At 36.3% G+C, this 144,179-nt stretch overlaps 1 protein-coding gene and 2 long non-coding RNA genes across 5 annotated transcripts; 1 reads left to right on the top strand and 2 right to left on the bottom strand.

Annotated features, from left to right (window-relative positions):
- The first annotated feature begins 56,228 nt into the window (after positions 1–56,228).
- Positions 56,229–127,607, top strand: LOC149770167 (uncharacterized). 3 transcript variants are annotated; one of them, XM_089949297.1, is made up of 9 exons: positions 64,115–64,250; positions 65,268–65,364; positions 76,207–76,289; positions 80,152–80,285; positions 87,773–87,972; positions 98,456–98,570; positions 102,226–102,368; positions 115,333–115,472; positions 123,389–127,607. In XM_089949297.1, exons 2-9 carry the CDS (start codon positions 65,339–65,341, stop codon positions 123,622–123,624), a joined length of 1,077 nt encoding a protein of 358 aa, XP_089805423.1. In that variant the 5' UTR covers positions 64,115–64,250; positions 65,268–65,338; the 3' UTR covers positions 123,625–127,607. The 3 variants fall into 3 exon arrangements, with proteins under 3 accessions (XP_089805421.1, XP_089805422.1, XP_089805423.1); XM_089949295.1 differs by lacking the exons at positions 64,115–64,250; positions 65,268–65,364 and adding an exon at positions 56,229–56,410; XM_089949296.1 differs by lacking the exon at positions 65,268–65,364 and having other exon boundaries at positions 63,976–64,250.
- On the bottom strand, positions 59,273–63,751 carry LOC149770169 (uncharacterized). Its single transcript, XR_016418932.1, has 2 exons — positions 63,492–63,751; positions 59,273–59,804 (listed from the first exon to the last, which is right to left on the bottom strand). It is a non-coding gene; the product is annotated as an uncharacterized LOC149770169 (long non-coding RNA).
- On the bottom strand, positions 66,404–68,103 carry LOC149770168 (uncharacterized). The gene is made up of 2 exons (XR_016418931.1): positions 67,664–68,103; positions 66,404–66,852 (listed from the first exon to the last, which is right to left on the bottom strand). It is a non-coding gene; the product is annotated as an uncharacterized LOC149770168 (long non-coding RNA).
- Positions 127,608–144,179: the final 16,572 nt, after the last annotated feature.

Genomic DNA, 144,179 nt, shown 5'->3' with positions numbered 1-144,179 from the left:
CCTTAAACCCTAAAACAGAAGAACATCATAATTTGCATAGATTTACTACATTTATATCAAACAAATTTATTACAGAATTAAGATGGCATCTAGTGTAGGGAACAAAAAGCTCTGAATAAATAACACTAAAGAAAATAAGCAACACTTGCAGGAAATGGGGTAAAATTTCTGAACCAATATTAAAAAGCTACATAACATATAGCTAAGCATTCGTTAAGACTTAAGTATATTTGCATTATATTCCATTCTAAAAGCGAGTTGATAAAAATTATACGGTCGAACTGAAACTGCTTTTTATCATACTTGATTGTTTTAGATGTTAATGTGTCTTCCATATTTGCAGACAACTACTTGGGCCTTTTAATTGTTAGAAGATCATGCATGTATAGGGACTTAATGCCATGAAAATATCGTAATCCTATTAACATGCAGAGAATTCGAGTTTGCTTTTGTCAAGTGTTCATCATATGTAATATTGATGTATTGATTTATAAATTTGAAATGCTCGAAAATAGAGCGTTTCTGGTTTGTCGGTGTTAACCGGACCATAAAAATTGCATACCGTGCTAGAAAAAAAAAAAAAAAAAAACTAAAATTACTTGATAAATGCATCATATAGGCGTCTGAACTCTCGAATGCCAGATGTTATCCAATCCGTTTCAGTAAAATAAAATGATTGTGGCTTTCCTGCAGAATGCCGATAAACATTTGCCAAAATTCAATAGCTAGTCAACTTTGACCCCTACAATATTTTCATAATTCCATAGCCACTCAATTTCGACTTCTATAACATTTGTCAAAATTAATATTTAGTCGATTTTGAACTCCGAGAACGTTTTTCAAAATTCAATATATAGTTAATTTTAACTCCTAGACGTTGTACAGACTCCAGTCATGTAATCACTGTATCCCTTGCATCAGCAGTCGGTTTCTGATCAAACGTTATCTGTTCCTTTGCTTAAGCTGGACGTTAAATGGACCAACCTTCATATGTTTATAGGAACACCAGCAGATCAATAACGTACTTCCACTTTCAATGGTTCGTCCAATAATTTCAAGACTCTCATTATCATCCGCATAAACACAGAGTGTAGGTTTTGGGCAAAATAAAAATTGGCATTAAAACATTTGAAACATATGGGTGGGCAAAGTATCGAACCCTGTTGAGCACCCTTAATTATATTTAAACATAATCTACTTAAATCATTAAGACAAAGAATAGTTGTTATTCTTGAGCTCTCAATCGGCCCCTAAAGTAAAGTAAAGTAAAGTCGGCACATATATACACACAACCAATAACATGAGTTCTTACGAGCTCTTACAACCGAGAGCAACTTGTTTACAAAAATACATATAAGAACACAAAATCCATGCAGATGATAGCACACTATGAAAACGTTACAAACCCCTACAAAACGCAACAAAACGTATGGCGATTAATATAATAGATTTAAGTAAGTTGTGCAAATTTCATCAAAATCGGATTAAATAGTTCTGACTTAAAAAGATACACAAATGTCAATATTATGTAACCAAAACACGTGACCCACATAGTTGGATAACCTCTTGTCGGACGATAAAGTCTATATCTGCAAAAATGCAATTAGGTGAAAATTTGCATTTATCTGGGTGATCAGACTGGACACGGCTTAATTGAAGTGTTTGCTTGGCGCTGGCTGGTAAATAAAAGCCGTGGCAGCCTATGGGTCAACTGTTAGTATTCTCTTTTAAATCGTCAGCTTAATTCTCGTACCTGGGTTGACGATAGAAGACAGAGATTGATTACTGAAGGAAATCTCAGGAGTCTTTGCTATCATAGTACAATGGTATTACGTAACAACTGGTAATTTTGTACTGCTTTGATAGAAGGTTTCAGAGACAGGACTGTTACTAAATGATACGACTTTTCAAATGAAACAATTTTGTCAGGCCAAAGTCAGTTAATATTGCCCCTAGTGTACGCTATATAAAAACGAATAATGGGAACGGCGTTCAGTTTGGCGCTGTTATTTTTCATTGTTTTACTACATCTTTTCCAATACCAACCTGGTTCAGTTACCATGCTATGTCCATGGAGATGTCACTTTACTCCAATTGCCCCGGCACTAAATAACCTACTTGTGTTGCTGTGCCGTAAAGCATCAAACCAAATAAAACATTTTTCTTCCATTACAACAAACTTGAGACTCATCCCCGCCAGGACTTAAACTGTTCTACTATGATTGAGCAGCGCCCATTCAAGCAATAAAGCACTCAGTCGACAACAAAGTCCCCAAACCTCATGTCAATATTAGTCAGAAAAGACATTTCCTTAAAATACAAGGCGGCCAGTAAGAAACTACAAATTGTGGTTTTGCAACATTTGGGCTCGTCATGCACTCACGAGTTCATTGCTGTATGATTTGCGCAAATTAGGCAGCTCATAGTATACATGGTTCTAACCCAATTGCAGAGCTCTTTATCAACAAACGATATATTTATTGGATCTGACAGACACTTGGATGTACAATTCCCTCCATGAAACCCAGTTTAGGGCGCAGGGGCCAGTTTTTATTTACAAATTTAATGTCGCATGCACCTACCTAATATTAAAATTCATTAAAAAAAAAATAGACGAGTGAGGTCAAAAAGGGCAATATTTTTGGATAGGTTATATGAAGCACAACACAATCCTATAACACATTTGACCTGACAAGTCTACTGAAGTTCTTAGAATAAAATGTTTATGCACTCCAACCCCTATTGTATACATTCATTTTTCGCATCTGAAGTCCATTTCTGACAGCATGTGGTACTCACAGTGCAAACGCAAGCTCTTTCCCGGGTGATATTTGTGAAAAATATAGTCTTCTAAATAGCTTGATGCAATTCAGAATAGTTGTCATCCAAGCCGTTTTTGAGATATTGTACTTGCCTTGAACCCATGTGTCTACTGCTATTGGTGGCTAGCTCTACTTCATAGCCGACTATTGGTATATCAGTGGCTACATACTGTGCAGCGGCTATGGGAGGTGGACGTGCCTCATATCAATTTCAAGAACAACTCAAGCCCGAAACACGTAGTTCACAAATATATCCATATCTTTAATTATTACACGACAATAGCTCAAAAATTCACACCATACCCATTAACTTAAGAAATTTGCCGGGGCCAATATGCGAACCTGGTCCCCTTACTGCTTCAACCCCTGCTAGCGTATGTTCCGGAATCATTATACCGCACAGGGTGGTTCGATCAGACATTCAAGCAAGAAGAAGAATTGACGTAAAGCTGACTATTCTGAAAATTGATATGCATAAATAATCTTTTAGAAATATACATATATCAACAACAACAAAAACATTTTTAAAAAAATAAAAATAACAATATACTTTACAACCAAAAAATACAATATAGCAAACATTTACAAGTAGGGCAGGATGGCCTCCGTAAATGGTCCGAGAAGATCAAACAGGTGAGGCAGCATCCACAAAAAAAAGTACTTTCAGTGAGGAATTTACTTCATATTTAGATGAAATTGGTATCAATTAAGTATACGTCCACTAAGAAGTTCACTTCATATTTAGATAAAATTAGTATCAATTAAGTATACGTCCACTAAGAAATTCACTTCATATTTAGATAAAATTAGTGTCAATTAAGTATACGTCCACTAAGAAATTCACTTCATATTTAGATAAAATTAGTATCAATTAAGTATACGTCCACTAAGAAATTCACTTCATATTTAGATAAAATTAGTATCAATTAAGTATACGTCCACTAAGAAATTCACTTCATATTTAGATAAAATTAGTATCAATTAAGTATACGTCCACTAAGAAATTCACTTCATATTTAGATAAAATTAGCATCAATTAAGTATACGTCCACTAAGAAATTCACTTCATATTTAGATAAAATTAGCATCAATTAAGTATACGTCTACTAAGAAATTCACTTCATATTGAGATACAATTAGTATAAATTAAATATGAGAGCTTCGTGCTTAAAGCTGACCTTTTACGTCAAAACATACGTCAACTAATTTTAATATTTTATATCTTTTTAACATGATATATATAATTTTGGGACCAATATACTTGAAAAAAAAGGGACAAACTCTAGCATGGAGATGTTATTTTGGTAAACAAAAAGCTGTATCGAAATAAATGTAGAATTGTAACTTTGGTATACGTAATTTATACGATATGATCAACATGAACAACGAAAGAGTACCAATAACAGCCCACACTAAATTTACTTACCTCAGTATGAACGTCATTAATCAGGAAAACTTCAACTCTGACTGTCCGTGTTCTAATTTTCAAGAACTGTTCTGACTCGCTTATAAGTAGAGTCAAAAAGCAAACAAGATCCTGATCTATTTTGTACAATGAACTTGTAGATCAGGGTCTATACTGTTTGTTCTACTGATTACTTCTAACAAATTGCACAGATTCAGATCTGTCGGCGCATCATGCGACGGTAGATCTGGGTCCGTGCAGTTTGCAGTTGGACTCGGCATGTAAGCGCTACATAAGGTAGCTGAAATTGGTGTGTTGGACCCGATGTTGTTTACTTGACCTTTTAAATATAATTTACTGTTAAGATTGTGGAATAGACTCTTCATAAAGAAACCCCTAAAATCAATTAAAGCAGTCATCTCCGTTTAAAATGGCAACTGAAGAAAACCTATACACAAGAAAGGTCAGCTACTGCGTACATCCCTTACAGCTAAAACGGCCACAGACTGGAACGACTATAAAAGAAAAATCAAAAGAATTTTGGTGAATGGAGTCAGACAGCAACAAAGGCTACTTTTTGAACGCAGCTCATGTAGAACAAATAGGAAGATGTTTTTGTCCCACCATTAAGACCTTTTCTGGTCAATATAAAGTTCTTCTATCAAAGAACACAAATCACCTAAAACAAATCAACACGTGGGCGTCAACCACTTTCTGGTCTTATGAACAAACCGATAAACTACATACTTGTTTGGAACATTTTACAAAAAAGACTCAAAGTAGCCAAGGTTCAAAATATTTTGAAACTGTAATGAATCTATCAGACGAGCATCCATGGCGATGATGCAAAAACGCTTGAAACAATAAAGACTATAATTGACAGCATGTTGAATTTACAAATGTATTTCTCTGTATGAATCAGCATAAATACGTTTCATTTTTTCACACACAGACATACACGCGTATATATATATATATATATATATATATATATATATATATATATATATATATATTCACACACACTCAAACACACACGTTTCTTGTGCAAACGCTCTTTAATGAATGGTTAGATCAATACAAGTAAAACACGATTTTATGGGCTTTTTTCTGCTTTACTTCTCTACAGTTAGCAACCATCATTATTGCGTACATGTACATTTTTAGTAGAAAAAAATTCTAACTATGAAGTATACATACAAGATTTGACTAGTGGCTACGGTGCATTTCATCGCTTCGATTATCAATGGAAATAAAAATTCTATCAGCCGTTTATATTTCAGTGAAATCTTAGTCTTGTGTTCCATATGATAAACTTTAACCCAATCAGAAAGTAGATATGACGTGGAAAAACAACAATATTTTCTATGTTTTGCTCTTTTGCCATGGGTGAAAGTTTATATATGGGTAGATACATTTGGCAAATCTTAATCCGTCATTCTTCGCCTACCAATACAGTCAACATTTTGACCTAATAATTGCGATCTCCGTGACCATACTCAGAAGTACTACGTCTGTCTGTAATACCAGACGAAATTAAATCCTTTGGAAAATGGAGACAAGAATATATAACGTAAAAAAATATGTGAGTCATTCCTATACCACGGAGTGTTTGTCCTATATATCTGTTTTCGTCCAGGAATAAATAGTTCATTTGAAAACATAATCCACTTGTATGAGTGAACTTGTGTTCGGTCATGGCATATGTTAACTATATATTTATTTTTTCACATTTTTTTCTCACAAAATAACCATACCAATGGCCAGTTTTATTTTTTTATCCTTTTATCCGTATTTCCTTCTTTCATGATTTATTTCTTCATTTCTCTCTTTCAATCCTTCATCATTTCATTCTCCTCATCCGTTCCGCGAACCGCATTATCTTGTTCAGCCGACGATCTCTTGAAAGATTCATGAATAAGTGATCCTTACGTCCCGTACGAACTTCATTATATATATATATATATATATATATATATATATATATATATATATATATATATATATATATATATATAATCATCTTAGTGAAACTGGAACTATACCATTCCCAATCGGTCATTAGTAGTAGTAGTAGTAGAAGTAGTCTGCGTACTCATGCATTTTTTTGAGAATGGGAGAGGTGGCAATCCATAATCTGGGGGTGTAGGAAGCCAGAATCAAAGGATCTAGATGTATATTGCACTATCTCCACCCACCACCTACTGCTGATGCCCACGGTATTAGTAGTAGTAAGCTGTGGTTTTGTTGATATTTCATTTATTTTTGTCTACATAGCTTTTCTGACGCTTTTGTTGTTATTGCTGGTGTTCATGTTATAGCGTTTCATAAGGCCTACGTTTTATAAGGTGTATCAATGTGTATTTACTACAGAATTCCCCAACTCGTATAAAACTGAGTCGCCCTTCTCTCGAAACGTTTTGTCTAATGAAAAGAAGTGCTGTTAAGTCGCATGTATTTATTTCTCTCTGATGTATTAATCTTCAAACAGAAACCGTTTGTTCTTCGCAGCAAAGAAAACAATATAACTATGTTTATTAGTCGAGATTCTTTTGCCATTGCCCGTAAGACCTTGTTGGACTCGCTAACTCGGCGTGAACAACATTTCGTTTTGATAGTTATTATTTATGAAAAAAGGTTGGGTTCCTTTGAAGTGTAAGGTTTTCCCCATTAATTGGCGGTACATCAAAAGCTACGTTGTCGCCAGTTTTGTGGCAGGTATGATAGCGTACGATATATGTTTCTTAATGCAGCCACTTTTCCATAAAAACTGAGGAGTTTGGCTAGTTTGTAGGTTTTGATGATAGGAATTAGTGACGAAGTGAAAATCATAGCACCCGACTGGCGACTGGCTGCTTAGATTGGTTATCTATCTGTTAATATATGTAATGGATGGTGTTAGTTTCATACAATAAAATATAGAGAGAAATTATTCAGTTATGGCAGGCGAACCCTTTAATATTTGTATTTGTTGCCTATGTACATTGGTTGTCGATTGAAAGGTTCGGGATGGGAGGAGTTCATCAAACAAATATCCACTAATTACGCTCAATTTGTCGCACATTTGTAGGAGTTATTCAATATGCGTTTAAAATCAGAAAACAAGATCAATCAAGCGGAACGGTACTCACGGTAACTTAAGCTCACGAGAAACCGCCAAGCTTTCAGTCGAATCAAACAGATCGCCAGCCTTTATTTGGACGTAAATAGTAATGGTTAAAACATATGGAGGAGGACTGCCGCCATAATTATGTGCATATGTTTTAATTCTATGAATGCATTTTCTATTAGTATATGTTGTATATTTCTATTTGAATTATTATATTTTATAATATTTTGCATTTTTTGAATGTGTGCAGGGTGTAAATTCTCGATTGCATTTTTACATCTGCCAATATATATTACAGATTTGATTAAGTGTGTCGTTACAACGGTGCAAGTTAGTATCTTCAGATTCCATCTGTGATTTTTTTTCTGCATTTTTGTTGCATACATTAATATTTTGAATCGTGTATTTCCTACTTTAAATTTTCTCTTTCCAAACGACAGATTTAATTTGATAACACACTATCAAGTATCAAATTAGTGAAATATTCATATACTGAAAGTTAGCCTACCACCTCCACCCACCCCCAAAAAATATTTCCGGTCGGCCAACTAACCCTTTTTTCGTTGCCGACCCAAGCACAATTTTGTTAATGCTTATTCTAATAATTGAGTACTGATCTACAGTTCTGACCTGCTGTGTCTCGACAGCAACACGCCATTTTATGAATAATGAAACAATATAAATTATTTTTTCTTCAAGAGTATTGTTGGGTTTACGTTCTTGCTTTTTAAATGAAAACCTGTTCTGCAGGTGAAGAGTGATGAATAATCCACACTTTGCCTTCACCGTCCATTAGCAGTTCCAGCATAATCTCCGGTTTCTGATTAAGCTTTATTCTCTGTTGTGATGTAATTGTTTTAAACAGAAGATTATATCGCAAATGAGATAGCAGGAGAATTGAAAATAACTGAAACTATTGAATTGTTAAACACTTTCGCAAACCCTCCAAGTGACAAATCTACCTTGCTTTTAACGTTGACCAAGTGATTCAACTACCAGACTTTAACATCTCTCTCTCTCTCTCTCTCATCTGCTGTTTTGTGTATCCACAATTTAAACAAAATTTAGTAATGCTTTCAGATTGTAGTGATTATCTATAGCTAAATTTCATGTACGTTCATAAATTCTATTTTACGGTATCAAGAATGTGAGAGTCCGTAGTATCTATAAATAAATTCTTATGTACATGTTTACAGGTGCAAATAATATTAGTAGTAAACATGATAACATTTTTGGGGTTGATTCCCATGGGACAGATCGGTCAGGTGGATTCTTAGAAGAATTACATTATTTCCCATTAATAGGTTTGATCATGTGGGTTCTTTTATGGAGTTGGATATTTGCAATTTGTCACATAGGGGAAGGTGTAAATGGGGAAGGTGTAAATTGCGTGCTTTACCCTTACCCCTACATATAATTAAATAAGGCTTGAAATCTTCTCTTTCGTATTTCTTGTGTTGAAGCATCCAGTCTGTAAACGTATTTTATGTTGTTTGTAGATATTTTTTAAGAGGAAACATTTGTTTCAATTATTCAGTGTAAATAGAATGTGCGGATTGGACTATAATATTATTCAAGGCCTACTGTGAATTATTAAAAGGAATTCTTGGCAAGGCCGGTTTGATACATCAGGACTATTGAAAGACCTGTACCTTCGAGGATTTGAAACTCATTCCTAATATTCGATTCTTTTGGAGTTCAATACACTTTAGATGGTTTAATTTTAGATAAATTCACTGTGTAAGTTCCTCTCATTTTTATTTTATAACTTTGATAATTAAACTATTGGTTTAGATTTACAAAACTTGGTGGTTATGCTTCTTTCTGTTACTTAGTTTATGACCATAGAGTCGTAAAACTACATACTGTGGCTTTTCCAAAGGCATTCGATACATCGATCAAAAACGTACGATTTTATTTCTTGTACTGGCCCTGCAAAACAGCCATTGAACTATATGTACCCACACATACTCTGAATCATCGGTTTCAAACGAAACAATTCGCTGAATTTCTATGGAAGAGCATCATGTGGTAGATATAAAAAGAAAGAAGATTTTATAATATTTTTATAACAGAAAGGTGTTATATCAGTGTACAAGAATAAATGAACACGTACACTATACCAGTTATTTTAATTTTTTCTCACAGCTATAAACAAAATAATCAGACAGAGTATACGTGTTTTTATATAGCAAGATGTTTATTTAAAAAATTAAATTTCAGAATCATTATTGATCTGCTTACGAAGTTTCCTGTGACAAATATAACAGTTCACAAACTAATAAAAAAACACAAAAATGTTATATAATTTGCCATAGAATATTTCGTAACATCTTGCTAAATTGAACTAGCACGACGAAAACATAGCGAGGAACATCATAAAACGCTAAAAGAATACATCGCATGATATTGTACAAAAAATTTAAATCGCTAGCGTTGACTGGGTCGTTGAGGGAAGACGTTACATCGACTAGCGTTGACTGAGCCATAGAGGGAAGACGTTAAATCGCTAGCGTTGACTGAGCCATTGAGGGAAGACGTTAAATCGCTAGCGTTGACTGGGTCATTGAGGGAAGACGTTACATCGACTAGCGTTGATTGAGCCATTGAGGGAAGACGTTAAATCTACTAGCGAAGACAGTGATAGCATATAAAAGAATAGTGAAGATAGCGAAGACATTTAAATGACTAGTGAAAAAAGTGACGGCAGCGAAGATCGCCAAGTAATGCTTTAAACATTTCATATAGAAACACCAACAGCACTCGCACATATGCACACCGACGAATTCAAATGCAGTAATAAAGATTATGATAAATGCACGTAATCAGCGTTGCCGGTCATGTACACCAAGCATCTGCTGATAATGCATCCGTCACTGACTGACCCAACAAGGTCTTCAAAGGTCAAAATAATCGGTGTTTATAAAAATGTGTATTGGTAAATAGGCAATAAAATAATGTTTTCCCTTATAATAAAGTATGCCGTCTGTGAATCAACTTAAACAATCCGAGTGAGAGCGTGAAGTAAAGACAGCGAAAGGCGCATGAAAAAGCGACATACTTGCGCTATTATGACTCGCAGACGAGCAGCGTCAGGCTGTTTGATAACGTTGCGAAAGAGTAGCACAGTTATATATCAAGATTTCTCCACGAGCCAGGCGGGACAGGGTCTGGCAAGAATGATTTTAATATACTGCGGTGCAGGGGAAAATGAAGGTCCCGACTGTCGTCTACGAGAACTTTGAATGACTGGGCACTCCCGTGAAGCACCAAAAGGTCATCCAGACAATCAAGACCTTAAATTAAACACGATACAATAAGTTGACCCTATCCCATGCTGGCCTTGCTACACTGTTGTCATATGTGACGGATCGACTGGGCCGCCAATGTTGTATGCGGAAAAGATTCAGTTGAGGTGTTTATTTAATCGTTCGAAGTGACGGCCAATGGATCCGACAGCAACTTGCCTCGCCCTGTCTTGATTATGACCTGTAATGATATTCTTGAGTTTTCTACAGCCACTCATAGTTTGATATAATAAGGAGCTTTCAGCGTGCAGTCCACCGATGGAACTGGGAGTTCCCAAGTTCGTGATCACTGTCAAATCATTGTCGGATACAAAGGAGTCTCACAGACCGCATGCAACCTGCAGCTGTGAATTTACCACCCGCCCCCTCCCCCCTCAAGTTGTGTTCTAAAATCTTCGCAGGTAAAATGGTCACTTAATAATGCAAGGAAACGCACCGCATCGAATGCAACAATACGAGCTAACCCCAGAAATATGTAAAAAGACACGATATTTCGTCTGGTCAAGGCGCAGTTTCTTTACTGTTGCACTTCCTGAATTACAGTCTCGACAGTCTTGTGACCATCCTTGTCACGACAGGAAGCGAAGCATCCGACCACGATCAATTTAAGTTTATTAGCCAGTGCGGAGTAGTCGAACTCAAAAGTTCGGTTTGCTGACCGCAAGAGCGTTTACCGATACGAATACATAAACGACGTGGAGAGTTTGCCCAAACTCAATTGCTAGCGACCGACGCATTATATTCGTCATTTTTAATGAGGTACTTTCCGTCAACGACTACGTGCATGCGAACAGTGTTTGGTCCGCATTTGGTTGTCAAAACCTTGACGACTATCAAGATCTGTATCTGAGTACGGATGCCTTACTGTTCGCTGCTGTCTTACAAAGGTTTCGTGATACAACCATGCGCGTATACAAGCTCATTCCCACGCATCACGTCTCCACGCCCGGAATGGTCTGTGACGCACTGTTTTAGGAATCCAAGATCGAGCTAGAACTGTACACTGATACTGACCAATATTTGTTGATCGAACGCAGTATTAGTGGCGGCGAATGTTCCACGGCGGGTCACCATTGAGCTCGCGAGAACAATCCGCTCTTGGATGGATACTGTACGTCTCTCTCAACAGATATGTATGCATCTTGACGCTGCCTGAAGGCGAGTTCACGTGGATCGTTGCCGCGGCTGAGGATATCTTACGAATCTATGGTCTTTAAACTAAGTAACAGAAAGAAGTAAACCCATCAAGTTTTGTAAAACGTAATAAATCATTTCATTCTTTAAGTTATACAATGTAAATTTATGTACTTTCAGTATTATGAATTAAATCTAAAATTATCCTAAATTGTTATACACAATTCAAATGGAAACGAGTGTTTCGAATGAATTCCAGGTCTTCAAATGACATGCTGTGGCAACAGTCATGATATTTCACAATGGCATTGTCCAGAAATCATTGGAATTAATTCACAATAATCTCAGAATAATATTTTAGTCCAGAGTCAATAAGCACTTTATAATTCCACGAATAATCCAAAACAATTTTTTTCCTTTCAATTTAGATTTGATCACAACAGTAAACATACATGCATAATGATATGAGAACAAGAACCTATGAAATTGGAATGAATTAAGAATAATTTTAAAACATCTCAACACCTTTATAGCTAATATACAATATAAAGTGATGCACCAAAAGTAAAGACACAATATATATATATATATATATATATATATATATATATATATATATATATATATATATATATATATATATATATATAAACACCTGACTTCGTCAAGAAAAAGAAACATTTATGCAATGACACTTTCATTTATATATTAGTAAAACATACATATAAGAATGTAACAATAAAATGACATGCAAAGATGTATTATGAATGATACAAAATATTAAAAAATAAGGCCATATAAAACTTCTCTATATCTGAAAGTCCATCTGCGATCAGGATATATGTTTCCTTGCTCTTCCTAATGTTAATATTGTATTCCTGCAGCATCAAACTCAATCGCAACATTCTCTGACTTTTGTTTTTCATTTAGATGAAGAAAAAGGGGGGTGGGGTTGTCATCACCATATATAATTAATTTTAGAAGGAGCTGAATTAAGATATATTTCAAAAGCTTAGTACTCCATCTTGAGTGTGGAACAATGTATTTGGTGCTTGTTTATTTACTTAGAGAAATAGCACACTGGATGCTACACACCATTTGTGTCTTGTAGAATTCATGCTCTGCCAACCACTACATGACTTTCAGCAAGATACATTTTAAACGATTACCTGAAGTCACATTAACCAACGTTGCAACATAACCCACCCGAATGAACCATCCAAAAGTAAATCACCCCAAACTTGTTCACATATTTATTATTAGGATAAATTTTAAAACTTGTAAATACCTATTTATAGCTCATATGCAATGTACAGTGATGTACCAAAATAAGAGGAAAGATAGATAAGCCTAACGTCTTGCTGTATACGACATAGTACATGATTGACTAGACATCCTATCTAGAATATTTCCCAGTCACATGTACAAAAACACATACATAAGCTATGTGCCCCAATGAAAACAACACGTTTCTAAAGTGATTCGTGAAAAATATAACATGTTGATATTTCGCGGGGTTGACACGCATGGCGTTTCGACATTCATTAGACTTGGGATGAGCCTCAGAATACGTTCGCACGTGCAATCTGGTACCCGTAGGCTTTCCTCACCACTGACGTGACTGTTGGACTGCGAAACGGCCTCGACACCTGTGGAAAATGTCGCTCAGGCCTGGACTCAAGCGAATGAAAAAACAATTTAACAACTTTGATAAATCTACTCAGTGTCGAAATATGCCCGCAATGCCATAGCTTAGGGTGATGATCGATTTGAGAGTCAATCCGAATGGGAAGACCTCATTGCGGTCTTTGAACAAACGTTTGCCCGCTGATCAAACTCCCGAGTGAAACAGCGAAACTAGTGAAGAATGTCACGGAAATTACCGCCAAGAGGAAATGAACAAAATAGAAAAGGGTAAGACAACCAAACGGCATTGTCCAGCAGATGGAGAAAGATTTCAAGAATGTCCTGATGAAGCAAAGGCGATATCGAAGACATTGGTGAGAGTATTATTGTGATTGCAAAACGCACTCGGGTACTCGACGAAGATGTCAGAAAGATCATTGCAAATAGTCCACCACCACCACCACTACCTGTGAACAAGTCGATGATGGAATTGCCGCATTAATGGTTCACCGAAGGAGGTCGTCAGTGGATTATTGAAAATCCCACACAAGCCAGTTACTGACCATGCAACTGGGAAGAGAACGTGCTGAAGATACCAGCTGACTCAGTTGATTACAATATAAATACACGATGGCACAAATGGATATTCAGAATAATTACTAGAAGACCACAAACCTAGGGCACCTTATCAAATTAGGCTTAATCAATTTAACAAGGAAAATATTGACCAAAGAATAAAATCGCACGAAATATTTATGGTAAAAGCAGAGGAGTGGAGAAAACACACAAAGGAGAAAAAAGGTGCCACTCGTCGATATGAACACAAACCTGAACCCGCCCGTGAAAACGTTTGCAAGCAAAAATAATCTGTGGGACAAGGTCCTGGTGGATCAGTTTCCTGCGGGTGCATCCAGTAACAGATCAATGAACTCGTGGATCGTCTGGAAACACTCGTGGAATCTGTTCGCTCTGATAACAAAACACAAGACGTCATAAATGAGGCCGCATTAATTTGTCAGCGGTTGCTCTGCGATGATATCACGGATGGTGTATACGATGAACGCGCATGCACCGATGATGGATTCAAAGATTTTCAGATTCTTCGCGAGACGGATGCTGTTATGCAGCGTTTTGCTCCGAATACAACCCCAAACCCCACCTCAATAATCATGGTCCCGTCAACGAAACCATAATTATATACAGTTTTCCAATCATCGCTTGGCAATTCTGCACTCGGGATAGATAGAACTAGCATTGTTGTGCATGTATTACCGTTGGCCTAATATCCGATCGCAGCCATTTAGTGGCCTTGCCGCGAATACTTATTTAGTGTTTTCGGCAGAGGGCTCTAAAGACGGTACCTTATGTGAAACATTATGTGACTCGGTCAATGAAGAGATCCGATGAAGGATTGTGTTGGTGACCCGCAAATACTCTACAACTTTCATAGGCGAAAACGAGCCCAACCCCAGCTTTGCCATCTTGATACAATCCTCACATCTCCGAAAATATTTAAGGAGATTCTATCAGACAAGGAATATTAAGCATCGGATACAACACCTTGTCATATGTCAGGATCATCATCACCATGCAGGCTAATCTAACACTTGACACCATCAGTGGCAGTTACCGTTCAAATGTAACCGCGGTAATAATAGGTTTTGAAAGCTAAAGAATATTTATATTCTCTCCGAATGCTTCCCGAGTTATCTGCTGTCGATTACACCCACGCCCGACGCCCGTATATCTTCCAAGGCACATTGCTCGGTTGAAACAATAGATTAGAGATCGAACTGATACGTAATGCAGTTTGTGATACTGTTCTGAGAAACATTCAGTTGTCCGAAACTAGAATTAAATTCATTTAAAAATCTGCATATAAATCTATCAACATATCGAATCACTGACACTGACAAAATGCTGAAGATCTCAAACGCTGTCCTCCTCCTCCTCCTCCTCCTCTCTCTCTCTCTCTCATGTGTGTGTGTGTGTGTGTGTGTGTTTCATAATATGTGAATACATATATATTTGCAGCTGTTTTATCTTTCAAGTATTTTTCTTTAGATGTTAAAAAAGGCGCATGATGTATAGGTTTAAGTGTTGAGTGTTAATTGGTAGCGAATAAAAATATCATTTACAATATCCATATGTACCTATTGATTATAGTAAAACGTAAGTCCTATTTCAAATCAAAGATTGTCCACATTACCATCCCAGATCGTCCCGGACGTACATATTTTGAAAATCAACAGACGGTCCTGCTCTTTATGTATGTGCTAATATATCAACAATATAGCTTATTTTCAAGACAGGGTGTTTTCAGGTATGAAAAGAAGTGATTTGTCACTTTCGTACTTATTACAACGTCACTTAAAACGCAAATTTTATATTCCAAGAAACTATGTTAGAATGTGACCGAAATATAAACCATGTTATGACAGCATTATTTTAAAAAAATAATCTAAGCAGATTAAGGATTCGAATGGGAAAATTAATAAATCAAGAGTGTGAATCTTTGTGACTGAGGCAAAATATTATATATTCCCAACAACAACTCTAAAAAGTACGAAAATGAGGCTATGAAAATATAGACAATATGTGGTTTGATTCATAATGTTATTAGAAATTATTAAATGTTTTAAAAATAAAACTCATACACTGATTCCCTATACCCTTAACAACGATAATAGCTGTGATACTTAATCTATCTTCAATTATATAAATATTATTTGTCTCAACGACTCATTTACATGGATATCTACTGTAGACGATATTCAAGCTAGTCTGTCAATATTCCAGAGTAGAACCAATCTCACCTACCTAGTTTAGAGCATACAAATGTTAGACCACGTTTACAGCATACAGATGATAGATCACGTTTACAGTATACAGATGATAGACCACGTTTAGAATATGCAGATGCTACAACACCTTTAGATCATACAGATGATAGACCAAGTTTAGATCATACAGATGATAGACCACGTTTAGAGCATACAGATGATAGGCCACGTTTAGAGCATACAGATGATCGACCAAGTTTAGAATATGCAGATGCTACAACACGTTTAGATCATACAGATGATAGACCAAGTTTAGATCATACAGATGATAGACCACGTTTAGAGCATACAGATGATAGGCCACGTTTACAGCATACATATGATAGACCATGTTTAGAGCATGCAGATGCTAGACCCCGTTTAGAGCATACAGATGTTAGACCACGTTTAGAATATACATATGCTAGACCCCGCTTAGGGCATACATATAATATACCACGTTTAGAATATGCATATGCTAGACTAAATTTAGAGCATACATATGCTAGACCAAGTTTGAGCATACCGATGATAGGCCACGTTTACAGCATACAGATGCTAAACCACGTTTAGAATATACATATGCTAGACCACGTTTTGAGCATACATATGGTAGACCACGTTTGAGCATACAGATGATAGGCCACGTTTACAGCATACATATGATAGACCATGTTTAGAGCATGCAGATGCTAGACCACGTTTAGAATATACAGATGATAGACCACGTCTGAGCATACAGATGATAGGCCACGTCTGAGCATACAGATGATATATCACGTTTAGAATATACATATGCTAGACCACATTTAGATTGTACAGACGCTGGACCACGTTAAGAGCAAACAAATGATATAAAGGACGGTTGTTCTTGGGATGGAGCAGAAGCAAACACTCAAATTAGAGGCAGCACGAATTATTACTATTCCTACGATAAGCACCAGAAGCGAAAGCATGTACAGATAAACAAATTAAGTGAAATACGAACATTTTATAAAGTATGTACCTTTTAAAAAAAATATATAAAAGAAAAAATATCAATTCAGATTGCGCAATTTACCGTCAAATCACTCATTTCTGACCAGCACAAAGCAAAATTTGTTTCGAACTTGCAAAGTTTAGATTAAAAATACTAAGGCGGTCATGGATCAGTTTAGTTATGTCTTTACTGAACAATCTTCCTTGCGCTATGATTCCTTAAATGCAGACGATAGCCTATAAAAACTATAAAACTCATAAATCGCCTGATTCCTATAACATATAGTGAGATATCCATATCTCACATGCAGAAATCATACTTGTCTCTCAAGTCAACGTGTTATGTGGACCCAAAGAATTTTTTCCTCTCTAGTCAACGTAGTATGTGGACCTGAAGAATACTAAGCGCTCCAGTCAACATGTTATATGGACCTGAAGAATACTTGCCTCTCCAGTCAACGTATTATGTGGACCTGAAGAATACTTGTCTCTCACGTGAACGTATTATGTGGACCTGAAGAATACTTGGTTTTCCAGTCAACGTATTATGTGGACCTGAAAAATACTAGTCTCTCCTGACAACGTATTATGTGGACCTGAAGAATACTAGTTTCTCCAGTCTACGTATTATGTGGACCTAAAGAATACTTGCCTCTGAAGTGAACGTATTATGTGGACCTGAAAAATACTTGCCTCTCCAGTCAACGTATTATGTGGACCTGAAGAATACTTGTCTCTCACGTGAACGTATTATGTGGACCTGAAGAATACTTGGTTTTCCAGTCAACGTATTATGTGGACCTGAAAAATACTAGTCTCTCCTGACAACGTATTATGTGGACCTGAAGAATACTAGTTTCTCCAGTCAACGTATTATGTGGACCTGAAGAATACTAGTCTCTGAAGTGAACGTATTATGTGGACCTGAAGAATACTAGTCTCTGAAGTGAACGTATTATGTGGATCTGAAGAATACTAGTCTTTCCAGTCAACGTATTATGTGGACCTGAAGAATACTAGTCTCTCCATTCAACGTATTATGTGGACCTGAAGAATACTTGTCTCTGAAGTGAACTTATTATATGGACCTGAAGAATACTAGCCTCTCAAGTCAACGTATTATGTGGACCTGAAAAATACCTGTCTCTCTAGTCAACGTATTATGTGGATCTGAAGAATACTAGTCTCTCCAGTCAACGTATTATGTGGACCTGAAGAATACTAGTCTCTCAAGTCAACGTATTATGTGGACCTGAAAAATACCTGTCTCTCAAGTCAACGTATTATGTGGACCTGAAGAATACTTGTATCTCAAGTCAACGTATTATGTGGACCTGAAGAATACTAGTCTCTCAAGTCAACGTATTATGTGGACCTGAAAAATTCGTCTCTGAAGTGAACGTGTTATGTGGACCTGAAAAATGCTTGTATCTCAAGTCAACGTATTATGTGGACCTGAAGAATACTTGTATCTCAAGTGAACGTATTATGTGGACCTGAAAAATTCGTCTCTGAAGTGAACGTATTATGTGGATCTGAAGAATACTTGCCTCTCCAGTCAACATAGTATGCGGACCTGAAGAATACTAGTCTCTCCAATCAATGTATTATATGGACCTGAAAAATACTTGTCTCTCCAGACAACGTATTATGTGGACCTGAAGAATACTTGTCTCTCAACGTATTATATGGACCTGAAGAATACTTGTCTCTCAAGTGAACGTGTTATGTGGACCTGAAGAATACTAGTCTCTCAAGTCAACGTGTTATGGGGACATGAAGAATACTAGTCTCTCCAATCAACGTATTATAATGACCTGAAAAATACTTGTCTCTCCAGACAACGTATTATGTGGACCTGAAGAATACTTGTCTCTCAATTCAACGTATTATATGGACCTGAAGAATACTTGTCTCTTAATTCAACGTAAGTAGTGAAGGGGGATACCCTACGTACAATGGGAATTAGCATTACAGAACCCCTTGGGACAATCTACGTACAATGGAAATTTAACATGGCGAAAAATGGTGGGACAATCTACGTACAAGGGGAATTAACATGGGAATAAATCGTGGGACAATCTACGTACAAGGGAATTTAACATGGGAATAAATCGTGGGACAATCTACGTACAAGGGGAATTTAACATGGGAATAAATCGTGGGTCACTTTACGTACAAGGGGAATTTAACATGGGATTTTTTTAAAAAAAATTTTAAAAAAGGGTAGGCAATGGAAAGGCTATCTCTTTTCGAGATATATGGCTGGCCCTGAAAAGGGCCTTTGGGTTTCTTCTAACACTTCCACTTCTTCAACCATCTTCTCACTTTTGTCACTATTCCTGTCTTCTTTTTCTCCTTTTCCGGCATCCAGTCCGGGTGACCCATGGCTCGGAACTTGGCCTGTATTTTCATCCAGTTGTTATTCAGTTGGTCGAATTCTAATTTCTTCTTCTTATTCTATTCTTCCTTTCTTTCTTTAGTCCACCTTTCCTTTATGTTCTCTACTTCTTGGGTCAGCACTCGTTTCATAAGTTCCTCGGCTTTTATAAGTTGGTCAACACCCCATTTCACAAAGGACCACTCACTCCATACTAATATATCTTGTAGGAAGCATCTTACTAATCTTGTATTATCCAGAGCTTCCTTTAAGCTACCTACTCTTACATAGGGAGGGTTAATGAATCCTCTTATTTTCTTCACTTCTTCTTCCAACATACCGTCAAGGAGATCCATAAATAGTTTCAGACTCCTCACTTGTCTTGTCACAAAATCCCTTGTAACTGGATATTTCCATTCCTTTTCTACTCTTTCCACAACATATACTCCATCAACTATCCAAAAATAACTGTGTCTCAAGTTGTTGAACAGGTCAGATACAGCTACCATTTTCTTTCCGTTATTCCGTAGAATGGTGCGAACGACTAACACTGTGGGTTCTTATAGTGAAAGTGCGGACGTGATGGAAAACATCCCCCTAAAAACATAAAATTGATCTTACCTAGATCATGACCCAACAACGCGCGGACGTGAAGGAAAACATCCCCACTTTTCTCATTTCATATAACCCAAACTATACTCTCCACTTACGCTAAGAAACAATAAAGAAACCCATAATCTACTATTCACACTATCTTACTTTATTAGTTACAAACACAAACACAAACACACAAACACATACACTTCCACTATTAATAAAGAGTTAGTGTTTATTTTCACACTACTCTACTTACACACATTGGCAAATCGATCGTTATTTCTTTTCTAGAGTATTGGGTAGCCCTGAAAAGGGCTGTTTTGTTTGGAACTTCATGGACACCTGGTTTGGTGGCACCTTCCAGGCCTGGCGCCACATACACATCTTATCCCCCAGTTACTTTTTACCTTTTGGGGGGAGAGAGCAGAGGCAGGATATGTCGCTTCAGAATCCCAATTTTCGCTCTCTGGGATTTTGAAATTTCTTCTCTCCTTTTCCTCCTCCTCTTCTTTGTTTCTTCTTTCCTCTTTATATCTTCTTTCTTCTTCTTCTTTATATCTTCTCTCCTCCTCTTCTTTGTTTCTTCTTTCCTCCTCTCTTATCCTTCCCTCCTCGACAATGGCTTCCGCGGCCAGTTCATTTAATATGCGCCTGGCATATTCCAGATGCACATGAAGCTCCAACAGTTTCTCAAGTCTCGTGTTCATTTTTTGGTGTTGATCAATCAACAAGGGTAGCTGGACTGCCGAACGAGTTTCAATTTATACTGAAAGCGCGGACGTGAAGGAAAACATCCCCCTAATAACATAAAATTCATCTTACCTAGATCATGACCAAAAAAACAACAATGCGCGGACCTAAAAGAAACACTCACTCACTTTTTATGCTACCCATTACTATTTAAAAATTTTTATAAATCACTTCAATAGACTATCCACATACTCAAATCAATCCAATCTAACCCCAAATATACACCTCAAACACTAAGAAAAGATATCATTTTAATCTACTATCCACACCAACTTACTTTTAGCTCTTACTAACACTAACACACCAACACATACCCTCACATTTTTAATAGCAAGAGTTAGTGTTTATTTTCACACTACTCTACTTACACACATTGGCAAATTAATAGTTATTTCTTTTCTAGAGTATTGGGTAGCCCTGAAAAGGGCTGTTTTTTTGTTTGCTATGGCATTCTTTTTTTAGTTTCTAAGAATGCGATGCCCTCTGAGGATAGACTTTCTGGCGATAGGTCTGCTTCTTCGGAAAGAGAAGAAGAACTCTTTGGTGTCGATACGACAATCGACAAAACCTCTGTCAGCTTCAGGTTGCTGCTGTTGTTGTTGTTGCTGTTGTTGCTGCTGTTGCTGTCTCTGAAGTCTGTACTTCTCTGTCCATTCTTCTTTTTCCCTGTTCATTTCTTCTCTGAAGAGTTCTTCTATCAGGTCTTCAGTGATTTTTAACATTCTCACATTCTCTATTTCTTCTGGCTTCGGTATCAGACTGTGTCTGACCCTATGCAAATTCACGTAGGCTTCGTTGAGCTTAGCTAGTTTGGAGCACATCTTCTTAGGAGGATGAGTCGACAATGGATGCTTAGACTGGAAACAACCCCGGTTCTTAAAGTCAAAGCGCGGACGTGAAGGAAAACATCCCCCACACGGTTTTCGAGCCGCAACGTTCAGTGAGTGTCATGAGAGGGATAGTAAGAAATGAAAGAGCATCAATCAAACGTTCTTCTAGCTAAACAAAAGACAAAGACATTTTTTTTCAAAACACAACATTTTTTATTCAAAAATCACTTAACACTAAACAACAACTCTAACATTTTTAACAATAATCCAACATGATAACATCAAACAATTTTTTTCAAATGACAAACATTTTTTTTCTCAATGAACAATCTACTTTAAACAGGGTTGACAACGTTGTGAATGAAATTGTGATTTCCACTGTTGGAAATCATTAGGCCATTGATGGACACTACGTTTCCTAGCTTGAGACAAAAGATAAGCATAATGGTCACAAAACCATCGATCTACTTTCACATCGTTTCTAGCAGAAGAACGAGGATCAAAATGAGTCACTAAATGTTCTAAGGAATAGCCTAGGCTGCGATGATGCAGAAAATACACACAGTACTGTCCACACACCAAGGAATCTGTGCCTTGTAATTTCACGTTATTGAATCGGGTAGTCTGAGCATTTCTTCTCATAAAGTCAATGATATCGTCTTCCAAAGGGGGCAATCCGTACGAATCGAAATATTCCACACATCCTTCTTGAGGAAAGTAGACGGCTACCCAGTGGGTTCCTGGGAGATGACTGTCGTCCGTGTTGATTACGTAAGCTAGATGGTCTTTAGGTTTGCGATGAGGGAGTTCATCTTTAGCACAGACGACAGGATTCCAAGAAGCCGTATACGAACTGTGGTTCAAAAGGTAATAAAGTTCACAGGTATCCATTGTTTTGTGTTTTTTTTCTTCTTCTTCTTCACAGGTAATAATAAGTCGTCAATTCGATCCTGACTTTTTGCTTGAAAATGTCTGACGAATAAACGGTTATTCGTTCTGTTTCCTCACTCTGATTCAGGAGAGCTTCGATACGATGGATCTCTTGAGTGGTTAATGGTGGACAAGAATGTTCACGCAAGTCTTTATACCACTGGTGCAACACGACTTCGTCCGAGATGAGACTCCAAGCTTCGTCCAGATACTCGTCCAATTTTTCTTCTTGACTCAGCATCAGGCATTTATCGTGTTGAATTTGACTGGGATGATCGTTTTGACATCCATAGCAATCTTTCTTGATCAATTCCGTCATTTTTTCGACCAAGTGTTTGGCAAAACAGGAGACTAAATGGGCTTCTTGTTCTGGCCATCGGGACTTCATCATGATCACTTCTTCTTCCACAGTCTCCTCACATTCCATCTCCAAAGTTTCTCCACTAGGTAAAGAGGGATAACAGTCTTCCATGACTTCTAATAATCTAGAATGACTTCTCTCAAATTGTTGATTTCTATGGTATTATCGAATTCTGCATACAGGATGACGTTCACTGTCTCTTTCAGTGGATCTGCAAACTGAAGTTCCACACGAATCTGGCCAGATTTTATAGGGTGGAAATGTCCCTCGTCGCTGCCTTGGTCTGGAGTGAAATCGAAAGCCCACAAAGCATAGCCTCCGTCATAATCGTCGTACGTAATGCCGTGACTGGTGTTGGTTCCTAACTGACCCGTGGCTTCGTACAGGGACAAGTACGATCTCAAGTAATTCTTCTCTTTAAAGTTAGGTTCGAAAGGTCGGGTACACAAGGTTTTACCATCGCGACTGACTTCGATTTTCTTCACGTTAAAGTGTTGAAAGTTGAAAGGATTTTCTTTGATGGCTCCGTTGAAGGCTGAATTCGAGACCATACCAAGGATTAAACGCTTGGGTAACTGTCCTTGAAACAGATGATCTTCGATCATGGATTGCTGTCCAGCAGGAATGGTGAACGTTTTCACTTCCACACGTCGGATGGGATACTTGGCGGTCGTTCTGCTCAACGTTTGACTGATGTCGTTTCCCACTTTGGGTAACACTTCCACGCGTCGTACGTAGAGTTTGGCCTCTAAAATTTGGCTTTTAGGAGCCTTAGTAGGATCAGCAGCCTGCAAATGGAAAGTGGCACTGCTGCGATTCAGTCTCAAGCGAACATTGACCCCGTTCAGCAAATATTTTTCTTGCAACCACATGTCCAAATGCAAACGATCCATCAGTTCTAAACTCTTCTTGTCTAAGATTTTTTCTTCTCTTGCCTCAAAGCCGGAATTGCTTGGATCTATTGTGTCGAACTTCTCCGCTGTGTCAGGTTCCCACAGCACACAGGCATTGAGATGAGTATCCTTGGCATCTATTCCGTACGTCAAGAGATTTTCCAGGTAGGCACGGTAAGGGTAAGTATCCATGCTGCTGCTGACTAGTTTGTTATTCAAGTACAAATCCACTGAGCTGAACAAGGAATGCATGAAATTGTTGACGGGAGCTATATTATCATCGTCTTCTACTCCTTTATCATCCTTTTTTAGAACTTGGACTTTCAAGTACAAGTAACTGCTATTCAGATCGATGTAATCTTCGGGCTGTCCTTTGATTTCAAACTCGATGGGAGCGGAATCGGTCAGTGAGGAGACGGGGTGAAATTCCACCCACTGGGATTCTTGCATGGTCATCATGGTGGGGGGCATGGCAAACAGATCCAGTTCCGTCTTGGAACAAGCGCAAGACTCTCGGTGCATCATTTTTTTCCTGTGTTTCAATAATCGAAAACGTCTAAGTCTCGAACGGTTCTTCTTTTCTTAGCCTTTCTAGCTTGAAGTCTAGTGAAAGGGTGTTTTCTTCGTCGTCTCTTTCTGCCTTGTCCTTGCTGAATGCCTGATTCGGTAGCGTGCAGGGCATTTATAGGTGTGTCTCGTCAGCCCAAAATGTCTTTGCCCGTTTGCAGCAAGACATTTTTACCAGCCCTCATGAAGGCTTCTTTAGGGTTTTGTTTGTCGATGATGACATTTTGGAGAAATTCTTTGCCTTGCGTCAGTGCCGCATCTTTCAAGGCGTGCAATCCGCGTGTCACCATCGGTTTCAACACCGGGGCCACCGAACGAAAGGCCGATTTTAACATGTCTCCTAAACCGTGTCCTCGCTGTCGAGCCACCCCTTGGTACACTGGATACATGACTTACGAGTCGTGAGAGAACCGTTTTCGAAAATGGAGTTTCACCGTGACTTTTCCTTTGGTGAATGGAATATTTTGTCCTAAATCTCCTTTTATAGTAATGTTGACTGTGTCCAAATACGACTTGCTGACGGGCAAATAGTGAGGATGGACAAATTCGCGGTGGACGTGGTAAGTGTTTCCACCTTCCTCGTCAGCGTTTGTGGCAGAATCCACTTTGAAAGGAATGACACGCAGTAACGGCACGGAGATGTGTCCCACCACGTTGTATTCCACCACATCGGAATACACAAAGATCAAATTCAGTCCTTGGTTCAGTTCTACCGGGAAACGAAAATACTTGGCAAAAGAGTCGTTGTCATGAATGACTGGTAATTCGGGGCTTTTTTTTTGTTCTCCTATCTTCCTCAGCTCCGTGTCACCGCCCAATATGTCAAACAATTCAGGACAAAATAAGAAAGACATGAATTTTTTGGACCCCTCAGAAAATTTCATCAGAAAGCGACGAGCTATTTTGTGGTATTCCAGGGTGACACTTTTTTGGACATTCCCCAAAGCTTTATGGAACACGCCATTAAACTTGGAGGCTATGGCGCTGACCAAATGATGACCACTGAAATAATAGCCTGGGAGAATGAACAAGTTGTAGGTCCACGGTTTAGTTTTGTCATCATAGGTTCTATTGCTATATGTGCCAATCTTATCCAACTCATCTTGCAATTGTTTGTCATGAACTTCCACCTTAAAATAATTTTGCTGGGGAATGACATTGAGGACTTGGGTTGGGTGAATCATTTCTACCAAAGCCACTTCCCAATGGGCTTCGTGATCTAAGGGGATGGCTTGAGGTAATTTGGCTGTGTAACAGCACAACGTGTTCTTGGGAAACACCTCTATGGAACTGTCACTGGGTAAGGTTAAGTAAAATTGGTTTTGGTGACTCATAATTCCAGAGTTCTGTGGCTGTCCGAGGGGTTAGTGGATGTCAGAGGCGTGTCTCCGCCCAAAATGGGGTTCTGGTTGTGGTTGTTGGAGTGGTGACTGGCACTGGCACTGGACACAACGTTCCCGTTCGAGGAGAATTTCAGGGAGGGATTGGGAAGCAGGTAACCGATGCAACTGCTCAATAAAATGGTCCACAATTGTTTGTCTCCTTGTTGCAAACTCAAATTGGCAATGGCTGCCCCGATGACACAATACACCACGAAGATTTGGCAGAAAAAGACGATTTGCGTTTTAGGCACACGTTCTCCACACCACACCCACAAGGGTTGTTTTTGTAAATCTTGCACAGAAGAACTAGGGGAAGAAGGAGTGGTCGACGTAGCTGCGTCTGCTGAGTGAAAGGGCATGATGGTCACTTCTTCTTTTTATAGTCGATGACTTGCGAAGCGTCGATCCAAGAATCGAAACTGGGTGGATATCCTTTCCAACGTACTTTGACTTCTTTGACACGTCGTTTGCCCACTTTACGGGTTCTGCTTTCGAGAATGCTTTCGATGTCGTACACGTCGTCTTCTTTTTTGGTGACACGTTGTAACTCGGGCAAATAAAACGTTCCTTTGAGTACTTCTCCGTTCATGTCTTCCAATTTATAGACGGCAGGATGACGGCCATGCACTCGTCCAGTGACGCGAAACAATTCGGTCGTCCAGTTAGGTAAGTAACCTTTGTCGAAAGTGCGTTTGGTTTTGCCAATGCGCACCCAATCTCCTACGACCAACTCTCCACTTTTCTTGGGGACAGCCCTCGTCGGGGACGTACCGAACAGGCGATCAAACACCAGCACTTCGTTGTCGGGAGTCACGTCTTGCGGGGCAGGTCCGATGCTTCGATGGTAAGATTGGTTGTACGCTTGCACCAGGTGCGGTAAGATGTCGATGTACGTCAGAGTGTGGTGATGCGTAAAATATTTCCACATGCGTTCTTTCAAAGTACGTTGAAAACGTTCCACGATGCTGGCTTTGGTTTCGGGATTCTCGGTGGTAAAAAAATGAATGTCACGTTTCTTTAATTCTTTTTGGAAAGCTTGGTTTAGAAATTCGGTGCCTTTGTCCGTTTGCCATCGAAGAGGGTGACGACCGCTTTGTTTCAGCACCCGTTGTAAGGCTCGCACTAACTCGCTGCTCGATTTGGAAGTCAAGGGCACGACCCAGGCAAATTTGGAAAAGACGTCGATGACACAAAACAAATATTTGTAGCCACGATTGTAGCTGGCCAAATGAGAGACATCGGCTAAATCGGCTTGCCATTGATGATCGATGCCTTCCACTCGGGTGCGACTTCTGGCAAACTTGCGTCGAATGGGTTTGTGTAAAGTGTAGGTAGCTTGTTCTTGTAACCATCGTTGCACTTGAGGTAAACGGAGACTTTTCAGTCGCGTTTTGGCAGCACGATACAATTTTTGAACCCCTGCGTAACCTGCAGGATGCGAGGGATCGTAGTAAATGCTGGCTAAGACTTTTTCCATTTTTTGTGTTGGTTGGTGTGTTAATAAGACACCCACTCTTGGAGGAGGCTACTCTTTTTCTCTTGGGGTATTTTCTTGGATTGCAATGCTTTGCGTGTGCGACCGGCAATAGGTGTCGAAGAGGAGGAGGATGTCTGAGCGGGGGATATCGGTTCTTGTTTCACTTCTGTCTTCACTTCTGTCTTCACTTTCTTTTTCTCTTGTGATGAAGAAGGGGTGGCCATCATCTTTTTAATCCATCCAATTCTGGAGGTAGGTGGTGTTGTTAACTTGCGTACTTTTTCTGGTGGAGTTTGAAACCCTTCTTCTTTTCCTTTTTCTGTCTTGGTCACTGGTACTGGTACTGGTGATGGTGCTGGACTTTTCATCAAGGTCTTAAAATCTTTCAGAGTGGGTAGAGCGGTTTCGTCTAAAGCTTTCTGGTGAAAGAGTTGCAGTCGTTGCAAGAGTTGACCGTACTTCTGCGATTTTTCTGTTTCGGACAAATCTTGGTGATCCATCAAGGACTGCAATTCGTGTTGTAACTGGGACATTTCGCTCAAATTGGGATTGGGAGGTAAATGCGGGGTGCGTTGTTCTTGCCACCGATGGTATTCCATCCATCGTTTGTAAGGCACTAAAGCTAGTTTTCGTCCTTCCATGGGGTTGTCAGGGGTCGATTCTGAGATCTTGGGACTTTCGAAGGCCTTTTTATCTTGCTCCCACCAGTCCTCCCAACATGGTTCCCAAGACTCCTTTCAGTATGGGGCCTAACAAGAGAGGCAAAATGCCTCCACGTTGGACCAACATCTTCTTTTTTTGACGAATGGGAATTTTCTTTTGAACCATTTGGCGAAGAACGTGACGATGTTTGCCTAAGTATTGTTTCTGGTGTTTGGACAAAGGGATCGTGCCTTTCAAAACGTTCAAACAACATTCGCACACGGTATCGATGACCTCTTTGGAGGCCGTTTGAATGAGTTTTTTTCGTAGGGGTGGAGAAGCTTTGGACAGGACAGATAACAGGTCCCCATGTTTGGCTAAACGTGGTGGCAGTCCTTTCCTTTTCTTTCCTTGGGGTTTTCTGGAGGGTGACATCTTTGAGTCTTTAGGAGCACCAAAAGAACACTGATACCCTACTTGGTCACAGGCCTTTTTTATACTGGAACGCGTCGCCACTGATTGTCTTTACGGCGTATCAACTTCATGACAGGCATGACACGTCGTGCAGGGGTACGTAACGGACTAAATCGAGTCAGTTCTTGCTTGGACAAATCCAGCAAACTTTGTAACATGCCCGATCTTTCATGGACTTTGATTTTGGGAGAAGGTACTTTGTGAGCAGCAGCCACTGCCGCTAAATTGGAAGGTCCTGCCACTGGGGAAGTTCTTTTGGGGGTCATCAACGGAGAAGTTCTTGGTGTGATTAACGTCTCCAAGTACTCTTCAGTTCCTGGTGACATCAACGGAGAAGTGGATAAACGTGAGGCTGTCGGAGACACAGTCACCGCTGTGGAAGGTCGTGGTTTGCGAGTGTAAGGCTGCGTCCTGGCCGCAGTGCCTCTCTTGCGACTAGTTTTCTTCTGTGGACTTTTCTTTTTCTGGGGACTTTTTCTCTGTTTCTTTTTCTTGGGGCTTCTTTTCTTTTTCCGGGGTGGTGTCTGGTAAGAGGAGGGTCCCGCCACTGGAGAAGTTCTTCTCTTTGGGGACCTGGTCTTTTTCTTTTTCTTCTTGGGGCTTCGTTGGACTTTTGTCTTAGGGATAACTTTGGGGGCATTAGGATCCCATCTTAAGAGTGAGCGAATGATGACCCCTCCTAGAGTACCGCTCCCTCCAGGTTTCAAAACGATTTGTTTTTTGGTTTGAGTGTCGATGCGGGGATCGGCCAGTTGGACCAAAGCGACTTTGTTTCGATCGAAAAAGCGTTTGGTTTGATGAGGAATCTGAATGATTCCTTGGAGTAATTGACGTGCCGTCACCGTGAACCATCGTAAGACTTCTTTGAGACTAGCTTCTAAGACACGAGCTCGTGTTTGTGGATCTTTTTCTCGACTGATGCCATACAAGGCACGAATCAATTTGACGGGAAGATGCGACTGCAGGGACGTCATGTTCGCACTGAGAGTGAGACAGACGAAAAAGGGTCTGAGGTTTTTATAGATTTTTTGATGGGGAGTGAAATGAAGTCGAGGACGGAGACGTGTACAGGACAGGCCCTCCGTCTTGGCACCAGTGGTGAAACAAGTGGGTACGAAATCGCAAATCCTCGGGGGTGGTAGGTTTCAAATCGACGAGTAAATAGGCGTGTGGCGTTTGAGTGGCATCGTCGTACGCCTGAGTCAGCCAAGGCGTTCCTAACTGTTTGGCTAAGACTTGCACTTGCGATTTATCTCGAGGGCTTTTAAACAAGACCACGTAATGTGCATTGAGACTGATGGTGCGATGGGCTTTACTTTGTTGAAACAAATTTTGGGTGATGTAAATGACACTGGCATTACGGTGATGCCCTTTGCGCGTGAACCACAATTAAATTTCTTCTTCGTCTTCTCCTAACATGTCGTCGAAAATGACCAAATGGGTTTGACGGGAGTCAGAGACGATGCCGTCGTCTTCTTTAGGAATGCCTTCCACAAACACGATGGAATCGCCTTGACTTTCTCGCAAGAGGCTGTACGCCGATTGCCACTCTTTGTAACACCACACGATCCGTTGAGGGGGTCGATCAATCAAATGATGTTTATGTTCGATCAAACGTTTGACGAATTCGGTTTTGCCTGAACCGCTAGGTCCAGCAATGAGCATGTTAAAGGGATGGCGAAGATACAAAGCCTCCCAACTGGCACGATCTAAGTGTTCGTCGATGACTTTGACAGTAGAGGAAGAGGGAGCAGAGACAGCAGAGGTAGCCATGGTGTGAGAAATGTCACTTGTGACACGAAAAAACAAACAAGACAAGAGTTTATATACTTTTTCAGAACACGTTTATTGAATGTTTCAAATATGAACACGAAAGACAAAAATACATACAACCCAAATAGTGATGTACAGGAATATAAAACACAGCAAAGCGATCAAAGTGGAATATAAACAAGTGTCTGTACAACATGTTTTGGGTAACCAAGATGTCCTAGGGACAGTGTGTAATGTTCTTACAGTCTCTACATGAGGTATTGTCACACAAGTGTCCTCCCGGAATGACCTTTCAGGAATGTCCATGACAGTCCTGTCCTGAAGCGAGTGGTTGTTCTCGGTGACGGGTTCTTCTGGCACCGTCACTAACACAGGTTGAAAAGTAACTTTTTTCCTTGAACAACTCTTGTGCATACTGGGCCACTTCTTGGGTCCAAGCCTCAAAACCCCCGTTTTTCCAGTCACGAACATCTGTCCAATGAGGGTGTAAGTCACAAGCTACACACACATCGTCATACACGTCTTGGGTAGATAAAAGTTGACGAATCTTTTTTTCCTGTTGAGGTTGAGAAGTATCCAGATGAAACCGCAAGGCTTTGAGCAAAAGGAGTTTTTCGTGACCATTTAAGGCCATGGAGGTGGTAAGTACTGATCGTAAAGAGTCCACAAAGAATCGGCTGGTAAACGAAATCCCAGAAAACAAGTCACTAAGACACACACCACTTGTCGTCCCAAATTGAATGGATAAAGTTCTTGTAATAATCGGTGGTAATGATCCACGGTTTGAATATGGTCATTGAGTTCCTTCCACGGAATCTGTTGGATTACATACGACATAAGTCGTGGCATAGCTGCCTGTTTTTATAGTCTCTTTGTTTCGAAAAGAATACACGTACTTTCTAGCCAGTGATGTTCGTTTTCCAGTTGGGAATGTAAATCTTGCATACTGTAACCGAAACTTCAGAGTTCGATTAGAAGTTTCCTCTTCCGCTAAGTAGATTCCACGGAAAATATGTTGGTAATCCTTTACCTCGTCTTCCTCAATGGGTTGCTCTAGGTGAATCTCGAAGTAACCAAAATGATCAACACGTGAATCATCGGGGGCCTGGAAGTATTGAACAAGGTCTGACCATTGAAACAATTTCTGACGAATCAGTTCTCTTATACCCTTCAGATACCAGTGGTTCAAACACCGGTGACGTAACGGATGCAATTGTTCTTTACGTTTCACTTGTATTTTGACCAGCTCTCGGTAAATGCGTTCTCTCAACTCCACAGGCAAAGCACGAATGTTCTCTAGCAAAGTATCCATGAATAGGTCATACTAAATCCTCTTTGGTCTGACACAAGAAATGTACTCTTTGCACAAACATGGTTTTACTTCAGTGTCGAATTTAAATCGTTGAGTCACTAATCTACACATTACAATTCGTTCAGAAGTTTCCTCTTTCACTAAGTTGACATTGTGTTGAAGATGTTGGTAATTCGTTAACTCTTCCTCTGGAATTCGATGCAGTAAGTTTACAGTGATGTAGTAGATAGAATCGTCCATACCAAACCAATCCTTTTTAAAACTAGAGGATCGTTCATCAATGTCCGTCCGATGGAACACTTTCAATTGAATCAGTCCTTGTATAGCCTTCAGGTACCAGTGGTTCAAACACCGGTGACGTAACGGATGGAATTGTTCTTTACGTTTCACTTGTATTTTGACCAGCTCTCGGTAAATGCGTTCTCTCAACTCCACAGGCAAAGCACGAATGTTCTCTTGTAAAGTATCCATGAACAGATTATTATGGTAAGAAGTTACTTCAATGTCTCGGTCCCACTAAGGGTAAGTAATGACAATTCGGTGACCATCGAGCATGTTCTACGTAGGCCGAATCTTGCGGTTCCCAGTGGTGAAGTGACACACCGCAACTGAAGCACTTGACTTTATCTCCTTCGCCCAAGTAGAAAAATCCGGCTCTGGCTAATTCTTCGGGGGTCGGTCCTCCCAGATACTTAGGCCATTTTCCTTTGAACGATTGAAGACGATTTTCAAAGTCGCAGTATTCCGACAAACGCACACGGAACGAATATTCGTCTTTCACAGGTTCGTTTCGATGAGGATTGAGTGACATGGGCAGGAGTTTGCTCAGGGCTGGATGACATCCGTAGGGGGGTAGACGTGAAGGTGAACATTCCCCTTTAAAACGAAACCCAGTAAAATGTCCAAGAGGACGAGCGGCATCACTTTCGCATCCCACAGGTTTGACACGCACAGCATCGCTTTCCATGATAGGGGTAGGGACACTAAAGTTCCCATGATGCTTTACGGCATCGCTCAGGTCACAACGTACAGCATCGTACACATCGCAAGGCTCACAATCGCACTCGTCAGCAAACTCCGTTACGCAATTACAATGGTAACCACATGGACAATCGCAGTTTCCTTCCGGACATTTTCCGTCGCAATGCCTGGGTCTTATCCATCCAGTATTAGTCACACTAGAGGAAGATACAACTTTTTTACAATCCCCAAACTGGAACGATGTCTCTTTCAAAGTATTCATCTTGTTCGCTCGGTCTTGGTAGTCCCAATGAACTATCGATCTTGACCATAGCCCCTTTTTTATACTAGTCGCAATGCAGTCTCCAGCTTGTACATCTTTCCTTTTTTACGTTTTTTATGTCCTGTTCTGGAAGGCACCGTCTCTAAGGTACCGTCAACATTGTACCGTAGTGTGATGGGTGGAAAGGCCATAGAAAGGTAAGGACAGTGCAGAGACCATCGAGTATGTTCCAGAATAGCTGAATCTTTATAGATGCATAGATCCATTCGTAACTTCAGTCCACAAGCGAAACACTGTACCTCGTATCCCAATCCTGACTCAGGTCCCAAGTAGACAAATCCTGTTCTAGCTAAAACATGCGAAGAAGGTAATCCTTCCCTGTCCGTAGGCCATTTCTGAAACGTGTCCAATCGACGGGCACAATCACAATAGTCAGGTAAGAAGACTGGAAAATGGTAGGGTTTGAACTTGGAGTTCTCATCGGGTTTCTCACTCGATTCTTGCTGTGGCGACGTCATCTTTCTGGTGGGTGACTATCCTCTTACAACCAATGTTTTATACCAACGTGTCCATACGGTAAGGTGAAATGATTGGGAAGTCGCACTCGCTTCTGGTACACGATTTGATAGACTTTTTCCAAGGGCCGACTGACGATGTGGTGAGTGGGTAAACGTACAATCTTGTTCGGTTGGTGAGTGGTCACTTTAAAGTTTCCATCCTCTCCCGATTGCAAGGCTTCTTTCAATACCCCAAAGTTGACCACTCGACTGGTACGATAATTCAGAGTCAGTCCTTTCACTTTGCACTCCGTGTGCACTTCTCCTTGTTTGTCCCTGTATTGGTAGCCGTAATTTTTAGGACCGCCACTCGCGAAACTTAGAATCTTGTCGTCGGGATGATCGTCTGTCCAGGCTCCTAAACGGTCTCCTTCGATGTTAGGATGATGTTGAATCGGGTGATGGATGTAAATGCAACTGTCCGTGTCAAAGTACAGGACGCGTTCTTCTAACAGTTCTAAAGCTTCGTACAATTTTAAGCGAGCATGGGCTGTCACGTAAGCCGCAATGATGACATTTCCAAAAGGGTCGTCTTGTACAAAGTCCAGATCTTCTTCGTAATTGACCAAGATCAAATTCTCTCGAACGACGTCCACGTGTTTCATGTATTTGGTTTTGTCGTGAATCATCTGGAAGTAGCGGGAAGGTTCTGTCAAATATTCCGTCTTGGGTAAACACGGTCGTTGTGCCATTTTACCCCACAAGCAATTTAACATCACTTTGGCAAACGATCGCCTGCCTTCGTTTTTCTCGATGTGGTCTAAAGTGATGCCTTCTTGTTCGTAGTATTTCTCTTTGAATTGTATTTGGTCTTCGGGAGTGTGACACCAGGACGGAAAGCCGCTGGCTTCTTGCTTCAGTTTCAAAAAGGCATCCACGTAGTCTGCGAAAATGCCTTTCTGAGTAGAGTCACCCTTGTGGTATTGTTGTGTCTTGGGAAAGTGGCAAATTTCGTACACTTCTAACAGTTGGTATCCCATGTCCAGAGCTTTGAACAATTCTACGCTGACCCAGGTTCCCGTCAAGGCCCGTTCTTCCTGGCTGTGCTGACAAGGTTGGTCTTGGTTGCACGTTTCGGCACAAGTACGGCACAAAGGAAACATCAGTTTGCCTTGACAATGGTGAGGTAAGACGGGATGGTATAGGTTCGTGGGAGGCAAAACTTTACACTTGATCAAGCCTTCGTATTGTCGAATGTTTTTCAGGTCGATGTGTTCCGTCAGCAATTTCGGGTGCCCTACAGGAAAGCGACAATATTTGCACACGTAGGGATACAGCGAACACACGTCCAAGTATTTGATTTCTTCTCCTTTCTCTTCGTCGGCTTGGTACAGCAAACAGGTGGCATTGGTCCTTCCTCCGTACAAACTATCCCTCGGGTTCAGCGGGTCCATGAACTGGTAACTTTCCACGAGGCGTTTAAACTCGGGATCGGTTTTCATACGGTGATCGTACTCGTGTTCCCACATTTCCACCACTTGGTATCCTTCCTGTTCTAACTTTAGGCGCCGCTGACAAGTGTCCTGGTACAAGTCTTCCATGGTTCGTTGCAAAAACTGATTTTTAGTGCCACGGTCAGGGTAACAGACGGGACATCCGTGAAATAAGCAACCGTTAAACTCGTACACGATCTTGGGGTTTTCTAAGTCCCAGCCATCGACCGAATACGTTCCGATGGTCTTTTCGCCCCCTCCGTTGCGAGCATGTTGAATCCACTTGTCTTCCTTGTCGCACAAGTAATGTAACCAACGTAGGGCTTTGACCGAGTATTGACGTTTGACAAAGTGGGTCGTTTGAGGACTGATGACAGCCACGGTGTTTTCAGGCATGAATCGTTGTCGATACACTAAGGAACACGCTTTGGCAATGGTGCAAGATTCTTTCAAAGGATCAACCCCTCCGTGTTCCATGAACAGTTCTCGAAATTTTCCACAGCAACGCCGTAAAATGTCCACGTCGGAACGACAATACTTTAGCATTTCTTCCTGAAAGTCGAAAGGGTCCGAGGCGTGAGCCTGGTACCAAGCGTAGAAAGCTTCTCGTTGTTCGGTACGCATGTTGTCGGGGTCGTAATAGTGAGCCTCAGGTAAATGGGGTAGAACGGCGTGTTGATTGGCTTCCGTATTGAAAAAGTGTGGAAAGTACCCTTTAGCCATTTCTGTCATTCCAAACGTTTTAGGCATTCGACTCAAAGGTATGGCCAAGTAACTCATCGAATCTTTAAACTGTACTTGTCCCACTTGCATGAAAATGATTTTGGCTCCGTTCAAAGTCACTTTAGGACGCTCGGTGCCTTGTTCCGTATAGTACCTCAAAAGAAACTGTCCATCGTATCCGGAGAAATTGTGAGCCATCACCGTGGCATGACGATGACAATCTCCGTAACTTTCGATATCCTCTTGGCTCCACGTCTTGTCGACGGGGTCTAAGACCCATTGGGCAAAATCGTCTAGCGTCTTTGGTCCTCGAAAGATTTTTTCACGCCCTCCAGGAATTTTGCTGCAGTGAGGGCAATAACTGAAGATAGGTTCTTGAATACACTTCTCGCACGCTCGATGAGCCACGCAGAAATTAGGAATGTGAATGCCAGTCTCTTGCATGCATTCGAAATCGAAAAAGATGAAATTGCCTTTCTTCTTGTGACCGTCCTCTTTCTCTGGTGGGGGTTGGTATTTTTGCACGTAACATTCGTGTTCCAAGTCCACGATGTGGTGACAAATGTGACATTTTTTCTTTCCTGAACATACGTGTGCCTTGGTATTATTGGTACGTATGACTTGTTCACACGTAGAGCACAATCTCAGCAGTTGACAAGCGCATTTCTTCTGTGAACCTTGCGTCTTCAAATGTTGTTGGTAACAGGTAGGGCTGACAAACGTGCGCAGACAAGTCGAACAAGGCACTGGTTCTTCGCTCAGACAGGGTGAAGAGGCCAAACATCCTGTGCATTTCGATCCACAATACTTGTGTTGCTCTCGATTGTTATAACCATGGTCACATTTCTCACAGTAATAACCGTATCCCAGGAATCCGGTGATACTGGTAATGGTATCGAAATGGTCATCGTGATGATAAACATGAATGTATTTTCCGTCCTTAAAATCTTGGCCTCGAAACAATAGAGGCCCGCGCATTTCTTGAGGGTGCACTTTCAAGGTGTATCGTGGAGCTAGGACATCTTGCAATTTTTGCATCTCAGGAATGCCACAGGGTGTGTCTTTGGGCAGTCCGGCTTGTTGTAACAGGAGTTCTGCTTCGTTTCGTTGTTTGGCTCGGTCGGAACGTTGAATAGTGTTCCAGGTTCTTTTCCATTCTACCGTGTCGTTCTTGTTGGCATAGGTTCGTCCCACCACGATAGCACGGGCTAAACACATCTGGTCATGAGGGTTGTTAATTCGGACGAGACTTGTTTTGGTGTTGCGAAGGTCGTCCACCAATAACATCTTTTTGCGTCCTGTCCCTTGAGGAGGAGAGACGTGGGTCATGTCCAGTGTGGCTTTACCATCGGTGATGTCAAACTGATCATTAGATTGTTGTACGTGTTGAATCTTGTCCATGACTTTGGAAGCAGTCAATTCTGCAGGGGTGCTAAACTCGATCCAAACAGGGGATTTCAAACCGTCGTGTTGTATGGAAAGTCTCAAGCGATCGTCTTCTTTGGGTTGACATTGTCGCTTGAGTGCAGTGAGCAAAGAATCCCACACCTCAGTGATGAACACTTCTGCTTTCTCTAACGGCACTTCAGCCTTGAAATCTTTAAACTTCACTGTGTATTTGTAAGCCGTGGTTCTAAATTTTCTAGAGGAGCGCTTTTCCGTCTCTCGAATGGAATAGTACTTTTCAGGGTTGACTAAGGGTGGTGAACTTGGTTTAGAGGGTTCGGATTCTGGTTCACTCATGTCCTCTTCAAAATCACTGGCATGAATTTGTGCCAAGATTTCAGCCCTGGTACGAGGCGATATATCACGTTTCTGCCTCTTACTTTCTTCTTCTTCTTTCTTCTCGAATGAATGGGATCGTTTCATCTTGAAAGCAAAAAGTCAAATGACTCAAGTTCAAACACCATGAGCTACTTTATAGTCATGGCAGACCAGCGTATATAAAAGGGTGTGTGTCTTGTCCTTTCACTATTCATTTCACTCTCAAGCCGAGCACAACGATGGAAGAGACTAACCAGATGGAACGTTTCGTCAGAGCTTTGCAAGGGGTCATTAGAAAATTCTCTTCAGACCAGCCTACGGACTACTCTCCTTCCTTTAGAGATAAAAGTCAAGATACTTGCTATATCTGTCAGAAGAAAGGGCATTGGTCTTCAGAGTGTCCAGACCGTCAAAAAAGAAAAAAAACAGGGGATAAAAAAGACAAAAGTCAAGATACCTGTTATTATTGTCAAGAAAAAGGACATTGGTCTCCAGATTGCCCAAAAAAGAAACAAGAGGAGTCAGAAGAAAAGAGGAATTCTTCAGAAGAAGAGAGGGATTCTTCAGAGGAAGAGAGGGATTCTTCTGAGGAAGAAAGAAGACAGGTGAAGAAAAAGAAACAGGAGAAAAAAAGAAGAAGGGAAGAAAGCGAGGAGGAAGAAGAAGAGGAAAAGAGTGTGACGGTGAAGAAATTCAAAAAACAGAGAGACTAAACAAGGAGAAAAGAAGAAATCAATGAACTTTTCATTAAAGTGTTATGTTGTGAATTGTGAATTGGATTGTAACAATGGATAAAAGAATAAATGAATGATAAAAGGTAAGTGTCTTTGAGTTTTGATTTTAAAATAAGAACGTACACTCACGCACTCATACACAGACACGTACTATAAGGGTAAAATGGGTGGGTTTTTTATTGAGTTATTGGCAAATTGAAATTGCATTTCTTTTCGAGAAATGTGGGTGGCCCTGAAAAGGGCCTTTTTCTTCATGGTGAAGGGGTGAGTTTAAGCAATCAACTTTAACTGCCTTATGCTTTTGCCACGGCCAAGGCCTACTTCTGGACTGCGTAATGTTGATGATGATAATGATTGGGTTGAAATCACTAAGGGTGGTACGGTAGGCTTAGTCACAGGGTTGACGTGTTTAGCTCGGGAAGGTCGTATTCTCTTCGGTCGTGATAAAGAAGTCTGATACATTTGTTTCAGACTTCTTAACTCCGCTAAAATGTCTAACAGTACCGTGACCGTTTGATTCTCACCCTCTATTTTCTTTGCTGTAACTTCTTCTTGCTGTTGCTGCTGTTGTTTTTTTCTTACCTCTTCTTCTTGTTGCTGTTGCTGTAGGAGAAAAGCCTGTTCCGCTTCCTTTTGTCGTTGTATAAATTTCTCCAATTCTTCTTTCTGTCTCTGTCTAAAATTCTCCACTTGCGGTAATGAAGAAGGTATCGAAGGTTCCGGAACAAATTCTTGCGAGGAGAGAAAATCCACAAAATCCCAATTCACCTCTTCTGAAAGTAAGTCCGGGTTCCCTTGGGCAGTCTCCCCTGTTGGTGCAGCCCAATGGATCGTTTTCTGAGTTTCCGTCATGTTGAATCACTGTCGCATAGATTGACTGCACACAAGCGCTAGCGAATCTATATAGACTACGTGACGTCACAGACTGCTCTCTTCGGACTGGATGCGGGCTGACTGAATTCTGTAACGCGTGTTCGGATTGGTGAATGAACTCAATCCGTTTCAATCCTTTCTGTCCCTATAAATAAGCGCAGTTCACTGCATTGATTCACCTATTCTCGGAGCCTCAACATGTGGACAGACGTTGAATCTTCAACCCTTGTGTCAACAATGATGTTCAGGACGGACATGCTCATGTATGTCCGATCCAAGTGGACCGTTGTCCACAGGACCAACAGCAGCCTGTGGATAAGAAGAGTCTATATAGAGAGACAAGGTTGCCTCAAGCGGACTCTGATGTATGGCCCTGCTGTAAGACGAAGTTTGAGGACAAGAAGATGTCGCAAATGCCCTTTATGTTAAGGGCATATTAACATAAACCAAAGGCCCTTTTCAGGGCCAGCCATATATCTCGAAAAGAGATAGCCTTTCCATTGCCTACCCTTTTTTTAAAAATTTAAAAAAAAAATCCCATGTTAAATTCCCCTTGTACGTAAAGTGACCCACGATTTATTCCCATGTTAAATTCCCCTTGTACGTAGATTGTCCCACGATTTATTCCCATGTTAAATTCCCTTGTACGTAGATTGTCCCACGATTTATTCCCATGTTAATTCCCCTTGTACGTAGATTGTCCCACGATTTTTCGCCATGTTAAATTTCCATTGCACGTAGATTGTCCCAAGGGGTTCTGTAATGCTAATTCCCATTGTACGTAGGGTATCCCCCTTCACTACTAACGTATTATGTAGACCTGAAGAATACTTGTCTCTCAAGCGAACGTATTATGTGGACCTGAAGAATACTTGTCTCTCAAGTCAATGTGTTCAACGTATTATATGGACCTGACAAATACTTGTCTCTCCAGACAACGTATTATGTGGACCTGAAGAATACTTGTCCCTCAATTCAACGTATTTTGTGAATCTGAAGAATACTTGTCTCTCAGGAAAACGTGTTATGTGGACCTGAAGAATACTTGTCTCTCCAATCAACGTATTATGTGGACCTTGACAATACTTTTCTCTCCAGTCAACGTATTATGTTGACCTGACGGATACACATTCTATTTTAATTTAATAAAAGATTACGCGTAGCATTTCTGTCCATGTAGGCCAAGATTTGACGGTTTATGATGTGGACCCGAAATTTAAATTATCGATTATGAATGTATTTTTTGATCCTTCTCTAATTTACACACAGAATGAAAATAAACATTTTCGTACAGGTTAAAAGATTTCAAATTCCTGTGGGTAACCAACCTTTTAATCTGTTGGATTTATGATTCCTTTCTGATGATGTAAGCCGCAGAACAAAAACTCATTGAAACCATTGGTATAATTCGTAAAAGTTGCTAAATTCTCGAATAATATGTACCAGACACCGAATTATTCATACACGCACTCACAATAGCTGATCATAAATCAAAATTAAACTGCTCATCTCATTATGAATACAATTAATTAATATGCCCAAAGTGTATAAAATGTGATTGCGAACCTATGAAATCCAATATTAATCAGTAAAGCATGCTCAGAAACGACAGCTTCCACGTATTATTAGTCATTATTACCGTACATATGTTTATAAAGGCGCCATGAATTTTTTCTTCAATATTGTAGTTATTAAGTCTTGACGAATTCCTAAAATTGAACATCTTCGCTACGATTTCTTTTCGTGACAATCTGTTTTTACTATTGCATGAGTTCCTTGTATTCTCAATATCACTTGAGGAAATGTATTTTATGACGAAATGTGCGATTTGTACTCGATGAAATATTGTTCCATATTATTTACGCAGATATCAAAAGGATGATTCAACAATTAAGGATCCAGTTTCGATCATAACAATTCAGACTTTTGCATAACAAAATTTTAGTTTATTTGCACCAAACAAAAAGCAATATTTTCTGAATTTTACAAGGCCCAATTCCTTCAAATTATTTTTTTTTCCTGGAACGTTTTGTTTATTTATCTATGTTAAACTGATATGTACGGTAGAGGTGGGTTATGATTTTGTCGTAACAAAAAGTCTTAACACGACTAGAACCGATCATAAGTGCAACTTACTATGTAAGTGCGTGAGACCAGGTTAAACTTTAAACCTTAGAGCTCCCACAATGGGGTGCATTGTACCTTGGCCTTCATTTATCTTTCCAAAGTATCGTAATGTTTTCGAATCGTGTTGGATTACAAATACCAAGCTATCTTGTTTCTCCTGTGTGAGAAATTCAGTGTCCTTAGTACGATTTAATAAATAAAAGGGTGGGGGAGGAGCATGGTAAAACAATTCAAATGTTTCTTGTTGTTTTTTCAGGATTCGATCTTCCACTTTGAAAATGTTGGCAGTCTACAAAGAAGGAAAGGAATGGTATAAATGTATATTGTGATATGATGAGCGTGCCATGATTTATATATACTCTGTTTGACTAATATCAGTAAATCTTCTAGGTCTGATTTCGGAGAAATTGTAGCTCGTTACAACTATCTGTCTATTTGATCACACTTTGGCGGCATTAGTAGCAACGCCCCTGTAAAGGAGAACAGAAATACGCTTGCTTCGCACATTAATCGGTCATGGTTCGATTCATGTTTCTGGCTCGTGGACTTTAAGATTGGTGGCTTCCGGTATCATTTTCGTCAGAAACAACCTTGTGCAAAGATGTGAACAGGCGAGAATGTGAGATGAGGCTAAAGTATATACCTCAAACAGACACCCCTGATGTAATTACATCATGGGACAAAGGAAAGTTATTTACATTCCTGCTGTAATCACAGCATGGAAAAACAGATAATATATTGATACCCCTGCTGTAATCACATTATGGAGACACGTGATAAATATTTACATACCTGCTTTTATCTAAGCATGTTGAAACAAAAGATATTTATATCCCCGCTGTGATCACATCATAGAGACATGGGAAAGATATTTATATCCCTGCTGTAATCACAGCATGGGGATACAGGAAAAATTTATTTGTATCCCTGCTGTAATCTCAGCATGGGAACACGGGGTAGTTATTTACATCCCTGCTGTAATCACAGCATCGAGACACGGGAAAGATATTTATATTTCTGCTGTTATCACAGTATGGAAACACAGGAAAGATATTTACATTCATTTGCAAAGTATGCAAACAGCAAGGTCTTTTTTAAAAAATTATCACATGGTTCATCCGATCTGCAGAAGATGACGTTTTCGTCTCCTTACAGTAAACAAGGAAATAAATTAAAAAGTATATAAGCACATACATAAGTGATATAATGAAGATCATGATGTACCACACTCATTCGATATTTAAGAATATTATTTACAGTAATTCCATCCAGTGACATGTTTAAACACACTATACTATCTTACGCAAACCGAATCGGTCAGTTTCCTTCTAGTGCGCTGATACTGTAAGCGTGTCAGACATTATTTGTTCCCCGTAAAATAACTTTTGGTTTACTAACGACTAGGAACTGAAAGACACGAAATAAAATATATACAGTATAAGGTATAAGTCTGGCCAGAATGACATCCGTGATAATTGCGAAACGCCTCACACGCCTCACAAGGTGAGGCACAGTAAAATGTGACACTGTTACTAAAATAATATTTTCACTATATCTTTAAAACTAATCTCGTTCTCAGTTTTTCTTATTTGGTATGATATTTTCTCTCCTTTATTCCTTTCTTTGCACATATTACGTAAACTTGACAATACATATTTCACATATTTAGCGCCATGGGATGTGAAATATGTATTGTCAAGTTTACGTAATATGTGCAAAGAAAGGAATAAAGGAGAGAAAATATCATACCAAATAAGAAAAACTGAGAACGATATTGTCTGAATACTAAAATACTTTGCTAACGTGGGTACGTGGGAAAGCCTGCCAGTAGCTTCTCGTGGGTCGGTGGTTCTTTCCTGGGTTTTCCAGGGTTCTTCCTCCACCAGTTATACTGGCCGCCATATATGGCCTATCTTGTGCTGAAAAATGGCGTTAAACCCTAGAACAACAACAACAACTAAAATACTTATTTCACGTATTTAGTGTCATTAGTTTAATTTGAATGCTAAAATATGTTTTCTTGAATACAAATTATTTTCATACAAGTATACAAATGGGATATCAAGTGAGAAAACTAACTTCATGCATGCATCTGTTATAACACGCTGGTTTGCACTTGTGCTGAATTTTCTGACTTATACAGTGCTTGAGTTTTAAATTCACCAATACCAGCGAAATCAAAATACCGGTAATAATACATATGTTGCTAGTTGTTCCGCGTCTGGTACATGACGACAACTCTGATGGTAATCATTGAACAAAATCACCACCATTAATATTAACATCGTCATCAATAATAATAATAATAATAACAACAACAATAACAACTCGAACGAAACAACAACAACAATAATAATACGGATTATTAGTCATATTAGCCATCATATCATTTTTAAGAAGGCAAGCGAAGCACCTCTCGTCCCTTCGTATGTTTTGTCAATACTAGTAGTCTCCCCTGCACTCCGAAGTTTGTCTTGAAGTGTAATCTAAAACATCAACATTTCGTTATTTTCAAACACCCCTCCACAACGCATTACCACCAGCAGCATTATTTCGCCAAAATGCATCGTTGTTAGAGGACTTTCGAGCTAACTCAACCGTATGTTTGGCCCCAAATATAACTTTATAACATGTTTGCAGAATCCGAAGGTATGTGAGAGGGGTATCACACAGCTGAATCTTCTTTGAACATCAATTTGAGATCGTCGTGCCGCAAATCCCAGATTAAATTCTGGATTAACGGCGGTGACTAGAGGGGCTACGTCGGCGTCAGCGTTGTCGGCATGGTTTCTTGGTCGTCTTATGTCATGCTGTGTATGTTTATGATGGTCAGTAACATCCATGAGAACATCATTGATATACCTGCTAACCTTGAATAATCATCGGAATATACCGCAACGTCGCAACATCGACGTCATTGTAACATACTTCATTTTGTCTACTATCAATCATAAACACGGCACTTTTTTAAATAACGCCATGATAACATTATTAACGAATTCACATTTGTCATCTGCAGCGTACGGATTATTGTTATCTCTCAAAAGTCTACCCTGAACTACAGTGAATTCATCGTCAGGTAGAAAATAACTGGATGTATCTTGGACTTGAAATTCGAATCGTCCACGTTGGTTTGGTTCTCGTGCTTCGTAAAAATAATACTGATTATAACGCACCCACTCATCCCTGAGTACTGGTGCATTCATGTCAAATGCGGGACCAGACACACTCTAGGAAACATTTTATTGTATTCGTTGTTGTCTAAAACAATGTTCTAACACCGATCAGTATCACCAACGACAGGCCAGGCCACTACTCGCTATTAAGTCTGCAGTAATAGTTTTGCCTATCTCGGCCGCGGCTTGTTATGTCAGAGATGGCCCACCAGCTAATGTTTTCAACCGCTTATTTGCTGCTTGATTTATTCTTTACTGACACTTGCTGGCATCACTTCGGTGCACGGCAGTTTTATTGGAATGCTTGCATTGGAATGCTTCGCATTCTGATGTGGTTTTCGTCGTACTAATCGCGTGAGCCTGGTTTTGATCTCTGAAAATGCTTTACCAGCAACATCACCAACAGTGCCAATACCCTTATCACGAACAACTTCAATGGCTTTCATGCCTAATTGTTTTGCAATCGGAATAGCTTTTTGGGGCTATCTTCCAAATAAACCTTGAATAACAACACCGAGTCCATCTCCGTAGATCGCGATATAAACCGGTAATTGTCAATTTATCACCCTGCCGCTCTCAGGTCCACGTTGGGCGTTGTGTATAATCATAATATTTTGTTATCTGCGATCTATTTAATGGCTCACTGTAGTAATAGTTGGTAATTTCATGGATTAGTGTCCGATAGACACTACTGTCCACGACACCATCGGTAAAATAACAACTGACAAATAGTAGCTGCTTCACTGATGATATCGACCGCTCCGGTGGCCTAGTGGTTAGAGCGTCCGCCTCGGATGCGGGAGGTCATGGGTTCGATCTCCGGCCGAGTCACACCAAAGACTTACAAAAATGGTACTAACAGATGCCTCGCTTGGAGCTCAGCATTAGTATGTTGGTGTTAGGACTGGTCGGCCTGGTGTCAGGATAATGTGACTGGGTGGGACATCATGTTACATGTCTGCGGCATGATTCCCCAGTGCCAACATAACTATAAACTGCCACACTGCAGACATCGTAGCGATATGACCGAAAAATTGTTAAAGCTACGTTAAAAATCCGATTCACGCACATACTCACTGATGATATCTTGGGAGTTATTGCCGAACCTAACCATATCCAAATGACGTCGCTTGAGACTAATATTTTTAGAAATTAGTGATTTTTTAAAAAATTCATTGACCGTATTTTACCTACTGGTATGTGTTTCCATATCAAAGAAAGTGACCTAACCGTACCAGAATGAGGAAAGTGTGATGATGAGGTGACGTACGTGTTGCAGGTATGCTTTGTACTTTGAAATTTCAAAAATGTTTGCTTGTGACACCTAATTATCCTAGACCATACTTAACTTCACTCGTGAAAATTATAATTTGGGTTCATCATAACAAGAGTTACTGAACTAAGCCAACACTGCAAACATGTGACCGTTTCTTAACACTTGAATTACTTTTATTTGTAGCCACTCAAACTAATAAGAAAATAAATATAATCAGGTTACAAAAACTTACAAAAACGGGAAGAAAAACTCCTCCTGTACATTTCAAATATTCGTTCAAGATGAAATCTTTACCAGGCGAAGCTTTAGGTTTCAAATTTCTGAGTTAGCGTGCGAGGCTAGCGATCGAAAGGGTGTGGGTTTCTAATCCTACCTTCAAATCAGCCCGAGTCAGCTACCTTGGCGTGACTATAGGCAACACACTTTACTCCAATCATCTCGGCATTAAATAACCCATTGGTACTGCTGTGCTCTTGAAATACCAAATCAAACACCAAAGACCTTTTTTAAACTGTTGAATTTTGTTTCATGCTCAGTGTCTTGTACCCTATTTACCCTATTTCACCTACTCTCATTAAAGTTGGCATATTTAAGCAAATGGTCGTAATGCATCCATACATGAACTAGATTACTGTTGGCGTAATTTTCATTAACTAATGATTTTTTTTGTATTTTAACTATCTGTTTAATACACCTTCGTTATCATTACTCTATTTCACCTGCGTGTGAAAATTGGTACCTGAATCCATATCAGTGTGGGTAGTTCAACAATACCCAAATTAGACCACCGTTACCCAATTTTTAGGCTTCAGTGATTCTGGTGTTGGTTTCTATACCAGTCTACATGGTCGACTACTCCAAGTGTATTATTGTCGGCAAGAAAACACACGAGTGACATGTTACGAGAAAACAAGTTGTGAGAATGCGTGATCTTTGAGGATTTGGTTTAGACTGTGAACCAGGCTGATGTCATCATTCACGTCACATTATCAGTCTCAACCATTGCGGGCAAAATGGAGGAATTTATCCGTCAACTGTCTTCTGAAGAGGTAAGCTCCGCTTTAATAACGAATACTAGATTTTAATTCTAATCCATTTTCCCCACGGATGACTCGTGGTTTCATTTTTTTTTTTGCATTCCATGTGCTTGTTTGAAATTGCATCAACTGCATTTTAAACAAATAAAAGCATAATTGTGTTGTCACTGTCAGGTCTTTTAAACTACTCAGTATGTACATAGAGATTAGTCTGAGGAACTCGACAACCATGAACATTCACTGCAGGTTTCAGTATAAAGGCAGTTTTTGTGTTATTATAACAGCAAAATTATATATATATATATATATATATATATATATATATATATATATATATATATATATATATATGAAACATTTTTTATCAGCTGGATGCTGATAAAAAAACATACTTAGTGATACAGTGGGGAAATATGACATGAACAAGTTGCCTTGTTTCGAGATTGTATTTTTAAAAATATGCCTAAGTCTGACATGCCATGAACAAGATACGGAGGTTGAGTAATTTCAATGGAGAAGTCAAACGGCAAAGACGCATCAGTAATTTGTTTTGTGTTAAAACGAGTAAGATTATCCGGCAATTAGGAACAGACCCACTGTAAGGCGTACGGTGATCAGCACAACCAACCGTATGCACTCGTTTATATGTAGAGGCACACTACACCATATGTACCGTATCTACCGTCTCATAAGTCACTGGCAGATCTTGTTCTTTACTTTTCATTAGGAATAATTACTTGAACAAAGAAGATGAACTCTAATCTCCCTGTGTATTATCAGTAAATCAGATCATATGATGTCTGCAGTTGGATTGGACTTAAGCATGAATATATGATACAGTGGTTAGTATTGATTATTCTGATAGGGAGCTACAATCTTATGGGAAGCATTTCCAAAACATGTATTTTTTAAAAAAAATAATTCTGCTGAAATACTTGTAATATGTATCTTCATTATCTATATTTCATTATATGAAATAAAATAATGTTTATTTATTTTAGAACTTTGTGATGAATTAAAACTCCTCAACTTTTTTATCAATGATAAGTTCAAAATTGATATGTATTTCATTCTCTAAAATAAATTAAAATAATTTATATATCATACAACTTTGTGATAAAGTGTAGTTCATCACTCTTTTTTCAGTAACATATTCTGTTTTTTGAATTATAGTATGCTTTTGATTCATTCATAAAATTCTGAGTACAAGAAGATACCGAATTCTGTTGTTAGAGGAATAAGTTTATAGTTTAAGCCTAACTTTGGAGTAAATATTGTCTAGTATGTACATCCAAAATCATAAATAACAGTGGCCCCAACAGATCATTTGTTCCACTGGCTAAATGAGGTGTGATTCCTGATTAAAGCATGCTTTACTCTTGTTAATTGTGAGCATTAAGTAATTAATCTTTTGCCAAGTTCCTTGATGTTAAACTCCCTTATTCATGCAAGGCAGTATAGTGAGTACAAGTGAGATGAGAAAATTGTAAAGATGTACATGACTTTTAAGTAGGAACTATATAAGGGGTAAACAAATATATATATATATATATATATATATATATATATATATATATATATATATATATATATATATATATATTGTTTACCCCTTACATATATCCTACTTAAAAGTCATGTACATATTTGCTATTTTCTCATCTCACTTGTACTCACTATACTGCCGTGCACGAAAAAGGGAGTTTAAGATGAAGGAAGTTTTGTTTTTATATATATATATATATATATATATATATATATATATATATATATATATATATATGAGTGAGAGAGAGGGAGAGGGAGCTGTTTATTATAATGTTTCAATGTAATCCGAGTCCCGATATAATTTTGAACCTCTAAGACCAAATTCATATTGGGATAATGCAATATGGTTTGAAAGAAAACACCATTAAGCTTAGTTTTATATCATTATTTTCTCTTTGAAATACCATCATGTGACAGATTCAATCCTGTAATTTGGTATATTTTTATTATTTAATAGTTTGGTACTTCATGCTGTTGTCTCTGTTTGGTTCATAATGTATTTGGCAGTTGGACCCTACCATCATAACAAGGTAGATATGTGCATATATTAGGATACTCAAAATTCTATTGGTTCTTACCAGACTTGTGAACTAGAATAATATCAAAAGGAGGTGTTACAAGTTGTGACAAATCTTGAATTATGTACCTCATTAAATGTGTTGAAAAATGTGCCATTTTTGGTTTCAGATTTGCTGTTTCTTTAGTATTGGCATTATCCTTCCATGATTTCCTTTCAAACCATTTCCTTATTGATATTTTCTTTTCTTTCAAAAAAACTATATGGTAGAATTTCAACTAGCAACAGTATTGTACTGCACTCTACTGTTCTGAAAAATTAATTAATGCCTGTCAACAAGCAGACCTGTTACCTTGAAAATATGTAACACCAAATTGACATGTTTTTCTATGGAAAGGTTATATGGTGAAGCTTTATTTGATCAGGTCCCTAAACCCGTCTTGGATGATGATAACAGAGCTTACATGTTGTTAGCTACTTGAGATACCCTTTCTGTTTTTACTGAGCTTACTGTAACACCATGTGAGTCATTGTACCGTGAACAATACTGCCCCCTCAACCTCGCCTGCATCCGTTATTCATTGTTTGTACAATAAACCATACTCGCCCATATCCATTATCCATTGTTGGTTCATCAGCAGTTGTGTGTGTGTGTGTATGTGTGTGTGTCATTTCGATTTTTAATGTAGTTTTATCAATTTTTCAGTCATATCGCTACGATGTCTGCAGTGTGGCAGTTTATAGCAAAGTCTAGCTCTGGAGCTTCATGCCGCAGACATGCAGCATGATGTCCCACCCAGTCACATTATCTTGACACCAAGCCGACCAGTCCTAACACTAACCTTATAATGCTGAGCACCTAGCATGACAGCTGTTAGTACCAAGTCTTTGGTATGACTTGGCTGGGGTTTGAACCCATAGCCTCCCATATTCATTGTTTGTTCATCAGCAATCGCAATTTTAAGCTTCTATTAAAAACTATTGGACCAATTTTTCCCAAATGTGACAGGATTCTGGCACGAAAGACTTTGGCTATGCTGATTTACCATAATATAATGCTACCCATTGCTACATACTGATAAAATTTTAAACAACTATGAATATGTCTCAAAACTGGTCAACAGAAGTTGACAGATTTATAAAGGTGATGCTGATCCACCATGAAAAAGGGTAGATGTTACTACAAAGAGAAATTCTTTTAAACGACAAATTCTCACACACTGCTAAACAGATCTTAGCCCATTTTGATATTTGTATTATGCTATGAAGGGCTTTCAGTTGTATAGAAATTGTGCTAAATCATCATCAAATATTGCCACCATTACTGAAAAAATATGGAAAAGTCTTTAATGACTTCTTTCTAAACAAGTGCTCAAAGCATCCAGGCAATATATGTTTTCAGATTTTGCTGAACGTTTGCTTAACCACCATGAAATAGGGTTTTTGTTGCAAAAAAATTAAAGCCATGTATAGTCCATCATCTGATGTCCATTGTCCATCTGTCTATTAGCAAAAGTTTGTAATTGCTACTTCTTTTAAATTACTTGGAGGATTAACATTAAACTTTACACACACACACATTCATCCCATGGTCTGTTTAAGCCAAAATGAAAATGGTGCCACTCAGCCAACATGACCAGCATGGCAGTCATCTTGAAATCTTGTTAATCACACTTATTCTGATTCGGAAGTCATATTGACATGTGGTTTATACAAGAAGACTACTTATGATGCCCAGCTTATCCTAAATGAAAATGATGCCACTGAGACAAATAAAATGGTGCCACTCAGCCAGTATGGCCACAGTAGCACCCATCTTGAAAATCTTGAGGTTCTTTTTAGAAGACTACTTAGAGTGTCTGGTTGATCACAAATGAAAATGATGCCAGTCTGATACTACTGATAGCTGCTGTAATGGACACCTTGAAAATCTTGTTTTCACACATTCTGAATTGATAGTTATGTTAACACTGGAACCTTTACTAAAAGATTTCCTAAGATGTCTAGTTGGGCCTAGATGAAAATGGTGCCAATCTGATGTCCAGTATAAATGCCACAGCAGTCGTTGTGAAAATCTTGTTATTATTACTCCTGTTCAAGAAAAAGGTCATATCGACCAGGGGGTTTTGCACCAGAAGACTTATGATATCTTGTTGATTTGAAATGAAAATGGTGCCACTCACACATCAAATATGGCTGCCATAATGGCCTGTGTGATAATCTTTATTGCTGCATGTATTCCTCATGAATGGAAGGTAGTATCAACATGAGGATTTTAGTAGGACATCTAAAGATGTCTAGTTGATCCCAAACAAAAATGGTGTGAGACATCCAGACAGCTTCAGCAATGGCTTAAAATCATTTATTTTGTTTGTGTGGTCATATAACCATGCAGCTTTTACTGAAAGTCTTCTTATAATGTCTATTTGGTCATAAATGAAAATGGTACCTACTTGACTTCTAATATAACCATCTGGAAAATTTTGTTAGGGCTGTTTCCTTTAGATGGCTGGTCATATTGACATTAAGAATTCATATGATATCTAGTTAGTGGAAAAAAGTGGTGCAGAATTTTATATCCAGTATGGCTACCATGGCAGCTATCTTGAAATTGTTATTTTTGTTACTCCTCCAAAGGAAGAAAAATCTAAACATTGCAGTGTCACTAGGAAACTTCTTATAATGTCTTTTTAGTGCTGACTTAAAAGGATGTTGATTCGATGTCCAATATGGTCACCAAGGTGGCTATCTTGTCAAGTTTTTTGTTGCTATTCCACTTTTGTCATAGGCATCTTTTTTCATTACATGAGTCGTGGTGTTATTTGGTCAGAATGAAAATGATGCAGATTGGCCATTAATTTAATTCAGTGGGCAAAATATTTTTATCTTTGCTTCTAAAATTGATGTCTATATCAACACGGGGTAGATCTTTTCATATTATATAGCATTAGTCACTCCAGATAATTCTTGTTTTAGAAATGGCACCTCATCTATCAAGCTATATTTAGCCAATCAAGTTTGACTACTTGTGTCAACATAGCCATCATCTAGGGGTGAAATGATTCCTCAGTATATCAGTGCATCAATGCTTTTTCTGTAATGATACACAAATGCATAGAAGAGAGGGAAAATTGATACAAAACAATGCTTACCTATATAAGTTATTTTAGTCTTCAGCAGTCCTGAATAATTATTATTAGTTTGCCTTGTTATTATTTAAATCTTGGATTCTGCTGAAACAGCATTTTGCAGTCATAGTCATGCATTGTTGTTTGTCAGTACAAAAAGAATATTGAAAATAATCGCTCTTGGTCTACAAATTAACAGAAAATGACATTGTTCATAAGCTGCTCTGCCCCATTCCATTCTAATTATCTTAATTCAGCAGTAATGTTCAGCATAATGGATACATTCCAAATATGTTCCACGTTTATAATGAAGTACTTCACTCATCCTTTAATAACCATGTTTATGTGAAGTTTCTATGCTAATTGTATCTTGTCTATTTTGGTCGATCTGAAAGCTACACTACTGGTGTGACACACCACGAAATATGTTACACTGAACTCCTGTTGATGGTTATTACTTGTTCTGCTCTAGATTAAACAATAACCACCAATGAGAAATAAGTGTAGCTAATTCCCTGCATGACAAATAGAAAGTGATGGCAGAACGCTCTGGTGGACTAGTAGTTAGAGTGTCTACCTCAGATGTGGGAGGTCATGGGTTCAATCCCTGGTTGAGTCATACCAGAGACTTACAAAAATGGTACTAACAGCTGCTTAGCACTCAGCATTAAGAAGTTAAGTGTTATGACTGGTCAGCCTCAGGTGTCAGGATCATGTGATGGTGGGACATCATGCTACATGTCTGTGGCATGATGCCTCAGTGCTAGACATCACTATAAGCTGTCACACTGCAGACATCGTAGTGATATGACTGAAAAATTGTTAAAGCCACGTTAAAAATCCAAATCACACACACACACACACAGAGAAAGTATTGGCATAGCAACAGAAACTCTTTCCACAAAAGTCATTAATTGATATCTAAAGCACTTACACAGTGATGCTGCGGTGTGCGTTACATGAATAATGCAAATTTTGAATGAATTCACGCACTTGGAGATCAGGAAATGCGATATTACTCCCGCATATGAAAATATGTTCAGCAAAGTATACAATTTTTTTTTTAACCATTCTTGTTGTGACATCTTTTTTTGGGTAGGTAACTGATTAAACATCTGTATTCTTCTAGCATGACATAAATGGTTGTTGAAGTAGATGGTATTGGCATATTGAGCTCAGGATTTAGCATTATGATGCAGTTTGAACCTTCCATTATGGAAGATTTACAGATTCTTAAAATACCCAGAAAACCCCAAAATGTCTCATTCCTGTCATAGTTTATCTTCAGATTACCATACTGGCTGATGATAGTGATGATGATAATGATGATGATAAGAACATTTCAAGTTATGAAGTATATTGGATTATTGGAGCTGGGAAAGTGTTAATTAAGATACCAGTGAGTAATTTTAAGTCCAAAAATAGTTTTAAATTCAGTCAGATGTACATGTTGGATGGACAAAAATAGCATAATGGTTGATCTCCCTTTCAGTGGTATTTATAAATTTAGAAAGGCAGAATACTGAGCTTAATTAAAATACAATGTAAAAGTAGAACTCAATTTTCATTTCTTTTATCAATCAGCCCTGTGGATTATACGCAACAGAATCATATATGCATATCAGGGTTAAGATAAACTGAATAAATTAGTAATAATGAAAAAATAAAATTAAGAATTAAAGATATTTATTTGAATACTTCTGGCTGCACAAGCAGACTATGGCATTGATGGACTAAAAACCCTATTACAGCATTATGGAACAGAAAAGAAATCTGGCACAGTAGTCGATAAACTGCTGATTCAAGAACAAAAGTGTACGTTAGTGATAAATCCTTTTGGAGCAAATGTATCCAAAAGATAACATCTGTGAGCTCTGGAAAATTGTACATAACAACCATAAAGATCAGTTTCCCAACATATTCAAGCTATGTGTTATGCCCCTTCAAAGGAAGCACAGAACACTATTCATACACAGAAAAGAAACAGAATATGAGACATAATGACCAGATTAATACACATACAACTAGATGTGTCATCTTTTTAAGATTTTGATTTCAGTAGAACTCTTAAAAAGTGAAGCAGGAAGAAAGAGGTACAGATATTGAAGTGTTAGGTCAGTGGAATTTTTTTTAGCACAGAATCGACAGTGCAGATTTGGTTGCATATTGGCTTGTTTCATGATTTTGTGGTTGCATATTGGCTTGTAACATGATTCTTTAGTTGCATATTGGCTTGTTTCATGATTGTTTGGTTGCATATTGGCTTGTAACATGATTCTTTGGTTGCATATTGGCTTGTAACATGATTCTTTGGTTGCATATTGGCTTGTGACATGAGTTCATCAGATGCATATGTTTTGTAATGACTTGCAAAAGTTGCAACACAATTCTGTGTATGCATATTGATTTGTAGCATGATTGTGGATCATTATGGACTTGTAGCATGCTCATGTACATCTATATATTTATACAACTTGTAGCATGATCCTTTGGATACATATGGGCTTGTAGCATGATTCTATGGATAATATGCGCTTGTAACATGATTATGTGGATGCATATTGGCTTGTAACATAATTTTTTGCATGTATATTGCTGTAACATGATTCTTATGATGTATATTGACTTGTATCATGATTCATTGGATGCATACTGGCATGCAATATGATCCTGTGTATAAATATGGGCTTGTAATATGATCCCATGGGTACATATGGGCTTGTAACATGATCCCATGGGTACATACAGGCTTGTAACATGATCCTCTGGATACATATTGATTTAGCATAATTGTTTTTAAGCATATCAGCTTCTAACATGATTCTGTCTGTTGATGTTACTATTGACTTGTAACATGACATAATTCAATGAATGGTGGCTTGTCATGATTCTTTGGATGTGTATTGACTTGTAACATGATTTGTGTTGATGCATCTTGGCTTTGACATGTTTCTGTGGATATATATAAATAATATGTAACATGTTTCTGTGGATCAGTATAAAATCTAACAAAATTCTGTTTGATGCATATTGTCAGATTAACCTTTTATGGAAAAGATATGGGAGAAATATTTCAAGATAGGTTAGGCATGAGGCCTAAACACATAGGTAAAAAAGGTTGTTGTTGTTGTAGGGTTTAACGCCATTTTTCAGTACATTATAGGCTATACATGGTGGCCAGTATTAATGGTGTAGGATGAACCTGGGAAAACACCGGAAAGAACCACCGACCCACGAGAAGCTACTGGCAGGCTTTCTCACATACCTAAATTGGCTGAATCCGAGACTCGAACCCATGCAGACAGAGGTGAGCTGGCAGTGATCCATAACGGAGAGTGCTTTAAACCACTCAGCCACTCAGGGCCCCAGGTAAAAAGGTAATAAATGGTTATATAATGCTAAAGAGTAACATTGGAAATTGTATGTGTTAAAAATATTTTTCTATGGGATTTAGGCCTAGTTGCAGTAATTTTGGGCATTCTTTTTGGGGGTTATAAGGGGTGCGAAATCCTTAAAAAAGCATCCATGACTTATATTCATCAATATTTCTTGATTAACACAAAAATCTTCAATTATTTTTGTGAAGCCAGTGATTAGCATGAGTAAAGATGCACTGTTAGTCCAAACATCTGTTAAATGGTTGTGTTGCCACTGTTTAGCTGATAGTAAAAATGTTTCAGAAGTTCAGAGATGTGTGGAATTGGTGTCTTGCCAGAGTTTAGCAGAGAGTAAGGATTCAACCAGAGGCATAATATTTGTGAAGTAGGTGTGTTGCCTGTGTGCTATTTATTCATGCCTGTTGTTGTTGTTGTTCTAGGGTTTAACGCCATTTTTCAGCACAAGATAGGCTATACATGGCGGCCAGTATAACTGGTGGAGGAAGAACCCTGGAAAACCCAGGGAAGAACCACCAACCCATGTGAAGCTACTGGCAGGCTTTCCCACGTACCCACACTTACCGTATTCATGCCTGTAAAGTTACATGAATAAATATTCCAAAAAGATACATGTATAATATTCCCATAAAGTTACATGTAAAATATTTCCATAAAGTTACATGTATAATATTCCCATAAAGTTACATGTATATTTCCATAAAGTTACATATATAATATTCCCATCAAGTTGCATGTAATTTATTCCCATAGAGCTATATGTATAATATTCCATAAAGTTACTATAATATTCACATCAAGTTACATTTGTAATATTCCCAAAAAGTTAGATAATATTCCCATAGAGTTGCATGCATAATATTCCCATAGAGTTACATGCATAATATTCCCACAGAGTTGCATGTACAATATTCCCATAGAGTTGCATGTATAATATTCCCAGAGTTGCATGTACAGTATTCCCATGGAGTTACATCTATAATATTCCCATAGAGTTGCATGTACAATATTCCCCCAGAGTTACATGCATAATATTCCCATAGATTTGCATGTACAATATTCCCATAGAGTTGCATGTATATAGTTACATGTATAACATTCCCTATATTGCAGTACTTTGATTTGAATAATATGGAGGCTTCCTGTGCGGCATTGTTTCCAGAAGACTTTTTCAGTAGCCTTGATATGGAGATGCCATATGCAGCGTCCTTTACAAAGGCCTTTCTCTATGGTTCTGATGAAGAGGATGACGAGACAGCAACCAGCTCAGTAATCAAATCCAAAATACTGCTGATCGGACATAGGAGGTATGGTGTATTATTTTTGACCAGTTGCACACAGAAATAGGAAAATATTATCCTGCTTCGTTGTCACGATCTCCATTTCCCATCCCATCCAAACTGGGCTAGAAAAATAGGACAGTATGTTATTTGTTAGGAATCATGACTTTCTGAACTCTATAGTGTTGTGTTGTTTTGGCATGATCTTGTTACCTGTTCTGTTTTCACAAACCAAAATCACAAGCTCTTCATGCAAGCATGTCACAAGCTTGCACAAAATATTATCTTACAAGCTAGTATTTGGAACCTTGTGGCAAGCTTGCTCAAGCCTGCACTGAAAAAAAGTCAAGCTTGCACAAACCAAATGAAAGAAATATTGCAAGCTTGCAGAACATTGCTGCATACTTGCACATTCCTAAATACATACAAGCTGGTGCTAGCATGCAAGAATTGACAAAAAGCTAGTGCAGGCTTGTGTGGAAAAAAACAAACATGAAAAAACAACAAGCATGCATATACAAGGTTCATTGCTGTAATAATGTTGCATGAAGAAGGACATTACAGACCATTCAAGAATACTGTTCATGATAAAATTATAGTAGTTAAATTAGAAAGGAGATTATATGAAAAGTAAATCTGAAATAAATGGAACAAATTTCGACTATTTCTGATGTAGATTTGTTTACAAAAAATACACATCTTGAAACAGCTTTCTTTCAGGTATAAAGTTTTAAAATGATGTTAAGAAAATATGAACTTATAAAATTATTTTGCTAATTCTCTGTATTGTATGGTGAATAGCACATGTCAGCAAATTTAAATCAGATTGTGCATTTACCAGACACTTTAAAACAACTTGGACCATTATGGGTGTATTCAGGTTTTGTATTTGAAATTATCATAATACTTTATGGTATGCAAAGTCATGTTGTGTAGATTGCATATGCGATATCAGCTTTGTTAAAATTACAAGTTCATAAAGATCATATTAAACAAGAAAGTACTCTTGGGTATTTTTACTGTACGATACAATTACAACTACACCAAAAGTGGCTGCCTTTTTACACACATGATTCTCAAATGAGATCCAACTCATGTTAGTCTTGTGTGCATTTCAACATGCAAATTAGGTAGAACTCACATGAGATATTAACTAATGTGCCTTGTGTGCATTTCAACATGCAAATTAGGTAGAACTTGCATGAGATCTAACTCATGTCATTCTTGTGTGCATTTCAGCATGCAAACTATGTAGAACTTGCATGAGATCTAACTCATGTCAGTCTTGTGTGCATTTCAACATGCGAATTAGGTATTAATTTAACTTGCATGAGATCTAACTCGTGTGCATTTCAGCATTTAACTTACATGAGCAATAGAATCTAAGAAAATCTGAAAATCACGTGAGCAGGATCACATCCATTGTATTAAGGGAACATTCTAGAAATTCTGACTGCTAAACAAGGCAAGCTCTTCAGTCTGAGGAATCTTGCATGGCCATTTTCATGAGTATGTGGGAAAATCTTCACATTTTTGTCTGCACGGCTTCACATCCATATTGAAATCCAGTTGGGGAAGGATGCTGTCAGATGGTTACTTTCCACTCCCTTTTGGTAAAACTGTACTCTATTATGTGAAGAACAAGAATGTTAACCATTTGAATACAGTAGAACTTATATTATCCGGTACGTGATTAACTGTCAGTCTCTCTTAACTGTCAGGGTGTTGTAGGTCAAAATATTAAAAACAGGTACAGGTACATATGTAGGTAATATGATTTTTTTGATGACCCGGTTTGTTGTATAATACTTTTAATGTACATATCAGTCTATTCTAATATCTGTCATGGTCTCTGTCCCACACCCTGATGGATAATCAAAGTTCTACTGTATTATAGACCACTTCTTCTAAACGGATCTATCAGAATAAAATCCTGGCAAAGGTATTTCATTTAAGTTCAACATTAGAGAAATATATCACAAGTTATAGAAATTTTTATAAGTGTTATACACAATTTTGCCATCCTTTATAAAGATTCTAATTATTAGTTTTACCATCCATTTTGAAAGGGATGACATCTGCCAAATGATTGGTATTTTACATAAGTAAACAGAAGAAAGCAATGAAATTAATCAGTTGATATTTTGACATCCTTGAAATAGACTCTCTATCATCTTTTTTGAAAATTTAAAAGAAAATAGATTAGTGCAGTGACCTCTGAACTTGTCTCAATTAAAGTTAATAGAAAAACAGAAATGAGATTAAGATGCTTATATGTAATTTCATTCTTCATCAACCTACTTTTGATAACTGCCAATAGTGCATTGAAATCTGCAGTTTGACAAGTACAGCAGTAAATAATAATGATCTGCAAAGTTGTCATCTCTATGATTATGTGCAGAAAGATTACGAAGTCACTTTTTGACATTTAATGTATTGTAAGCAAACACTGCACAGCATTAATACCATAATACATTATAATCAGCCGCCAACCTGGCTGTAGATTTTCCATCATATTCCATGAAAAAAGATGGAAAACGCTGGAAAATTCTGGAGTATTTGGAATTATATTCCAGCCTCTGTCCAGGGTAGGCTGGAAAACCCTGAACAATTCTTGCATGGAAAACGCTGGACAATTCTAGCATGGAAAACGCTGGAGTATTTGGACTATTATTCCAGGCTATGTCCAGGGTAGGCTGGAAAACCCTGGACAGTTCTAGCATGGAAAACGATGGAAAACCCTGGACAATTCTAGCATGGAAAATGCTGGTGCATTTGGACTAATATTCCAGTCTTTATCCAGGGTTGGCTGGAAAACCCTGGACAACACTAAAATTTAGCTGAAAATTGTTGAAATATTTTATGAAAACGAAATTTTTATCAGTGATGCAACTTTTATTTGATGATAATTTCAAGAAGAACATGATCCAAATTACCCCAACCAACTCCTTTATGGACTGAGGTGTTTAGTAACTTTTGAACAAGGAAACAAAAATTAAAAACTATACTTGTCACTGGTAGCTTAATAGGTTGTGCACTAGTATTCAGTAGATAACATGGCTTAAGTTGTCATAAATGTTGCTACACTTCTACTGGTGTGTCATAAAATCCAGATTACTGGCTCCTTACATCACACGAGTTTCTAAAAATATGTTCTCTTACTCTAGTTATAGTTTGAATTTATTCTGAAGCAATCTTAGCAACAGAATAACAGAAATTCACATTAATTTCTATCTAAATTTTAATTAAAAAATTTAAAATATTTTTTACAAGTGTTGTTTCATAGTTCATTCACCACATTTCTTATTTTTCTGTTGTCACCACTGGAGTCTGTGGAAGTGTGGTACTCTTGATGGTTTAACCAAATTGCAAAGCTTCTGCCTCGCCATCACCTCCCCAATGTTATACTTCTTGATGTTTTCTGAAATACAAATCATTGTATATTAATAAATAGAATCCAGCAAGATTTCAATCCCATATATATATATATATATATATATATATATATATATATATATATATATTGGGGGGGGGGTGAGTGAGAGAATGAGAGAGAGTTATGCCTGAAACATTTCATGCAATTACAGTACTTTTACAATCCCTGAGGTTGGTAATTGTAATGAGGCACTTGGCTTGATGACTAACTTAATGGGCTTAAAAACCTGTGGTTTCCATCACAAATTAAACTGGCTACCTAGCTGCTCCTGTGGCTTAAGTCTAAGTAGTTAGAGCGCCTGCTGCGGGTATGAGACGGTCACTGGTTTGAACCCTTAACTGAGTCATACCAAGACTTATAAAAAAATGGTACTATTAGCTGCCTCGCTTGGTGCTCAGCATTAACCCATTACCTCATGCGAGCGTCTTTTGACGCCTCTACTCCATTGACGTGGAAGCGCCTTTTGATGCCTGCTGTAAACATCAGCCATTTTAAGCCAGTTTTCATAGCGCCATCTTTGGGGAAAAACCCCTATCAGATACTACATTCATTTCTGTGAATGACATTTAAATCAGATCACTTGGTCACTGTTTATGCCCTGGTCGATATCTGCTATTTAAAGTAACTGGGTCATAATCTCCACTCTCCAAACTGGAGGTCGCAGATTTCATTCGGTACTTACGAAGGTTTCACGATTAGAATCACAACTACGAAAGATTCAATAACTTAGGTAAAGGCTCTGACATTGATGTAGGCAGCAATCAGTTTTTATAAATTATCAAATTCAGATGACTTAGTGATGTAGATTAGAGGCCGACCGAAACTATATTTCTGGTTTCGGCCGAAATCGAAACCAGACTGAAAGTTATAAATTGACTTTTGGCCGAAACCGAAAGTTTAACTATACCTTCGGCCGAAACCGAAAGATAAACCGAAGTTGCCGAAAACAAGATTTATTAAATAGGCCTGGGTCATGATGCAATGCTACACTTCAACAACTGAGTAGGGTAACATGTCGACAACAATCAAGTCCATGATGCACTTATCAATTTGCTGAACTGCAGCGTGGTCATCAGGCCAGACCATTCTGCTCTCGACCATTGATGTCAAGGATGTCTGCACAAAATTTGGTAATGCATGTTTAGTCGCTTTCTCTTCCATCATCATCTTTTTCCAGGCACGCTCAGTTCCGTCATTCATGGACCTCTTGGGATACGTACCATGGAGCTCCTTGTGGCAGCTGGCCAGATGACCTTTCAAGCCTGAAACTGTCTGAAGTCTTGGTTTATCGCTGCCAAGTGATAACAGTTTGTTGCATTCTTTGCACTTCGCCTTGCTTGCATCAGAATCGATTTTTGTGAAGTAATCCCACACTGCATTTTTCGGCATTCTTTGCAGTGATTAACTAATCCGTTTATTATTAACTTCAATTTTCTACTTCACACAGATTAATTCGCTACAGTTTAACTAACTGAAATTATCAATATTGTCAGACTTTGAAATCTCTGTATTCAGCACGCGAGTAGACTGAAATGCAACAGTGCCTAGAATTGCCTAGCGCCGACTGACCGGCTGACTAGAAGAGTAATAGACGCAACACTAGCGTTGCATTCTGAAAGTTAAAATAGATCTTTGGCTGATGACCGAAAGTCAATATCAGTTTCAGCCGAAACCGAAAGAAAACCAAAAGCTAATTTTTTGGCTTTGGCCGAAACAGAAACTATGCTGAAAGAGGCCATTTGCCAACTTTCGGCGCTGAAACCGAAACCGAAACCAAATTTCGGTCGGCCTCTAATACAGATGCAGACGAAATCGTAAATTTCAAGTATGAGAAATGGCAGCTACGACTGGTCACACGGCCTCACTGACATGATGGTGATAGAGTCCTCTCAAGATTTTGAAGCACATAAAAAATTCTTCAGTGAAAAATAATTACGCAGCTGTAACAATCAGACTTTAATCTTAAATTTTTCCACACATAATAGATGTGTACCAAAAATGTAAAATGGTTACAATTGCTGTTAAACATAACATACACTACACTGCTTAACAGTTAACAGGCAGGCCTATGCGTATGGAGTCGAATAGGTAACAGGTGCTCTATTTATAGCATGCTGCACTTTGTAATATAAGGTAAATGGTCAAGAGGTTAGTGTTAGGTCTGGTCAACCTGGTGTCAAGATAATGCGACTGGGTGGGAGACATTATGCTACATGTCTGTGGCATGATATCCCAGTGCTAGACATAACTATAAATTGCCACACTGCAGACATTGTTACAGCAATGTGACTAGATATTTGTTAAAGCTACGTTACTAAACATCTGAATGACGCACACACAAACTGGCTACCATATACATGCAGTTGTGATTATACCATTTAAACTGAAAGGAGATTTACATTGTCCATTTGAGTATTACCTGTCTACACTAGAATGTTTCAAGTAGTAGTTGTGTATATGTTTAAATTTCACAATAATGTTCCAGCCTTAGTTCATATAAAAAATTTGTTACAATTTGGCATATATTTTGTCATAGGTTAACAAAGTTTAAAACTCATGGTTAATAATTTAAAATATACCATAAATTATTTGAATTCTGGACTGGTCTTGGAGAGGTTGTCTTGTGTGTACTTATTGGCTCTTGCCCCAGTTAGCGTCTTGCCAATATATTCACCAGAACTGTACAGCATTCTGAATATTTATTTAGCAGCTTGGTTAAAATCCTAAATTTCACATATTTCTGCCTATGCTGGGTGTAAAGAAAAATTTAATCCAAATTTTCACCACGATGATTCATATGCACTAAGTTTCTGATATATTTACTTATCTACATACACAACTCCAGGTTACAGCTAATTTTCTAGACATTTGAATTTGAAACAAATGTGGTATTACCTCTCGCTTGCTTGATTCAAATTAAAAGATCGAAGAATTTCAACGAAGCTGTTGCCATCCAGTTGTTTGCATAACTGTGCCTTGCAGCTTTTTTTTCAGAAATTAAAGGACACAAACTAAACAAGTATTTTTGGTGAGGAAAATTGATAATGATTTGCAAGTTTACAGCTGTACATTCTTATTAATTATACAATAAGTTACTATTAAATATTACTGAAATGGCTGTATATAAATTGGACAGACAGAAACAATCTGAATTGAAGATTAATTGGAAAAGATATCTAGTGGTATATTTCCTAGTCACAGTTCGAAATTAATTAAAACAAATTTAACTTATTGTTACAAATAGTACAATGTCTGGAAAATAATAACGAAAAGGTAAAAAATACAAATACCAGTCAGATCATTAATAATACCATGGGTGAATAAAATTTAAAGTGAAATTTACAATTTGGAAATGTATATTCGCAAGGCCGGCATGTACCAACTTTTAGAAAGACAGCCATGAGATGACTGGTCATTGTGCATTAGGGATAAGTAACAAATATTGCCAATTATGTAAACAAAGCTTAAAACATAACACATACCTTTCAATACCCTTACAGGTTTGACGTTTAATTTATGTCTTCAAACAGCAAAAAAAAAAAAGAAATTGTTCCATAGGATATATTTCGTAATAGCTTTCCGTAAATTTGCGTCACGCTAAGTCTTTCGTAGCTAAGGTACTTGGCGGCCGTGCAAATAATTTTGCTACATTTGGACTGAGAAATGACTTACCTGCAATTTTCGCAATAATACACTCATGGTATCCCTTGACTCCACGACAAACTGCCATCACTTTCTCTCCCGTGCGATATTCCTTCATTTCTTTTCGTGACGAATGAACATCGGCCATACAGATTATGTCTCCCTGAATGGGACGATCATTAACCCATATAACCAGGGATATTTCGGGTTCAGTGGTCATCTTATAATCCTGGGATATTTTATATTGTACAATGACACTTTAATCGAAAATTGCGCCCAAATTCTAGACTGGTTATCCAAAGTCTTTTACGGTGCCCAATTTAGAACCAAATTTTACAGAAACTTTTTTTCTTTTTTTTTCTTCTTCTTTTTGCAGAATATTTTCGTCTAACGCATGAAATCGAAATATGCCGGCTTTTTCAATGTAGTAATTGGTTTTAAAAAAAAATAAGTTCATAATTTTATATCCCATCATAGTCAGCTTCATCAGCCATCATCATACGGAACAACCTCGGCTATTTCTGCGTGACAAAAACGTGACTTCGATACGTGAAGGCGAATACTTGACAGAAAAATCAGACATTTTATTCTCATTTGATTTATGATTTATCAAAAGAGTTAATATGTATACATCGGATACCAACGCCATGATTTGGATATGTTGGGGAAAGGATCGGTTTACAGTAAAGTGGTTTTAGAAGACAAAGTTTACGACCAAGAGGCGATATCGTGTCGAGGTGTGGAACACAAATGGAAAGACAACACAAAATGGACAGCCAAATATTATAGGTGAGTATGAAATAAACGGAGTCTCGACTTTATCTCGTTTGCCCAAGTATAAACTGACTATATGATTAACCGCCCAGCACTATATATATATATATATATATATATATATATATATATATATATATATATATATATATATATATATATGTGTATATATATATATATATATATATATATATATATATATATATATATATATGACTGGTAATTAAATTGTAAGCAAGTATAGAAGCCCACGTAATACAAGCATAGTCATTGGTTAGCACCGGCTTATGGCACTAATTATTTAGTCCTGGTATTGGTATAAATTGACAAATGTGTTTGAAGCTGCGCAGTTGAAATTCATTATATAATTGTAATACAAAATAGTTGTTAAAAGAATTGACATTTAATTTCAATAAATGTGAAAAGATATACAAGGTCAAAAACAAGTTTCCTTTTGCACCAGTTTTAAAATTAGAATAGGCATTTTTGTTTTTCAATAGATATATAACTTTCAAAGCAACCTAATTTGTTCAATTTTATTTTAACAGCCATAACCTTGTAATTGTCAGTCTTGGAAATGTTAACTCCAGTGTTACATGTAAGCCCAAACAGGGACTGCTCTGGTATTATGATAAAGTTATAACTTTCAAAGCAACCTAATTTGTTCAATTTTATTTTAACAGCCATAACCTTGTAATTGTCAGTCTTGGAAATGTTAACTCCAGTGTTACATGTAAGCTCAAACAGGGACTGCTCTGGTATTATGATAAAGTTGTGAATTTCTTGAGTATTTGTTGATCTAGTCCAAAAAGGTCTTTACATTACTGCTAAATTTTCAGACTGCTACATATATAACTAAAATCATAACTTAAGTCCTGGAAAAAGAAATTTAAAAAAATTTCACATTAATCTTAGCAAGATTAAAATTTACCCAAGTTCTACCATGAAGATGATTTTTGAACAATATGTTAATGTTTTAATCAGTCTGACTGTACAGTCTGTAAACGTTTTAATGCTGTTTGTGTATTACAGGTACTGGCATTCAGGACAAAATATATAAGCAGTATGAAGTTAATTCCACAAAGTCCATTCCTACAAGCACCATGTACTGGAGGAAGAGAAAACAATGGTAATTCCAGGAGTAGTATAGAGTTTTTTTCACATTTTAAATAATATCTGCAGCTGTCTCTCACAACACTGTTTATTTTTGTGAAGATAAGCATTATTCTTTAAACATTTGCTCTTACCTAGTACATTCACAGCTTAACATGGCTCATATCTTAAACACAGTTTCATTACCATATCAATAATTTAAGGAATAAACAAATTTCACTATACAACACTAAATGGAATTTTCAGAATTCAACAAAATCTGAATATATGGTGAAATCATTTAGTATTTACAGACAGAATATTCAATGTGCGTGTTTGAACAGAACATTCACTCTGCATGGGTTATCCAACACACCATACACAATATATGCACAATGTACACCATATACAACCAAATCAGCCAATTACAGAAATTCCAGGAAATATCTGATCAGTATTGATTCTTGCAGAACAAGATATAATAATTTATTGTTATGCTATGTACTGGCAGCCAAAATTTCAACTTAGAAATTCTGTGTGGATTTTATAACCAATAGATAGATCTTTATAAAACTAAAAGAACAAAACAAAGATTACATGTCTACCTCGTCTGGTTCAAAAGTTATGGGTAAAAATATTCTCCATAAAATGCAGAGATTTTCTTCAAATTTGTCAAATTGCATAAATGGCCAAATTAAATAGCTGATATTATCGAAACTAATTGCAGTTTAAGTCTGGAACTTTCCAGATCTCTTACATTCTATACAGAGACATTGCTCAATTTTTTTGGGAACTCAATTATCAGAAATAACAATGTAGCAGACCCCCCAAATTAACGATCTTCACTAAACTGGTCAGCGGCAAATACAGCCGCAAATATTAAAAATTCAATATCTTGGCCATTTATTTATCAGTTTTTAAAATTTAAGGTGTATTGTGTTCAGATTGCTGTAATCTATCTAATAATTCTATATTCCGTGGAATTAAAAGAATTTTTAAAAAAACATCTCCCTACCCCCTGGGCAGAACTTACATGACATCAACATACAACCACACAAAAAAGTAAAATCTGCACAACCAATAACAAAATTTTATTGAAATATAAAAATTCATGTTATATAACAAATTCAATATCAAAATGTCATGTCTGTTTGGAAAATCCCCAGTCAGCTTTGCATAATATCAAAATCTCAATAAAACAAATACTGCAGGAAATCTTTAAGAAACAACAAAACATCTGATTCAGAAATTGATTCTAAATTTGCTTCTGCAGCAGCTGTCAGCGCATGATGCATCTCCTTCTGCAAATTTGTATGCCTAAAATCATCTTGACATGAGGCTGAGCAAATCTTTTCAAAAAGTTCTTTAATTTGATCAGAAGTGACCGGAAATTTACTTTTAAGCTGATGGAGCTGGATCAAAAAACTTGAAGGTGATGACATCTTGCTCTTGATGCTTAAGGGCTATTTTTCTCCTTTGCCCTTTTTAATCAACCATGTAGACATACGGTGGAAGTCTTCATTCTCTGTAAAAGTGAAAAACAGCACAGTTAATAATTTATAAGACCTTTATCAGTGCAAGATTTAGGAAACTGATTTTTTTTCTTCCACAGTTTGAAACTTAAACATTGCAAACAAAAATTATCAAACTTTTAATATTTTTTTTGTGTATATTCTAGATTGAGATATTCAGGTGGTAGAATTTTAAATGTTTAACTTTGTGAGCATATTTTGTTTTATTTTACTTTACCAAAAAACGTTTTGATATATTTATACATAATACCAAATCATGACATTGAATGATTGATTGCTAGATTGGGAGGATGGAAATGTGTTTTTTATTTATTTTTATAGCAAAGAAACAGACAGACATACAGAGATTAATTACTATTTGTGTATGATAACAGTATAAAAGTGTTGATTTCCCAGAGAGACCAACTAAAAATAACAACGAAACTTCGACCAAGAAAAATATTTGGATGAAAACAACAGAACGAAGAAATACATTGTAACAGAAACCTACTTCCGGTTTATAAACGTCCAATAACTGTGAGAAAATGAGCAAAAAAAACAAAATATTTATGAACAGAATGATTAATTATTCACTCATTTTACTAATTCATCGAATCAATATAGGTAGTTACTATTTATTAAAATTAAATCACTCTCGCAGTCTCGGAATGCAAGATAGGTTAAAATACGGTAATTGTGAACTTCCTGTCGCAGTATACACGCATTTTATCGAAGAGTATCTTATTTAATCCATTAAAATTAAAATAAAAGAAATGCATAAAAATATTCATGAATGTTTGGAAAAGCAAGAAAAACAATACTTACCAATGTGCTATGCAATTTCTCACAAACGAGACCAAAATCTGGACCACCTGTCGATGAGAGGTCAGCCATTTCATTCGGAATCACCTCACAGGGCGTGACTCGAAATATTTGAATATGACCTTGCGGTTTACACGCTTGCGATTGGCTGCCTTTATTAAGATCTCGAAGCCATGCATATAATTAAATTCAGCGAAAATTGGGCTTTCCAGCGCATATAGGTATCATATATCAATTTTTAAAAATGGCCGAGATATTTAGCCGGGAAAATGAACCTATTTTTTGAATGCTTACCAAGAAAAGTTAATTTAAACATACATATTTCAAACTTATATGAAAATAAAGGCCGTTCCCTGCTCTACCATGTGGTGCTATTTTTAGGTGTTGACCCGGTGTCTTCGGAGATTAAATGGAATTTCCCTAGCGAAGGCAATATTTCTTGCTTTCACTGCGAGGCACTCAGCTGACCGAATCGTGCCCAACAATGAAACTGTGTTTTTTTTAGATGAAAATTACTGTTCATTCTCTAATTTTTATCAACAAACCAAACAAACAGTTAAAAAGAGCAAGAAATGAACTTTATTTCAGCATAAATTGTAATATTGGTGGTTCATCTAACAATGATGATATAGCTGGTAGAAGATGATCGTTTTTACGTTGCTCTGTCGAAAGTGCTACACGTCTTAAGGGAGGCTGCCAGTACATAGTTATGCATTGTCATTTAATCATACTTCAGTTTTTAATTATTTAAACTGCTAAATATAATTTTTACTTTCATTTGTCTTATAATGCCCTAAAACGTTATGAAACTTGAGTTGTCTTTCTGAAAACATCACATACGTTTATGAAGTGTGTGTTGTATCACATGTACTTTGTATGATTGAGTATATTATTGTGTATCAATTACTTGTCATTTACATGCATTCATTGTGTATCATGTTTGCATTACCCATGTTTAAATGATGCATGCATTAACATTGGATTTGTCGAACTAAACTACTGTAACTGTGTAATATTAACTGTACATATTCAATTCCCACCACAAAACAATAATGTTTGAATGTTAAGATTTTAATATTAATTATACATGTTCACTAAAATTTGAATTTCTCATTACATTGTTGTTGATCTAGGTGAATCCAGTTCTGTTGGTCTTGGAGATTATAAAATTGGTGACTGTACGAGTGCAAGTAATACTAACTCTTCAAATATAATGAGAATATCAACAGATGAACCAACTAGATATGGTGACAGTGACATGAGTTTTTCATCTGACTCAGAAGAAAGTATAGAATTTTAATCAAGTTCAGACGATGAACAGTATCTTCAGGTGAATGAAGCAACTCAGTCTTACCCATCCTATGTCACAGATCCCCCACTTTGTCATAGCCCCATAACAAGATATATATTGTAGTGAAATCACAAAGTCTGAACATGTTATTGCCCTTGGGGCTTTGCCAACAAGACATAATTTGTCAAATGCTAAATAGGTAGCTTTTTGGACTTAATTCAGTTGCATCTTCCTTCAGCAAACACAGGATTGACAGTTGTCAAAGATTTGAAGGGAAAATGTGAATTCAGTAAGGAGTATCTCAAATACAATTTTTATTGTGAGATCTGCAAAAAACTACTCGGATAAAGAAGAAATGTGTGAAACTGGGGGCTGTACAGGTGCAACTAATAAGTATGAGCAAACATCTCTTTGGAATGAAGTTGGCTCTGACAAAAAAGAAGACTTCCTTTCGTCATCAAAAATAGAATCGAGTGTCTTCGAGAACCTATTATTGTTGTTGAAATTGGAAATGCCATTTATGTTGCTGTTCTCCCCAATCATGAAAAGGACTAAAATGGCTCTCACCATTGCACAGCAGAATTTCATACTTATACACTGTAGTGTCAAGCTCATGTGGTCTACAGATTTGGACATATTTATGTTTATATATGCACCAGATATTTTCTGGTCAGGATTTAACTAATTTTTCAGGATTTTTTTTTCATACATGTATAGTTTGTATTACACCAACATTTTTGTATAGTGATGTTCTTTTGATAATGAACATTTAATTACATATGTGGTACATACAATAAATGATGTACTACTTCAACACTTGTGGTTTGTCTTTTTAAAGCAGGGGTCAAGTATGTGTGTGTGTGTGTGTGTGTGTGTGTGTGTATGGTTTAGTTTGTTTATTTGACTTGTGTCCTCTATTTCTCAGTATGTACTTGTCATAGGTTTGAAATAATAGTTTAGTTTCAAGTTCAAAAATCTGTGTTACAGCGCAGTTTAGTCATGATTGCTCTTTCTGTAGGTAATTAAAAATAATTCTTAGTACCAATTTTGAAAATTGACTAAGTTCTTTTTCAGGCTTTTCCATGCTAAAATTTATCCAAAACATTCTAAGTCCAAACTGTCCATCATTTTCCAGGGTTTTCCATGCTGAAATTTATCCAGAAAATTCTAAGTCTAAACTTTCCATGCTTTTCCAGGGTTTTCCATGCTGAAAAAATCAAAGTCCAAAATGTCCATCATTTTCCAGGGTTTTTGCTGCTGAAAAATTTCAAAGTCCAAAATGTCCAGCATTTTCCAGGCATGTCCAGCATTTTCCATGCACAGTATCCAGGGTTTCCATGATAAATTCTGCAAAATATTTCATTTTTCCATCGTTTTCCATGTTTTTCCATCGTATTCCAGCCTTTTCCAGAGTATAGGGTGGAAAAAGTACAGCCAGGAACTGCAGTCCAGAAAATGGGCAAAATGCATAACAATGTTTGATTTTACTCACCAACATGATAACTCCGTGATTTTAAATTATCTCTCGGATTCCATGATCAGTCGCTGCACATGTATTGGTACAGCTTGCAATGAAATTCCCCAAATTAACAAGCTGAATTATGACGGTCCAATGTTGAAAACGGAGCCTCTTTGAAATGGCAGCTGCCTTTTGTTTTCGGGACTTGGGTATGTTATATGTCAATTTTGATTTGTAAACCAGTCTTAAGACTGAAAACAAGGGAAGTAAGCGCCATTGATATCTTGATGCTGAATTAGGTCTCTGTCGTGAAAAATAACATTTCATCTTGTGGTTTTATTATTTGATTTCTTTTTTTTTAGAAAAGCAAAATTCATGAACCTTAATTCTTTGTAGAATGGGATAGGTCTTTCTCAGAAAACAATAATTATATTCATTTTAAGCTTTTATTTAGTATGAAAGGAAATGCCAATGATTTGTTTCTTCTGGCAGCAGATAATAATAATAATAATAATAATAATGATACCATTTCATACTATTCACAACACTGCTTACAGTAAAAAACAACAGGGACATATAGTATACATGATGAATGGCAAAAGCTTCAGAACAATAGAATTTTATCAATAATGGCTATTTTTTCTCTGTCCCCTTTTTATTAAACAAATCCTCATTATTTGAGCATTGATATTGTATGGAAATGTATAATAGCAGGAAATAAAATTATATTAATTTACTTATCTTGCATCTGTAAAGAATGAAGTTGTTTATTAATTTTATTATTATTATTATTATTATTATTATTGAGTTTTGATGTTTACCACATTGATAATATTAAATATAACAAAATGTAATTGCTGAAAATTAAATAATCCACATTATTAAATTAACTCAGAGGTCACCTTTAGCATAAAATTATTTGTTTTACATTTGATATCTGAAATTGTTTAAAAGTTATTTGCAGTTTATATGCATGTAGCAGGCAATAAATGAAAATTCTCCAAGAAATTGAGTCTGGAAATAGTGGAAGCTTGTGCTTTTTATAAGCCTTCAAATTGTGCAAGCTTGCACAAGCTTGCAGATGTTGGTAAGAAAATGACCAGAAATTTATTTGTATGCTTATTTTGATGAAACAAGCTTGCCACAAGGTAGTGGCAAGCTTGCGGTAAGCAAACCACAAGAATGCATGTTGGTTTTGGGTTGTTTCTGAACTAGTTAGGAAAAATACAGACTTGTTGAGCCAAATCCATATAACTGCTTTAAAACTAGTATTTATTTTCAGATTGAGGTGAAATCGTGCTAAGTTATCAGTATATTCATGCAGATTGCCAGTGTAAAAAATATCTGTGAATTTGATGTGTTCATAGTTGCCATAGTTATCAAATAGGGAAAAATAGTGGAAAGATATTTGTTGAAAAAATATTGAAATATAATGTATACATTTTCATCAAACATAATTATTCCTATTGTTTATATGGATATATAAATTATTGTTTATATATCACTTTTTCAATTTAATTGCTTGCTTTTGTTGTTTTTGAGTTTAATTATAGTGGCGTGCTCACAATTGTGCATGTGCTATGATAAATTTGACACATACAATTTACTATGCATTTGACAAACATATTTATTACTGACAAATTCTAGCTGCAGTTTTAAATTCAAATGCAATGAACTCAGTTTTCTTTTAAAACATACAAAATGTTCAGAAAGTTTGGATTTTATTCACTGATTTCAGATATTGAAAAATGTTCGAAACATTTCGTTTGTATTTATTGATTTAAAAGATAGAAAAATGGGCAGAAAGGTTGGATTGTATTTATTGATTTAAAATATAGAAAAATGGGCAGAAAGTTTGGATTGTATTCATTGATTTAAAAAGCTTAATGGACATCTTTTACTAAAAAAGCTAAATGTAGTTTTGCCTGTTCTGGTACCACTGTACATTTTCTCTATTCTTCTTATTCTGCAATATGCAGCCTGAAACCATGTCACAATAATTTTGATACATTATGTTTGTGACTGCTATTAAAGACATGTGCTGGATGCATTCTTGAATCATTGACCCATAACATAGTTTTATATTAACTTTCTTTACAGCTAAAATAATATATATATATATATATATATATATATATATATATATATATATATATATATATATATATATATATATATATATTCCAATGTTAACCTAGATCAAAGGTGTACTTATTATTGTTCTTAGTTATCTTCAGTAGTGTCTACTTTGATCAGTTTTTGGTGTAATTTTATGAGATAGGGCAGCATTATGGCTGCTACTAGTTTGGGTCTTTTGTCCTATATAGTGGTGAATTTGCATTTGGTTATGTACGGTGTTAAACATCAACTGAGTGTGGCCCTTGTGTAAGAAGGTCAAGTGACCAAGTTAGGCTGAGCACAGCAGTATGATCAGAGATGTGCGAGTTTATAACTGAAGTGAATAGGGACGCTCTTTGGTTCAGTACATGTGACCTTGGTATAACAAATAATTATTTTAATGTGAATTGGTGTGTGGGAAGTGCGGTCTTTGGATTGATCTATATTTAATCAAATTTATTTAGATAAAGTCAGAGTCCTATACATTTTTTACTTGTTTTTTATCTTCACGAAAGTAATTTTTTCCCTCCATATTTCTGTATAAAAATTTCAATCAAGTGAAACCATGTTTTATTTTACTTCAAGAGAGATTTTGAAATTATCTGAAATTGGCACAAGGAATTGTGTCCTCTGTTGGATTTTGATAATAATATTTTAGTTAGGTATGTAAATTCTAATTCAGAACTTTTTCTCAGAAGGCATATGGTACAGTTGCACATTGTCTTCACTCTGCTTCATCATGTGGATTGAAGTGCTTTTGAGTGTAGTTCATTGAACTTTGCCTGTAAGATCTTCTGTCACTAGCTGTAATGAGGACCTGTAGTCAGTTATCTGCCCTTGAAATTGTATAGGAGGTGCCACCACTACTAGTATAGCAACTGACATACACAATTATAAATGTATATTTCAAGGTATGTTTAGGTATTGATCTTGGAATTAACATTTTGTTTAAAGATGAATCATCAGGGAAAAAAGGCGAGGATTTCATGCCAAATGATGTGTTTTCTTTGTTTATTGATCAGAGGTAATTAAGAGGTAATATATTGATGGACCAGCAGCGTTGGTGCTACCTAGATAGCAATGATAATTCACTACTAGCTCCCATTCTCTAACCTGGTGTAAGTCACTCAGTTCAAGTTTAATAATGGCCTCCATCTGGTAAGATTTTGGATAGCTTTTTTAAGACATAATGGATTACCACATAATTGGTTGTAAGTATGTTAAATTACCCCAACAACCCATCAGATCACCATGTCAAGGCTACATACTTTGCTGAAATAGGACATTTTACAAGCAAAAAATAAACAGAATGCACAGAAAACAACTGAATGCAGACGTAATGTAGAATGAATGCAGATGAAATGATAATTTATTTTGCAGAAATTGGCAAATACAAATGGAGCTCTGAGGACAATGAATGATAAACTAAACTGAATGAAACAAGAATGCATTTCAGAAATGAATTTGAAATGTGATTATTTTCAAGCCACAGCATGCTTATAAATTTTAGCTGTTGATTATCTGGGATCTATTCCTTACACTGACAATTTTCAAGCCACTTACAATGATTAGATGACATCATTGTCAATGGTTGTATCTGAACACTTATATAGATGAACAAATAAGAATCGAAATACACAAATGTGCTGGCATATACATATATTTTGTTTCTACTGGACACAAGAAACTGCCTGTTGTTTAACCATTATGTAGTGACCCATTAACAGTTAAATTGAAAGGGAATTCTACCACTATCTCATCATATGTATTCAAGGTTGTAAATTAGTGTGTTTCCTTTCAGTGCTGTCTCTGTTACTCATCTGTCCACCTAGTATTGGTCTCTTTGGTAGTGCTGGTACCCTTGATTATGTGCTCTCCTGGTACTTCCAGATCCATTCTTCTGATGTGCTCTCAGCGTATATTCCCTGTCTCTGATCCAGGAGTGTCACCTCTGACACTCACATGGAAAGTTTCCTGTGGAATTAGACATATAATCTTGTCTCCATGCTCTAATCTCAAGAGAATTAATCACACCCTCATTGACCTTTCATCAGGATATAGGTGTATACATTATCAGGTCAACTCATACACTCACATCTAAATATTACATACATGCTTTGTTCTAAAATATTTATGCTATAACAATAACAATATTATCAACGACTTCTAATACATGCATACACATCCCTAATTGTTAACTTCACCATACAGAAACTATCATCATCAACAACAGTCATTTGCTATTCCTACCTTACGAATTACAAAAGACACACAAATATACAAATACCTAATTATATGTGCACAAGTCCAACAGTGACTAACTCCACATAATTCATAATCTATATATTCATATACTAATAAAGCAAGTACAAGTTCTAACACAGTTCATTAATAAATTCAGTCGTGCATTACAATACATCATGGTAAATTACACAATACAATAATCTACATGTTAATCTTGCGTGTTAATAATTTGCTATACGCTGTGTTATACTATGTTGATAATTCAGCTATACATTTCATTTTTAATAATTAAAATGTACATAATAACATACCAATGTTACAACACCTGGCTATGAAAGTGAGACAAATTCAGGTGAAGATATGTTTCCTCAAGAAGCCTTTGTCCGCAAATCCAAACTTGGAATTTCACTAGAATTCCTTCCCGCCATTTAACGAGCACACAACTTTGTCTACTCTTAGTACAGTCTAATGCCTCCCAACTTCTTTATGATTCACATCTTGAAAATCTCTTGACAGATTTTTCTCCTGAACAGTTGGTCATATCAACATAGAGTATTTACCAAAAGACTTGTGATATGTAACTGGTTCTAAATAGAAATGGTGTTGAACAGTGATTGCACTCTTCAGGATCATATTGATACTGCCCTTGAAGAGATGTTCATATCAACAATGGGTGTTCACAAAAATATTTCTTTGAGATAAGTCCATTGATTTTCATTCCATGAAATCAGGTTAAGGTCCAAGTCTGTCAAAAAAAATCATTTATTGCACTTACAAGTATCTTCCAAACTCTGACATATAAGAACATATTTTTTTCAATACCAAATTTGGCATGCTGCAGTTTCTATAACTATCAGAGATGGTTTCTGTACTCATCAGTTAAAAAGAATAAATGGACAGATTCATGGAAAATTCTTTTTAGCCAGTAGAGCATCTGGTCTTTGAGGGCCTCTTGTTTTTTTTAAAAAGTTGATTGCAGTTGTGTTTATATTTTGATTGACTTAAAATCAATGCTGTCCTCCTGCATGTTTTTTCCTATTTTATTAAAGTACATTTTTTATAAGTTACAAAGTTAACAATTTTGTTTCCATTAACAATCTTTAAAATGGAAAACTGATTTTGGTAATGCATTTCCATTTGTTTCAGATGAGTGAAATGAAGGGAACTTTATATGGAAGTGATAATGTGAAAATGATGAGATCTTATCTGAAATAAACAATTATATGGAATGCAAACAATGAACTTTAGGTACAGTTTAAATGCATTTCAGATGGAAATTAAATGCAAATAAAATTAAGATTTGGCAAAAGGACCCATTTCAGGGGCTGTATTTAATTTTGAAATTAAGTGTTAGATTTTGCTTTGTTGTCTCTGAAAGTTTTCTTGCTGTTTATCTCCAATACAGACTGCTAAATTCTTGAATTTATATTTCAGGAGTGGGAAAAAATCCATAATGCAGAAAGTCTCTCCTCATTGGTCTCTCACCATACAAGGTGCAAACAAGTTAGCCAGAGAAGGTAATTCACATTTTTTGCAGAGCAGCCACCATATTTATTATTTATGTACTTTCATTTTTGTCCTCCTTTATACAGTACAGTTACTGTAGAACTATTATGGGACATGGCACTACATGCATCAAAGAGCTTGAATGAATGATTATATTCCACAGAAAATTCTTGTATCATGAAGTTGTAATTACAGTCACAGAACATCCGTGTATCATGAAGTTGTTATTACAGTCACAAAAAATCTTTGTATCATGAAGTTGTAATTACAGTCACAGAAAATCCTTGTATCATGAAGACATAATTATTCACAGAACATCCATGTATCATGAAGACATAATTACAGTCACAGAACATCCGTGTATCATGAAGACATAATTAGTTACAAAACATCCGTGTATCATGAAGACATATATACAGTCACAGAACATCCACCTATCATGAAGACATAATTATAGTCACAGAACATCCGTGTATCATGAAGACATAATTACAGTCACAGAACATCGGTGTATCATGAAGACATATATAGTCACAGAACATCCATGTATCATAAATGAAGACATAATTACAGTCACAGAACATCCATGTATCATGAAGACATAATTACAGTCACAGAACATCCATGTATCATGAAGACATAATTACAGTCACAGAACATCTGTGTGTCATGAAGACATAATTACAGTCACAGAACATCCATGTATCATGAAGTTGTAATTAGTCACAGAACATCCATGTATCATGAAGACATAATTACAGTCACAGAACATCTGTGTAGCATGAAGACATAATTACAGTCACAGAACATCCGTCTATCATGAAGACATAATTACAGTCACAGAACATCCGTGTATCATGAAGACATAATTAGTCACAGAACATCCGTGTATCATGAAGACATAATTAGTCACAGAACATCCATTTATCATGAAGACATAATTACAGTCACAGAACATCTGTGTATCATGAATGAAGACATAATTACAGTCACAGAACATCAGTATATCATGAAGACATAATTACAGTCACAGAACATCCGTGTATCATGAAGACATAATTACAGTCACAGAACATCCGGATATCATGAAGACATAATTACAATATCTGATATGAAAGGATTACATATAAGCATGTTTCATATGCCATGACACCAGATTGGTATTCAGAGAGGGTCAGGAATTCTTTATTTTACTGATCGGTTCATTTTGTCTTTCTTTGAACATTTAATGCTGAAAGTGCACAGTATAACATCTTTTTATGTGTCATATTTCAGCAATATGTATTAATTTTCTCAGGATTTTTGCTACACTCTCTCTTTTCTTTGTCATATTAAGGAGCACACTCTTTGTTTTCATCAAATTTCTGACAATTCAGTCGCAACTCTGCAAATTGCAAGAACTTATGCATCTTTACAATTGTGACCTCAAAGTGTAGTGAATGTTTATTAACAATGATGTAGAAGTAATATATCTTACTTGGTATACTATTTATTGAATTGGCCAACATAACCATGTGACCTGGTCCTAGCCAATCTGTATTTGGATTAGAGTCTAGTGTAATTGCTATTTGTAACTATAGCACTAAGCCTGATAAGAATACCTATACATCATCAGTATTGAAATGTATGCATTTGAAACCGCGGCAAGGTTGCACAAGCTTGCCTAATTGCAAGCTTGCGCAAGCTTCCTTATTACTAGCTTTTGCAAGCTAGTAATAGGGTAGCTTGTAACAGGTAAGCTTGCAGTTCGCAAGCTTGTCATGTAAGCTTGCAGCAAGCTTGCCAATTACAAGCTTTCGCTAGCTTACCAATTACAAGCTTGCGCAAGCTTACTAATTACAAGCTTGCAAACAAAGCTGACCTAGCTAGCTGCATCAGAAGAACTGATATGGCATTGATTAACTTATTCTATACATGGTCACATACCTTCATTTGTCTAGCCCTTGGTGTGTGAAAAGTATGTAATATCAACTATTAAAATGAAAATATTAATTAGCATGAGATGTTACTGTCACAATGAAATAAAAGAATGAAGTCATCAAATCATTTAATATTTAATCGGATAAAAATATAAGAGCATATGAATCTGTGTGAGGAAACTTTATACGTTTGATCTGTATGGCTTTAGAAATGTTCTACCAATTTACTTCCATGGGGAGGTTGGTATCAGATGGTTAGGTTCCCTCTCTAATCTGTCAGAATGATAAACTATTAGGTGAAAACAAGAATGTTTGCCATTTGAATTACTCAAAACCACCTCTTCTACACAAAATCCTCAGAATAAAATTCTGCTTCCTCCTCTGCTTCTGGTGTGATTCTGGTATCATCCACTGAAATGGATTACAGCAACATGTACTATGTAACCAGGGGGAAAAACCCTGAGTATTTATCTCTTTGGACAAATAATTTCATTTTTAGTTTAACATTCCAAAATCAGTTACCATGTCTAAAAAATATCAGTAAGTGTTATTCAAGATCATCCTTTAATGACCTCCTATAATTTTTAGATTTACCATCCATTTTGAAAGGGCTTCGACAGATGTCAGACGAATGGCACTTCAGAGCTTTAAACAGCAACAAAAAATTCTGATGAAACTGATTAGGTACCTAAAGACATTTTGAAATAAAATAACTGCCATCTTCTTTGAGAACGAAAAGAATTAAATGCAACAACCTCTGAATAATTGTTGAATTTGATATGCAAGAGGAAAGACCCTATGAATAACGGAAATGAGATTCACAAGCATGCATTTAATTTTATAATCTCATAACCATATTGTCGATAACTGACAGCAATGCATCGATTACTGCAGCTTAGAAAGTGCAGCAATAAATAAAAATGATCTTCAGAGTTGTCATCTCAATCATTGGGTGAAGGAACATTATAAAGTCCTTTTTTGACGTATTTAAATTGTAAAAGTGAAACAGAACGCTACCACCAATCTACAGTCCTGAAAGCTGGCAAAATACAACACACTCATGAGTTTAATCACCAGCTTGACAACGATGTGACTTCAAATTATCTCTCAGGTTATAGGATCGGTTACTGCACATATATTGCTTCTGCTGGCAATGAAATTTACAGAATTAACTAGCTAAATTGTGATGGTTCCACTTTGAAAATTGTGCCTAATTTTGTAACGCAGACTACAATGGTTGTTGTGTGTTCTTGAGTCTCATATATTTTGTGTATATATTTGAAGTTTGTAAACCAGTCTGCTGACCGTAAATGGGGGAAGTAACCACCTTTAATGACTCAATACGGAAATAAGTCTGTCACGGAAAACCACATTTCGTCTTCCAAGCTTGTCCAAAATAATTTTCTTAGTGTTGAATTTAGAAAATGGGATTCTGATTTTTCATGGGGATTTATAATTCTTATGACTGTAGATTAGTCATATTTGTCTCTTTCAACAATGACTGAAAGCTATGATATTATATTTGTCTCTAAGCTGTGATATTCTATTTGTCTCTTCTACAACGCCTGAAAGCTATGATATTCTATTTGTCTCTTCTACAATGCCTGTAAGCTGTGATATTATATTTGTCTCTTCTACAATGCCTGAAAGATATGGTATTTTATTTGTCTCAGCTTCTGCAATGCCTGAAAGCTATGATATTTTATTTGTCTCTTCTACAATGCCTGTAAGCTGTGATATTCTATTTGTCTCAGCTTCTACAATGCCTGAAAGCTATGATATTCTATTTGCCTCTTCAACAGTGCCTGTAAGCTGTATATTCTATCTGTCTCTTACTATGTCTGAAAGCAATGTTTTTTTTTACCATATCTACTAGTTATAACAACTGCAAACTTTGATTTTTGTCTTACATGTGTACCTTCTTAAACTTTACTGTTGATCTTTTCTGTTTCAGATGTAACCAATAGTTCATTCTTAACATTTCAATTGTATGATGTCCCCGGGCACTTACAGTGCTTTGGTCCCATACTTGATGCAGTGAACATATTTGGAACTTATGCAGCTGTGATATTTGTTATTGATGTTCAGGTATTTATACATTGTACATTGTAAGCTAGCAAAGTGGCATGCACTCACTCATTATAATGCTGTCCATAGGAGCTATAGAATAGTGACATTATAGTGAGAATATCTTATAATGAATTACATGATACATATAGCATTACCTCATTATATTGTAGTCCACAAGGGCCATAAAGTAGTGACAGTCTTATAGTGATTATACATACAGCATTCCCTCATTATATTGTCGTCAATGGGGCCATAAGAGTAGTGACTGACTTATAGTAATAATACATACAGCATTCCCTCATTATTACTGTCTATGGCATCCATGGAATTGTGACTTCCTTGTAGTGATTATACATACAGCATTCCCTCATTATATTGCCATCAATGGGACCATAAGAGTAATGACTGCCTTATAGTAATGATACAGCATTCCCTCATTATATTGTCGTCAATGGGGCCATAAGAGTAGTGACTGCCTTATAGTAATGATACATACAGCATTCCCTCATTATTACTGTCCATGGGATCCATGGAATTGTGACTTCCTTATAGTGATGATACATGTAGCGTTCTCTCATTATATTGCTATCCCTCAAGGGTACCATAGAAAAGTGACTGCATTAAGGGTGTTACATTTTACAAATGATACCAACCCATCATTAAATATAGATGTCACTACTTAAAAGAGAAAAACTTTTAAAGAACGTAATTTCAGGAACCACTATTCAGAATTTGGCCAAATTTAACAAAATCTTGGCATAAAGACCTTTCAGATTTATAAGGCTGACACTAATATATCATCATTTAGGACTAAATATAGAAAACAAAACAACCTGTAAACATATTCTGCCCCAGAATCATTTTAATGGAATTTAACTACATTTTAAAGAAGCATTCACACATGAAGATATTTTAATTATTTACAAATAATGAAATGTTTTCCATTACAGATGTCAGCCATTGTTAAGAACAGAGAAAATTCAACTTTAGGTGACTTCTAAAAATAACAGAATTTGACCAAATTTGTCAGACAACTTCATATATTTAAAAATAATGCCAATCCACTGTATGACCATTACTAAGAATATGAATGTTTTAAATGACTGTTTCTTTACAACTGCTTAACAAAGTTTGATAAAATTGGACTGACAACATCCTAGTTTAAAGGCATTTTTAATTTGTAAAATGTGGCTGTTTTTACTAAAAAAAATAAAAAAATTCAAATGACTTCCCCACCACATATGTTCAACATTATTTTATCTAATTTGACAGAAAGCATCCTTGCATTCATGAAGGCTTTTAAATTTTATAAAATTGCTGCTGATTTGCCATCTTTGGCTGAAGTTGTTAGTGAATCTTGAACTACCTTTTAAGGAGTCAAAATAATTTTAAAAATTTCGACATAAACCATATTACTAACCCAGATTTCTTCACCAGCTTTATATTGCATTTGACATTTTAGTTGTCTGCCAGGTGAGAGATCTCAGGTGCACTTAGGCCTCTTGTACTCATTTGCATACCACTTTAACTTTCCCTTGAAACTTAAATTTTCTTAAGATGTGATCTGTCAGCAAAAGCACATAATACAGTTGCTGATTTAGTTTTATTTGCATATAATTAAATAAATTCAAAAAACAGTTAAAAAACAAATAAACAATGCAAATTAAACATATGTAACAATGGGTACTGGTGCTGCCTGAAACACTAGAATTTGTTTTAAATTGCTTACATTGACCACACTAGGGCCTGAGATTCATTTTCCATGGTATTCTTGGAGTCATATGGTCTACCCGGTTGTAGTTTTTCCATGGTGTTCCAGGAAGAACAGTGGAGACCATGGAAAACTCTAGCATGGAAAACCATAAAGTATTGGACTAAGCTTCTTTCACAGTTGGCTGGATAACCATGGAAAAAAGACCAGGAAAATCATGACATTGGCATCGAAAACCCTGGAAAATGTTAGCATGGAAAACCTTGGAGTATTTGGACTAATATTCCAGGCTCCATCCGCGGTAGGCTGAAAAATCATGGAAAACCCTAGAATACTGCATGAAAATCCTTGATTATTGGCCTAGACAAAACTAATATTTGGGTGGAAGACAATGAAAATCTTTCATGAAAATGCGATTTAACTAGAAAATAACTCTCATGAAAATTTTTCATGAAACAAGAAATTTCCTTAGAAATAATCTTCACCTGTTAGGTAAAATAGTTCACTGTTAGGTGAAAAACTATAATGTTAGCGATTTGAATTAGATTTAACCACCTCTTCTAAAGAAATCATCTCATTAAAATCCTGCATTTTGACCCCTGCTTTTCATCTGATTAAGGTACCACTGAAATAGATTGCTGCAACATGTACTATGTATCCCAAACAAACAAAATTGACTATTTACTTGATTGGCAAAAATATTTAAAAATTTTTTGTCAACATTTGAAAATCACTTCACATTTCTTAAAAGCATCTCTTAGTGTTACGCATGACTGTCCATTAAAGAAATCCTAAATTTTAGTTTTACCATCTATTTGGAAAGGGCTATGACATGTCTAGAAATGCATAAATCTGGTAATATTAAATGTAACAAAATGTAATTAGTGGAGAAAAAAAATCATTTATTTAATTGAGAGCATTATTAACATAAAACTATTTCTTGTACATTGGATAAACTGTGCAGATATTGCACTTAAACATTAGAATCTTGAGTAATGTCGTATTCCAGCAAAATGACATTAATCTTGATGTCAGGCCTGACCCAAACCAAAATTGCAAGCTTGTTTTAAAGCTTGCAGCAAGCTTGCCACAAGCTTATTTATAAAGCTTGCAGCAAGCTTGTATTTGGAACATTGCAGCAAGCTTGCACATGCTTATTTTTGCAAGCTTGCGCAAGCTTATTTAACAATATAGTGTCATAAGCATGCACAAGCTTAAGCTTGCACAAGCTTGTTATTTATTTACCTAGTACAATAAGTATGCACAAGCTTGCGCAAGCTTGTTACTTGCTTACACAAGCTCGCACAGATTTCTTGCTACAAGCATCTGGGCTTTCAGAAATCAGACATGATTATGGTTCCCCCCCTTCCAAAAAAACCCTGAAAATGTGAAGGGGGGTCTGGGAGTCCGAAGGCCCCTGTCCAAAAATGCATTTTAGACTCAACTGCTCCTGGTGGACCATATTATCATAATATATTTCAAAGTTCTACTTCATTTCAACAAAATAATCTGCATATTTAATGATTAAATAATGTAATCTTATAGCTGCAATGCAGTGGAAAACAAATCTGTTCCGCCAAAACATTAAGTTTAATTACATTGTTCAAGTTTACTCATTCACAGCAAGCTTACCCAGGGTTGCAGAAGTTTTGTGTTCCCCTAGCTGCAAGTGTCACGCCCCTACAAAATGATCGTGGATAATTCATGAACGGTTCATGAACTTGGTTCAAGAACCATTCATGAAAGTTCATCTAATGGTTCATGAATTATTCATGAATGTGCATGAACTGAAAATGGTCAGTTCACGAAATAATGAATTCATGAACAGTTCATAAAAGTCCAAAATTGGATCATCATCATTCATGAACAGTGCCTATAAAAAAAAAGTTTTATTACCTGACAAGTCAAAAATACCTACTTCATCCTGAATGATAAAATAACCTTAGAAGTGGGGTTTTTAATACAGTATAAAATGCAACATATTATTTTAAAAACTATTTAATTTCAGATAAATTTTAAATTTTAACTGACAAGTGATATTCTTTTTTTTTTACCCTTAGCAACACTTTTGTATGTTTTGTAATTTTTCTTTGAAAATTTTTCAAGAGATGTTGGGGCAGTTGTCTGCAATCAACTGTTGAAGTATATTTCATCGTCATTGGGCTGTCTTTCAACTGGGGTTTCTGACCAATCTTCTTCCAGAGACTGACCTATCTGATAACTCTTTTGTGAAGATGTTCAGGGCCTATAATTTAATCATATCCTGTCCTTTGTCACTACCGAATGTCTTCATCTGCAACTTAAGCTGTTACATCCGATTACTGTTTGGATCGTTAACATTGCTGCAGCAATCACAATTTAATGTCTCTTCCATCTTGGCCATAGGATCCTCCAGTTTTCAAATTTTCCTCCTTAACCTACAAACTTCATCCTCTAATAGTTTTACTTTTCTGCTGTCTGGTCTGAAAAAAAAGGTAAAGTTAGTTAATTAAGTACTTGAATTGTTCATGAACCAAGTTCATGACATTTCAGGAACTTCAAAGATATAATAGTTCATAAATGTTCATCAGTGTGTTCATGAACTTCAAGTACATAATTCATCAAAATTCTTGAAGTGTTTATGAACTTAGTTGAGGAACTTTCATGAACAGTTCATGATTGTTCATGAAGTCATGAATTTGTTTTCATAGGGGCGTGACGGTGACGGTGCATGCTAGTTGGATACATGGTCTCAAACTTTCACAAGCAATAGATATATATATATATATATATATATATATATATATATATATATATATATATATATGAATGAAGAAACTGGTTGCAGGCTAGTTTAAATTTACTTTCTGAAACATACAAGAAAGCTAGTTTTACTTCTAAAGCAAACAAGAAAGCTTGCGCAAGCTAGTTTTACTTTCTGAAGCAAACAAGAAAGCTTGTGCAAGCTTGCACAAGCTTGCGGTTATATCCAGCTATCTTGCCTAAGCCTGCACTTGCTTGTAAAAGCTTGCGCAAGCATCCATGTTAGCTTATAAACATCAAACTAGCTTATCGTAAGCATACAGCAAGCTTGCCACAAGCTTTCAGCAAGGATGCATTTTGGTTTGGGGATATCCAACATTCACACAAAATATTTAAGTTCAAATTGCTCAGGTGAAAGACACATGTGAGAAAATGTAGTTTAGAAAAAATTTAACACATGCCAAATTGGAATCGAAGTCCAAAATCTGCACATGTGAAAATTGGTTATTTTGTCCTTGGTTGACAAGATTTTAAGAAACTATACACATGCACTTGCAGAACCGACCCTATCTACCCTATTCACATACATATTTAACAAGGTTCTTATGTGCAGCTAATGAGAATTCCCAGAGAATTGGTGAGGTTTTTGTGCATGGCTAACTCTGATCAACCAAGCAGAAGAAATGACAACTAATACTAAGTGCCAATCTTGACTAAGTTCTTTTTCAGGATTTTCCATGCTGAAATATATCAGAACAACTTCTAAGTCCAAACTGTCCATTCTTTCTCAAGCATGTACAGCCTATTCCATGGACAATGTCCAGGGTTTCCATGATAAATTCTGAAAAATATTTCATTGTTCCACTGTTTTCCATCTTTTTCCAGATTATGCTATAGAAACCGTACAACCAGATAGTGTGAATTGCTAAATAACTTTTCAGTGACATCTGATCTACTGGATCATTTTCAGTGACATCTGATCTACTGGATCATTTTCAGTGACATCTGATCTACTGGATCATTTTCCTTTTTATTTTAAGCATTTTGTTCAAGACAGAATATAGACTTTATCTGTGTTTAGTATTCCAGTTTGTTGAATTGTGACAGAATATAGTCTTTATCTATGTTTAGTATTCCAGTTTGTTGAATTATGCCTGCAAATTGGCATTGTTGATTGCCCAGTTTCAGTGACTTGCCTGTTTTAGTGGCTTTCGTTTCACACACAGGTATTTCCAGTAGAAACACTGGACATGTGGACTTTTGTTTTCCATACTCTAACTGTACTTTCGCTTATATAAATCTAGGTACAGGCTTGTATTGTTGTTCTTGTCTCAATATCATTTAATTTTATCACAATGCTGAAGATAGCAAAACTTGCCAGATTATTGTTAATATGCTGCAGAAGATTCCATACAGTATAACAGAGCAGAGCTTGAAATCGATGTGAAACTGACAATGCCAATATTAAGACTATAGAACACTTTTGTTCCCATTACACCTGTATGTAACACAAAATAATTATAATGGAGGCTGAATTTATATTACATTTGATGATTGACCATGTACATTTGTTTGAATAAACATGTACATTTATTTGATGAATAAACATGTACACTTGTTTAATGAAAAACCATGTACACTTTTGTGATGAATAAACATACATTACATGTGTTTGATGAATATACATGTACATTTGTTTGATGAATAGACACGTACGTTTGTTTGATGAATAAACAGATGCATATGTTGGATGCAAATCTTTAGCCTCGGATTGTTGTACACAAGTGCTACTACTACTACCATGAACAAAGCAGCTTCTATACAGAATAAGAACAAAATTAAGGCAAATTGATTTGCACTAAATTCAAACCATTATAATATGAACATTTTAATATGCTACAAAGGGACATGTGATAAAATTGCAGCAAAGATTATGGGAGTAATGAATGATAGGATGTTAGAAACAATGGAAGCCTATATCATACATATTTCCCTAAATACACTGTACATGGGATAATTGGGGCACCAGAATTTTAGTGTAGCAGTCATCCCTGGTCAATGTTGAATCTCTGTCCATTCTCTATGAATTTCATACCATATGGGCTTGCAGGGGATGGATAGATTTTTTGCATATTTTTAAATTTATTGAAAGGTTGTTTGTAGAAGATATTTCTGTGCACTGTCAGTAAATATGGAAGTCATATAGTGTTACGTTTTGTGTATCAATCCAAGCATCTCTGTGTCACAGCTTCATAGAGTTTTGCAGACAGTATTAGCCAAGGATCCTTCGAAGTTTTGTGTGTTTGTGTGTGTTTTGGATTTTTAACGTAGCTTTATCGAATTTTTCAGTCATATCGCTACTGTGTCTGCAGTGTGACAGTTTATAGTGATGTCTAGCACTGGGGCATCATACTGCAGATATGTAGCATCATATCCCACCCGGTCACATTATCCTGACACCAGGCCAACCAGTCCTAACACTAACCTCTTAAAACTGAGCATCAAGCAAGGCAGCTGCTAGTACCATTTTTATTAGTTTTTGGTATGACTTGGCCGGGGTTGGAAGTTTTGTATGTAGATGCATGGTGGTGAGCAGGGCACCGCTGAACCAAACGTAGGCCACTGCAACCTAAATTTCACTGTTTATTGACTTGTGTTTAGTTTTGCCTTTAGGTTACTTTCTTGGCAACATTAGCCTCAGCATCATGCAACATTGGATGTAGTTTTAGAAAGTACAAATCCATTTAACCAAAATTAGTTAACTGACCTAAATTTCATTGGTAACTTTAAGTGTAGTAGGGTAGGTTTCTCAGTGTTAGCTAGTGAGTCAGTCACGTCTGTATGCGGATGTAGGTCACTCTGACATGTACTTACAACTTCAAATGACTTTTGTGAAATTTACATCTAGGTCAGTTTTGCATCATAGACATGAATAACAGGGATAAAATGGCAAGTGTATTCAGTGAGCACATTTCTAGCAGGTCTTTGTATTAAAGTACTTGCACCGCTTGCAAAATGAACAGCTTTTACCTTCATTTTACTTCTGTTTCAGGATGATTACATGGATACTTTGCAGAAATTGCAAGTGATAGTAACCGGGGTCTGCAGAGTCAATCCTAACATAAAGTTTGACGTTTTTATCCACAAAGTAGATAACTTGTCACATGCTGACAGGATAGAAGTCCAGAGGGATATCCACCAGAAATCTTGTGATGACCTCATAAAAGCTGGCTTAGAAGATGGTAATCTGAGGTACTTGAACAAAGTTATCTTATTGTCCTTTCCAGTACACTTGCTATTACTGTATATACCCAATTATAAGTCAACGCCACATCCACCCCCTGCCCCCATTTTAGGGCTGCTGAAAGCTAATTTCTGTTTGACCCACCTGTAAGTTGAAGTGTACTTTGCAGATTAAATCTACCTGTAATTAATGACTTGTCATTAGTGAGCTAGAGTTGCACTTCAGAAAAGTAAAGTAGGACTGTTAGTGTTAGGACTGGTTGGCCTGATGTCAGGATAATGTGACTCACTGGTGGGAAATCATGCTTCATGTCTGCAGCATGATGCCCCAGTGCTAGACATCACTATAAACTGCCACACTGCAGACATCATAGCAATATGAATGAAAAATTGTTAAAGCTCTGTTAAAAATCTAAATCACACACACACACACACACACACACACACACACTACAGAAAAGTTGTTGTTGTAGGGTTAACGCTATTTTTCAGCACACAATAGGCTATACGTGGCAGCCAGTATTAATGGTAGAGGAAGAACCGAGGAAATCCCCGGAAAGAACCACCAACCCTCGAGAAGCTACTGGCAAGCTTTCTCACATACCCACATTGGCCGAATATGAGACTCGAACCTACGCAGACAGAGGTGAGATGGCAGTGATCCGTAATGGAGAGCGCTTTAGACCACTTGGCCACTTGGGGCCCCCTTCAGAAAAGTGCACAAATAAACAAGCCATACTGAATACACATAAATAGGAATAATAAGGTTAAAGCTGTGAAGAAAATAAATGCAGTTATATTATTGAGTGGAATATGTTACAAATAAGTTTACATCTTTCATTGTATCCATCTTTAGGTAACAAAATCCATATATATCCATAATGTTTAATTTGCTAAGTACATTTAAATGATAAATACATGAACTCTGTACTATCATAAAAACAGTAGCCCAGGATGATCCAAGTCACAAAATCCCAATTATGTCAGTTCCGTATGTCTTAGAAATAGACTGAAAGTAAAGCACATACATAGTTTAATAAATTTTGTGATTCACATAGTTTAATAAATTTCACTGGTTAATATTATCTGCATACATGTGATACAGTCAGGATCTCATACAAGTAGATATACAAATTTTGATCCGTAATTTGTCTTCTAAACCAGTAGGCTTTGTATCAGCTAATATTTTATGTTTTTCAAGGGGATTCAAAACAAAGCCATTGCTTTCTTTTTCCTAATATGTATTCACTTCATAATATAATAAAATAGCATGTCTTGATCTAAAATCTTATTTAGGTTTTTTTCTTTCTTCATGGCTTGATCCAAATATTTTTTGACAGGCTTCATCAGTGTAAATATAAAAAAAATAAAGATTGAAATATAAATAAGTAATTAATAAATACATGATTTAATTATGCTTTTGTGGATAATTTATACCAACATTAAAATTAATCATTTTTTATTTTATGCAAGACTATGGATTACTGGATTTTTCAAGTAAAAAATTTGTGTTCATTCGGTGGAGTTAATTCCAGTGAATAATTTCACTACTGTGTCGATAACAAAATATCTATGAAATTAGATGTTTTGTTTGGATGGCTACATGGCCAATTGGTAAATTTGGCTGCCTCCTGTTAATTTTAAGTTTTGTATTATTTTTATATAAATTTTGCAATCTGAGTACCCTGGGATATATTTTTTAAAATGTACCTTCCCTGGATACCGTGTATGTTTAAATGGAACAGCCCTAAGAAAAAGACCTGTCACCCCATCCAAAAACAACACCCAAAATAAATCGGGAGTAAAACGTAAGGACTGAATGAGTGCCCAGATTTGAAAGTATATAAAATTGTAGTCTTTCATTATAACCTATGTCCAGAAGAAAAACTACTGGTTGAAATAAAAAATAATAATTGCTTAGTGAAAAATGACACCAGTGACATCACACTGAGAATGGTAACTCTTCTAGTATTTACTGAAACTCTTGTTTTTCTTGTGGGATTGGAGGTCACTATTTAAAATTGTAATTGCATTACATTTTAATGCTTACAAGACCAAATTACCAATTGTATGTATTTATTAAGGTACTTTTAATGGTATTTTTAAGAAAGCGTATTTAAAAAATGTCCAAAATTGACCTGTAATCAAAGATTTTTGAAATTCATGAAGCGTATGTTGTATGCTGTTTCTGTTTGTCATGGAGGTGTATCAGTGCATTGTTACACTGTATAAAGTAGCCATACAAGTTACAATGAAAGTGTATCAGTGCATTGTTACACTAGAAAACAGCCACACAAGTTACAATGAAAGTGTATCAGTGCATTGTTACACTAGAAAACAGCCACACAAGTTACAAAGAAAGTGTATCAGTGCATTGTAATATGCTGTATAAAGTAGCCATACAAGTTGCAGTGAAAGTGTATCAGTGCATTGTTACAGTGTATAAAGTAGCCATACGAGTTACAATGAAAGTGTATCAGTGCATTGTTATGCTGTATAAAGTAGCCATACAAGTTACAATGAAAGTGTATCAGCACATTGTTATACAGTATAAAGCCACACAAATTACAATGAAAGTGTATCAGTGCATTGTTACACTGTATAAAGTAGCCATACAAGTTACAATGAAAGTGTATCAGTGCATTGTTACACTGTATAAAGTAGCCATACAGGTTACAATGAAAGTGTATCAGTGCATTGTTACACTGTATAAAGTAGCCATACAAGTTACAATGAAAGTGTATCAGCACATTGTTACACAGTATAAAGCCATACAAATTACAATGAAAGCGTATCAGTGCATTGTTACACTGTATAAAGTAGCCATACAAATTAAAATGAAAGTGTATCAGCACATTGTTACACAGTATAAAGCCATACAAATTACAATGAAAGTGTATCAGTGCATTGTTACACTGTATAAAGTAGCCATACAAGTTACAATGAAAGTGTATCATCACATTGTTACACAGTATAAAGCCATACAAATTACAGTGAAAGTGTATCAATGCATTGTTTTGCTGTATAAAGTAGCCATACAAGTTACAATGAAAGTGTATCAGTGCATTGTTACACTGTATAAAGTAGCCATACAAGTTACAATGAAAGTGTATCAGTGCATTGTTACACTGTATAAAGTAGCCATACAAATTACAATGAAAGTGTATCAGTGCATTGTTATGCTGTATAAAGTAGCCATCCAAACTAAACTGAAATTGCATTAGCATTGTATTGCTACATTTTATAAAGCAACAAAAATGAAAGTGTATTAATGCATTGTTACACTGTATAATGTAGCTGTACAAGTTTTGCAACACAGTGATATATTTGAAATCATCAGTGTAATATTATATATGTTTAATGCAATCTTAGTACATGGGGTGATCTTGCATGTAAATGGAGTGATTTAGTTCCATATTTATTTCTGACAAAATCTGTTTTCATGAATATTCATGTTCATAAAAGAAATGTAAATAATAAAAAAAAGTACTGATACAATTCCTATTATTTTCACTTATTTAAAAAATTTAACTAGGCAGTTACCATCAGTTTTCAGGAGTCCGTGGCTAGTGGTACTTCATTCAGAAAAATTGTTAAGAACATGAATGAAAGTGTTGTTCAAAGAAAAGAAAAATGGTTGTTTCTTTTTCCCTTCATTATTCTCTACATTTCCTGTTTTATTTGCAATGGCTAAATATAAACAATCAAGAGGAAAATGTATTAGTGCTTGTTAAAACTTGTATATCCAATTGCACATTGATTCCTGAAATGAATAATGATTTTAGAGTTTTTCTAGCAATTATTTCTCATAATGTACAAACCTCATTTCCACATTGTCAGTCACTCTGTATCCTCTCTCCTTAATACTATATACAATTACAATGGGTCTGCACATGTTTGTGTTTTATCCATCTCTGTAATTTATTTAGCTGGTTTATTTAATGTCATTCTCTGCAAATGCACATTAAGCCTCTTCCACCTTTAGCCTATATCATTTGTGTATGTGTGTGTGTTATTTGTATTAATTTCATCTAGCATACACTAATCTTTCTTTCTCTTTATTTCTTATTTAACTGGATTATTTAATGTTGGCATTGTGAACCAATAAGAAATCAAAACAATCTCATTTCTCACCTGTGTGTGTGTAGTTTTTATGCATTTCATTCATCTGCTTCCACTGTTGTATATAAGTTTTTTTCTTGATAATATTCAGCATTATCTATTCTTGCTCACTATTTCTTTCTAGTGTTTGCTCACAGTTACTTTGATTCTACTAGTCCGGTGGTTAGAGCATCCGCCTCAGATGCAGGAGGTCATGGGTTCGACCCCGGTCGAGTTGTACCAAAATATGGTACAAACAGCTGCCTTGCTGGACGCTGAGCAGTTAGAGACTAGTGCTAGGACTGGTTGGCCTGGTGTCAGGATAATGTGACTGGGTGAGACATACTACATGTCTGCAGCATGATGCCCCAGTGCTAGACATCACTCTAAACTGTCACACTGCAGACATAGTAGCGATATGACTGATTTTTTTTTTTAAAGCTACGTTAAAAATCCAAATCACACACACACTTTGATTCTTGAAAACCTTGTGCTTTATTAAATACATGTAAGTATGAAATGAATAAAATCAGCATTTTTAAAGACAGAATGAGAGACGAAAATCATTTCCACATAATAATTCTAGTCCACTACAATGTAGAGGTAATACACTTTGTGGATGACTGGCATATTGGAAAAGGAAGGATACAGTTGATTTAGGGGTTAATAGGTCAAAAGGTCAAGGTCATTGAGACTGGGAAAAGAAACATTTTTATACATTACATTGAGTTTAATATTTTATGTAATTACCACACTTTGTAGATGGTTTGTGATAAAGAATCCTATCAATTTTGGGGTCAAAAGGTCTAAAGTCAAGGACACTAACTGGACAAGCAAAAATGGTTTCTGCACAGTGATACTGGTTCTATCAGAATTGACTATTTTTTTAATATTCAATGAAGTGTGAACCCCAAAAAATGCTTTGTAAACTGTATGATCTGTCAAAATTTTGCATAGCATTTTTTCAGTTCATACTTAGTTGAATTTAAAAAAAGTAACCAGTTAAGTCAATCCTTACAATTAAATTCACAGGCATAAATAGATAAATAAACACAGTTTGATAAACATTCTTTTATTGAATCATATTTTATAATTTATTGAATCATATTTTATAAATTCATTCATTAAGGCACAATAATACAGAACAATGAATTCCATTGATATATTTACAGCCAGTCAGAGAAAAGCTTCCCTGCTGATGTCATTATGCACAACTTTAATCAGCTGGAAGATGTTTGACGCTAAGATGTGCTTTATTCAAGTCTTTTTATTTCATAATCAACAACAACAACCCTTAGACGAAAGTGTATACATAAACTCTGTAATCAGACTGTAATCCTGGCTTTTAATCAGTATCTATACCACATCTGTCATGTGACTTGTACTATTTGGTTAGAGCATTGGTTAGAGCATTGTGCTAAAAAATACAAAGGTTGTGGGTTTAATTCCACCCTGTGATCACATTATTTTTTCTTTTGTTTTCTTCTTTAGTTTTATTTTATTCAACAAAATGAATTTCAAATTAACATTTTAATGGTGTATAGATTTCCTATCGTACATTAATATATATGCACACTGATGAATTAATCAGGATACCATCATGTCGTCACATCAGGATATGTAAGCAGATTATTTATTTATTCATTTAAAGTGTATTTTACTTGTAGCATCAGTCCATTATTTGGTTCATAATTAAAATCTTACATAAGAAGTTAGAGTGTGAGTGACCCTATAATGTAAATATAGGCCTCATTCATTTACTATATGTACAGTAAAGTAGTGTAGGTGGGCTTGGCTTAAAAAAATTGGGTTCATATAGGTATGAATCAAAAAAATAATCCAAAGGGCCTGGCTAATCAGATTGCTGTAAATCACAATGAGGAAAGAAAAATTAATTAATTACTTGGCTCATTCCTAACCCACAATGTAGGGAACAGACTTTATTTTTAGAGAAACTGCAGAATAGTATCATCATTAGAGTGTTCACTGCCACACTCTGTGAGTCATTGTATCATCATTAGAGTGCCCACTGCCACACTCTGAGTCTTTGTACCATCATTTGAGTGCCCAGTGCCACACTGTGTGAGTCATTGTATCAACATTAGAGTGCCCACTGCCACACCTGCCACACGCTGTGAGTCATTGTGTCATCATTAGAGTACCCACTGCCACACTGTGAGCCATTGTAACATTATTAGAGTTCCCACTGCTGCACTATGTGAGTCATTGTACCATTATTGGAGTGCCCACTGCCACACTCTTTTGAGTCATTGTATCATCATTAGAGTGCCCACTGCCACACTCTGTAAGTCATTGTACCATCATTAGAGTGCCCACTGCCACACTCTGTGAGTCATTGTACCATCACTAGAGTGCCCACTGCCACACTCTGTGAATTATTGTACCATCATTAGAGTGCCCACTGCCACACTCTGTGAGTCATTGTAACATCATTAGAGTACTCACTGCCAGTCTGTGAGTCATTATAACATTATTAGAGTGTTCCCTGCCAGTCTTTGTTGTTGTTGTTGTTGTGGGGTTTTTCAGCACGATAGGCTATACATGGCGGCCAGTATTAATGGTGGAGGAAGAACCCGGAAAGAACCACCGATCCACGAGAACCTACTGCACTGCCAGTCTTTGAGATATGTAACATTATTAGAGTGTTCACTGCCAGTCTTTGAGACATGTAACATTATTAGAATTCCCACAGCCAGTCTTTGAGACATGTATCATCATTAGAGTGCCCACTGCCACACTCTGTGAGTCATTGTACCATCATTAGAGTGCCCCTGCCACACTTTGTGAGTCATTGTATCATCATTAGAGTGCCCACTGCCACACTCTATGAGTCACTGTACCATTATTAGAGTGCCCACTACCACACTCTGTGAGTCATTGTAACATTATTAGTTTTCACTGCCAGTCTTTGAGACATGTATCATCATTAGAGTGCCCACTGCCACACTCTGTGAGTCATTGTAACATTATTAGAGTGTTCACTGCCAGTCTTTGAGACATATAACATTATTAGAGTGTTCACTGCCAGTCTTTGAGACATGTATCATCATTAGAGTGCCCACTGCCACACTATGTGAGTCATTGTACCATTATTAGAGTGTTCACTGCCAGTCTTTGAGACATGTATCATCATTAGAGTGTCCACTGCCACACTTTGTGAGTCATTGTATCATCATTAGAGTGCCCACTGCCACACTATGTGAGTCATTGTAACATTATTAGAGTGCCCACTGCCACACTCTGAGTCATTGTACCATTATTAGAGTGCCCACTGCCACTCTTTTGAGTCATTGTATCATCATTAGAGTGCCCACTGCCACACTCTGAGTCATTCTACCATCATTAGAGTGCCCACTGCCACACTCTGTAAGTCATTGTACCATCATTAGAGTGCCCACTGCCACACTCTGTGAGTCATTGTACCATCACTAGAGTGCCCACTGCCACACTCTGTGAGTCATTGTACCATCATTAGAGTGCCCACTGCCACACTCTGTGAGTCATTGTAACATCATTAGAGTATTCACTGCCAATCTGTGAGTCATTATAACATTATTAGAGTGTTCACTGCCAGTCTTTGAGATATGTAACATTATTAGTGTTCACTGCCAGTCTTTGAGACATGTAACATTATTAGAATTCCCACAGCCAGTCTTTGAGACATGTATCATCATTAGAGTGCCAACTGCCACACTCTGTGAGTCATTGTACCATTATTAGTGTCCACTGCCACTCTGAGTCATTGTATCATCATTATAGTACCCACTGCCACACTGTGAGTCATTGTACTATCATTAGAGTGCCCATTGCCACACTTTGTGAGTCATTGTATCATCATTAGAGTGCCCACTGCCACACTCTGTGAGTCATTGTAACATTATTAGAGTTTTCACTACCAGTCTTTTTCGGCCAATGTGGGTATGCGAGAAAGCTTGCCAGTAGCTTCTTGAGGGTCGGTGGTTCTTTCCGGGGATTTCCCGGGTTCTTCCCCACCATTAATACTGGCCGCCATGTATAGCCTATCAAGTGCTGAAAAATGGCGTTAAACCCTACAACAACAACAACAACACTGCCAGTCTTTGAGACATGTATCATCATTAGATTGCCCACTGCCACACTCTGAGTCATTGTAACATTATAAGAGTGTCCACTGCCACACTCTGAGTCATTGTAACATTACTAGAGAGCACATTGCAGTGTTTGAGTCATTGTAACATCATTAGAGTACTCACTGCCAGTCTGTGAGTCATTATAACATTATTAGAATTCCCACAGCCAGTCTTTGAGACATGTATCACCATTAGAGTGCCCACTGCCACACTCTGTGAGTCATTGTAACATTATTAGAATGTTCACTCTCAGTCTTTGAGACATGTAACATTTTTAGAATTCCCACTGCCAGTCTTTGAGACATGTAACATTATTATAGTGCCCACTGCCAGTCTGTCATTGTAACATTATTAGATTACTCACTGCCAGCCTGTGAGTCATAACATTATTAGAGTCCCCATTGTAGTGTGAGTCATTGTAACATTATTAGAGTACTCACTGCCAGTCTGTGAGTCATTATACCATTATTAGATTGCCCATTGCAGTGTGTGAGTCATTGTAACATTATTAGAGTGTTCACTGCCAGTCTGTGAGTCATTGTACCATTATTAGAGAGCCCATTGCAGTGTGTGAGTCATTGTAACATTATTAGAGTGCTCACTGCCAATCGGTGAGTCCTTGTAACATTATTAGAGTACTCACTGCCAGTCTGTGAGTCATTATACCGTTATTAGAGTGCCCATTGCAGTGTGTGAGTCATTGTAACATTGTTAGAGTGTAAACTGCCAGTCTGTGGGTCATTGTAACATTATTAGAGGGCCCATTGCAGTGTGTGAGTCATTGTAACATTATTAGTGTTTACTTCCAGTCTGTGAGTCATTGTAACATTATTAGAGTGCCCATTGCAGTGTGTGAGTCATTGTAACATTATTAGAGTGTTCACTGCTAGTATGTGAGTCATTGTAACATTATTAGTGCCTTTGTGCCAATCTGTAGAGTTGCATGTTAAACGCTCAGTAAAGATTGAAGATGAAGACAAATACCCATCCTCCCATCTACTTGCACAGTTGGCAAAGAGTAAAGAATTGGCAGATGACCATACCTGATAGTTATAAGTCAGGATTGCAATTTATATAAATAAGGGTTCAGTGGAACATTGTTTCTAACTTTTTTCACCCCTGCCTAATATATTTTTGTTGTTTATATTTTGGATCTTGCCTTTGTTGGCCCATGCCTAATGCCTTTTAGTTGGTAACATATTGTGTCTTACCATTTCTGACCTCGTGCAATTTTATTCATTAGATATTGTATTCTGCCATTTCTGGCTTCTTCCTGATACCTTTCTGTTGGATACATATTGTGTCTTATCATTTTTGGCATCAGCCTAATGCCTTGGTGGTTACTTATTTTGTCTTATTTTTTATTTGGCATATGTTTAATGCCGTTCTGTTAGTTACATATTTCGTCTTGCTGCTATACAAATACATTACACTAGTTTTGCAGAGAGCAAAGAGAAACCCAGGGAAAAATGCTGGTTGCATAAATAACATAGTCTTATCATGCCAAGAAAGTTAACTGTCTACTTATACAATATTTCAATGATAAATGCATGCATTCAAATGTGCATTGATATAAATTAACAAAGTTTTGCCTCTAAAGTCCAAAATTGATGATGGAAGTTGTACTCCAAATGACCCATGTTATAAGTGAGGAAGGTTTGTACTGGCGGGGGGGGGGGGGTGGTCAACATTGGGCGTATCCTAATAATGCATTAAATCAGGGAACTAAAGTAGTAAATTCTGTGACATTCCATTTTAATTAGTTGTCATGCCCAAGAACAAAATTAGTTTTGAATTAGTATGATTTAACAAACTTAAACAAATGGCACAGGAGTCGCCTTGATGAAAAACAAGCAATCTGCACTGCTCATAGTTATAGACCTTTGTAAAAAAAAACTGCAAAGTTGTCAGATGATGCCAGCACCACTGCTGGTAGCAACATCTTGCCATTAACAGAGATATTTGAAAAACAAAGGTATCATTTATTAAAGATATTACTTCTTTTTCATTTGAAAATTTTAGATAGGTACTTGGGATAATTTTAGCAAAACGGTTACTTTAATTTGAATTATACATTATGTGGTAAAAACATTTCCCAGGTGTGTTTGATTGTTAAAGTGATAAACAGCTTCTTAGACAGGATTGACTTAAGAGTACTTGTATTGTCACTTGAATTTCAAATAAACAACAATCAACTGGTTGTAGATAGTATTAGATTTTGGATGTGTCATTTGCTTTCAAGACATCTTGTTTTATTTCAGCTTCTACTTTACAAGTATATATGACCACTCAATACTGGAGGCTCTAAGTCGGGTTGTGCAGAAACTGAATCCATATTTACCAACGTTGGAAAACCTCCTGAATATTTTCACATCAGTAAGTATAATAAACTGCAGTCAAATGCATGTACAGTTTGTTTATATAAGTATGTATTGAATCTGATAATAATGCTAATTTAATTGATTTATAGTTTATTGAAGGGAGTGACATTCCCTCTTTTGGGAATCTTCATGAGGTAGCAGTTAAGGCTATTCTACCAGGTTTGTTTGTTTCATAACAATAAAGCATAAGATTTTATTCATATGTGGCAAATTGATAGATCTTTTTGTATTATTGTGAGATGCATATTTAATTTGTATTGTTTGTTTGTTATGGATTTTTTAAAATTTTCATTTTTGTATTATATGCTGTGGGTAATGAAACAATGTATCTAGTGGCTGACCTTGTCCAAAATCAGTGACAGGTTTGGTAAACAGCTTTTATTTTCTCATTGTGAGGATCATTATCTCAAGCTGAGTCAAGGACATTGTATTTTTTTGTCTAGATGATGTGATGATTGTCATATTTTGTTGAGATTTCGGTGAAGGACTTTCTAATTAAGATCTTTTTATTCCTTTTAGAATAATGTACTTTTGACTCTCATCTGGGGTGTTATTGTGTGACTTAGTTTGCCATATAACTGATGTTTTTTTCTGAACGTCTGTCATTTGTGCTTAAGATCTAGCAGAATCAGTTTGTATTATTCATTTGTCCAGTAGTTTATTTGAGCTGGAATTTATTTCTTCAGACTGTTCAATTCAAGTGAATTTTCTCTGGAAATACAGACTGCTCATTAAAATAAATATTCTTGGATAAAGACATTCACTGGGATTCACAGTGAATTCAAACCTGGAATTATATAACTGTGTTTCAACTAAAGACTGTTAGCACATCAGCATTATACAGGTTATTGCAGGCACATCAACACTTTCACTATTGGACTTAATTTGGATTTCTACTCTAGTTTATTCAAAACTTTAAATTATTAGGAATTGTGTCTGTAATTCAAGGATTATTTAGGGATTTAATTGGCAATATCATAGTTCTTTTCTTTCATTTTCAATTTGTATTCCAGAGAAATAAATTATTTGTTGAATTTTATTTTGTTTCTTTTCACTCTTATGATTTTATTTTTATTTTAAGAGCATAGCTTTCATAACAGTTGATAAACCAAAATAGAGATTTAATTTTAAAATATGGTTGCATTTGCTGAGTTAATACCTAGGGTACATTTAAGAATTATAAAAAGTCAACCAAACGTGATTTTACTACATTATATTTTCAAGTTTTACTTTTATTTCTTCTTTATATCCCACATATCCTGTGAAAATTCCCCACTTTTCTATAACAAGGGAGTAAACTTCCCTCCTAAATTGTTCATTTTAGAATAGACTCTAAGTTAATGAAGTTATGTGACGTGTCAGATCATTCTAATACACCTGTGGGCATTGCACACATTAAGTGGGTGTATGAAATTCAAATTACTGTGCACAATACACAAATAGTAAATGGATGTATGGATTGCAAATCAGTGTGCACAATAAAAATGTAGCATAGAAAGTTTATTGAGGCCAAGTGCTTATCACATATCATGTCAGAATACTAGATTCAAGAAGAAAATGCAACTGAAGGTTTTGATAGGAACTAAGAGTCTCAGAGCCAATAAGCCAAGACAACGAAAAAGTATTATTTTTGCTGGCTAAATGGACTGAAGCACAACAGCTGCTTTGCAATTTTCCCCAGGTAACTATTTTGATACAGTGCTAGGCTAGTGATAGAAGACACAAACTATATGATACCGGTCATAGCTTGATCCCTCAAACGACAGAGCATAAACATGTCTTCTTTAGCTGGTAATAAGTATGATGATAAATATGCTTATGTTAATGCATCATAAATTATCTCAAAATGTACTTATTTAGTTCTGCAAATCCTAATGACATGTCCTGCAAACCTGATTCACACCAAAATTGTACTGGAATTTGAGTAGATTTCCAGCTGAAATCCATTCTCTTTACTGCACTAATTTGACCCAGTAATCCAGTTCATCATAATCAGAAAAGCAGAATTGAGTTGGATCAATATACAAACAAAACCCATCCATTCCAGACCAAATGAAAAAGTTATTGCAATGCACATTCTTTCATGGTATGATTCTAAATTTCAATTTTGGTGGCGCTCTACAGTTTCGTATTTTGCATAGGGTTAGGATTTTAAAGAAAAAGACTTTCCCTGGCTTTCCTCACTGGTAATACTGGCTGTTTCAAAAAGACCTTGTATATCTTAGGTATAATTCAAAGAACCTTTAATTCCCTTTATTTTGGTGTATGATTGATTGGTGTAATATGGGTTATAGAGTATACAGCTTGGTCTTACTCCAGATGTGCACCTTTCAAAAAAGTGCTAGCTCCACTTGGTCATTTTCACTTCCTGAACTTCAGAGGTAAATTGTATAAAAAAGAACTGATAACTTTTTTTACATTTTATATATTTGGTAATTCATTCATTGCACTTTCAGAAGCTGGTATTGTTTAGTCTGGCAAAATTCATTTTCCCTATTTTAATAGCTGCTATGGATAGTGTACTTTAGCCTAATTCAGGCTGATTTTTTTAGCACAAGGGAGCAGTCATTTTAGTTAGCAGTGTGTTTAAATCATGTACAATTTCCAAAAGTACAATATCCAAAGAAATATCATCCACATTACATTAATGTAGCATAGAGGTATGCCAACATTCTCTCCACTGTGCATGTTTTAAATGCAAACAACTTCACCTTACATACGTCACTCTCTCAAAAGCACATAATAACTGGTGAGCGCCCCCTTTAAGTAGACCAAAATGACAATTCTTTTTGAGCATGTAGTGAAGTTCACAGTTTGCTGGGCAGTGCTATGTGCTCACTAATGTTGTTGTGTATTGATAAATCTACAGTTGTGTATTTATTTTGGAATACAGAATAAATTCAATTACTTAGTTTCTTGCAATGCATACTTTTATAATAATACCTTAGGTAGAAAAAGAAAATGTGTATATAATAAAAAGGTTACTGCATTTGCATGGGAAAATATGAACTTGTTTTCTCAGATGAATACTTCATTCCCAAAAGTTTGTGCAGTATTAATCTGAAAAAATTTGTTCATATTTTCCCTTACAAATGCAGTAACCTGTAAGTATTAAATGGGTGTATGGAATGCTAATTGCTATTTAAAGTACCTTGATTGGTCATGTCTGTGTGTCCACATCCCTTCATCCATCCATCCATTCCTGCATCCATCCATCCATTTTGTGTTTCTACCACTAAACTGATTATAGTCTGGTCCATATATGAGAGATGTTGATCGGCTTGCAGTTGCACTTGACTTATAAACGAGCATATATGGTATTACTGCCAATAATCTATTGATGTATTGATGTCATGGACATCTCAAAACTGTTCTCTGAACATATTGCCTCTTCCTGGACAATTATGTTTGTTTTTCCAGTCTCTACCAATCACATGGATATTAATTGGTCCCTAATCAAAAGTCACTTCAGAACTAAATCTTTTAAAACATTTTAATTTTAAAAAATACAAATTTTGTAATTATCCATTCCCAGCACATAAGCATTCACAGTTGGCAACCAGGCTGCAAAATTCACAAAAAATGAAAATGCATGGAAGTTTCCCCATATATGGTAACTTTGTAGCTCTGCTTGATGATTCTATTTTTAGAGCTCCAGGATAGAGAAGGCCTTCCTTTTCAATGTAGTTAGCAAGATTTACATTGCAACAGACAGCTCACCAGTAGATATACAGTCCTTTAAAATATGTTGTGATATGATTGATGTTGTATTTGATGTGTCATACATATATGGGTAAGTGTTTGTATTGTCATGAACTTCATTTGTAGATAATGTCAGTCACTGAAGAGTACTATCAGGGTTCAACTCATTTGCCCATGGCACTTTAGTAGAAATGATGGGAGACGAGTACAATTTTGCCCGTCACTAGTCTGTTGGGCTTGTGGGGAAATAAAAACAAAACACCCAAAAAAATCAGCAAATAAATTCCCAAAAGGAAATAGATAAAATCCAGTCTGTTTTGTAGGAGCAGTAAACTGTCAAAATAATGAAATTCCAGCTCCATCACAGTATATAACTATGTTCCTGGTCATCAAGACATTTTACTTTTGTACACAACATGATCAAGCTTCTTAATGACCAGGATTGGATTGAGTGAGATCTGTTTGGCTGCCCTCACAACATACCATGTTTTGCATGATGTAACTTTGATCATAGGAATCTGACATTTAATCTTTAAAGTGGGCCTTTAATTAAATTAATCCTGAGAAGTGCCCAAACATTGTGGCATTATCAGAGTGTTTTTTTACTCATCGTACAGACAGGAAATCATATTCTTGTACTGCAGTATAGAAGTAACTGATCAGAATGTACCCCAGATTTCAAGTCGTAAATTTTTTTAGACTACTAAAATTTCGTCTAAAATATCCTGGGGACTTTTAATTTTTATGCATACAACAATGGGCAGAGCACATTAATTTAGGTTGTTATATGCTTGTTTTTTATGAGGTTCATTTCCACACAGTAAATCAAGTTCTTCATCCTCAACAGTTACCAGATTTTTGGAATGTCTTGTACTTGGAGTAAGCTAGAATTTTGGGGTCAAAGTTCAAGGTCATTATAACAGAAAGAAGTGATTTGGTTTCACCACAGTACCAATAGTTCTACATAATAAACCTGGACCAGCCTTGGATGTCTTGCCAGTGGCGTATGGAAAACACTTATTGATTTTGGGGTCAGCAGATAACAGAAGGCTAAGGTCAGTGTGACTGAAAGAAGAAAAATTGTTTTAGAGTATGTTCCCTGACAAAATGTTGTGAATGGCTTGCTCACAGCATAATAGAAAAACCTATAGATTTGAGGACTGAAGGTCAAAGGTCACAGAAATAGTAAGTCAGACAAGAAAATAATGGTTTCTGTACAATACATTAGAGGCTGCCTATCTTGACCAAAGTTCCAACATGGTTCATAGAACTTTGAAAGCTTTGAATTGGATGGGCTACTTTGAGAATTCCTTGGATTTTGAACAAGCTGGTTTTATCTTTCTAAAGCCCACGAGCGACTCCTTGAATTTTTTCTCAGACTGTTAGACTATCTAATGAAATCAGGGTTTCAGGCAGCTGATAACATATTGTGATATGTTTGTAATATGTGGCACTCATTTCATATTTTGTATAGGGTTAGAGTTTTAAAGAAAACTAATTTTCCAGATTTTTCTCACTGGTTATCCTAGATGTTGAAAAGAGACCTTGTATATCTTGGGTATTGTTAAAAGAACTTTTGATTCCATTAATTTTGGTGTACGAATGGCCTTATTTCAGAATTGAATCTATAAACAATTCTAGTTCTGTTTGGTCATTTTCACATCCTTGACTTTGAAGGTACAAAATGGTAGTTAAATGAGCTGATATCATAGCATTGACAACGCTTGCTTTTCTGGTGGAAAGTGCTTTGCCTCACGTATGATTCAATCTAGATCAGGGATAACCATAAATACTCTGTCTCTTTCATGTAAAGTTGGTAACAATTAGGATTGATCACATTCTAATAGTTAAAGGAGGAGGCACACATTTGATGTTTGGTTAAATAAAGGTCAAAAAATGGTTTGTAACAATTTATCACATAATTCTCTAAATTATGTAGCATAGAGGGATGGAATAACATAGAGATGTTGTAAAGTTTGCGGATGGCTATTGATTCAGTCTATGAACAATATGAGTGTAATGGTTGAAATGAAACACTTTGCTTGCATTTTGTGTGTGTGTGATTTGGATTTTTAACGTAGCTTTTAACAATTTTTCAGTCATATTGCTACAGTGTCTGCAGTGTGGCAGTTTATAGTGATGCCTAGCACTGGGGCATCATGTTGCAGACATGGAGCATGATGTCCCACCCAGTCACATTATCCTGACACCAGGCCGACCAGTCCTAACACTAACCTCTTAATGCTATGCGCCTAGCAAGGCAGCTGTTAGTACCATTTTTGTAAGTCTTTGGTATGACTCGGCCGGGGATCGAACCTACGACCTTCGGCATCCAAGCCGCACACTTTAACCATTAGACCACTGGAACGGTTGTGCTTGTATTTTAAAAGCCCATGATGAATATAATCTAACAGCATGAATACAATACACACTTTGTGACATATGTTAAAATTTACTTCCTTCAGTTCTTTCAGAAATGAATCCATAGTTTGTAATATATTTGCTGCACATGTACAGTTTTATAAAGTAGGCCTATAGTATTATTGGTTCATTACAGTACTTACATCAGAATATATCATTTTCTTCTGTTGCATATTTTTATTTGTTTGAGTATTATTATAAAATCTTACGTTTGCTTATTTTTCTGATTACTTTATCAGCCAGCAACTTGCATTTTCCCCATGTTTCCTTTTTGACTTTTTTAATCTTTTAAGTAAATTTCTGCCAGCTATATTATATAGAGATATTCATGTTTTCATTCAAAGAACTAGGAACATGCTGCAGTGGTTCAGCATTGATGACCCTGATGATTCTGCAAAATAACCTTTTTTGTACCCATTGATATGAATTATCAAAATGAATTTTATACATTATTTCATAACTAAAAGCAAAATAGACAGATCTCACATTTCTGCCGAAATTAGTAAAGACATTCTGACCTGAGTTGAACCTGGGAATGTGGGTTGTGGTGGGGGGGGGGCATATCCAGCACCACAGGTGTTACCCATTTGGACCACACAAGTGGCGTTCTGGTCCCCCACCCCACTCATGCTTTTCTAGTTTCTTTGTTTCTTATTGGAACCTTCATGAAATACAACTGAAGAAAATGTATCGCTTTTTAAATTCAGAGTATGAGTTCATTACTTTTTCCCATATTTAATAAATAATAAATAAAATGAGATAAAATTGGATGGATTCAATGACACTTTGTTGCCAGAGGCTAAATGAACACTGGTCCAGGTCATTGAGAATGATTTTGTCTTCAAAGTAAGCCACACCCTACTAGTACCAACTGACAGATAGCTTTTAATAATGACAGGCATATTATATACCGCATTCTGCATGCTAGGCTTAGTCCCATGGGCTAGAGAACAGCTTTGCCAGTCATCGATCCCTGATGGTGCTCAGTTTTATTTTTGGCTACAATTTATTTGCCAAAAATGTTGTGCTCATTTGATTGAGAATTTGCACTTTGACACTGTATTGCAGTTTTAACACGTCATTTGTTCACTTTTTTCTTTATTTCACATGTTTCTTGTGTTTGTTTTTATTTCTAGCAAATGTCACAGTTTGTTCCTTTTTGTTTGCTTTTTTGGTCAAGGTGTACACATTTGCCAAGAAAATAACATGACTTCACTCTCTTTTCTTTGCTTTAAAGTTTTTACAGATTTATGGTTATTGTAAACCAAGAATTGAAAGATCCAACAAACAATTATCTTTCCATAGTCCTTGCATTAAAATACCAACAAAAATTTATTTTTTAACACCAATGAAAATTAATATCCAACATCCACTTCATATTCCGCATCACTTCAAGATATGTCATTGTCACGGGTATTCAGACTGATTTATAAAAATACTGACAGAAAAAACCAGTATGGTAAAACCGTACATCATATTTGAAAACACAATCTTACTTATTTCTTAAATTGTTAAATCTTCTTAACATGTAGAAAATTCTTGTGTCTTTGTTAAATGGAGGAGGATGGGGTCCAGGGTGTCTTCCAGTATTTTAAGTTCTAGAATAGACCCTGAATGTCCAATTCCAGTTTAGAGCTGATTCCTATTTTTTTCCCAATCAAAAGGGGACTCTAAGATCTGCATAAATCCACTGAGTAAATTGGGGGAGGGGTATCATTCAGTTCCTGTTCTTTAGTGTTTCCTAGTCACTGATAAATATGGCCACTGGCTGTATATTTTGGCTGAATTTGCAGTCTGAGCCTGGATCTAGTCCAAATTAGTCATTAATTTGCCTCCCTTCAAACACACAAAAAGCAGCATCATTATGTTAAAAAAACTGGCCAACCTATAGAAAATAAGTGAGACCTGCAATAATGACAAAGACAGTTGTCAGAAAAAAGCAGGGAACCTTTCTTGTTCCTGTCTAAATTGTTCACCAAGCAAGTGATACCACAAACAGCTATTCCATTACATTGATTTATTACCAGAAAATTAACATTGAGGATTTGTGCCCCTCTTCCCACAATGGTGCAGACAATGCCACTGTTGAGTGCTCCAAGTGCCAGCTATGAAGACATCTCAGAAACTGAATTTGATGACAAGGCCATCACATGCATAGCCTATAGCTGCCAAATCTTGGAATCTGATCTTGATATGGTTTGATTTGGTTGGATGCTCTACACACAATAACAAAAGTAAGCTTGAAATAGAATCATGAATCATAAACAAAGATACAGCAGAAGCTGTTCCAATGTTAGAAACCATTATATTATATATGTTAGTGTCTTAGGAAAGGCGCAGCTATATACCATTCAAGTGTATTTTTGTGCTAAGGGAAAGGCCATAGCTAAGGGAAGTCCCTAGCTAAATCTGATTCTAGTGTATTTTAGTGTCCTAGTAAAGGCCCTAGCTAAAGATACCATTCTAGTGTTTGTGTTGGTGTCCTTGGAAAGGCCCTTGCTAAATATGATTCTAGTGTATATTTTAGTGTTCAAGGAAAAGCTCTAGCTAAATACCATTCTAGTGTATATATTAGTGTCCAAGGAAAGGCCCTAGCTAAATACCATTCTAGTGTATATATTAGTGTCCTAGGAAAGACCCTAGCTAGATATCATTCTAGTGTATATTTTAGTATCCTAGGAAAGGCCCTAGCTAAATATCATTCTGTTGTATATTTTAATGTCCTAGGAAAGGCCTTAGCAAAATACCATTCTAGAGTATATGTTGGTGTCCTTAGTGTCCTAGGAAAGGCCCTAGCTAGATACCATTCTAGTGTATATATTAGTGTCCTTGGAAAGGCCTTCACTAGATACTGTACCATTCTAGTGTATATTTTAGTGTCCTAGGAAAGGCCCAAGGTAAATATTATGTTGTATATTTTAATGTCCTAGGAAAGGCCTTAGCTAAATACCATTCTAGAGTATATGCTAGTGTTCTTGGAAAGGCCCTAGCTAAATACCATTCTAGTGTATTTTTTATTGTTGTATGAAAGGCCTTATCTAAATATGATTCTAGTGTATATTTTAGTGTCCTAGGAAAGGCCCTAGCTAGATACCATTCTAGTGTATATTTTAGTGTCATAGGAAAGGCCCCAGCTAGATACCATTATAATGTGTATATATTAGTGTCCTAGGAAAGGCCCTAGCTAGATACCACTCTAGTGTATATATGTGTCCTAGGAAAGGCCCCAGCTAGATACCATCCCAGTGTATATATTAGAGTCCTTGGAAAGGCCTTAGCTAGATACTGTACCATTCTAGTGTTTAATTTAGTATCCTAGGAAAGACCCTAGCTAAATATCATTCTGTTTTATATTTTAATGTCCTAGGAAAGGCCTTGGCTAAATACTATTCTAGAGCATATGTTATTGTTCTTGGAAGGGCCCTAGCTAAACACCATTCTGGTGTATTTTTTATTGTATATGAAAGGCCCTAGCTAGATATCATTCTAGTGTATATTTTAGTGTCCTAGGAAAGGCCCCTTTCCTTTAGACCGCTCTAGTGTATATATTAGTGTCATACGAAAGGCCCTAGCTAAATACCATTTGAGTGTATATTTTAGTGTTCTTGGAAAGGCCCTAACTAGATACCATTTGAGTGTATATATTAGTGTCCTTGGAAAGGCCTTAGCTAGATACTGTACCATTATAGTGTATATTTTAATGTCCTAGGAAAGGCCTTAGCTAAATACCATTCCAGAGTATATGTTAGTGTCCATGAAAAAGCCCTAGCTAAATACCATTCTGGTATTTTTTATTGTTGTATGAAAGGCCCTAGCTAGATATCATTCTAGTATATATATTAGTATCCAAGGAAAGGCCCTAACAAGATGCCATTCTAGTGTATATATTAGTGTCCTAGGAAAGGCCCTAGCTAGATACCATTCTAGAGTATATGTTAGTGTTCTTGGAAAGGCCCTAGCTAAATACCATTCTAGTGTATTTTGTATTGTAAATGAAATGCCCTAGCTAGATATCATTCTAGTGTATATTTTAATGTCCTAGGAAAGGCCTCAGCTAGATACTGCTCTTGTGTATAAATTAGTGTCCTAGGAAAGGCCCTAGCTGGATACCATTCGAGTGTATATTTTAGTTTTCTTGGAAAGGCCCTAGCTAGATACCATTCTAGTGTATATATTAGTGTCCTAGGAAAGGCCCTAGCTAGATACCATTTGTGTGTATATATTAGTGTCCTTGGAAAGGCTTTAGCTAGATACTGTACCATTTTAGTGTATATTTTAATGTCCTAGGAAAGGCCTTAGTTAAATACCTTTCTAGAGTATATGTTAGTGTCCTTGAAAAGGCCCTAGGTAAATACCATTCTGATATTTTTTATTGTTGTATGAAAGGCCCTAGCTAGATGTCATTCTAGTGTATATATTAGTGTCCTATGAAAGGCCCTATCTAGATACCATGCTAGTGTATATTTTAGTGACATAGGAAAGGCCATAGGTAGATACCATTCTAGTATATATATTAGTGCCCTAAGGCCCTAGCTTGATACCATTCTAGTTTATTTATTAGTGTCCTAGGAAAGGCCCTAGCTAGATACCATTCTAGTTTATATATTGGTGTCCTCAGAAAGGCCCTAGCGAGATACTGTACCATTCTAGTGTATATTTTAGTGTCCTAGTAAAGGCCCAAGGTAAATATTATGTTGTATATTTTAATGTCCTAGGAAAGGCCTTAGCTAAATACCATTCTAGAGTATATGCTAGTGTTCTTGGAAAGGCCCTAGCTAAATACCATTCTAGTGTATTTTTTATTGTTGTATGAAAGGCCTTATCTAAATATGATTCTAGTGTATATTTTAGTGTCCTAGGAAAGGCCCTAGCTAGATACCATTCTAGTGTATGTATTAGTGTCCTAGGAAAGCCTCTAGCTAGATACCATTCTAGTGTAGATTTTAGTGTCCTAGGAAAGGCCCTAGCTAGATACCATTCTAGTGTGTATATTAGTGTCCTTGGAAAGGCCTTAGCTAGATACCATTCTAGTTTATATTTTAATGTCCTAGGAAAGGCCTTAGCTAAATACTATTCTAGTGTATTTTATATTGTTGTATGAAAGGCCCCCCTAAATACCATTCTAGTGTATATTTTAGTGTCCTAGGAATGTCCTAATTTAATATCAGTACTGTGTATATTCATAAGTTTGGCTTTTCATTGTTTAAGATTGAATCATGTATTTTAAGACTTAAGAATGGCATAATGTTTGCACTTTGATTTTACTGCAAGGAAGTGAAATAATATGGCAGTGTTTGTGCAAACTGTCATTGTATATGTCCTACTTGAAAGGTCTGATTACATTTTAATCCACACTTTTTGTAATAGGAGACAGTAGTAAATCTAATTAGATAAAATATAAATGCTATCTGATATTTGCATTTTAGTGGAGCCAGTTTACAGCATATTTTATATGTGTATGATATTGTATTAAAATTCATTGTTGATTTTAATATTGAATTCATTTCAAAGCAAAGGTGTACTGGTATTCAGGGATGGTCCTGGCTTTTAAAAGGTTGTCGTCAAAAAAATCGCCAACCTCAATATTTTGTCGCCAATTTTCAAAAAGTGTCGCCAGAACAAGTAGTGTACATTTTTTCAAGTGTTAATTTAGTCTATTAATGCAACAGGCAATGAAAATTACAAAAGATGGGTTAGTTAATACTCTAATTACAACAAGCATTAACAAAATGTTACAAAGTGTTACATGAAGATCCGTCGCGATTTTAGGGCTGCCCACTTGTTGAATGCAGTTTCAAAGTCTAATTGTTCACATCTATACATGCTGATTCTCATTAAATTCTCGAGAGATGAGATGCAGAGTTTATTTCTGATGTCAGTTTTTATGAGGTTCATCTTACTGAATCCACGTTCACAGTCTACAGTGCTGACAGGTGACACCAGTAGTATCTCAGCAGACCCCGCGCCCCCCCCCCCCCCATGGCTATCTTCACAAAGCTTGTAAGTGAATTGCTTCCTAATTCCCAAGAATGATCACTGAATGCTGTATACATTTTCTCGACAAGCAAAATAGGATCTCCATTCCCACGAATGAAACTTACACGAGTTAACACCTGGCAATATTGGACCGTATATATAAGCATAAATTCACACCCAATTTAGGGATTCTTTCACTCCTGTATTTTGAGAAATAAATAATTATTATTAATTATGCAAAACTGGGTTTTTTGTTGCTATTTCTTGTTGCGGAGTTTAAGTCTCTGCAGCCGTAACATGGATTGATGACAAAAGGAAAAGATCAATGAGTAAAATGCTGCACTGGCGACAGTTATAATTGTGATTGAGATTTTTTCCATTTGCTTTGTATTTATACGCAGTAGTCGGTACTTCAGTGGTTATCAGTTTTCTATGAAGGTTCAGCAAAACTATTGTATTGGTATATGTAAAAAAAAAAAAAAAGAAAAAAAAAACAACAGAAGGATTAGCCATTCAGTTAATTGTATCCATTCTATTCGCGTCTTCAGAAGTCTGTCAGTTGTAGGTATAGTTCGGTAGCATCATTGACTGTATCACAGGATATAGTACTCAGCCCAGATGTCAGCATAGGCAGATTATGATGTAACAATGCACTGTAAAGATGGGGTTGGCAATACGAACAAAGGATCGTTTGTTAATAGATTGATTCCAATGCATTGCTTTGTCAAGTTTGTGGCTTCCTTTCATTCTCCCTTTTAATTTATCCAGTCCAAATCCATGATTGTATGTACAAATTAAATAACCAAAAAGTCTGTCGCCAAAAAAATCGCCAGATGGGATATTTTTGTTGCCAATAAGGAAAAAAAATCGCAATTTGCAACATTGGCGAAGCCCAGGATGATCCCTGGTATTGAATCAAAGGATCTCCTTGTAACAGGTCACCTCAGGCCCTTCATTATCACATACATTCTTAGTTCCCATTCATAGGAATTTTTCTTTATAGTGAGGTACATGTATTCTTTGTAGCAAGGCCTAGTGTGCAAACATTTATATTTAAGGAACCAATAAGAGTCTTCATTGTAACCAATAAGAGACCTCATTGTAACCAAAAAAGTTCATGTGTTACGCATTGTAGGGCTGCAGGGATACCTTGATTTGCTCTTTTCCCACAATATACAGTACACACAAAGCATACTGTTAGCAATTGTGGTGTATATTTGGGCAAGGCTCTTATCTCCAATTCAGCACTAAATAATGTATATGTGTTGCTGTGTCTTAATACACCAAATAAGCCAAAGTGTACCGACCATTTACTTCTGTGTAGTATCCATTGGAGTACACCCCACTACACAGTTAAATCTAGATTTGCTGGTGGAGTCAGGTCAATGTTACATTGTGCTGTTGGATAGATGACTTGTCTGATGTATACGCGATTATTTGGGATTTAGAACTAATTTATTAACTTTCCAGGGAAAATAATCCACTCATGAAGTGAAGTTGTGTGAAAGTTGTACCTGGTGAGAGAAATTAAGCTGGAGACAAGAAATTTTACAGAGTTCATTGAACCAGCACTCAACACCACCCTTCACTAGCAGGGCATGTTGGCGATTAGGCCTTCACATCAGTCATACTGGCAATTCCACCTCACAGTTACTGCATGCTTCTCTACCATCTTACCACAACTAACCTCATGCAGCGGAGTGTGAAACCCAAGGAATGCCAAAGATGTATACTTATGTACTGTTTTATAGTTGTTAATTAAAGAGTTTGAGATACTTCTCTGTTAGTTCTTCATATGCTTTAATATCATATACGCAGTTCACCTGTCAGTCTGTCCAGCTAGCGGTACACGAGTGTTGGGTGAATGAGTGATTTCAGTTATGGTTCACCTATCCACCATTCCATCTATTTTAGATTGTGTAAAGGCTAACATGGAAGCAATTGCCCCATATCTGGTGTTCCAAGAGTAACATGGAAGTAATTGCCCCATATCTGGTGTTCCAAGAGTAACATGGAAGTAATTGCCCCATATCTGGTGTTTCAAGAGTAACATGGAAGTAATTGCCCCATATCTGGTGTTTCAAGAATAATATGGAAGTAATTGCCCCATATCTGGTGTTTAAAGAGTAATATGGAAGTAATTGCCCCATATCTGGTGTTTCAAGAGTAATATGGAAGTAATTGCCCCATATTTGGTGTTTCAAGATTAATATGGAAGTAATTGCCCCATATATGTTGTTTCAAGAGTAACATGGAAGTAATTGCCCCATATATGTTGTTTCAAGAGTAACATGGGTAACTTGTAATAACTCTGAAATTTATTTCATTCTGTCATAATGGTGTGATACATGTTTTCAGAATTATGCTCCTACTATGCTGGTATTGAATGCATGTACTCTGACACATGATTGATGTATGTTCATCCACCCAGCCCAACAGCTTTAAGGTGTTTTTACCTTGGAGGACACTAGCATGGGCAAAAGTATGTCCGAGAGTCAATGTGTTCATCTTGTAGGTACCAATCACTATGGGCAGATATAGTTCTCTGAGATCATGTGTTCATCTCAGAGGGCACTATCACCATGGGCAGATATAGTTATTTGAGATCATGTGTTCATCTTAGAGGGTACTAATCACCATGGGTAGATACAGTTATTTGAGACCATTTGTTCATCTTAGAGGGTATATCACCATTGTTAGATATTGTTCTCTGAGACCATGTGTTCATCTTAGAGGGTGCTACTTGCCATGGGCAGATATAGTTCTCTGAGACCATGTGTTCATCTTAGAGGGTACTAATCACCATGGTCAGATATAGTTATTTGAGACCATGTGTTCATGTTAGAGGGTACTATCACCATGTCATATATAGTTCTTTGAGACCATGTGTTCATCTTAGATCGTACTAATCACCATGGGCAGATATAGTTCTCTGTCACCATGTGTTCATCTGAGAGGGTATTACTTACAGCAAGCACAACAAAGTCTTAGAGACTGTTCATTTTATATAGTACTACTACTACACACCATGGCCAAAAGTAGGCCCAAGAACTTTATTTTCACACTCTAGTGATTATATTACGTGTATGCATTTAGTTCAGTTTTTATGATACATGATGGGTTTACATGTATTTGTTTCAGGGGAAACTGCTCACAATAGTCAGAAATAGGTAACAATGACCTACTTTTAATTCTTTAGCAATATTTGGATTATGCCATGGTAGAGCAGGTGAGACATAACATGCAGAAAACTTTTACTGATTTTTTTTTATATCCTTATTAAATGTTTATTTACATGTTCATTACATATATTCTGCCCAAGTTATTGCTCTATTCTATAGATGCCACTAAATCAAGCAGTGGAAGCTGAGTGTAGGGCACATTTTTAGTTTATTTCCTAACTTGAAAAAGTAACATTAGAATATTTAAGAAAATACCTTATTAATTTGCCTCAGGTAATGCCATTGGCAAAAGTAATGGTTGTTTTCACCTGGACTATTTTTTACAAAAGATTTCTTTTTTATCAAGTCTCTCTCATTATTCAAGCATTGTGCTTCTTACGACTGTAAATGACAATATTTAAGTGGCATCATAAATAAATGCAAAATCAGTAAATTGAAACAATTTGCAGCACGACACTCTTAGAATTTGTCATGAAATACGTATTGTTTCAACTGTAAGGCTTTTCTTAAAAATTATATTCAGCAAAATTCCTTTAATATAGAACATTTTCAACTAAAATGCTTTTCATATAGAACATTTTCAACTATAATTCTTTTAATATAGAACAATTTTCAGCTATAATTAATTGTAATGCTTTTCATATAGAACTATAATGTTTTTTTATGTAGAACATTTTGAATTATAATACTTTCCAAATAGAACATTTTCAACTAAAATGCTTTTCATATAGAATATTTTCAACTACATTCAGCTATAATGCTTTCATGTAGAACATTTAACTATAATACTTTTCAAATAGAACATTTTTAACTATAATGCTTGTCATATAGAACAATTTCAACTATAATGCTTTTCAAGTAGAACATTTTTAACTTTAATGCTTTTGATGTAGAATATTTTTAACTATAATGCTTTTCATATAGAACTTTTTGAACTATGTTTTTGATATAAATCATTTTCAACTATAATGCTTTTCATGTAGAATATTTTTAACTTTTTTTTACATAAAACACTTTTTTAACTATAATGCTTTTCATGTAGAATATTTTTAACTTTTTTTATATAAAACATTTGTAACTATAATAATTTTCATGTAGAATATTTTTAACAATTTTTATATAAAACATTTTTAACTATAATGTTTTTGATATAGAACATTTTCAAATAAAATGCTTTTCTCATTGAACATTTTCAACTAGAATGCTTTTCATATAGAACATTTCATTATAATGCTTTTCATATACATTTTTAGCTATAATGCTTTTCATGTAGAACATTTTTAACTATAATGTTTTCCATATAGAACATTTTGAACTATAATGCTTTTCATGTAGAAAATTGTTTTCAAAATTTCTCATTCAGTTGTCAGACAGGTGATATGCCCTGCAACTGTGTGATTTACTTTATTTACTATTTTACATGGTATATATTTGTGAGTGAGTAACGTATTTTAATTTGTCTTATTTAAATTTCAGTCAGAAAGAGGAATCCCTGTTCGACACACAAAGCACTTCAGTAATAAAACTGAACAATCACACAGTTCTTTATCTCAGAAAGGTCAACAGATATATAGCTCTTATTTGCATATTGGGAATGGACATCTTTAAAAGACGAGGTGAAGTAAATTGGTTATATTTCATCCTTCTTGTTTTAATGCTTCAATGTAATATTGCTATAGGGAACCTAGTATTAAAAGTTTGTCATTACATCACACCTTAGCTAGGTTTTGTGTGTTCAAAGCAGTTTGCAGAGTATGGTTTCACTAAAATTCTCAAAATGCCTCTTTAAATTGAGATTTTACATTATTTCGCTTATCATCCTTCAGAAAATATCAGTATTTTGTCAGAGGTGGAATTGGTGGAAAGGCTGAAAATTCACCTTTTAGTAAATGCAAGATCACATGTAAACCTTATTAGTGTAAAAGAAAAATCGTTTAGGAGTTCCTCATAGTTGAGGAAATTATTGCCATTGTTTTGGTAATGTAGGCTAAATGTGGAATTGGTAGATAAAGCAAACAAGCAAACTTTCCTTTTTAATTGCTACCCTACTAAACCAAATTAAAGTTAAAAAAATTGCCCTTATGAAATCAAGCTTGCAGACCTTATAGATGTTATCCTGATATCATATTTCCCTGTTATGAGTACTTCTGAAAAATAAATATATGTTTCCTGCATTAAACTAAACCTTTAATTTCTCAATACTGATTTGTGTAGAAGTTGATTTGTTAATATGTACTTCATTAGCACATCTTTGATCACACTTACCCTCACTTTCAGCCTTAGACCAACAAAATATCAATGTGAACTATATGTGTTTTAAACCCTTAGACCAACAAAATATCAATGTGAAATATATGTTTTAAGGCCTTAGACCAACAAAATATCAATGCGAAATATGTTTTAAGACTTTAGACTAACAAAATATCAGTGTGAAATATATGTGTTTTAATGCCTTAGACCAACAAAATATCAGTGTGAAATATATGTTTTAAGTGTAGAGGCCTGGCATAGATCATCAAATTTTGAGTATAAAATCTCTGTTACTGCTTTTAAAGCATTATGTAAATTACTGTTTATAATAAAGGCCAATTAATCTACTGTTTTATCTCGAATATTATCAACATTTTCAGCATCTAAAGTTTATGCTAAGTACTATAAATAGCCCTTTAATTAATTTACAGGAGCATACATGTATGTACACAGTACCTGTTTGTTATACTAATTAGGCCAGAGCTCAACTTGAGAGACAAAAGTTTATGTCCATAGGTTGGTATGGGGAGAAAGTCCATAGGGAGGTTAGAGGAGAAAGTCCATTGGGAGGTTAGGGGAGAATGTGCTGTAAAGATTATGCTTATAAATTTTAGAATGCTGAAGCTGCAAATTTCTTGAAATATGGATTAATATAAATGTGACTATGTAAAAAAAATTAAAACAGTTCACCTCAATTTTCTTTAAACAAAATTTAAATTTTACAGCAAAATATCCTCAGGGACAAGGCCAATCTACCTTCAAGAAAGTTTTGGATTTTATGACTGCATTTTAAATTTGTATTAGCATGTTGAATATTCTGTGAAAAAATCTTTGCTACTAAAAAGACAAATTGAAAATTCTCAATTTTAAGAAGAAATTTTGCAATTTTTTGTGAAACAATGGGCAGGCTTTAAATTGTTGTATGAATGCATGTCTAGTTTTGCATACTTCCCAAAGGGGTTACAGATAGCCAGAATGATTGGTCATTTGATGAAGAATACAGTTGTGCTTATTGCATTAATCCTTTATCCAAGGTGAATTCCCTCATCCAGTTAGTAATTTTAAGACGTAGAACAAAATAGAAAGATCCCAGTCTGATACCTGTGGGCTTCCACTTCCAGAGACTTTTCTAGTGTGATGGGTGCAGTAACAACTCATTTAAGGTCCTTCTCAGGTAGCAGTCACTATGTTGGAACATGGTGACTTTTCTTGGACTAATCCCAATTAGGAGAATCCCTTCTAAGAATTTCAGTTACAAGGTGATACATTGTCTCACCCCATCAAAGGACAATTGATGCCCACTCTAACATGGGATTTCTTGGACACTGTCGCATAATAAAATTGTTTGAGAATCCTTTGTCTCTACACATAAGCCTCTCTCTCTCTCTCCTGGTAACTCTGAATGGGGATGAATTTCCTTGAGAATTAAGGGATAGTTTGTGACCCCCACCCCCATGTGTCTTGTAATAATTTTCAAGAAGACCTTATTGTCAGCTTGCCTATATCTCTTTCTTTTGGAGTCTCTAAATAAAGTAGTTTCTCTAGGAGAACTTCATATAAGACCTCTCCATTTCATGATGCAGGCAAATTGGACATTTCAAAGAGACCTCCATTATGTCAATTTGGGTTATCATCACAGGTTTCTGGACAGAGTTATGATTCATTCCATGGAACCTCACTTTCTGAACACTAATGCCTCAAATTCAGGCTGAGATGCTCACATAGGGGTAGTCCTGATGATCCACTATATTATGCTTTCTTGAAGAATCTTGCTCTCTCCCTAGCACCAGCAAGGAGGAGTGATATTAATAATTTGTCAATGGATATGGGGTTCTGTGATGATTATGATTCAATTTCTCTTCTTTGCCACCCTGGTTTTCTGATAAAGAAAATTCAGCTACATGTGTTAGCCTCTGGTTCAACTGAAATCCATCAGCCTGTGCGGGGGGTAATGAAGAAAGAACTGTGGATGTTTGATTGGATAAATCAAAAGAAAAAAGAAAGGATAGAATCTGTCTTTTTCTCCTTTTTTAAAGCTACTTCTGATCTTTATGTAGCCATCATCTAGAAATGGATTGTTCTACCAAAAAAACCTTATAAATCCTTCACTGAGGGAGCTTTTTTATGAGAATCAAATACCTGTGTTTTGAGAACAGTTGCTGCATATTGGAGAGTTCTTTATCATTCTTCCCTGGAGGTTGCAATGAAAGCCACATTCTGACAATCTAACTCCACCTTCTCTTCATTCTACATTCAACCTATGTCACACGAAAGTGAAGACATTTATTAGTATGGTCTGATTGCATTCATGTAGAAAGTTGCCAATCCCTCTTCCAGTTTAGCATTCTGTAAAGACAGCAAATGTTATGTTCACTTTGACAGCTTATCTTGGGATGGTCAGCCTCCCATTGGGCTGGTAAAAGTTAGCAATGCAATAATAGCAGCCCACATATTACTGCCATTAAGTGTATTTTCAAGGGTAATATTAAAGCTGATTTGGCAAAACTTACCTAGTATTATTGCCTAATTTTCCTTTCTCTACCCTGCTCCATTGTCCTTTTAGACTTGGTATAAATCAAAAATAGGACACTATTTTGGTTAACAGATATAATTAAGGCATCAGACGGGGACACTATTTTGGTTAACAGATATAATTAAGGCATCAGACGGGGACACTATTTTGGTTAACAGATATAATTAAGGCATCAGACGGGGACCATGCTGATTTTGTTTAAGAACCTCTAATTCTGAACTGGAAATTCACCTTGGACTGGAAACTTGGACCAGGAAAAATTATAGCAATGCTGTAATAGCAGATAAGTATTATATAATATTAGTGTGACCCCACTATACCACTGTGGTTATGGTCCATAGAACCTGACTGTGTTATAAACTGAACCTGTTATAACCAGCCAAGTCAGTTAGCTCAAGAAATTGATGCATTTAACTACAGAATGGGGGGGGGGGCAGTGGTAATAAAAGTGGGCACAATAATGTTTTGGATTAAATGAAGACAATGACTAGTCTGAAAAACACTTGTGTATTGACAACTTAGGCTTGTATAGTACAATCCATAATCCATTAAGTACTGTACATGTTTATAATAAGCCCATAAACTTGTGTTTATATCATGTTATAAACTTCATGTATGACTCGCACTGCTTAGAAAACACAAACAACTCATATATATAAAAACACACAAACATATACGGTCATCCCTGGTATCCCATGAACTTGCATCAGATCACCTCTGCATTATATGCCATCTTGATGTATTAGTCCCTAACCCTCCACCTATATTTGCCACAAAGAGAAACCTCCATATGATAAATAGAACCAAACTAATGCATGACGTCAAAGCAAACCTAACAACTAGCTTACCTCCTACAGCAGAACAACTCAATAACTGCCTGCATTCATTGCTTGACAAACATGCCCCAGCAACCAAGCAGAGTATCAATTCAAAAGTGTTCTCCATGGTATAGCAGTGTTAGGGACCAGCTTTGCACCGCTAATAGAGACCGCCATAAAGCTGAGAGGCTTTGGCTTTACACCAGACTCACTATTCATAAGCAAATCTGTGAAGCCGCTAAGAAGGTCACAAATATAGTCCATGCAGCAAAGTCAGCCCACTACAGTACTAAGATCATGGAAAGTTCCAGCTGCAAAGAACTCTTCAAGATTACTAACAAGCTAATGTCAAGGAACAAATGTACACCAGTTCCAACTACCTTCTCTCCAGTCTACCTTCTGGACCTATTTGCAAATTTCTTCCATGACAAAGTACAAACCATTAGAGATAAGCTTGACAACACAATTTCAGTTGACTCGTTGTCACCATACAGTTGGGATACAGAATTTCAGCAGCAACCGTTAGCAGCATTTGAACCTGTTTCTATGGATTTAGTACGTGCAATCATGATGAAGAGTGCACCAAAGTCATGTGAACTTGATCCATTTCCAACATCACTGCTGCTTGAGTGCTTAGATCCACTATTGCCTTCACTAACTGATGTTATTAATACCTCTCCCATTCAGGGAATTCGAATTATTTTTCGAAACTGCCATTGTAAAGCCTCTGCTGAAGAAACCAACACTCAACCATGATGATTTAAAGAACTACCACCCAGTTTCTAATCTCCCATTCATATCAGAAATCTTAGAAAATGTTGTTCTATCCCAACTTATATGTCGATACAGCCTTACTGTGGTTCAAGTCCTACTTGGTCAACAGGACACAACTTGTGTCTGCAAATAGAATACACTCCAGCCCAGTTAATATATGTTGTGGTGTTCCACAGGGGTCTGTTCTAGGACCTGTTCTCTTCATTGTATACACTCAGCTGTCCTCAAGTGTCGTAGATCATCATCCAGTATCTCACCAATTGTATGCTGATGACACCCAAATATACAAATCTAGCCACCTAACTGAAGTTCATGCTACCATCCAGACTGTAGAGTGGTGCATTTCTGATGTGAAATCATGGATAACATGTAACAAGAAGCAGATGAACAATGATAAAACTGAGGCCACTCGGATCACAAAAATAAGACTTTCTCATTTACATCCTTTACCTCAAACAATAAATATCAGCAACACCAACATTAAATTCACACAGTCAGTATGAAGCCTAGGTGTTACTCTGGAGAGTACTCTTACACTGCACCAACATGTCATGAACATATGCAAAGCTGCATATCTTGAGCTGAGACACATCAGCGCCATTCGCAAATATCTTTCAGTTGATGCCACTAAAACACTTGTGTGTTCATTAGTACTTTCAAGACTGGACTATTGTAACTCAATTCTGTTTGGTTCATCTCAATATCTACTCCAGAAACTTCCAGAAGTTCAAAACACAGCTGCTCGGATCATCCTTGGAGTAACACGATCAGAACACACCTCTCTGTTTCTCTGTACCCTAAGCTGGCTATCCATTCAATCCAGAATTGAACACAAAATTTGTTCTCTATGCTACGTTTCACTGACGGACTCCAGTCCAACATACTTATCAGACCTCACCCATGTGTATACACCAGCAAGATACTTATGCTCCTCTTCTGACAATCGTATACTCATTATTCCCACTATGAAAACAAAGTCATATGGACAATGTTCTTTTGCATACCAGGGCCTGGCAACATGGAATGAATTGCCCACTGAACTTAGACACAAAGACACAGTGATCCAATTCAAGAGTGCTCTCAAAACTCATATATTTTGACTGCAGGAACAAACTTAAAAAAACTAATAATGTTTCCTACCTTAAATATTTTCATCATGTTTTTATGTTTTCCAATTTTGTGGTGTTTGTTTTTTGTTATCATATCATTATATATGTTTTTTTTTATGTTATAGGTGTTGTAGAATGTTGTAAAGTGCTTTTAAAGATTAGGCGCTATACAAGGTCCTCATCATCATCATTATTATTATTATTATTATTATTATTATTATTATTATATATATGCATATATAATGGTAGTCTTTGTGTGATCTATATCAGATTCTGGTCAGCTGGAGACAGCTATCATCTTGCCAATTAGATGAGGTTATTCATAGGGAAATGAAAATGTGAACAAATTAGAAATTTAATAAACACCTTGGCAAGATACTGCTTGTTTAATTAACTTGACAACCAGATATCTGTGGCTTAAAAAATTGGAAATTTAATTTGTGGTTTATTCCGCCATTGGTAGCAATGATAAGCTTAATTGCACTGTTAACGTTTTTCAGTCATTCGGGAAATACAATAATCTGTCAGATATTGCTTTTATTAAAGTTTGGTGATGACTTCCTTTGATGAAAGGTTCTTTGTTTTTATTGAAGATTTCATTCAGCTTTCTTTGAAGGGTGTATGTGTTATTGAAGCTACCACTAAAGGACAGCTTTGAAGGACTGAACAGATGTCCATTTTTTATTGAAGCAGCAAGTTTCAAATAAATTGTAGAACATTGTTTAAGACTGATTTTTTAAACTATTTGCTTAGTATTTATATAGAACAATCGGCACTTCAAAGGTAATCAGTTTTCTTTTTGAAGATTCAGCAAAACTATTTGTTCTGTGTGCATTTTAAAAAACAAAAGGAATTAGCCGTTATTTGGTCAATTGTAGCAGTTATTGTTCCTGCTTTCAAAGGTTGGTCAATAGTAGCTAGCCTCGGTAGCGTGACTGTTGGATTGACCAACAAGTAGTGCTATGTTTTTGTTATTAGCCTTTATGGTAGCATAGTGATGCTGTTTTCCATGCATGCATCAGAAATTTCATAAAATTCCAACAGATGATGAATAAACACAGGTGTACATTCTGACAGGAATTATTAAGGAAAATGTGAGTGTTCTGAAGGATTTAATTCTATGAGTGAAATGAAGAGGAATTTTGCTTACCATCCGCATACTGGTCAACTAGATAAATATATTAATTACTATGGCGTGGCCAATAGTCCGACACTATTTCATCTGAAAGATCCAGTATGAGAAAAAAAATTTGTTTTTGTGACAATAGATCAATTAAAGTGCATTTAATATAAAGTTTGCGGCTTCCTTTCATGGTGCCAGTGACTTTCTTCACTCCAAACACAAGATTGTATACACAAGTTTGAACAGCCAAAAGTGTTGCCACAAAAAATCTAGATGGTATATTTTGTTGCCAATAACAAAAAAAAATTGCAATTTGTGACCTTGACGAAGCCCTGTGTGATCCCTGAATAAACTTTTTACACATTATTTTTCATACTTTTTAAAAGAAAAATCTTTTTCATATATGAGAAAAATAGATGACATTTCAGGAGCCATGCCAAAATCATCTTACATTAGAATTCATGATCTCTTCCCCACAATGATAATAAACTTTTTACACATTAATTTTCATGCTTTTAAGAAAGAAAAAAATTCCTTTGAGTAAAATATATGTGCATGAAATTTCAGAAGGCATGCCACACTTGTGTTAAATCTGAGTTTGTGTTATAACGGAGTGTAGTATAGCGAAGTCACACTGTACTTAGTTTACCCCAAAAATATACTGAGTTACCCCAAAACTACACACAAATGTGCATATATATATTGCTCTATATAGTTTGTGTATTGTGATAAGCATAAATTATTTATATAATATAAATATTGAATTAAAGGAACAGTGAGAAGAGGTGTAGAGATTTTAGCAAAAATAACTCCACTGTTATCATGCCATCACACCATTGCTGTGAATTCAGATTTTACAGTTATAATAAAATGAATGAAGATGTAGAGGGAAAAAGTTTGTAATCATGATCAATCTATTTTTCAGGGTTGATTGAATATAATTTCTGCCATTTCCAGGAGGCAGTTCAGGAAGTGTTTGAACTCTGGAAGCAGAGAAAGCCGTTGGAAATTACTCCAAATAGTATGGCCAGGCATTTAAATAATTTATCTACGAAATACAGTCATGTTCCCAAGGACTCCAAATACCAAACAGTCGAGTCTCCAATAAGTGGAAATTTAACTGGCATATGCATAAATGCCCAACAAAGCAGCTGTGAATAACCAACCTTGCATAAACAACCTATAGGGATTACAAGTGACTATTCCCATCCCTTGTAGGTCACTTGGAAGTAACATATAGGTGAAGGATTTGAATTTGTATGCAAATTATGCACTTCATATGCAAATTAGGCATTCTGCTTAAAAATGACGTATATTTCACTTATAAGGGAAATGTGAGTTATTCCTTTAGAACGTTAAAAATGATACCTTAAAAATGATACAAAGGTGAATTAGGCAGCATAAGTAAAGTATACGTATATGTGAGATAAGAGTAAATTGCTGCCAAATTCATTGAATTTATGGTTTTATAAAGCTCCCTCCTTAACATTTAGGAAATTATATCCTTGTATAAATGCAAATCATGGGTTTTATATAATGTATAAATGTAAATAAGTTCTGAATTTGCAAACAAAAATCTCATACATTTCTATTTAAATGATTTTTTTAATATCATTCCAATTTGTTGCTATGAACAGTTTGCTCAATATCAAAATCTTTGATGAAATTCAACAAGTATGTGATGACCATGAGCATGCTGTATTCCCAAAGTAATAAAAACAGTTTCTTTCAAACATGTCATGAGCAATCCGTCATCATCATGTAGGTTCCTACAGTGGAACATTATTGCAGGTGTCGACTCATCGGCTATAGGGTAATAGCATAAGCTGAGTGAAGAACAATAAAATACGAGCAGATGTATACGAACAGTGATGGTCCATAGGGTACTAGCGTAAGTAGTTTGACAATTTAGAGTAATGGAATGTAGGAGACTTCCAGTAGGAATCATTACATAAGCAGGAGACCGGGGATAAATGTCTGTAGATGACTTGCTACAATATGGAGTCCATTTATTCAAAATTCCAGGAATGACATTGTTACATTATGGAGTCCTTTTATTCAAAGATCCAGGAATGACGTTGTTACATTATGGAGTCTTTTTATTCAAAGATCCAGGAATGACATTGTTACATTATGGAGTCCTTTTATTCAAAGATCCAGGAATGACGTTGTTACATTATGGAGTCTTTTTATTCAAAGATCCAGGAATAACATTGCTACATTATGGAGTCCTTTTATTAAAAAATCCAGGAATGACTTTATTGTTACATTATGGAGTCGATTTATTCAAAGATCCAGGAATGACATTGCTAAATTAAGGAGTCTATTTATTCAAACATTTCATTTATTCAGACATCCGAGGATAACAATATTGTTACATTATGAAGTCTATTTAATGAACGATCAAGGGATGATACTTTATTCTGAAAGACATTATTGCTACATTTTGGAGTCCATTGATTCAAAGATCCAGGAATGACATTAGTGTTACATTATAATAATATCATGGAGTTCATTTATTCAGACATCCGAGGATAACAATATTGTTACATTATGAAGTCTATTTAATCAAATTGCAAATTTAGTAAATGTGTGACATTCATGACATTATATTTCTGAAGAATAATTGTTGAAATTTTACATGCCTTATTGCATTATAGTCTTTTTTCTGAAAACCTTTCAAGTAAATTCAGTTTTCTGTCTAAATTTCTAACATTGTTATTCTCACTGCATTGTTTTTTTTAAATTTAAAGACATCTATTTATTTATGAATATATGTAGATACAAAATGGATTAGATTTACTTGTTCAGGTTCATATGTTGATATTCCTTTGCGTGGTAGCATATAATAATGAAAGGCTTAATGGTTTTCCTTCTGTGTTTCATGATGAACAGAATATAAATTTGGCATATGAATATTTTAAGCAAGCTATTTGGATGTATAAACATTACAAATAGGCCGGGAATTGCTCCTATATCATAACAGATAACTGTTTGGTGAAGAAAGGACCTTGCTAATACACTTCTCCCTTGATAGCTCACACACAGTAGTTTCCCAAAACATAGACCTCATTGTATGCAAGGGTGCAAATTTATTTGGAACCTCTCTAATATTTAGAAAGGGATGGACATTAATAATGATGTAATTGGTTGAATAATATTTTTGATAATATTGGGAATAATTGTCAATGAAGTAGCCCTTTCCCATATACATGTGTATCACCTTTTTATTGATGGTAATCTCGGAGATTGTTAACAATATTACCCCAAGAGGGTTCAACATCCTTACGTGCCACTGAAAACATCACAGATTATGTCACTAATATTATGCAAATGTCAATATATGTTTGTGTTATTGTTTATTCAGAACAAAGCAAGATTCTTTTTATATAAAAACAACTGAAGGACACCTATTTTGAGAAACAACAGCACAAAAGCTCAGTTTTGTATCATTCTGTTTGTAAAATATTTGTGTTGTGATTTCATAGCTAGCTATCTGCTCATACTTAAGCAAACCTAGGAGTGTGAAATATTTAAACAGAAATGATATAACTTGACACACAACAACAACAACTCTAAGCCTGGATGCAGGTACAGTTTGCATGCCTTTTTAACTTTTTTTTTTATCCTACCCCCGTTACTTGATGTGATACAAAACTACATAACTGAAATCTGCTAATACGAAGCATGTCTAAATTTACCTGGTTGTAAGAATGTAACAAACACTCTTGCAAGTTTGAGAAAAACACAGTTGGCACTTAATTAGGAGCATGGACATCAATGTGACACTTAATTAGGAGCATGGACATCAATGTGACACTTAATTAGGAGCATGGACATCAATGTGGCACTTAATTAGGAGCATGGACATCAATGTGACACTTAATTAGGAGCATGGACATCAATGTGACACTTAATTAGGAGCATGGACATCAATGTGACAGTTAATTAGGAGCATGGACATCAATGTGACACTTAATTAGGAGCATGGACATCAATGTGACACTTAATTAGGAGCATGGACATCAATGTGACAGTTTATGTACACTTTTCACGTTTGAATACAAGAGGGCCTTTGTATTTATGATGATTACACTGAAACCACTTCATGATCACTTAACAAGACTTATTTAAATGGTATTTATTCATATGGTGTTATAACCAGTAGGCATTCCTAACATTTGAATTAATTCAATTTTTGTCATATATTGCTGTCAACAGTATATCAATAATTGTTTATGTGAAAGGAAAATTTAACAATAAGTTGTTTATTAAAAGTTGCTTATTTCATGGTGTTGCCAGGTACAAATTTCCATTTTCAACAATTAACAGTTGCTTATTTCATGATGTTGCTTCATGTCACCAGGTACAAATTGCCATTTTCAACAATTAAAAGTTGCTTATTTCATGGTGTTGATTCATATCACCAGGTACAAATTGCCATTTTACACAATTGAAAGAGCGACATACATGTATTGAGGTTTAATTTACCACTTTTGATCATGATTGTATTCACACACTGCAAATTGTAACCTCTTTTCATTGTATTTTTTATAATAAATAAATAAATGGGATCCTAATCTACCACCAATAATATAGGCAGAATTGTGAGTTACCTTATGTACTAAAATGAGGGATACATACACTTTTTAAAATATTTATTAAACTTATCCTACATTTGACCATTCATAATTATGCACAGCGCAATGTTGCACCTAAGTTGAACTGTCAAGAAGACAATCTTTACATCTCTGTTCCCCTATAATAATTAGAAGTATGGGATTTGTCTAATATAGATGGACACTGGACAGTCTGTGGTGGCAGATTGTCCCCCGAGTTTAAATAAGGTGCATTACTAGATAGAGAGTTGATTCAGAATAGTTTGGCTAGTGCCATTTTAAAAGCCTAGAACAATACTTTTGTACATTAATTTTCTGAGCATTTTATTTTTACAGTGTTTAGTACAGTACAATTCAAAGAAGTGAGATATAGCAATGTTATGACATGACAGAACTAGAATTAAAGTTAGCAAGGTAGCATACAAGTTGTGCAGAGTTGTTTGTTAAAATAACATTGTATCTGGATATTATCTAGAGTTGTGTATTGGATATAATTTTAAATGAATAAACTATTTTGAGATCTTTTGTACTTTTTTATTTTCTTAGAACAAAATGCTGTATCAGTTGTGTCATAAAATGCTAAATAATTTTTACTGTATTTAAAACTTAACAAGCTTTGCTATTTAAGAAGATACATTTTTACACATACTTATAGGTCCTTTCCCATGTACAAGTTACACTAGCAGCCTTTTGTAATGCTGATGTCAAATAAATTTAGATACATTTGCATATAGATGATTCGCCTGTATATTCCACATGTTATGAGCAAGTTTTATTTTGAGGGAGTACTAAATTGAGAGTCCTGAGAACAGATTTATATTGAGGGAGTACTGAATATGGTAGTATAATGAGGATGTACTGAGCTACAGATGCAGTACTGTGAACTGTTTTAGTGAGAAAATACTGGGTTATAGTGAGGAGTACTGAGCTATAATAAGGGAGTACTTTAGTAATTTATCTTTAGTTCGAGTTCATGTTTTCATTTATATCGTTTTCCCCTCAGGTGTTAGTTTTCGTTCTTATTTCTTGGCAATGGAAACCAAAGCAGAATGTGTGACTCAGACTACAGGCCCTGGTTTAGGTTTTTATTCCTTGGCAATGGAAGCCAAAGCAGAATGTGTGGTTCAGGCCTCAGGCCCTGGTTTAGGTTTTTATTCCTTGGCAATGGAAACCAAAGCACAATGTGTGGCTCAGGCTACAGGCCCTGGTTTAGGTTTTCATACTTATCTATGAAAGTTAAAGCATGTCAGGTGACACAGTTGAGTGTTTGTGCTGTTTGCTTAAAGTACAGTAAAGAATTAACCCTGATCTAGTCTCACAGTTTTTGGTTGCATATCTTTGTATTACTTACAGTTGGATGTGAATTATACATGAATCAGTACAGTGTCACAGGTCCCCCACTAATTATCCACTCAATACACATCTGAATCTGACAAATTATTAGATACATAATGTTAAGGGAAAAAAATACCTTTTCCAAGGTGTAGTCATGGATGCCATTAAATTTTTCATATTTTGTTTTACCAACAGAGAGGGTGGACAGACCTTTGTCTGAAAAACGTCAAAACGTCGAAAATAAGCCTTCCTATGAATGATCGAAAAATAAAAAGCATCGACAGATTTAAAAAAGCGTTGACACTTTACTGAGAAAATCTCTATGGAATTTTTCTAATCAATATTACTCCATTGTTGTTGGTGATTTTTTCTAGTTTATTATGCACACTGTTTACGCAATTACGTCTTAATCGAGGTCCCCACCCTCTCTGCTGCTATTAATTTATCCAAATATTTTATAAAGTCCAATACGATATCTTGTTCTAGGATCGTGCAAATTTATTGTTATAAATCCATGCGGAGTAGCTTGTGCTCATGAAAAAAAATTTTTGAATTTAATTATATCCATGTCACTGTTACACCAAGTTTGATGAATATTTCGCAACGTATGTGTATCAACTCCATTAAACACAACTAAAATATCACAGTTATCTCTGATCACTTTTGGTATTTGTGTGTATCGTTGAGTAACATAAATGACATCGGTGTTTTTGTGTCTACCACGGGAAAAAATCCTAGCTGGATTTGATTGTTTATCCAGCATCACATCATCATATACAACCAAATTATTAATAAATCCGTCTATGGAATCAACTGATGGTGCTTCATCAATATCCGTTATAAACTCGATAACATCGTGATCTGTATTTGTGCGTTTTCATTAAAATCCTTGAGCATATCATAACATCGTTGATCATCAACTGACAGGGCTACCAAATACAATTGATCCCACTTTAACCATCTCATTATAAGATTAAGTAACAACTGTGTCTTTCCACTTCCAGATGGTCCTATTATTATCATTCTGATGGAATTTGGTAATGCAGGATGGTGCTAGACAGGTTCTCGTTTTCTTGTCGCTGAAAAATCAATTATATCCATGCTGTATAAAATATCCATGGATTTATATTGTGTGTATATTGTGTGAAGTACAGGATGCATACCCTGACAGATACACTAACAACTATTACCACAAAAAATAACAGATCAGCGGTTACGGGTAAGTGTACGTGGTATGGTACAAAGAAATTTAAATTTATACCCGGTGATAAGTCAGGGACAAAGTCAGTGTAAAAAAAAAAGCAACGCGGAGGTGATATTGCAGCAAAATTAGGAAAATTACCAGGAACTCCGTGGCCTAAATACCCAGGAGAAAAACATTTACCAGGATATAATTATTGCGGTCCTGGTACTCGACTCGATATCGGGCTTGATAATCAGAATCAACCAAAACCAGGCGACGAACCAATAAACGCTATTGATAAAGCATGTCATGCTCATGATGTTGCGTATAAAAGCAATGATCTACAACATAGGCAGATGTGAAATTAATTCAGGCGCTAAATTCTCTAAAAAATAAAAATATCAAAGAAAAATTAGCTAATTGGTTAGTAAGATCTGCGATGAAAGGTAAATTAGCGCTAGGTGCTGGTAATGTATAAATGGAATTGATTTATTATTCACCAATTGGATATTGGAAAGGTAAAGCAGTAATTAGTAAACTCGCTGATGCAGCAGCAGTTTAACATTCTACTGCTAAAGCATGGTTATCCAAACAGGCAATATGGCTAATTTACCTACCACCACCTAAGTAAATTCAATTTGCACATTTCAGTGTCGATGTTCCTAATGAAGTTCATCAAGCTGATATTCTGTTTTTACCACATGATACTGTATGTAGATAAACGTACAAATACGCGCTAACTGTTGTTGATGTTGCAAGTAGATATAAAGAAGCAGAACCGCTATCAACGAAAACAGCTGCTGAGGTAGCCGATGCTTTTAAACGAATTTATCAACGAGGTGGTCTGCGATGGCCACAGCTGCTACAGGTTGATCCTGGCAAGGAATTTCTTGGTCCAGTATCATTATTGATGAAACAACATAATACCAAAATACGACGAGGACATACTGTGATTCATCGTGATCAGGCAATTGTTGAACGATTTAATCGAACACTCGCTGAGCGGTTATTTGGATATCAATATGCGAAGGAATTTATTCAGGATACGAGATCTCCTGAATGGGTGGCAGGATTACCAAGTGTGATAACTGCATTAAATAATGAAACAACTCGAACGACCAATATGAAACCTTTTAATGCAATTACAAAAAAAATATACCTACACAACAACGTGATCTTTCAGCACAGCCAATATTAGGTAATACCACTGTAAGGTACTTATATGAATATGGTGAACTTGAAGGTGGTAAAAGAAGAGCGACTGATCCTATTTGGAGTGTTACCACACATAAGATATCCACCGTGACAAGATCCACTGGTAGACCTGCAATCTACCGATTAGATTCAACTGATCCTCAACGTGGATTTGTACGTGAACAATTACAAGTAATTCCCGAGGATACACAATTACCACCGCGATCACTTAACTAGCATCCCTACGTCGATTACACTCAAGAGAGGTCAACATGGTATTTTCTTGTATATGACCGCGACTGTTATCTTTTCTATCCACGGTAAATTGTCTTGGATTATTATTTAAATATCTCCATAACATCACACAATTACAACTTGTACAATGATTATTCTGTTGTTGTTTCAGTGTATTAATATATTCAACATCAAGATCAAATTCTCGATTATTTTTTTTATCAGATTGTTTATAACCAGCTAATTTTTTCCTATTACATCATTGTGAATATCATCACTAATCACTGACTCGTCCAAGACAATTCGTGTCAATTGAGATATTCTTCTGACTCGAGACACTGCGAGATAAACTAAGTTTGACCACTCGATACGATCATCTATAATCCAAATAACTGTATCAGTAATAGTTATTCCCTGAGATGAATGAATCGTCATTGTGTATCCAAGCGTCCACCGGGATTTATCAGCATGTAGAGCATCTTTAACAACATCAACATCAACTGCGACAATATCATTCAGCACAAGATTCTGTTTCCTTGACTCAGTCTGTCCTGGTATATCAACGTCAATATTTTGCCGCCGTGTATCAGCTGGTCGATAACATAACGGAACTGGCAACGTTGGAAACTTTTCTCGTTGTAACTGAAACAACTCTCGTTGAAGTGTATCACGAACTATCTTTCTACTTGCAACTATTAAATCGGTTGGTCTCCACGAGCGCAAAAAGTCGTTCATGGGTGTTTCTGAAATTATCTTGCGCATTACTTTACACTGAACTTTATTTGGTTGTAGTCTGATTAATTTTTTAAATTCCTTTAATTCTGCATCAAGTGCTCTGTGATCATCATGTATTACTTCGTAATAATCGACAAAGTTCTTTAGCCATCCATGTGGAGATGGTCCAACAAACGGTGGTGGTTGACCATGATCGACGCACATTATCACAGCAGTATTTCTTGTTAACGCCCAATCTAGAAATGTTTTAATGTTTCTAACGGCACAGTACATATTTCATCCCAAATGATGATCCTTGGAATGTATTTCTCACCCATCCTTAAAGATGTCCATGTATCACCCTTCCATCGGAAGAAGCTGTGATAAGTACATGATTGTACTCCTCGTTGTTTCATCTCTCGCGCGAGTCTGTGTGTAGGTGTCAGCACGATCATATCTGATTTCTGAAATATTTCGATAGCTCGAGTGGTTTTACCAGAACCTCCCGATCCGTTTATGTATATCGTTTTATATCTAGCTATTGGGTCATATACCGATGGTGCAGATTATATATTTGATCGTTGATTTTTATAATAATCATCTTTGATCGTAACATCTGCTGATTCTGAATAATCAAGTATATTTTCTTTCTTTATTCTCCATGAACCACACGGTGCATCATCGTCCGTAAAATCATCCAACAACGTTGCATATTTCTTATCGATATAAAACGAATCCGTTGCAACCCAAACTGCGGTATCAGGAAATTTATTTATCATAGATAGTAAATTTATGCTCACGCAGGCCAACATCGATGATCTTAAATGCGTATACTGAGGCGATTCTCCATCCATATAGCTTACAATCGTACCTAATCGTGTTTCATTTGATAAATAAACATCTTCGCGGTTTATAAATATATTTCTCGTTGCTGCATCAGCAACTATAAAATCGTATTCGGTATCATCCAGTATTAATCGTGTATGACGTTGTTTATGATCATATGCTCCGCCAGTTTATCAACGCTAGGTTTTTCATTTATCACATAGATTCCATAAATAACTGCTGTTACAGGATACGCTCGCTCATAATACGGTTTGTCAATACCGATCAATAGACCTGGTTTGGAATTTCTACTTAGTATGACAGTTTTTTATGACCGTGGACAGGATGATATTTGTTACGGATAATCCAGTTATCTGTTTTTGTTAACACGACAAATTTTATTCTGAAAAGATAACATCTATCACCAAGCTGTTTAATAATAGCTGCTGATCTTTTGTCATTCATCGTAGCGTCGATGATACCATCGACACCTTTGGTATTACGTATAATCTTAAACGTTGACCAGACATGAGATGCACCATCTGCGTGAAATTCTTTCTTGGCGTCGTGAATTTTATTGATCAAACCTTTATTTAATCAAATATTGATGGTATTATCAGAAATTGTCAGAAGAAAGTACCAGTTGGTTATATTAATAATACTGGTTATCTATTGCTTACTGCTGGGAAGAAACCTTATCTCTGTCATCGATTTATATATGAATGTCACAAGGGGTTGATCAAAGACGGTCTTGTGATCGATCATATTGACGGGAATCCTCAAAATAATTGTTTATCCAATCTTCAAGCTGTTACACAGAGCGAGAATAATACACGTAGTAACACTGGGAGATGTAAAACAACCGGAACGAGGGCGGTAAAATCTATAAACAGAGAAACTGGTGAAGAAATTATATTTCAATATTTCAATCAATGAATTTAGCTGCGAAATATTTTAATATTAATCCGCCTTCAGTACAATTTGTCGCGGAAAATATAACCAAATCCACTCTTTCCAAGAAATAAAAACAGAAAATTATTTTCCAATATCAATAATGGAGATAAACTATCATCTTTGACAAGTAATTACCTTGAATTATATTTATTAACCATTTAGTTTTTGGGGACCCAGTATTGTACACTCGTATACTACTTATTTTTTGACTTATGCAAAAAGGGAGATAATTCTCTCTAAATATATATTTCTCCGTAGATTTCTGATTTTTATGGTCGTAATTAGTCAATTAACCATCTACGTCGTAATTAATATCAATAATTATACTAGTAGAAAGATATTTATGCTTTTTAGCTTACAAAATAGAAGAATAAACGTATTTTACATCGTACAATATAGCGAGTTATTTTAAGATCTGTTATGAGAAATCGAGGCAGAACACGCTGTTAGCGTAGAGAATGGCCCCGTACATGCTATAACGCCCTTGTAAATATGTAAATACTACGTGTTGTATTGTCATTCATTCATTGTATATATTTCATGTCATTCATTCATTGTATATATTTCATATATGTTTGTATTGTCATTCATTCACTGTGTATATTTCATGTACCCCCTCAACTCGCTAGAACACTCGATTAGGGGTTCATGTGGGGATTGTCATTCATTGTATATGTTTGTGCCGTCCTTAATTAAGATTTATGTTTGTACTGTCCTTCATTTATTCATTCATTATACATGTTGTGCTGTCTTCACCAAACGCACCCTCTTGAGCCTCTAGACCGTTGTTTGACGGGTTATGGGCTCTCATAGGGGATTGTGTTTCGTGCATCCTCCTGAACTCGCTAGAACACTCGACTAGGGGTTCATAAGGGGATTATATGTTATGTCGTCATTCATTCATTCATCATAGATGTTGTGCTGTGCCCCTCCTGGACTCGCTAGAACACTCGACTAGGGGTTCACATGGGGATATATTTTTTCTTTTAAATATATGTATACTAAATAATGAACCATGAAAATATCAATGATGTAATTGTTGCTATTAAAAAATTAGAAAAAGACAGTATTAATATATCTGATGAACTGAATCCTGGAAAGATTATTTCTAATTTTGAAATCTTGGAAGAACGTGAAAATGATGGCGGTTTACACTATCGTCTGAATACAAGTTCATAAAACGAATTCAGGCGGCGATGTTCCGGTCACTAACTGCAGTAAAAGATGATCAGGTCAAGGAATTCGTTCCTCTCTCTGCCGCAGTAGAAAAAATTAGATCGGAGTTATCCCACAAATACGAGACAAAGAAAACGATTAGTACTCGTGTAAGACAATTAAGACAAATTATGTCAGCGAGTAACTTCGTTACTGATGAAACGACCGAACACGTGTAATATTTTATTTATTCTGAAATATTTTATTTATTCTGAAATATTTTATATTTTATTATTCTGAAATATTTTATATTTTATTATTTTGAAATTTTTTTCTGAAATATTTTAAATTTTATTTTCTCAAATATTTATTTTCTGAAATATTTTATTTTTCATAAAATCTGATCGATTTGTATAATTTTGAGTATCAACTACCATATCAATGTAAGATATTTCTGATAAAATAAAATATTTCTGATAAAATAAAATATTTCTGAATAATAATAAAATATTTTTTGTAGTATTTTTGCAAAACTGATCGATTTTGTTAATTTTGAGTACCTAACTACATATCAGGATTACAAAATTGATTGATTTTGTTAATTTTGAGTACCCATTTACAAGTCAAAATTAACAAACTGATTGATTTGCACGATTTTGAGTACCAATCACCATATCAATTTACGATATTTCTGATAAAATATTTTTGATAAAATAAAAATATTTCAGAATAATAAAAAGATACTTTTTTGATAGTATTTTTTGCAAAACTGATTGATTTTGTTAATTTTTAGAACCAATCACCATATCAAAACAAACAATCTGATTGATTTTGTTAATTTTGAGTGCCAATCACCATATCAATTTCAGAAAAAAAAAATATTTCTGATAATAATAAGATATTTTTTGTAGTATTTTTTGCAAAACTGAACGATTTACATAATTTTGACTACTTAAATACCCATCAGAATTAACAAACTGATCGATTTACATGATTTTGAGTATCAACCACCATATCAATTTCAGAATAAATAAAATATTTCAGAATAAATACAATATTTCTGATAAAATAAAATATTTCTGAAAAATCTACGATAAAAGTCTTATGACAGAAATTTTAAGATTTCACATACATATTCACAACTAGTTGTTCCCCACGCAGATCAATTAAGTGTCCAAGGTGGTCAGTTAGTTTAAAATTTATTCGTGTTAACATAGTATTATGACACCGCAGATAAACAGGATTAGTTGGTTCTTGCACGATCAAATCCCCAGGGGGAATTTGTGGTGTGAACGTGTATAAAATGTATCCTTGTCGAGCCCGATTTGATTTTCCGAGATCTATTCGATAGCTACCATCGATCACATCACAATCTAGATTAATCGCGACCGTTGAAGTTATATTAACGATTCCCGGAGATACATGTCTACCCCCTCCGTGTGGATCATTGTTATATCTAAGAACAGTTGCTATTTGGGCTATTTCTCTCCATGCATCGAGTATTTTAGAAAAATTCTCATCAATGACATCATTGAGAGAATTTCTTAACTTATCTGCATTATAATCAGGAAACTTAAACGTTGCAATATCAGCTTCGGATATTTTGTATTTGGTTGCGAAGGATTTTTTGTAATCGTTTGATGACTTAAGAACTGTATCTCTAATTCTATTATAAATATCTTCAGAAGAATTAACTATATAATTTAAAACTTCTATGTACCTAATGATATTACAGCACGCAGATGTCAAATCAAATAAATATTCCTGAAAACTATTACATAAGTTATTTAACTGTATTTTATGGTCTGAGTTTATTGAAGAAAATATAGAATCAATATTCAAAGCAATAATACGTTTATTAAGATTATAAAAAGGAGCTATAGTATCATAATAAAGATATCCACTTATCTGTCTTGGTTTTACTTCTATGTGATCTAAACAATCTGAATTCATTTTAATATCATAACGAAACTATTCTTCGACGTAAAATCACCCCTCGTTGGTTCTGGTCGTCCATGATATTCTGGCGCAATATCAGGACAACCTAGTATGGATCATATCTTGGACTGATAAATATCAACGACGTAATCAGGAGAATGTATCTCAACCGTAGAAGATAGCGTCGGCTCATGAACATTAATTGATAGTTTTGATTCTTTTCCTGTTATTGATTTTATTCTACGCGCAAATTCTTCATTGATTTGTTCGATCTCATAACTACCAGTTGGTATTCCAACAACAACCCAGTCAGGTGTTCCATCGGGTTTATTCTTATTAGCAAATACAAGCGAATTGTTTGCTGCTGTACCATTAAATGATCTCGATCTGATATTTGGCCAACTATGGTATACTCGTAATTGCACTAGTGCAATTTCTTTTACTGGAATTGCAGTTGGAAAATTGATGCTAAATTCAGGATTAATCGAGTTTACCGAGATCATCGTGGTCTTGTGCGGGGTTGTGTTCGTCACGATCTGCTGGAGTAGCTCTCCTGACGTTGTCAGTGATGTCATTATTAATACTCGTACCTTTAACAGCACTGTTATATATTTTAATCATTTCTGAAAACTCAAAATCAGATATAATTCCATGACTGAGACTCGCTGATAACAACGAAGATAACTTCGAGTATGCGACCGTCGCTGTATGTAATCTTATCATGTAATCGGATAATTTTTCATTAGTGCAAGTACATTTTTTTTTGGCAATGATATTGAGCACACCTGCAAACGTTGTTGTAGCTAAAATACAAATAGTTACAGCTACTGGTGCCATCATTGTCATTGTTGATAATATCACACCAGTTCGAGCAACAACAGCGGATACTGAATAAACGATCACGTCGACGATAACTTGTCGTCGTCGATATTTCTTTACTTTTACCGTGTATTGTTCGACTCGATCTTTCAACGCTGCCTGCCATTCACGCGCTTGATTGTACCTAAATTTTTGAACGTCGATTGAGGTACTCATTATATTTTATACAGTAACCAATTGAGGTGTTTCAGCTACAAATTCTAGACACCACCAGTAAGATGTTGCGGTTAATTTCTTATCAGCTAGTTCCAGAATAAATATTTCTTCGTTTCCGCTATTTAATATGATGGACACAACCCCGGAAAACTTATCAATTCAATGACGCCATGGATACGTTTTAAATATTTCAAATTTTGCAGCACTGAACACAGACAGCCTGTACACGCCAGTGACTGTTTCGGTATATTTGATAGTTTTATTTTGTTGCGACCATGTTGCGAATCCCGATGATACTGTGTATACGATGTTGGTAATATGCCCGGGAGTAACCCCGCCGAGAATTTTAATCAAACTGGTTTTATTAAGGATCTCAGGAATCCCCGCTGCGATGTTTTGCTGTGTTTGTTTGATCGTGTCGATGTTCGTCTTGATATCAGCGAGTTTTACGTCAACGGCCAAAGGATCACCAAAAAATTCCTCTGCGGTTTCATTATTTTTTTCTAAAATTTCTACGGAGATTTGTGAACGTGTTTGCGTGAACGTCATACTCGGCCCGCAACGTGGATAATTTACCATCTACGGTGTTGTAGTTGACGTCAACATAATTTTTTGTTGCAGCATCTTCGTCGGATGTTGGATCTCTCAAAACTACTATCTTATTCCCGTTCATACTGAGTTCTCCTGTCATTGTGTCACCGGTATTTTTCACGCGATTAGCAACACTTGCTGTAATTTGATCTCTGATGGATGTAAACGATACACTTGAATTCCTGATCTTTCCGCTGTCAGTAAACACAGGGATATTATCCGTGACCGCACCGAGTACTCGTCGAATTATATCATTCCATTTGATATTGCTGGTTTTTATTTTACCATATCGATCCTGAAAAATAACAGCCTCATCTGGGTCAACTCCAGCAAGATTCATAATATCAGCGAGTTCATCTTTAGTCGCGTACTTCGATAGATCAAAGTCATCGGATTTTTTCTTAACGCCGGAAGAAGATCTTCTTCCGTAAATATAAACCATTATATAAGATCTAAGATCTGCTTAAAACGAATTGGTTGCTTGTATAATCATGCACGACTTTATGTGGCGGTTTGGATGATTTTGATACAGCGTTAAGTACATGAATTATCTCACGGCCGCATATTGGCGAATCTGTCATTGTTTGTGTGGGTAGCGTTGAATACCAAACTTGCGCGTGAAGTGGTGCAACATACTTGATAAACTCACGCTGTAAAGCTAACCCGTATGAATCAAAATAAACGATTCCACGTGGATCAACCGCGTATGATACCCAATGAGTACCGGGTCCTGAATTCGAGTCGAGATTAATAATACCTGTTTCGAATTCATTCGGTTGTTTCGATAATTGATCTCGCATAAAAACACCTCTGAAGTTTTTTATTTTTAATCGTTTAGCAGCATCAAGTAAATCAAAATTTGATGCTGGAGCATCTAACGAAGTGATCCTGGAAGCCTCAGACCTCTTCCCCAACGAGATCCCGGTAATCTTAGGCCGCGTCCCTTTTTTTGTACCCCTTTTCTGTTGCTTTCTTTAGAGCCATTTCAACAGCTGTTCCAACAGCACCTAATGCGGCTGCTTTTGCTACGGCTAGAGCGGCAGCAGCTATTAACGCTCGAATATCCGCGAGAAGTGGAAAAATACCACCGGTTTTAACTGAGTCCTTAATTGCACCCGCAGAGAGATTAAGTTTGACTCCTGTTTTTGATTGTTTAGCGCCGTTGAAATGTTTAAGTTGACGTTCTAATAATGATAATTTATGTTGACCACCCGTGATCTGATCTCTCTTTAGTGATATTTTCATTCCGCAGTTTTTTGCTGAATTTGATTGAAGGTTTTTAATCTGACCAGGAGTCAGACTGACACTAACGTGATGATATGGCATTTTATGATAATACTCGTGTTTTGAAATAACATGATTAAAGATTTTCCACTGGTGCATCAACGACTCTCATTCGACCACTACCACCTTCAAGTAACATGGCTTTATCGCTGAATATAACCGCGATTGCTCTATAATCAACACCACCTGTATTTAACGTTGCATTAAGATGTATATCAACGACAGATTGTTTTGATAGATCAAGATGCTCCAGTGAAAAGTAATAAATCGGATACAAAGTTCTGAAATCATATTGTGACATTTGCAACCCAGTATCTACATTTTGATCACGTCCCATGAATGACATCAATTGATGATATACACGTCCTATATGATTTTGTTCATAATTTAGTTGTATATTCTCTGTTGGTTCTTGTTGTCCGTTTATCCGTAAAGAAATATATGTGATACCTAGTTTATCAAATATCATACGAGTATGTTCTTGATTATTTAAACGATCATGGTTCTGAAACGCAATAAAAATATGCCGCGGCGCAGAAACACCTTGTTGTGATGCTATATGCCATGTAAACTGACCGTTAACGTCAGTTTGTGTATTATCTGTGCTTGTTGTTAACCATGACAACAAGGATTTACCACCTGTGTCCATGAAAGAAATCAATTTTTGTTCTTCTGCGATCGTTGGAGTCATTACCGGCATCTACAGTGAAAGTTTCGATAATACTACTTTACCAGCATCACCAGTAGGTCTCCACAGAGCATCGTTATCATCACGCTTTCTTACAAAAACAACCGTGTGTCTAGCTCCAAAAATAACATTTTTAACATTCCTACAAAATCCAAAAATATGCGATAATGGAATTGTACATGAAAAACTTCTATTAGCTCCTAGCAACATATTTTTACGCGTTGCAAATCCCAAGTTGAAATCTGGGTTAGCACCATGAACTACTGGCGTCACATCAGCATCAGCTTTTCCTGCAAAATTTCTTGGTCGTCTTATATTATACGGATCGCTTTCAGGATGACCAGAATTATCTTTCACAAACATTATTGTGGGACCTGCTGATCTTGTATAATCATCAGAATATCTTGCCAATCCTATTATTGTTGTAGCAACGTCGACATCTTTCTGAATTGACTCAATATTTTTTCCATCGATCATATACGTGGCGCTATCAAATAATGCCATGATCCCGTTGTTGACAAAACCAACTTTTACTGCATCTGCGTAATTAGCATCGTTTGTTCTTACAATTGTACCTTCTACCTCAATAAAAACCTTAGCGGGTAAAAAGTATCTACTTGTGTCATGAACTTGTAGTTCAATTCTTCCTCCACGTTGATCTGGTATTCGTGCGTCATAAGAATAAAACTGATTCATCTTTAAGGACAGGTGCTTCCATGTCAAATGCTGTGTCGGACATGCGCTTGAACATTTTATTGTAATTATTTTCGTCTAACACGTTGATTACCGCGTTCGGGAAATTCCACTTCGGGAAGTTCCACTTCCGGATATTAAACTTGAGATATTATTTCCAATTCACCGAGTCCCCGATCTGCTAACGCTGCTAGTTTTCGATTTGCAGCTTGATTTATTATTTTACTGACATCTGCAGGCATCACTTCAGTACTCGGTAATTTTACTGGTTGTCGTTTTCGTCTTATTAATCGTTCTAGTCTATCTTTGATCGCCGAGAACGCCTTACCAGCAGCATTGACAATTGCACCAGGAGTTTTTTCACGAACAGTATCAATAGCTTTCATCGATAATTGTTTTGCAACAGGTGCTACTTTTGGAGCTATCCTTGTAAATAATCCCCGTACAACATCACCAAGTCCATCTCCGTAAATTGCTCATTTGATTGGTAATCGTGAGTTTACTGCTCTGACCTGTACGGATTTACGATGATTATTGTTCACTATGATCTTATTTTATTTACCATTTATCTAACAACTAGTCACTGTAATCATCAACAAGTTCATCGATAAGTTTTCTGTAAACGCCGATATCCATAATGCGGCCGCGAAATAATCTCTGGCAAATATCAGCTGCTTCATTGGTTATTTCTGGTGAGTTATTTGCGGCACGTTTTCCCCCATGAGAACTTCTAACCGTGACACATCATTGAGGATATTATCAGGACAAACAAGATTATTTTCCGGCTGTGTCAGGATATTTAGACCACTTCCAGTTGCTCCTTCTTCTTCCTCACTTATTGTTTTGAGAGATTGTGATAATTTTGATTCTTTTTTCACAAGATACATGTTTATTTTTCTGCGATAATCATTATATACCTTATCATTAGAAAAAGCTCTATCTTTATTGTAATATATACGATATATCCATTTATACCAGATTTCGGGATCACTAATACGAGCGGAAGTATATTCAGGTTTTAAAAATTCTTCTTTTTTATCTTTACTTTCTGCTGCAAGTTTTGATAACGTATTAAAATCCTAATTTCTCTTATGAATCTGATGCCCGCCTTGGTAAATTTATTGTTCAGCATAATCATTTCCCTTTTATCATCTTCCTCTTCTTCTGGTTTTATTAATTCACGATCTTTCATATCACCCATCTCAGTACGAAGTTTCCCAATACCTTCAAGTATTTCTTCATCGACGGATGGAGGCCGAGCCGCAGCTATATCAGTGAAAAACTCGTAAAATCTTTTTTGTTTGTTTGGTTCTTCTTGCTATTTTTTCAGTCTGCGCTGAAGTTTGTTCTAATACTGGAAAATACCCTTTTTCCTCTTCTCATCTTCCTCCTTAATATCTCCCCATATAGTTTTTACAACATCCGCTGCAGCCTTCTTAGTAGCTGTAGTGACGGGTTTATATAGTTTTTTAGTGTCTTCTTCGTACTCAGCTTGTACTTCCTGCTGCGCTTGTAGTTTTTTTTTCTGAATGAATCTCTAACAGGAAGAAAATTTTTGATTGCTTCTAATCGTTCTCGAGCTATCCTTGCAGTATGAGATTCCGGATGTACCATTTTTTTATAAAATAATGATTTAATTATAGCAGCAGAGAGGGTGGGGACCTCAATTAAGACGTAATTGCGTAAACAGCGTGCATAATAAACTAGAAAAAATCACCAACGACAATGGAGTAATATCAATTAGAAAAATTCCATAGAGATTTTCTCAGTAAAGTGTCGACGCTTTTATAAAATCTGTCGACGCTTTTTATTTTTCGATCGTTCGTAGGAAGGCTTACTTTCGACGTTTCGACGTTTTCCAGACAAAGGTCTGTCCACCCTCTCTGCTGCTGCTTTACCATTGCAAGTTAATTTCCTTCAATATATTTTACATCATGTTCAGTGCCAACCAAAAACTGGCGCCTACTAGAATGATGGAAAGAGGGGATCTAGCCAGTAGAGCGAGTGACTTCCTAGGGCTGACTTCATCCCATCTCAAGAGGGGAAGGATGAGTGTATGTGAAATTTCTGCCCTTGCTCTAATGGATGCCCCAATTAGTGAGAGAAGGATGATATCTGACCGATTTTTTGGGATCCCTGCTTAATGCATTTAGTCAGGGACCCACAAACCTCACATGTTGAGGGTGCTTATTTGCTCATTTAGTCTAGTCTGGAATGGAAGCCAACGATTGATACTGCTAGTCTCGCAGATCTTGAGAGGCCATTGTAGAGATTAACAAATCGATCCATGAGTCCGAGTCCAGTGGCCTGAACTCAGCAGACCTTTATCAAGAAAAACCTTAGAAGATTCCAATGGGGCAACATTGTATTTTGTGTAGCAGAACAGCTGACAATACCATCAACAGCGTGAGTATCTTGTTATCATGGCTACGGCCTCAAGATGTCGGCAGTGAAGCCAGAGATGAAGAGTCTTCCCCTAAAACGCAGTTGTAGCCACCTGAGAGAAAAAAGTCAATGTGAAGCTATGGCGGCACACTTGTTTTACGTCTTTTGCATAGGTATTGTTCAAAGAACCTAATTCCCTTTATTTTGGTGCATGGGTTATAGAGTATACAGCTTGGACTTGCTCCTGACGTGCACCTTTCAAAAAACTGCCAGATCCACTTGGTCATTTTCACTTCCTGGATTTCATAGGTAAATTGTAAAAAATGAGCCAATAACTCTTTTTATTTTACATTTTATATATTTGGTAATTCATTCATTGCACTTTCAGAAGCTGGTAGTGTCTAGTTGGGCAAAATTAATTTTCCCTTTTTTAATAGGTGATACAGGTAGTGTACCTTAGACTAATTCAGGCAGGCTGTTTGAGCACAAGGGAGCAGTCATTTTAGTTAGGAGTGTGCTTTATCGAGTACAATTTCAGTAAGTACAATATCCAAAGGAATGTCAGCCACATTACATCAAAGTAGCATAACGGTATGTCCACATTCTTTCCACTGTGCATGTGTCAAATACGAACACCTTCACCTTACATATGTTCCTCTCTCACAAATAAATAATAACTGGTGAGCGCCCCCATAGTAACTAATGTATGCATCTCTCATTCCATGGCTTTGAACGTCTTGACTGGAAAGCAAGACCAGATCCCTATTAAGACCCCAATCTGAGATGTTCCTTGATTCAAGTGAGCCTTGAAGCTACCAGGTAGGTGAGTAGAGCCAGTAGCTACCTGTTGAAACGGTAGCAACAGGGGAGATCGTTTTATATCTGAAGA

The sequence above is a fragment of the Sinohyriopsis cumingii genome, unplaced genomic scaffold, assembly GCF_028554795.1.
Source record: "Sinohyriopsis cumingii isolate HCF-2022 unplaced genomic scaffold, ASM2855479v2 utg002567l, whole genome shotgun sequence".
NCBI classification, from domain to species: Eukaryota; Metazoa; Mollusca; class Bivalvia; order Unionida; family Unionidae; genus Sinohyriopsis; species Sinohyriopsis cumingii.
The sequence above is the reverse complement of the archived record's forward strand: the minus strand, read 5'-3'. Positions and strand labels throughout refer to the sequence as shown.

What these genes read in the sequence shown, in the direction of transcription:
- LOC149770167 (XM_089949295.1), top strand. Translation starts at nt 56,235, where the DNA reads ATGGAGGCTTCCTGTGCGGCATTGTTTCCAGAAGACTTTTTCAGTAGC. An exon ending in TATTTGTTATTGATGTTCAG is followed by an intron (nt 80,286 to 87,772) that starts GTATTTATACAT and finishes CTTCTGTTTCAG; the next exon opens with GATGATTACATGGATACTTT. An exon ending in TCCTGAATATTTTCACATCA is followed by an intron (nt 98,571 to 102,225) that starts GTAAGTATAATA and finishes TTCTATTTTTAG; the next exon opens with AGCTCCAGGATAGAGAAGGC.